Source organism: Aquila chrysaetos, chromosome 12 (assembly GCF_900496995.4).
Source record: "Aquila chrysaetos chrysaetos chromosome 12, bAquChr1.4, whole genome shotgun sequence".
Classification (NCBI taxonomy): Eukaryota; Metazoa; Chordata; class Aves; order Accipitriformes; family Accipitridae; genus Aquila; species Aquila chrysaetos.
In genome coordinates this window covers 17049232-17193410 of record NC_044015.1, presented here as the reverse complement: position 1 = coordinate 17193410, position 144179 = coordinate 17049232, and the positions used below count along the sequence as shown (strand labels likewise).

The 144179-nt window shown below is 38.9% G+C and overlaps 4 protein-coding genes and 2 long non-coding RNA genes across 16 annotated transcripts in view; 5 read left to right on the top strand and 1 right to left on the bottom strand.

Moving 5' to 3' along the window:
- Window positions 1-58513, bottom strand: part of CRB1 (crumbs cell polarity complex component 1) — a 114709-nt gene extending 56196 nt beyond the window's left edge. For 4 of the 6 annotated variants that reach the window (XM_030033472.2, XM_030033476.2, XM_030033474.2 and 1 more), the window contains exons 1-5: window positions 57045-58513; window positions 22331-22915; window positions 16176-16371; window positions 12593-12732; window positions 11166-11348 (exon numbers count right to left, since the gene is read on the bottom strand). In XM_030033472.2, the coding sequence (XP_029889332.1) occupies window positions 11166-11348; window positions 12593-12732; window positions 16176-16371; window positions 22331-22915; window positions 57045-57120 (1180 nt within the window). In that variant the 5' untranslated portion in view covers window positions 57121-58513. Of the gene's footprint in view, window positions 1-11165; window positions 11349-12592; window positions 12733-16175; window positions 16372-22330; window positions 22916-31280; window positions 31389-57044 lie in introns of those variants that run through there. The other 2 variants (XM_030033475.2, XM_030033473.2) reach the window with 2 other exon arrangements.
- Window positions 30681-31709, top strand: LOC115349345. Its single transcript, XR_003926063.1, has 2 exons — window positions 30681-30951; window positions 31188-31709. It is a non-coding gene; the product is annotated as an uncharacterized LOC115349345 (long non-coding RNA).
- LOC121233676 lies at window positions 54756-69662 on the top strand. The gene is made up of 3 exons (XR_005933616.1): window positions 54756-54767; window positions 61049-61050; window positions 64376-69662. It is a non-coding gene; the product is annotated as an uncharacterized LOC121233676 (long non-coding RNA).
- Window positions 69663-79561: 9899 nt separating this feature from the next.
- ZBTB41 (zinc finger and BTB domain containing 41) lies at window positions 79562-99501 on the top strand. 3 transcript variants are annotated; one of them, XM_030033486.2, is made up of 11 exons: window positions 79562-79661; window positions 80460-81695; window positions 83710-83917; window positions 84666-84735; window positions 87144-87291; window positions 88006-88135; window positions 89988-90083; window positions 90607-90713; window positions 92165-92270; window positions 93290-93378; window positions 94160-99501. In XM_030033486.2, exons 2-11 carry the CDS (start codon window positions 80573-80575, stop codon window positions 94801-94803), a joined length of 2721 nt encoding a protein of 906 aa, XP_029889346.1. In that variant the 5' UTR covers window positions 79562-79661; window positions 80460-80572; the 3' UTR covers window positions 94804-99501. The 3 variants fall into 3 exon arrangements, with proteins under 3 accessions (XP_029889346.1, XP_029889348.1, XP_029889347.1); XM_030033488.1 differs by having other exon boundaries at window positions 79568-79661; window positions 80492-81695; XM_030033487.2 differs by lacking the exon at window positions 79562-79661 and adding an exon at window positions 79795-80353.
- A 482-nt stretch (window positions 99502-99983) lies between these two features.
- ASPM (assembly factor for spindle microtubules) lies at window positions 99984-131224 on the top strand. Of its 3 annotated transcripts, XM_030033470.2 has the most exons (30): window positions 99984-100360; window positions 102026-102169; window positions 102550-103897; window positions 105500-105601; window positions 106350-106496; window positions 107357-107602; window positions 107759-107826; window positions 108347-108488; window positions 108567-108697; window positions 109458-109633; window positions 109734-109879; window positions 109961-110046; window positions 111451-111669; window positions 112390-112606; window positions 112693-112838; window positions 112941-113069; window positions 114803-114997; window positions 115875-118787; window positions 118986-120500; window positions 121984-122133; window positions 122470-122636; window positions 123539-123698; window positions 124228-124437; window positions 124971-125120; window positions 127027-127218; window positions 127681-127873; window positions 128378-128532; window positions 129458-129634; window positions 130639-130811; window positions 130891-131224. In XM_030033470.2, exons 1-30 carry the CDS (start codon window positions 100058-100060, stop codon window positions 130994-130996), a joined length of 10206 nt encoding a protein of 3401 aa, XP_029889330.1. In that variant the 5' UTR covers window positions 99984-100057; the 3' UTR covers window positions 130997-131224. The 3 variants fall into 3 exon arrangements, 2 of the variants coding, with proteins under 2 accessions (XP_029889330.1, XP_029889329.1); XM_030033469.2 differs by having other exon boundaries at window positions 115875-120500; XR_003926062.2 differs by lacking the exons at window positions 128378-128532; window positions 130891-131224 and adding an exon at window positions 128558-128621 and having other exon boundaries at window positions 115875-120500; window positions 130639-130658.
- A 963-nt stretch (window positions 131225-132187) lies between these two features.
- LOC115349344 (coagulation factor XIII B chain-like) lies at window positions 132188-143819 on the top strand. Of its 2 annotated transcripts, XM_030033492.2 has the most exons (12): window positions 132188-132502; window positions 134000-134200; window positions 134705-134890; window positions 135334-135510; window positions 135664-135840; window positions 137548-137727; window positions 138071-138163; window positions 138852-139034; window positions 141421-141624; window positions 142090-142272; window positions 142998-143239; window positions 143729-143819. In XM_030033492.2, exons 1-11 carry the CDS (start codon window positions 132421-132423, stop codon window positions 143207-143209), a joined length of 1878 nt encoding a protein of 625 aa, XP_029889352.1. In that variant the 5' UTR covers window positions 132188-132420; the 3' UTR covers window positions 143210-143239; window positions 143729-143819. The 2 variants fall into 2 exon arrangements, with proteins under 2 accessions (XP_029889352.1, XP_029889353.1); XM_030033493.2 differs by lacking the exon at window positions 135334-135510.
- Window positions 143820-144179: the final 360 nt, after the last annotated feature.

The following is a 144179-nucleotide window of genomic DNA, read 5'->3' as shown; positions in this document are numbered from 1 at the left end:
TTCCAACTCCTTTTTTTTTGGAAGAGCATAATGACCTATGACAACTAAGCTTTATTCTCTGTGGAGTCTGACATTGCTTCTGTTTAATGGATCAGACAGTTTGTGATACATCAGTACAAGGCACTTTCTTCCCCATGTCAACCTAGGGTACCTCTTCAATATTTCCCATCTGTGCTGACCTATGTGATCAAGAGGTCATGTCCTGAAGTCAAACCCAGAATTGAAACACTCACTTCTACCACAGGCCAGACTATTAATGTAACCCATTTAATTTACATCAAGTTGGAATTTGACATTCAATTTCTCAGTCCAGAAGCAATTATTTTTAAAGGAACATGCCAGCAATATTGCTTGGCTTAGAACAGTGAAAGTTCAAAAGGGTAAAAAACATTTCACACCATAAATAAAGAATTGATTATACTTGAAAACAAAGTTTGTAATTACTACTGACATTTTTAAGCCTAGATGAAGTGCCTTTTATGCTTTAAAAACTGATGTCATTTATGCCACTGGCATTATGGGAACCTTACGTAAGGGTCTGAAATAGTACTGTGCTGGTATTTTAAGGATCAAGAGGAAAACATTAATATTTTGCACAATGCTTGGGTCAAACACATATTTTTTGTCAAGCAAGGGTGCAAAATTCATTGTGGGTGCTTAGCCTTTAGCTCTGCCTCCTTGCAACCCCATAGCTCCATCAGCAAGGCCACTGGTGTAATCAGTAAAACCCAATACTTTGGGATGGAAAATTATGTTGTTCTTCTCGTGTGAAAGCCAAGCCTCCAAGGTGCTAACAGATTTTAACTAGGAATAGCCCTGATCTGGGTCATCAAACTATGCTTCTGTACTTAAAACTGTAGTGCTTGTTTTTTCCGTAGCTCTTACAGCCCTGAGTTGACTTTGCGTGACTGTCAGAAGACCAACATCCCTGAACTCCACATGGAAAATTCTGCTGATCAAACTGTTGGTGCAAAAGCTAAAAATTGATGTTAAGAATTTGGACTAGCAAACGGTGGTCATCGTGAAGTCTTTGAGAAATAGCATCTTCCAGATCAGGCTCTAATGACTGTGTTGAAATATCAGCTAAAACTAGATTTTGCTAATAAGCAGCAGATGCCACATATAGGCAGTATTTCGTGCTCCCTCTACTGGCTAATAGGTACAGAAGGAGTAGAGAGAACTTTCTTGGTTCTCTAAGAGCTCTTAGATCTCTCAGAGCTCTGCTGGTACCAAAATGCTGATGCTAGTTCAAACAAATTGCATATTTTCACATATTAGGGCAGCTTATACCTTTCTGGGGGGTAATACAAATAGCAGTTTACCAAGTAAAGCCCTTCACCAAGGGTGAATGAGAATGCCATCCCACTGCTGTGGGTTATTTGGGGATCTTTATATGTGAGAAATGGCATTTCAAAAGCATGTAAAAATCTGCGAGCATGAAAACAGAGTAGCTAAGCTATATAAAAACCATAACCTCTACAAGAATGAAGTGATGAATGACACTGTGCCATTTATATTTGATGCCTTAGCAAGATAATAGCAGTCTGCATACTTTAATCTTAAATAAGTTTACTCATGCATCTTGACTTTTTATCTGACTATAGGCCAATATCGCTTTCATAACAAATATACCCAGGACTGGCATGCAAACATCACACATTTCCCACTGTCAGAAGCAATGCAATTAAAATAATTAATTAGTAATTAAGACCAACATAAACTCTGCTCATTAACAAGCATACACATGGCATGCTGCTAATCTTGCAGAAAGGAATGAAGACAAATCTTTCATTCTTACCACAAAACAATCCAGCCAGAAAACTGCACTTCAAAATAAAAAAGATTAAAGTTGTGGACCTTTTTAATTAGTGATCAAAGAAAGGCTTTCTATAAGCAGAGAAATAAAATACTCTGAAGCAGCTGTTATGTATATGTTTACATATATATGTATATATATATGTGTATTAGCGCATGTGTGTGTGTGTACATGCATTTATATATACATACATACGGTTCAGAACTACTTGCCCATGTGCTATTTCTGACTGAACTCCAGCTTCTCCAATGTCACTCCTGAGTTCCTCTGTGATGGGGGAAAAGAGGAGTAATGCCTCTTAAATGTTCGGTTGTATAATTTATTGTATTTCCAATAAACTGGATTTTAATGGGGTTCACAATGGTGAGATTATTAAAGCTGTTTTCAAAATCATCTGTTGAGTAAAACATTGAACTATTAAACTGGGTCATTTTGTTTATCGCTTGACATCTGACCTGAAATATTCCATAAATTAGAATGTATTGAGGAAGTAAAATGTTTTAGTCCCACAGCACAGGTCTTCTCTTTAGTGTCTACTTGTTAAGCATTTTCTCCAGATTAGTGAAAACTGTACAGTGTCTAGATTTAAAGAAAGTTCATTTCTGTTCGGGGAAAAGTTGTGCATCTACTTGACTTTGCAATTTGACTGTAATTCAACCAGAACGATGTAGGCCTGTACAATACAATGCTAAAAAGCATATGCTGTAAAGTAGCTCCTGAGATGGGCAATCACCTTCTTAAGAAGACAAGCAAAGTTCTGTCAGTTTAGTATGTGCAATACCTTTGATTTTACCAGGGTTTCTGCATGGTTATCACTTAGACCACACTTTAATCTCTACTTTCATTAGTGGTTGTCTTTGCCATTGGATGTATGAGTATATGCAAGAAATGCGTCTCTTTAGGAAACGTATAGGATTATCTGTAGTGCCAGGGTGTACTAGACACACAGAACTAGCATTGGGATGTATATCAGGAGATACACAGCAGTTTCTGTTTATATTAGGGAAATGAAGATTACTGGTTTTTCAACAACAGGAAAAGTAGGGCAAAAAGTGTCCTATGTTTGGTTCCAGGCGCGTAACTTGTTGCTGGGCTGGGCCAAAGCAAGCACGAAATGAAAAGGCCAAAGAGATTGTTCAATAGGGAAAGATGGAACTGAGTGAATTCATAAACTCAGCCAAGAGGTGGCAAAACTGGATTGTGGGAGACTATAAATATCTGAAGTATGCCAATTAAAAAGGCTAGGAAAGGTTTATTCACAGTATCAAGAAAGAAATCAAAAAGGTAAGTAGGCAGAGCCTGAAGACGGCCCCAGAAGGAAAATTCTTACTAGAGATTTAGACTAGTTTTAACAAGTAGTCAATCATATGACGGAATGACCCACCAGGAATGATTGTCAAGAAAATAACAGGTGCTTGAAAAGCGTTATTCCTGCTGCCAAATAATATACAACTGCCTCTTTTTTTGCCCTTTTTTTAAATTTTTTTTTTTTTTTTTTTTTTTTTAAAGCACTTTCTGCCAGGTACTGGACTTACAGATACCTTAAATCTAAGGACATTATCTGTCTGTGTGTTGCAAGATCTGGGAGCTTATGGACTAAAAGCCATTCATCCCCTCCTCCCTCCCTTCAAGAAAAAAAAGCTTTTCATGCTAAAAAGTGTTTATGTGCAACACTGTTCAACACAGAGAGATGTGACAGATTCAAAATATCCACTGCTTGCAGGCTCTGTCAATCACGTCGGACTACATTATACAACTTAACATATCAGTGTAACTAGAGAAAATAGATCATAGTAATGATGGGTCAGCTGTCAAATTTTAAAGCATAGAACTCTATACATGTTCTGAAATAATATTGGTAGATGCTTTCTAGTGTTTTAATTTCATGTATTTCTGATTCAGAAATAAACCCAAACATCTTGACATTTGTGCATTCTTTTGGTGCCGTATAATGCAGAAGTGATGGCTGTGATCTCTTTGCATTTCCAGTGCAACTTGCAACAAGAAAAGGAGAGAAATTTCTCGTGTAATACATATTTCTCATGAAAAAACATACATAGGTATATCTGGGGCCTAAATATCATTCTCAGAGTTGCAAACAAATTGTCAGTTCTGGGGGTTAATTCTGTAAAGCATTGTCATGAAAAGCTCAAGGGGTCCTTTCTTAATGATCATGGTTCAGCTTTTACAAAATTTTAACATAGATCATCATTGCCAGTAAAAATACTCTTCTGTCAAAAGGTCCCCTTGTACAATAGGAATAATAGGGACAAGCTGAAGTTTCAATAAAGCTGAATTTCTTTTCATTAAAAGGAGTTCTCTGCATAGTTAGCACCCATGCTAGGTTCATATTTTGTACCTAAGATCTGAAACTATTTCAGTCTCTACTTGGAGCACATTAAACATGGTAACTGGATCTGGTAATGATGTACAAATACATCCTCCATGGGTTGTTGTGAGACTCCACTGTTCATAAGGTAATGTCATACCTTATGATCTTATTGGACCTTAGCCTTTTTTTCTGTTTTTCTGAAGTGGGGATAACACTTATGTACTTTACAGTAATGATATATGACTGAATTTGCTTGTATTCATGAAATGTTCAGACTTCAGTGAGGCAAAACCCAACCTGCAGAACACTGTGGTAAATACAGAAGGATTATCAGGTGGTATCAATATCACTTACAGATACATGCTGCTGTTTTCTGAAGTGTCTCCCACTGAATCAGAATTCTTTAACCAGTGATAAACACTAGGTAACCATTACAACTAGAGTCGGTGCATTTAAACAATAGCTCTTGCAATCTGCTGCCATGCAGGGGGGCAAGTTAAGTCACAAGAAGATTAATTTTTGCAAAAAATGCTATTAGGCTTTCATAAAGTATCTCAAGATACAGGCTGTTATAAAAAGAGCTGTCATGAATAACACAAGTCATTCTTAGCTGCTCTGGTGATTTATATGGCTGAAGAATGTAAAAATTAACACTTTCTTGCACTAAATGGTATTTCTTACAGTTGTTGAAGAGGAGTACTTCCTGCACTAGAAATGAAATAGAAATGTCCTATGAGTTCTATAATGGAAACTGGTAAAGGAATGGCAAATTCATAAATTTCTCCAGATATAGCCTAATTTCAGTGCTGCCATCAATGTTCTGAGGCATGCTTCCTTCATATGGCTATTATTGTACAGAGTGTGCGAACTGTGAGTTCAACCTCAGCTTTCCTTCTGGGGTACTATCCAGAGAAAGACTAATTAGACTAACCTAACGATGAGTTTGGTCTGGGAGCTAAGCTTGTGAGAATTGATTAGTGCTTATTGCAAAGAAAGCAGTTTGATCAATAGTGAATAAAGAGACAAGCAAGAAACTAGTGAGCATGCTGCATTCTTGGAGTCTGAAACCGTTTGCAAAGCTGTCCGCCTCTTTCCTTGGAGTAGTCCACAGGCCAGGGCTAAAGGATACACTCTGTCATTCAAAGAGAATATCATGACCAGTTCCAAAAATTAAGAAAAAAGAGGAAAAGGAAGAACTCTGTGACAAAAGTAGAGGAGGAGGGGAAAACTGAGAAGGAACCAATTCTGATGACAATGTGAACATCTCCTTACCAGGATACTACGGGTTGAAGAAATGTTAAATAGTATTAGCAGATAGAATCATTAAAAGCCTGTCCAAATATTCTTTCAAGATCAGAGGCTTTAGCAGAGATGGAAAAAGTACTTTTAAAGTGCTAATTGTCTTTTTTTTGTGTAGGATTTTTACAGAGCAAGTGCCTGCCAGGCCCTGAGGGCATCCTGTGTTGAACAGAGGAATATATGGAGATCACAGAGTCTGAAATGGAGATAGGGCAGCACTGGAGAAATATCTCTAGCAAAGCAGTAACTTCTTTCCCACGCTCAGAAAATAGTGACACTTTTTCATGTTTTGCTGCACAACTGCCCAGCACCACAAAGTTGATTTTGTAAGGGAACCTTTCACAGCAGTCTAACAGTGTAAAAGGGATCCTGTACTGATTGTTAATCAAATTTAGGTAGAAAAGATGTATGTTTGTTTGCATCCCCGTTACAGCCTCTCTGCAGTTCAGAGTGGTAAGAAGCCTGTATATATACATCAAGCCCTAGTTCTGTTTTTCAGCGATTCACATGTGTAGTACTTGTATTTGGAATTTCGCCTTAAACCAGCTAACCTTGAATGGGTGCTTGGTAGTAGCAGCATTTTCCTTCTCGAACCTTTGCTTTTATGGGAATAATACTTAGCTAACAATACCTCCAGACCTGTTAATTTTGAACTTGAGTGCCTGCCTTGCCTGCAGGAGAAGCCTGAGTCTCACTGAAAAGATGAGCAGTGCCCTTGAAATCTTCTTAATTTAAAAATTGTCTTTTCTCTCTGTATCTCCTCTTTTTTTTATCCTTATTCTTTCCTTGAACAGTTTTGTCTTCTTCTAAGGTCTCAGAATCAAGAGAAAATAAGTGAATTAACCTGGTGTAATGGAGGAATGATTGACTACCGTGGTGTGAACTGCTCAAGGACAGATGAGGAAATAAAGGAAAAAATAAAATTTGGAGTTTGAGGACAAGATGAGAATGCTGTCTTGCTGCTTGCAATCATCTGCTTGATTTGATTTTTGTAAGACTCACATCACTTTATATATGTAAGAAAGATGGCAGCTCCGTGATCATTGTACTGATGGTTAAGAAGGGATAAAGAAACCAAAAATATATGTATGTATTTTAAGCTTCCCAAGCTAGTGATAATGTGCCTACTATCCTACCCATTACTCACAAATAATATTCATGTCTGTATAATACTGTGACAGGCCAAGGGAGGGAGAGGAGTACAGCTGGCTGAGACATAGTCTCCCCTGTTGTCTGCTGGGTGGTCTGCCTATAGCCGCATCTAAAGATGTGCAGGGAAATGAAAGCCCGATGCCCTGCGTGCTTCTGTGTTTCTTTCACCCTGGCTTAAGTGCAGAATGAGAGTCCAAATGATTCAGTTTTTAAGCATCGGTCCCATGATGTTCACAGTTCAGTATCTGGGTTGAGGTTTTCCTTAGCTAGTTGAGTGTTCAGCACTCTCCCGCACTGGCCATTTATCTGCCTCATCTTCTGGCTCCAGGAGACAGTTTCTTTCCCCCTTGCATATGCCAGGAATTCAATATGCATATGACACCAGTCTGATCACATCATTTTCTCTCACAGCAGTCCAACAGACTGGGAAAAGGGCCAAGGAAATTTAAAAGGGAAAAACAGAAAACAAGACAAATAAACGAAAAGACCAAAAAACACTTAGGAATTCATGATGCCAAAGCAAGCAGCAGTGCTGGTGGCACAGCTGGCACATAGCAAATAGCAAGACACCAGAAGTGGTAAGGTCCTCAGAAGCCAGTGCTCATCTGCACATCAGCAGGCAGCAGGCACCATGCCTACAAACGAGCTAGTGGGCTCTGCTCCTCTTACGCTCATTCTGCTGAAGCAAAATGGATGGTCTTCATCCCTGCTAGCAGCACCGTCCCACGCGCCTGGGGACCATGGGCAGCATGGCTTTCGAGGCACGAGGGGCAGGACCCACCTGCCTTGCACACTCACCACTCCTTGGGCTCAGTTCAGCACTGGAATGTGTCACTTGATAGACCTTGCAAGTTGAGAAGGTCTTTAATTTTGACATGGTGTTAAGTTTATTACAACCTGGTGAAATAAGTCACCACCAAATCCATAGCTCTGCCCTCCTCCTTTCCCATGTGTTTTCATGAACAACGTGAAAAGTTTAACCTTTCAAGTAAGAGTCTTTTTAAAAAATGTGCAGTGCTAGAGCAATACAATATATCCACGGTATGAAAGGACACAGTTCTCAGGTAACTATTGCCTTTAGCTAGCAGTAACAAATCACAAGCCTTTTAGACGAAAGCCCAATCTATTAAAAGTACTGTTGTGCTAGGGGACCAGAAGACCAAGGTAATATAAAAAATCTAGGGCTTGCTACTGCAGAAGTACTGAGACCTCTTGAAATCTGAGTATCCCTGAACCCTTTGATTTAAAAGGGAGCTGGAGAAGTTTAACTCATCATAGAACCTGCGCAGAAATTTTCTATCTTGGATCTGGGATAAGACATATATCCAATGGCTTCAAAGGGTTTCTAGCGGAGATAAAGTCTCCAGACTGGGATTTTTATTTTTTACTTTTAAGAATCAAATTGTGTAAATAATTTTGTTTGCAGATTTGTTCCTTCCAAGACTTTTAGTAGGACTACTGACTACTTTTCAAGTCACCTGAACAATCACTATCTATAACAAGATACTGCCAGATAATATTTATTCCTTTCTCCCAGCTGGGTGGGGAAATATTTTATCCTGACATAAGCATGTGTTTAGGCTCCATTATCTCCTGCCCTTGGGGCTAAACCTGTAGTCCAAAAGGTAGATATTCTCAGGTTTTCAGTTGAATTACAGTAATTTGTCTGCAATCTTATCCAGCAAGTTCAAAGATGCCATTTTATGCTTGTTACAAAATTGGCCGCTTGTTGCAAAACGCAACTATCCTCAATTTAATGACATCTTTCCATTGATTTCAATGCCTTTTGGATCAGGCCCTCGCAATGCAGCGTATGTGGATTATTATTTCTTCATATTACCCTGGACAGTGAAGTATGACTACAATGTTCTGTGAGTGCTTTACTGAGGAAAGAGGCATAATAAAAATAGTGAATCTGATTTATTAAAGAAAATCTTTGTTCCGTTTCAATACAAATCTGAGGCTTTATATCTAAAGCGCATTCGGGTGTTAAGGCTGGGAGAACTCCTGGCTTGCAGCCGCAGAAATGTAGGACTTTGGCCGTCAGTGAAATGCTCTGATACCCAGATGAAAGGATCTGACCTTTTTTCCAGTTGACTTAGTTCATATATATTAGGCAAGCACCCATATACTGAGTGATCCTGATCAAGGATTCATTGGCTATCTGGAATCATACTACTGCTATCAACTCTAATCCTAAATCTTCTTTAAGTCCTATTAAAACATGTGGTTTATTTATTATGAATTTGGCTATAATTGGAGAAATTACTTATCGCTGTCAGAAGTGAAGATTACTTATCGCTGTCAGAAGATGCATTGTGTCAAGTTTCTAGGGTAGAACTCTCCCAGACTTGATGAAATATTTTGTGGTTCTGTGTCATATTAGGTACACAATCCAGTTGGTACTAAGAGAGAACTATTCTTACTCATATAAAAGTTTAATAATTGACAACGTCTAGATTTTTATAACTCCGAACATTACGCAGAAGCAAGTTTGGATATGACGCTCATCCCTACTACCCATCTAGCTCCACCATCATGCAATAGTATTTTAGTGAAACTACACCATATTCTTTTCCCTTGTAAGTTGTGAGGAAGCCTGGGAGTCTAGGATGCTAGGTGCCAGTTAGAGCAATCCTGCTGTTTTCTCAATAAATATGTAAACGATTTACATATGTAAAATATGACAATGTTGTATCTCACGTAGGCCACTGAAAAAGAAGAGTTTAAAATTTAGGTCCTGCTGAAAAACAAAGGCAGGGAAGGAGCTGACAAGAGTAGCAAGATTAACCTTGTTTTGCCATTATTTTGCAGCATGTTACTGAATGACAGTTCACATGCAGCTTTTACAGCCATCCCTGTTAAATATTATGTTATTCCTGCCTCCAGCTATCTGGGTACACTTTTTGGTAAGAATAACTGTTTTGGGTTTTTTTCTAATTAAAGTAATATATAGCATCCAACAGGTATGTGGATAGCTAAACTTACCTAAGGTTTAAAAAAAATTAATGTAATTTGCATATGAAGTCAGCAGAAATTTCAGGGTCTCTAAGACTTCTCTCAGTCATGCTTTGGATAATCCCGCATTGTGATTGAGGAGCTTAGCTATTGACAAAATTGAGTTAAGATTAATAGATTTACTTAGATTCAGCCATTTTTTCAGACCAGGTAGAGTCTGCCTGTACTCCCTGGGGAGTAAAAGTCCTCCATGTGAATGAAACCAGCAGAATCACGACCCAGGCAAACAAGACAGCTGAGGGCAACTGATAAGTAAATGAGAGGATAGAGGGTGATTAAACAAAGGAACACCTTCTGGGTCGTCTTACGGAGTGTAGAAGTTTTTAAATTAGGGCAGGGAAAGAAACTTGAGAGCTGGACCTCGCTGGAAGGAAGCGAAGACAAAGAAGTGGCATGTGAAGAGTTAAGGGTGCTTAGGACAGCCTGGGGGATAACCTAAGCCTTAGTAGAAGCCTCATATTATACTCTCTTAGGCAGAACAAAAGAACAACAGCAACACGTAGTGACAGGATAGGGAAGGGCAGTTAAGGGGAAGGGATGGAACAAAAGCAAACAAGTCTCAATGCCACTTTGAAGAAAAATAAATTGGGAATTCAGAGTGAAAGTTGTGCTCTCCTTATACTTTTGTACTTGCTATGTTGGAGACAGCAGCCATGCAACTCACTGGGAGACACAGGGAAGTTTATAAGCTGCTCAGGAGATGAACAGAATGAAAAAGTGAAGGCTGGTTAAATTAATCCAGCTATTAATTATTTTTTCCTTCAGAAGGTACAAGAGAATGGAGTTGATAGAAGAATACTGTAGACCCAGAAGCGTACAATCCAAACCCAACTTGTTTGTGGTTGTGCTGAATACTGCTGGCTGTGTTAAATGGAAATCTTAACACATCTTTTTTAGGATTATGGTTATCTGTAATTTTGACAGGTTTTTTCCCTTAAGAACACAGCTATGCACACAACTTGAAATTATTTTTCATTTAAGCTGTAGAATACCACCAACACGCTTACAGTGCCACATTTATGCAAAACGTTGCCCTGTGCTTGGGCGAGGAAGCACTCCTGCCAGTCCCCAGTGCGGCTATGTAGAACCGCTTGAGGAGCGCATAGACAGAAGCATCGCAAGCTTGGGAGTGGTTTTTCCCGGCTGCTTTATGAAAACGCGCTCTCACTTATTATTTATCGTTTTCATTCACGTAACACAATACCTGCGCACAGTGGATTTCAAACTCATGATAAGACACCTGCTAACCGAAGCTTATGGCGTAATTCAGGCCAACGCGGTCGTCAGTGACGAAGCTTGGCGGACCAGGTGGCGGAGGAGCTTCACCCCCCCCCCGCCCCGTCCCGGCCAGGGGCACCCGCGCGCGCAGCCCGCGCGCGCCTGCTGCCCCTGCTGCCCCAGCTCCGCGCGACCCGCGGCTGCAGCGCGCGCGCGGTGGCCGCCAGAGGGACCCTTTGCGCTGCGGCCCCTCACAACGCGGGCCGTCGCACGGCGTTACTCACGGCCAGGCCCACGCGACAGCCCGGGCTCTCACCGAAGGGGTCTTACCGGCAAAGCCTGGCTTACAGCTGCAGATGTAGCCCTCGGCCTCGTCGTAGCGGAAGGCCGGCGGCAGGCCTGGGACGCTGCCGTAGCGGCCGGCCCAGGAGCGTTCCACGCAGTCGCCCCCGGGGAAGCAGGGGCTGCTGCTGCACTCCCCGATGTCCTCCTCGCAGTGGGAACCCGCGTAGCCTGCGGAGAGCCGTGAGGAGAAGGCATTTAATCGGTGTGCTAGGTATTCACTCCAGACCGGGAAATGCTGTTGTGTATATGTACTGCGAATATGAGATGCGCTTGGTTTCAGGCTCTGTCATGTGCTAAAAGGCTTCCTCTGCTTCTCGGAGGTGCGGACGATTGCTTGCGGCTCTGTCTGGGCTCAGTAGCAGGATATTGCTATGGCTATTCTGCGTTAGGTAGCTGAGCTGAGCTGTGCTGTGCTGTACAGACTGTGGGGTTTTGGGGGAAGTAGTGTGGAGATTGATGTGGATAACAAGGAGCTGCATTGTGGTGTAGATAGGCTCTCGGCTTGTGTGAAGTTTTCCCTGTCGTTTGCACCACCTCCCTACAACAGAGGAGGGCAGGGAGTATAAATGATTTGGTGTTTGTAACGTGCTTGATCTGGAGTCTGAATTCCCCAATTTCTGGAAAATGCTAAGGGTTCTGCCCGATTTCTCCCATTTCTAATGCACCGAGAACCGTGTAGTCCAACGATACTGTGGCATTTACTCATCACAGTGCACAGTGCTCGTGTGTCCTCAGTAAGGACGCGGACATTAAACTTTCTAGAGAGACTTCTTGTAGCTAGTCAGTGTGCTGAAAAATTCACAAAGTCTCTCAAGAGTGCAGGGTCTGTGTCCCCCGGGAGGGAGCCTTTTCGCAAACGGCTGGATATGCAAGCATTGCTGGTAGAGGAGGACACAGCCCAGGGTGTTTCACCCTACACTGCTAGACAGAAGAGCTTGCACTGGTGATATGAAGGAGATCAGTTTCCCAGTGTAACATGTAGTTTAATTTTTACTCATAAACAGACAACATTTTGCATTGAAAAGTAAGGGTTTAGACTGGTTTAATTGTCATGTTAATGAAGACTAAAAAAGGGTTGGCTGCAGCAGTGATTCATGTATCACATGGGTTGAAGGATTAAGGAACTGGGAGATGGATCCCAGCTTTGACTTATCTCCTGTCTTGAGTCCATAATACTGGCACTTTCTGGTTTTGCCCACTTCTGCTGTGCAAGGAAATCAATCCTTAGCTGGGAAAGAGAGCAACGTACCCATAGGGCTCTGACTCATGATGAGTGAAGCCCATCTAAACACGAGCCCATAGAGTATTTTTAAGGTTACGTAGCTTCAACCTTTTATTGTATCAGCAAAAACATGAGGACATTATCTACTACCCAAGGAAAGAGAGTGTTTATAGCAGAACTTTGAGCTTACCTGGCCAACAGTGGCATGTGTAATTGTCAGCATTGTCCTCGCAAGTGCCATTATTGTAGCATGGTTGTGACCAGCATAAGGGAGTTAAGGTCTCACAGTGTAGGCCCATAAATCCAGTACCGGTACAGTTGCAGCTGTACCTGCAACACAGAATGCAATGTTCACTCTAGCTGCAAGTCAGGAGATCTGGGCTTTGTTCCCAAACCTGCGCAGGCTTCTTGTGTAGCCTTGGCTAGCAGCTTGCATAGTTGAGTCCAGGCTCAAGACCACCATCTGGTGCTCCAGGAGAAACCGCAGAAATTGGGAACCAATGAGCTTTTTCTGAAATACGTGGTTTTGTCTGGGGAAAAAAACCTGCTTGTGAATTCAAATTGGTTTTGACAGATCATTTCTTCTAAGAATTATTGATTTTTTTTTCTACTTTTTTTAATTTTGGGAGAAAGAAGTTTCTGTCATTTCCAATGCAATTTTTGTAGGCTTAACATTATTCACAAAATGAAAAGGAGACAGGCAGTAAGTATGTTAGTATCCCTTTCTCTTGGACTGGTAGAAATTGAATTGGCAAAAAAAAGAAGACAATTTCTGTTTCTCGACTAAGTGATATTTTCTCTTTGATGGAAAACAATATTGTTAGAACAAAAATGTCAATTGTTTGCGTAGTTCCCATAGTAACAGTAATACGAGCTTCCTTTTGATAGCAATGTTACTATTACGGGTTTAGAAGTAAACAAACTAGTATATATAAATGAACAATGTGCAGGTAATCAGTAATGTCTGGGGGTTTTTGTTTGCATTTTTTTTTTCAGGCAAGCTAATTATTATAAAATATATAACTCCTATGCTTAGGTCATAAGGTATAAGGTCAACTTCTATGTGTCATAAGACAAGACAGGCCTTTGCAAGATAACTATGTTAAATGTCCATGCTTGGATGATCTTTGTCTAATAATAATTATGAGAAAGAAAAATTTATTCTTATATTGTTTTATTTTACATTAAAATGATACACTGGTTATTGTACAATTGAAATTACGGGGAATCTTGCTGAACAAGAGGTAAGTATACTTATTTGATAGTTTCTATGCTTAATAGCTAAGTCTTAGACTTGGACTAAATATATGGAGAGAAAGCAAAACTGTTGAACATAAGGGAACATCAGAGAACAACTGGCTCCTGCAGTCTAAAAGACCAAAAAGCATAAACTTTTTACTGCACTATTTAAGTGTACATAAGCAGAAACTTCTGGCAGGCCAGTTTATTAGTAGTGTATGGATTATTCTTAAATCAAAATCAGAGATGACTTAGACCAGGTGGCGTTTGAATTTAGGATATAAAAAGTAATGAGGAAGATGTGAATCAGAAAAATAATTTTCATTCCAGGGTATGTTCTCAAAACAAAAGTCTCTTTCTTCTGCTGTGTTTTTCACACATTTCCTCCATGTGCCTTCAGTTTGGTGCTGTTCAGCTTTGTGGTGAAAGATTTTTTCCTGCTTTAGCCCATACTCTTTTTTCCCTTTGGTCCAGAATCACGGAGCAGTGAGGAATATTCACAAGTCGCTGCTTAATGTGAAACCCCACGTGTGTGGCTCTTTCTCAGGTATCTTTAAGTGTTTGACATTGCTGTTGACCGTCAGAGATTCTGGAGGGTGCCTTGCTTGCGGGCAGGCTATGACTGAGCAGGCAGATGGCCTTTTCTATTAAGAGTGATACTCTTAGATACTCTACCTAAAATATTTTGGGGGCTTCTTGTTTGATGTTCTCACAATATGCCAAAAGCAATATGTGCAGACGTTCTTTCCTATGCAATTGAAAGAGCATTGAAGGTCCTGGAAACGTTTCCTATGGAAAAAAGGCTTGGAGCATGCAGAGGTATCCTCTGTGCCTGTGCACACCAGGTTCCATAGGTCCAACTAAGGCACCTCTGTCAATTGTTGAGTTTAAATAAAAAAGGTACAATAATGCGAAACTGGATTTTTAAGAGATCAAGTTCTGCTTTGTTGCATTCATGAAACATCACTGGAAGATCAGACTGAAATTTGGGAGAGAATTTGGTTCAGTGATTGTATTTACAGCTTTTAACGCTAAATATGTTGCCTTGCACACTTCTCTGAGAGCTGGTGGTACGCACAAAAGCCTCGGCTGTACTGTAGCATTAGTCAGAAAAGGAAAGCTACTGTTAAGAGATTACAATTCTTCATTTAATGCCAAAGATATACAAAAGAAAAGAAGCTGCTAGACACCCTTCTGTTTTGAATTGCTTTGTTGTCCAACCCTTTTCATCACGTAACAAATGTGGCAAGAACTCCAATCGCTCCCCAGACACCCTGCAGTATTACAAGCCAATTAAAATTGCTCTTTTACCTCCGCTTTAAAAGCTAGGAGAAAAATGAGTAGGATTAAGTCTGGCCTGAATGAGCATCCTGGTTACTCACCTCATGTGTGTATCCTCAAAGGGCTTGCAGGTTACTAAGAGGGTCTGCTGTGAACTAGTCAGGTGCAAGATGACCTCCCTCTCCCTGCTGTCATGCTTTAGCTACACTGGAAAATAGTAAATTGCTTTGTCCTGTTCAGAGTCATTCAGCACTGCTGAAAAGGAGCTCCACAAGGTTGGTGCCGTGTCACCACGCTGTACAAAAGCTCGTTCCCAGCACATGATCTCTTCCCCCTCTCATTCAAGGCAAGCATGACTTTTGTTGACGTGACTTCTGGGCTGATTTTGGGGGTACTAAAATCTTCAAAACTGCTGTATAGAAACTGGAAAATACACGATAAAGGACAAATCATACTGGCAAGAGGAGCGCCTGCATCAATACACTTACGAACTTTCAGACTGAGCTTATACATATGAATTTCAGTTTGGTAATCTCATGCTTAGTATGCAAAGCCAGTATCGGTGAATGAATGCCAGAGATCTGGCTGCCTGGGCTGCGCTTGGACCTCTGTGTAGGACTATTAACAGTAGGTGGAGAAGCTCACTTTTCTGTTGCCCTGTATTCTCTCTCTTTTTTTTTTCTTTTTTTTTCCCCTCTCCCATGGACTGTGGGTTATTTTGAATAAGGAGGTGTTGTCCTACATCCCTGTAAAATTCCTGACACATTTCCTAGTGATATGTATCACTATGGTTACTATTATTACAGTTTTCCTTTGCCTCTCTTTTCTAATGCTTCTGTCTGTTGGTGTGGGCAGCTGCTGTTGGCAAATTCAATTTTATACACTCTCACATCTCTCTTGGAAACTAGAGTTTGATAAGTATCAGAAACAGAATCCATCTCTAAATGACAATCCTCAGGGCCAGACAAGCAACGCGTGGTAAATATTTAAAGTGAAAGTACAAATGTGAAAAATGTACTTCTTGGTCACTCTTTGCCCTAAATATTTTGTCATCCTCTTGGCTCTGACACCAGACTTGCGTTCTTTAATCTTTTTCAAATTTAAACTGAAAACAGTGCAGGATCAAGGAGTGACATCCACAACTTGAAATGAAATCAGCTACCTAGCAGTGCAGGCTCTGATAGCATTCCCGTCTGCAAACAGAGGAGCTAATAGTACCTCACATTAGTGTTACCCAGCTGTAGAAGACATACCTGTTGGCATCATCCATGCATTGTCCCCCGTTGAGGCATGGCTGGCTGACACACTCGTCGATGTTGGTTTCGCAGAGGTCACCAAGGAAGCCTGGTGCGCAGGAGCAGGCGAAGCTCCCCAGGGAATCATGGCAGGTCGCGCCATTCAGGCACGGCTGTGACGAGCACTCATTTATTTCCAGTTCACAGTTTATACCTTCAAAAGCAAAGGAAACAAGCAAACCCCAAACTTAGGAGATAGTTTTGGAGATCTCGGCAAGGGCTGTTTTAAGTACAATATTCACGTACTTTTTTTTTTTTTTCTTTTTTTTAAGACATTGCCTATTTTTAAAAGGCATTTCCTCCTCAATGTGCATTGCAAGACTTGTTTTTTCAAGGCTTGGGAGAATTTACAAAAGAACAAACAAGTTGTTATTCACAAGAATAGGTAGAATAACAACTTTTTATATTAGCTTGAACATGGAAACAGAGCGAACTAATTTTCAGATTATTCAAACCATGCTACTGTCCTATTTGTATAATACAGAAGTGAATAGTAATTTAGTGACCTCAGAAGAATTGAATTCATTGGGAAGCTGTCTGTTTAGCTGTCTTTTATTGCTTAATTTTTTTTTTAAAGATTTAGCAATGTGTAAATAAATCCGTCTATGATGCCATGTTTGCAAGAGGTCAGAATCTTGGAGCTGCTCTTCAGAGATAATTGATGGAACTAAATCAGTTCTAATATTAGTTTATAGCTATTTATGACAGTTGACGGGTTAAACATACACTCCTTTTTCTTATCTCTAGCACAGTCCAGGAGATACTAAGAAAATTTCATGATTAATGCCTTGCAGCTCCTGGTTTGATTATTTCAGGGTCTGATATGCTTATGCACTTATTTAGTATTTTGAGTAAGAGTGATATTTTTTTAAAAATAATTTTCACCTGCCAAGTCAATTTGTTTTAACAGCTACCGTATCGGCTACAAAGCATATACAAAATGCAAAAAGATAACGAAGAAGCTGCTTTTAAGTGGACTTCCCTATCTTTTATTTGGCGTACCGAAGTAGCAGAAGTACTGTAAATAGTTTTCAGGGGAGTTTCCTACTTGAAAGAGCATCTGCAGCCCTAAGAATGGGTTCCATTTTTGTGGGGAGGTGAAGTTCTCAGTACAAGATGATGGGGCAGGCTTTCAAAAGATGGGAACAGACATGTTTTGATGATGGGTGTTATCTTAACAATTTATTTAGGAGCTCAACTCTAATTCTTCCTCTATGCTGTTTTTGCCAGCTCTGTCCTGCTGTGAAATTTGTACATTCTAACTTGGAATGTCTTTCTCAAAACACTAACACTTAGCTAACATTTAGCACATTGCTAACATTTAGCACTGTTACTTGATTACTAATTTATTTTGACCCTTTTGAATGTAGCATCTTTGTTTAAAAAAAAAATTAAAAAAATAAATCCCTATTATGTATAAGTACCTGGAAATATCTTAAAGTACCAAAACAAAATTTAAGGATGTTAGCTCATAACTGTTTTTCATTGTATTTAAACATTAAAGTGTAAGTTCATCTTTCCAGTAGTTAAGAAATATTACTGCTGTAATTTTAGAGAATATATTTTTATAGTTCCTTGAGACCACATATAGAACACTGGATGGGTGAAGTCGCTGGTCCCGTACCTCCAGTTTGAGATTCACTGATCAGCTAGCCACTACTTTCAGTGGGAGCCTGCTGCGAGACCCTAGCACAGGAACGCTCCCTTATGGCTTTATGGTAATGTACATTACATCCGGATAGAGTGAGCAATCCCTCTGTGGTCATTGCCCTGTGAATTCACTGTAATTGTAAACAATGTGTTTGCAGAAGTATGTCTAGTGACCGTAAATCTGCCAGAGCTTGTTAGCAGCTTACTGTGAACACTAAAAATCATGTGACAAAACAAGCCCTGTTGAACTGATCCTCAGTTCAGCCAAATTTAAAACTACAGGCCTGAGAACAGCCTGACAATTAACATGAGAACATAGCGTTGTTGTTTTGGTTCATGTCTTTAATCTATCAAGCCCAGTAACCTGCCTTCGGCAATCTTGCCTCAGAAGAAAACTTCTCTGTGTATAATGCATCCAGCCAATGTGATATGCCATGCAAACGGGGGGAATTCCTTCCTAGCCTCTACTGAATCTGCTGTCAGCCTTGCTTATATGTGAAGAAGAGAGATGAAAAGATTAGATCTGCATTTGCACCTCAGTCTAACATTCTGTCATAAATATGCTGTATGCCAAATATCATATGCCAGAAAGGAAAAAGAGCACCAACAAGCCCTGCCGCAGTTATTGCATGGGGCTACACCATCAAGAGCAAAGGTGTCCCGTCCTAGAGCAGGCAGAATGTTTCAGCAGATACTGAACCGCACAAGCGGTTTGAATTGAAAGGTCGGGAAGGTGGGTATAAGTGATATTTCCAATTTTTTCTGTTTCTTTGAAGAACTAAGATTATTTCTTATATTACTTGCTTTTCAAATGAGTCCTACTGTGCACTTATTTGTACAGCCCCAGTCAACAAAAAGTAAATGCCGATGAGGATGAAAGAAATACACCCAACATTTTCAAACTTGCCTGACTACAGATATATTGTAAAATCACCTTCTGGTCAAAGATGCTAGGGCTTTCCAGGCTCAGTGTAGTTCCAGGAGGACCTGCAAGTTCTTAGTACAGCTGGAAGTTGGTATTCAGGTCACCCCTTCTGCTCTCCTGCGCTGTAGTACTGTGCAGAGGACTGTCCCCAAATTCCTCAATCTGTATACAGTAATCTTATGTGCCATCATCTGGATGGAGAGTGTCAGATAGCTATTTTCTAGGCACCAGCTTTGAAGAGACAGGAAGAGAGTTCATAAGAAATTAGACAGAGGGAAGAGTTGGGTTTCTTGGAGCAAGGCTCGTCCTTTTTGCACTCAGGTCTATGCTAACCACCAGTTGCCTGTGTGCATGCACAGATGTAAGTTGTTACAGGTCTTACAACACTGCCCTATGCAGACGCAATTGGAGGAGAACAGCAGGGCTAAATCCTGTCAAAGGTTTCAGCGCCATAAAGTTATGGACTGCAACAAGCACACTTTGGATGTCTGTGCCCTTTGCTAATCTTTATTTTGAAAACTCTTTGACATGTGGCCTGTACTTTTGGGCTCTTCTCATGTCACAGTCTTGTGCTTAGGAATCGTGGCAGAGCTGATAACCTGGGCTGAATCCTCTGCTCAGGCTGGCTAGGGCACAAGGTGGGGAGTGCTGGTTTGAAACTTGAAAGTTGAGGAAGGAAACAGGCTGTTCACTTTGTTGGCAATTGCTGTTGGATGGACAATGTTGTTTGCTGTTGATATCTACCATGATACTGCCATGAGATTGTTGGGAAACAAGATCTGTACTGGAGGTACTTCATCCCATGGTTGAGGCTGCTGTGCCTCTGCTTGCCTTTAAGTGCCTAAGACTTATGATGCATCTACTCTAAATATTTGCGTGGCATATACGTTATTGATAAGAATACTGCACGAGAACTTAAAGAGCTATAAGGAATAATATCCTCATGTTGTACAAAGTTCATCCCAGCTGTGGTTACATCATAGTAAAAGGTATTGCACAAAGAATGAATCTAGCCCATTGCACTATTTTGCCTGTCACTGAAACACTTTCTCCTGCTGTTGTCTTGGGCTAAGACTGGGTTTTGGAAGTGCCATGCACCCCTGATAGTTCACACTAAAATGTTCACTGGCAATGGAGGACTGGCTTCAGCTGTGTCCAGCAAGGTAATTAATGTACCTAGCTGTGGGTAATAACAGGCTTGTACACCATGTTCTGTTGGGGTGAATTAAAAGCAAGTGCAATTAGTGCAATGGAGGAGGAAAAAATGCATTTGATTAAGGTAGCCAGCAAAACTTCAACAAACCAATTGAGCTTCATTATTTAACAGCTGTGTGACACATGTCTTGTAAATAATTTCACACATGCAGAACATTATCATAGAAACTGCAGATTTCATGCTAAATTTTCCAATCTTTGGCTCTTGGTGCGTTCTAACCTCTTCCATTTGTGTAAGAATTATGTGTGACATTTCTCAGCTATTTTAAGAAGTGCTGCAGCATACCAATCATACAAAATAGCAATCATAGTCCGTGAAACAAGTAGCAACTGCAGCCAGTAACTCAAGCATTTGGTTAACATTACTGCTGTAGATTTACTGTATGTTCTCTACCTACATATCAAGAGATACAACCTTCTTAACATCTTACGGAAATGAGATGAGGCTGGATGACTTTCCACAGTAATTCATGGTGTCAGGCCAGGATAATGTTGGCAAGATCCCCTGACAGAGTAAATGAGGGTTTTTATTACCAGTGGGGACGCGTCAGGGCTTTCAGTAATCCCTCTGGCTTGTGCATTTAGCGCAACTCACAGCAAGGTGCAGAAAACAACAAAAAAGAATGCTTCTGATAAATCATTTTGTTAAGTAGCCTTTAAAAGCTGGTGTTTTACTGCTGAAGGAACAGTCCGCTACTCCGCTGTAGAATTATTAAGATTGTTTCTTTGCTGCTGGAAGCAGTGTTGGACCTGTATGTCAAAACACTGCAGCCTCTTTTGCTTTGTATTTTAGACCTCCTCTCCTTCCTTGGTTCTCTCCTCATTTCTTAACTCTGCTTGTGCTGAGTGCGGAGCACTTGGTGACATTGCTTGATTTTTGGTGAGGCGCAGAGAGCATCAGCCTGGGAAACAGCAGAATTTTGTGATGAAAGTGGAGCGACTCCAGCAGAGCGGGTTTCCTCCAGCAGTTTGTGTTGGTCTAAATCTTCATTTCTTTTTGTCTGGGCTTTACTATTTTATTATGTTTTTCTCTCTCTTTGTCTCTAAGGTGCATATCTGTCTCTTTCAAACCGAGTTCCTGGGCTATGGATCCAGGCCTGGACCCCACTAACAGTGCCAGTTAAACAAATACAGTTTCATGAATACAACAGGAGGTCTGGGCTGAGTCTGATCACTGCAGAGTAACCGTGCTGGTTGTTAATAGGTTTTTCCTTCCTTCTGCTCTTCAGCTTTCCCCCAGTTGTGTAGTTTTCTCCTCAGCTGGCCTGGGCTCAGACACCCGCTGGCAGCAGCAGGGTGCCGGAAAGGTAACAAGCTTCCTTCAAATAACATTCTCTGTGCTCAGGAGGGATATTAACTGAGGGCTGGCTTCCAACAAGTGCTGTGTCAGACACAGGAAAGCTGCTTTTTACCTCTGACTTCCCCTCCTGAACGGGGATTTGGGGATGGAGCTGTAAACCACATCTCTTATTTCTTATTCATTTGAATCACTTGAAGCAATAGCTGTTTTTTTCCCTCCTTTTGCTGTATGACTCTTTTTTTTTTTTTTTTTTCCCCCTTTGCTTTCCTGACTGGCAATCTATCACTGAAATGCCTGCTCTTTTCTCCTTTTAATGGTTCTTCCTCTTGCAGTCCTACCCATGAATACAGCCTTGAAATTTGAAGGGAGCTGACTCCTGCAAAGGATTGTATGCTCTCCAGTAGAGGAAGTAGGCAAGAAAAATCACACCTGTCCCTTAAAAATGGAGCCACGTAAAATGGGATTAGTAAAAAATGGGCAGTTTGGGAACCTGATAATACTCTTCTTACTATTTAACTTACATAATGTTCTAGTTGCAAATGAGTCCTCTGTTTCTGGGAAGTGCAGAGGAGAGGAGGTTAACGTGAAACATCTAGGTTTAAGAGTACAGTTTGTCGTGATTAGCAAATCAAGGAAGTCTACTTAGATCTACTTTTTAACCCTGTCAAACATAGGTTTTGTCTGAGGACCAAAAACTATGTCTAGTGCTCTGAGGACATGCATTTTGAGAATGTTTCTTTTAAGAGGAAAGTTAACCTAGCCCTGTGACAGCTTGATGTTCACGAAACTGCTCTGTAGTTTTTGGTAAATGTGAGATTTCTTTAATCTTTCTCTATCTGATATCAGTAGTTCACAGTGGTAAGGTAACCCATAATGCCCCAGCAGCCACTGGTGCCAAAGCTGAAGGCAAGGTGGTAATACAGATATGACTAAATAAGCGTGTGGGTGGGTGAGTTAAACTTGGAACATGAATTACGATGGTTCTCCATGACACACAGGAAAAGTTGTTTCAATAGTGCTTACCTATGTACCCAAGTGGACAGATGCAGTCATACTGTCCGATCTGGTTGAGACACGTTGCCCCATTCAGGCATGGATCTGACACACATTCATTCACTTCCAGGTCACAGTGCTTGCCTTGGTAGCCTGGGACGCAGTAGCAGGAGTATTCACCAACCCCATCCCTGCATACTGCTCCATTGTGGCACGGTTCGGAAATGCATTCATCAAAATCCATTTCACAGAGTGTGCCTGTGTATCCTGCGCTACAAAGGCAGGTGGGCCCAGCCAGGCCATTTTGGCAGGTGCCTCCATGCTCACAAGGGTTTGTGTCACACACGCTGATAGCTGTTTCACAGGTAGGTCCATTATACCCAGCAGGGCACTTGCAAGTAAAGCTGAGGTTTCCAGCAGAGCTTAAACAGGTAGCGTGTTGAAGACAAGGGTTTGAGGAGCAAGGATCAGGGGTTTTACTGCAGAGTTCCTCCACACTGTCCACTGATGTGTCTGCACAGTGGCAAGTATTGTCTTTACGACCAGCAACGCATGTAGAGTTCTTTTGGCAAGAGTTTGACAGGCACCTGGAATCATTCCTCGTGCAAAGTGACTCTAGAAAGGAAGCACAAAAATTCCTGAGGACTTCCACAGCATTGGGAGTAACCAAGAGTGAAAGAAGTGCAACTCTTAACACAACTGTGCTTCAAAACCAACAGCTCCAATTGTAGGCTGTTGAGAAGAAAAGAGGGCTGGTAACTGTGTGGTGCATATTAGTAGACTAATAAATGTAAAATGAAAACAATTATGAAAATGTGAGTAGGTTGTAATTTCCTGTTCTCGCCTCTTCCAACAACTATGGCCTGGAGTGTCAGGATTGCTTAACACTATATTAAGAGTACAGTTGCAACAATATTGGTGGTTGTCAACAGATATCCAGCAATATGGAATGCATTTAGGTATATTTAAGACAACTTTTTTTTTTTTTTTTTTACTAGACAAAGGAGTTGAACCACATTTTTCAGTTCAGTACCACTTGGTAGTCTCTTGTGGTGGAATTTTTTTGTATTAGATTTCAACAAAGCTAAATGACTCGGATGCAGTTATAGCTCAAGTAAGTGGTTCAAACCACCATGGACTTTGATTTTGACTTCCTGATTATAAACAGTAATTTGACAGCTGTACAGCATTTCCATCACAAAGAATCTCCCAAACACCTGAGATTCAAAATAGCCCTCTGAGAACTTTCCAGCCTCTGAGGCTGGAAGGACGTGGTGAACATGGTATAAATAGCTTCCTTACCCTCCAGGAATGGAGTTCCTGGCAGTAATTAAAGGCCACTAGGAGTTGCCTTGCTGCTGTAAAGACTGACTGACAATAACAATAGCTACTTCTCACTTCCCAATCAAGGAGGAGTGAACTGTTACCAGCATTGTTCATATTGCACAACTGAGATACACTGATAGACTTAAAGCAGTGAAAGTAGTGAAGGATGTTCTTTCTAGTAAAAGAAAACAGGAATTTTGCCATGAAACTGTATAACTTTTAAAATCATGATGAATTGTCTCCATAACAAAATAAATGGCTGTATTCAGATAAGCATAGCTTATATATGTAGGTATATACCTTCTGCCCTAAATTCAGTGTTAGGTGTACTAAGCAATAGCAACAAGGTGCCAAATACGGGGTGCCTGAGGTAGGTGTGTTGACCTGGGCTGAATCCTCTGCAGTCACAGCTTTGCTGCCAACAATGTCAAGTGAGCTAGACTGAAGCTTGGGTACTTTTATGTGTGCTATAATCAGGTCTCCCATATGCAGCACAGGCCTAGGTGAAGAGTGCAATGGGGTTCTATTGATTAAATTCATCTCATAATATCATGTTGCTTCTGTCATGACTTGCCATTGCTTTGGTGTGGGTCAGTGGAAAAGGTGTTAATCATCAGCACACATCCTGCAGCATTTGGGATTTTTGTTACGTATAAACTGACTCAAGACTGTGGATGGAGATGGTAAGACCCAAAGGGATGATTGCAAATGGGGTGTTTGCTCTAGACCTCTATCTTGGTCTAAAGGTCAAGCTTTGGAATGCTGTGGAGAGGCTAGTGGAAGAACTGGAGTTGCCTCCAAATACTGTGCTAGTAAAATGAAACAATGGCAGATCAAACTGCATAGACAGTGATTAATGGAAAGAAGAAAGGCAAGTAGTTAGTTAGTGACACAAACCACCTAGAAGACAGGGACCATATAAATACTGACTTAACAAGCCAAATGCTTGTACAGTGTTTAACTCCTACTGATCAAATTGGAAAATCTGATCTGGAGTATAAGAGGAGGAGTTCTATCCAGTACAATTTTTTCTTTTGCAACTGATTTTCACCATAAGAAATCCTCTGCTGTATAGTGAACAGCTGAATACCATCAGACTTCTAATGTGATTATGATGTGACATTCCTCAAAATATGAGGGTAAAACTGTAAAAAAATATTTTGCATATTGCTAGGAAAAAAAAAATTGTATCACTGGAGGGGAAAAAAAGCAGTCATATATTGGCCAAGAATCTATGAAATAAAGCTGAATGTTCCTTTGGAGAGAAGGTAGTGATTCAGAAGGGAAAGACTAGTGGGCTGGAGAATGAAAGTTGCATTAAATGATCTGTATGAGAGTCCTGTAAACATCCTATTTTCTTCTTTCAGTTATACTTTTATTCTGGAGTCTTGTTTGGAAATAGGAAGGGTATGTCTTCTACAGCAGTTACTTGAAAATGAATGGCAGAACAGTGTATGTTTGTGCAAATAGGGTGTTGTGGATGAGCTGAACATCTTGGAGAAATTCAGACTCATCTACCACCAGTCTCTAATTTCTCCCTGGTTCTTGGAACTGAGATTCAGGAGGGTGGACACAGTAGAGAAGGAGATGGGGCACTGAAAGAGAAGCAGCATGTAGAGATGCTTATCAATAACTGGGGCTAGACCAATACTGATAAAGTCCTGGGACAGATCCCTGGCTGGGCAAGTGAGAGGCTAGGGTTGGTCACCTGAGGATAACAACCAACCACTGAGAATACAAACTGACTGATGAGGGTGCATTTTCACAGTGTGTATTTTAATACATAATATCATTTAATCTGTTTTCCCAGGAAGGGGAAGTGGAGGAAGAAAGCCTCAGAGGGCTTTACCAGCTTAGGAAAGACAGCTTATGTAGATATGACACTATGATAATAAATGGGGAGGTTGGAAAAGTTACCTGTGCTTCATTGTTGTGCCTTCTGACTTGAGGTGTACACAGGAGCAGCAGTGCCTCTGAGAATAAGAAGCACCAACCTGAATGAACTTGATGCTCATAAATAGGTGCATTTACTGAGTCAAGTACCTAATTAATACTTGTTTGAACAAGCAGAAGAGAGATTTATGTAGTAACATCGATTGTAAGTGACATCATGATTTAAAACAAACTAACAGTTGTCTTAAGGATTACATAGAAATAGTTTCTTGATTGTTTCTTTTGGGGTGTTGCATGTATAAGTAAAACATGAGAAATGTATTTTGTTTGAACTATTTTTAGCTGTTGTCATGCTCATACATACCAGACATGCAGAAGAGAAATGTCTAGAAAAGGTATGGTCTTTTCTTGGTAAAGATTATCTTTATTTAATGCAGGCTAAGATAGACCTGATTAAGAAAGCAAGCTAGACGTTGATTAGCAGGAGGAGAACTGGAGCTTTACCTGCTGTTCTTTGAAGGAAAACGGGACAAAAATAGTACTTCTGATTTAGCCTGCCTTTAAAATGACCATCCCCAAACCTGTTAACATTCCGTTTTGCACTGGGAACAGATAGTTCATCCTAACACGGTGTCAGTTTTACTTCCCCCAGCTCACAGCTCTCACTGAATGCAAAATTCAAGACATTGGCCATGGTGTACTGACTTGCTTCACAGTCAGCAGTCTCATGGACCTTTCTGCTCCTCAACACACCCTCGTGTATGTTCTGGTGTCCTAGTTTACACCATTTTATATATTACTGTGCTGATTTTGGCTGGGATAGAGTTAATTTTCTTTGTAGTAGCTGGTATGGTGCTGGTTTGGATTTGTGCTGGAAACAGTGTTGATAACACAGGATGTTTTAGTTACTGCTGAGCCAAGGCCTTTTCTGCTTCTCACCCCACCAGCAAGGAGGCTGGAGGGGCACAAGAAGCTGGGAGGGGACACAGCTAGGACAGCTGACCCCAACTGGCCAAAGGGATATTCCAGACCATATGACATCATGCTCAGCATAGAAAGCTGGGGGAAGAAGAAAGGGGCAGTTACGGTGTTTGTCTTCCCAAGTAACGGTTACACGTGATGGAGCCCTGCTTTCCTGGAGATGGCTGAACACCTGCCTGCTGATGGGAAGTGGTGAATGAATTCCTTGTTTTGCTTTGCTTGTGTGTGCAGCTTTAGCTTTACCTGTTAAACTGTCTTTATTTCAACCCATGAGTTTTCTCACTATTACCCTTCTGATTCTCTCCCCCATCCCACTGTGAGGGATGTTGAGTGAGCGACCAGCTGTGTGGTGCTTAGTTGCCAGCTGGGGTTAAACCATTGCAATTACCCATGTGTTTCGTTTCTTTAGCCTGGATAATAAAGAGCTTACTGCAATCTATTAATTACAGTTAAAATGAGCAAAACTGTTCCTTAGGAACTTTGGCATCCCACATTTTTCTTGGGATTGCACAACTTTAAAGAGCTTTCCTTTCAGTCTATGTACTTAAAATTCATTAAAATTGCATGTTTGAAGAAACATTGCAAATTTGAAGAAATTAACTATGAGCAAGTTACAACATTATCTAACTATTGTACTGTGTAAACTACAAGAGGTGAGGTCTATCATTCAAGTGCTGCTTCAGTAGGACCACTGTGACATGAGAAGCAATTTAGTTAATTATTACTGCTTTTCCAGAGATAATTTGCATGCAACAACTCAATTTGTTGTAATGACTATGTGTGAGAGAAACTGAAGCATTTGCCAGTCTGCAGTTTTGATAGCAACATGGTAGCTTTGAGCACTGGTTTAAAAAGCTTCATAGCTCTCTGAGGCAGTAACAGTGGATGGAACATGAGAGAAGGGGAAAGAAAGCCCTGAAAGCACAGTCTGTAGTGAAGGCAACCAATTTGTCTCCAAGGTGACACCACAATAGGAAAAACATGAAACAGAAAACCTTCCCTGGATTTTTTTAAACTAGTATCTTAATTTCAACTCCTCTGGCTAAAATAAATAAATAAATAAAACATATTATTATGCAGAAGTTGCGTAATAATTTATGCAATTATTACGCAGAAATTGCCAACAGACAATTCAATAAATCCAATACTCCCTAGAGGATGCTTTTGTGTGATTTGTATTACAAGCTTACAGCAAAGCAATAAAGTTTTTGGAGTTTTATCTTCATTCTAATGCGCTGTGCCATGTTTTTTTATTATTTGTATAGTTCTTGAGGAACACAAGAGTTCTGAAGGTCTTAGCAGAGATGTAATCGCTGTTGAGTTTTAGCTTACTTGTGATTTAAAGGCTAGGACCAAGAGTTTTTGTTAGGGGTGCTGTATGGTAGTTTTGCCCCAGCAGCAAAACTGCATCTCAAAAAGGTGATCATCAAAAGCTATGCAATTATCGTACTGTGGTTATCAAATGGCATGCAGTTCACCAGGACATTCCCATGATTTTTTTGAGAAAATCCTAAATGTTCCTAAATGACAGGAGTGCTTCAGAAAATCCTTGGATCCTGGACCACTAGTTAGAGCACCATTTTCCACCTATTTGAGACAAGTTATTTACAGTACCTCCCTTCCTGCCCCATGGAAACTCCATTTCCTGCTGCTCTGGAGCGATGTGGAAGGATGGATTTGGGAACATATTGAGCTATTGATTGCTGTGTGGAAATGAGGGAGGAAGAAGTTCATAGCATGTGGAAGCTGAACTCCCCCGTGCTCTGCAATGTGATGTGGCAGAGTATGACGGTGTCTGATTGAAAGGCTGGCTCAGTTTGAGCCGATGGCTATAGAATATTCTCTACCATGTTTGCAAAAAGAGCTCTAAGGGATAGAAATGTTTCAGTGTTTTGGGGAGCTTGATTTTTTGTAAGGCTGCAGAGGGATAACCTGAAAAGGCCTCATGTTCTAGCTCCGATATGCAAAGGAGTCATTTTCATTCTTCAGCAATTAAGGTCTCTTCAGCAGTGACTTGTTCTGACAGAGAGTCTTAAAACTTGTAGGTAACATTAGAAAAATGGAAACAAAATGCTGATCACTTTGGATTTACACTGACCGACACTTGAGATAATTATCAGTCTCTTTATAAACATTGGTACATTAATCTAATTATGAGTGGAATTAGTGCCAAGCATTCTACCTCACGGTTAAATCTTTTAGATGCAGATGAGATGTTTAGCACTAAAATTCTTTGCGGTAAAGCTTGCCATCTACTGGCAAATCATCGGTACTACTAGAAACATGTCAATACCTGAATCTTTTACAAGAACTAGCACAAATTACTGAATGTAAGAAATGACAAGAAAAAGACAGTAATATTTTTCCTCTTGGATAAGCTTATTTAAATTCATTAAAGTGATCTTGTTAGTGTATGAATAGTTGAGCTTATATAGCTAATCAGCACTAAAAATGCACAATTTTGACTAGTAAAGACTTCTCATTAGTGATCAGAAACCACTGTAGTGATACAAACCAATTTTTAGGATGTTGGAAATACATGACAATGAGAATAGGAGGGAAAAATTAAATTAGTGGGAAAGTTAACAAAAACAGGGCAGTTTTGAAAGGGCCAAAGCAATTTGGCATAGATCTTCTGACTCCTGACAAGGAAACCAGGGTTCCTCAGTAAAGCAGGTAATGTTGAAGAGCTCATCTGTATATCTTTCCTGACAATTTGGAGGTTTTTTTTCTAGATCCTGTTTGAATCAGAGACCTAGAGAGTTCATGTGTTCTTTTCAAAATATTCTGCTATCTTAACTTGATAAAATCAAAAGTAAAGTGAATTGATGATCCCCAATTCTGAGAATCTGATTAGCAATCTCAGCCATTCAAAGCCCACAGAAAACCCCTAGCAAACTGTGTTGGGTTGTGTCAGAGATATTTTTCAGCAAAGACTTGTTCTTTCAGGACATGACTCTTCTACAAGTTGGTAAAAGATCATAATCATCAGCAGCATTTAAAATCAAACTTCAATCACTGCTAATCATGTCGTTATCAACTGGAGTTCACTTGACTGTGGTCATGCCTGCACTTTGCTAATCATCTCATCATGCCAGGAGGCTGCTTGTAATTTGCAATGCTATTCTTCAAATGTGCTTCCTTCCCCTGAAGGAGGACTCTAAGCTTCAAAGAAGCTCTCAACACTAACAGCTTCAGAGTCTTTTAGATATGCTGCAGAGATTTTTCTGACCTTCTTAACAGAGCCAGTCTATCTTCTAGGGAAAAAAAAAAATCTCTGAGAAGATAGAGAACTTCTTGATATCCATAGTCATCAACATCGATGAGTTTGAGGAGGATTTCATTCTTTTTTTTCTTCTTTTTTTTTTTTTTAACAAAGAGTTATTACTTCACATGTTTGAATTAAATCTAGGAAGCTACACCAGCTAATGCAGATAAAGCAGTTCACAGTGAAATCTGACTTTTTATAAACTCATACATTTTGGAAAGAAATAGGTAGCAAAAAACCAATATGCTGGTTTACGGGTTGAGAAATGAAACTTTAAAAATACTGCTAAGGAAAAAATGATCAAATTACAATAGCAAAAAAAAAGTGTTGTTTGGTTTTTGTTTTGTTTTTAAAAAAAAAGAACCCAGATAATGTGTGTTTTGGAGGGGGGGGTGGTTTTTTAATTTGCTAAAATAGCTTATATAATTGACATCTTGCTTGTGGTCAGTCACTAGAAAAATAAAATTTCATTGGGATAAATGAAGCAACCATTGCTTCTCTTAATGCTATTACTTCAATCTGTCTTCTGTTGAATCAAAACCAGCATACAACATTTTTCACAACTGAAGGCTTACCTTATGATCAAATAAACTCAGTAAAGAATTCATGGGATAACTTATCGGTAGAAAGGGTTTAGATAGCCTGGTGTCTGGAGTTAGAAATGAGAACCTTCAATGCTTGTGTTCATTTCTTGTTTAAAACTTGCCCCTGGGATTTTAAAACAAGTGTGTGAATTTGTGTCACTGAAATATCAAGCTCTGTGACTTTAGTGAGAATGACTTTAGTGAGATCTTGAAATAATTAGCATTTAACTGGAAATATTAAAATATTGCCCGAGGCATTTAGTGCTGCATTGAAGAGCGCTTGGCTTTGGTATAACTAAGCATATCTCCATTTATCTGCAGTGCACCATGGCATGGAAAATACAGTTCATCACTATGACAATAACTTCCTTGCAAAGACAGCCTTAGAAAGTTGTGGGTGTGCATATACATTCAATCTTGAGGTATCTTGAAGAACTAGGGAAGAGATGAGCACAGCTGCATAATTGACAGTGACAGAGATTGGAATCAGATACCTTCACCATGGACTGAAAGGCAGAGATGCCATTCATGGATCAGCACTTGGCAGATGGGGAAGAAAAGAACATGAAACCATGCCATTCTGGATAAAATAGAGCCAGGTAAGGGGCTCTCTTAGCCCTCAAAATAGCTTTTCCATCGAGGTTCTCTGTGAATAGATCATTTCAGTTTTTCCACACAGTTCTGATTTCCAGACTAAGGTCTCAAACTTCCTAAGCATTTCACTAACACTATTTTACCCCTTCCCTTCCCATCTCCCAATACGTTTGTATACCATCTTTATTACTTAATGTAATGAGTGGCTTGTAGTTACTGTAGTGCCATTTCTCCTTTGCAGGCTTCACCTGGGAGGAAAGCACCAGCCCCAGGACCTGACCTTCTCTATATGCAGCTGGAGTTATTACTCAATCTGCTCAATGAAAAAGCTTACCTTGGGAAGTTATGAACAATCTTTGGCCAAACAAGCAAGCACTTATTGTTGTATGTACAAATATTGTGGTCATAAAGGGTTAATCCTGAATCTTTAACTTCAGTTGCGTGTCCAAAACATCCTAGCATGTTGTTATAGAAACCACTTTCAGGCTTTACATCTTGAATCATGATTATTACCATAGTAACCACCACTGCACACAGGTAGAAAAGAAAAAAAGGCGGTTACACAAATATTCCATTTCTATCAAAAAAGGCAATTTTGTTTTCAAGTACATTTGTATCAGCAAAAACAAGGAAAGTAAATTAACAACTTATTTCCTGAAGCAGAAGTATTGTATGTTAGCATAAGAGTAACATCTGAGTAGCATTAAAATTTTTAAAATGCTGTTTTGGAAACACTTTAAGATTAAAGCTTCAAATTACAGAACTCGTTATTAAATCAGTGTCTCTATTTCACTCTTCTCCAAACCTTCCTGCGAGCTCACACTAATTTGGTGCTGCTCCCCAAGAATGAAGGCTGTTACTGTTGGCTGTCGCTTTTCTTCGGTGCCTTTTAACTTTGTGCCATCCCAGCCTTCCTTACCCTATCGGCACTTCAGCTGCAGTGGTCCTTACAGCTGCGCCGACTGATGATACTAAGCACAGCAACAATTTGACAGGCTTTCCTACAGAGCAGCCGTGCCAGGACTGTTTTATCACACCGTGGCAAGGTGTGTTAGTTCAAAGGCACTCGCCTGGCGTGCGTGCACACGGCTGCTTTCCAGCTAGAGCAAGAGTGCTGGAGAAAAGAGGGGAGTGGGTGCAGCTCATTAGCTTGCGAGTTGTGTTGTCAGCAGTGGACAAATAAAACAAACATCTCAAAAATGAGGTAAATGTTTTCTTCCAAAAGTAAATATTTTTTGGTTCTCACTTTATTTTGCACCATAGCCTAGTGCCTGTGTTGGGAACAGGAGGAGAATCAGGTGCAGGAGCTGAGCAGGGCTCCTGCAGATTGGATGGGGAAGATTTTGGGTTCAGTTGGACATCAAGGCATGGTGCTACTAGCAATGCAAATGGACTGGTTTCTAATGTGAAAAGAGTTTATTCACTGCTTCTTTATGTTTAGCACTGCAGCGCTGCAGCTTAAGTTGATAGTGCATAGTGATCATCGTGCTTTTACTATGCGCAGATATTTTTGTTTGTATAAGATGCAGGACAGTGGCCGATCAGGCCCAGAAGGGAGCTGATAGCCATTACAGTAAACAATGCAGACGCTGAACTGATTTCTGCTGTGCAGTCCCAACAACTGTATACACTCCATCTGAACATAACTTTAATAGTTTCATGATATGTCTCCACATTCTTATCTTCTGAGTCTGCAGAAGAGTAAAGACATGAGTGTAAAGAGGTGTTCCTTCTCCCTTTAGAAGTAGTGAAATTTCTTTTTAGTTGAATTCACACAGCAGAATTTATTCTTAATACTACAGAAAACAGGATTCCTCCACACAGGGACATGGGAAATAAATAGGAGGTGAGCAACAACCATGATACATGGTGGTGGGAACCTGGGGGCCAGCTTCAAGTTTGCCTTTCTCTCAGCTCTTCAGAGGCAAAGAACGTGGAAAATTTATTGTGCTCAAGATCTGAAACAATTTTATTTAGGTAATAAACTTGATCACTTATAGGAAAGATTTGGTGATTCTGCAGGTTAAATGTCTTTGTCTCAAGGATTCAGTCAATACCCTTCCTGCCTGCAGTGCTCTGAGGGCTTCATTAAAGCTGGGGACATCCTCAGCATATAACTCAAGATACAGAGCTGCGTGTGTAAAGCTCTCTCCTGTGAGATGAAAGGTTTTGCAGAAATAAAGAGAGAAAACCTAGGTGGTTTAGTTAGGGGTGTGAATTATGTCTTATACTTTAAAACGTTATCCTGTATTGCTTGCCCTTAGTGAGGTTTCTCAGCACGCCTAGATGAACTTGTTTGGATGGATGGATTTGTAATTTTTTTGTGAAAGGTGTTGCTCCTGCCTTGCTCCCAAGAGGTACAAACATGGCAGCATCAAGCCTTTTATAATTAATGGAAGCATAATCTGGTGTTTTCAAACCTGGTATCGGAACCCAGTGAGGGGTGCAGGTGGTGCTGGAGAAGTGGAAAAATGAAAGCAATGCTTGCACTTGGAAGAATACTGCCTGTATTCACAGCTATGCTAAGGAGGAAGGCTAAAACGTACACCTTGGAAGCAGATGCATGGCAAAATAATGAGGGAAATGGTGCCAGAGCCAAAAAGGGTTGCAGAAAGACCAAAGCATGGTCACTTCTCTGCAACAATGGGGGGATTTTCAGGAACACAGAGGGAGTAACACAGCATAAAACTGTCAGTTTGTGAGTTTGGGTGAAATCCAGTCACTCCTGGTTCTGTTTGAATTCCAAGTAGTGGAAAATAGGGAGCAAAGGAGCTGTTGCCTCTTAAAGAGGCCAAATTTCACCTTGAGAGACACAAGGTCTCACAGCTTCTCTGGAGTCTGGAAAGAGTTTATGGCACTTTGCCCTTGTGTAAGACAGAGGCTCCCAGCTCCCATTGAGCTCCTGGCTCCCACTGAATTCAGCCTCAGCAAGGAGCTGGGGGCTTGGCTGGGCTGGGAGACGCTGCCCCTCACACAGACCAGCTACCGCTGACTTGCAGTGCTGAGATTTCCTTTAGGTCAGAACATGCAAGCAGCTGTGCTATCACTGTGCTCAACTACTAACATGGAAAGAAAAAGCAGTCAAAAGTGCTGCCAATTGCTGCTAGGTCTTTGATCTACCGAGCTTGGAGTAGAGGGACTAAAAATTGAATACAAAATTGACTTCAGGTCCAAATTCTGTGTCTGTGTGTTTGCTTTTGAAAGCTGTTAGAAGGCATCCTCTTCTTTAAAACCACCTTTATCTGTGGTTCTGCTGTCTACTTTATTACCTCTTTCCTTTCCATAATACGAAAACAGCACACAGCAGTGATTCCGATATACAGTAGCGCATAAGAGTGCTTTGATTTTAAAACATAGCCTCAGATGTCTGTAACACTGACCCAGGTGTGATTTCTTTCTGTGAGTCAAAATTGGATAGGCTTAAAGACCTGATTGTTAGAAATGCATCATACCAACCTGTAACCTGGGGCAAGAATTTCTCTTCTGGTGAGGGCTATTTTTGCCTCCACTTTGCAAGTCACAGACTTCAGAAAATTAGGTTTTCCCCTCTGTAAGTCACGCTTAAATTTTGGCTCCAAGAAAATATGTATATGTTCATTGGTCAAATGCACTACACTAGTAAATAATAGGGAAAATGTTATTGTCAGGTGTATCACACAGGTATATGTTCACAGCCAAGTTTTGATGACTCCCAATTGAACATAGTCTCCACTTGTTTTTATGGCATTCAGAAAACCAGAAGATCCCATCAAGGTACATCACATCACATGCACCATATCCTTTCTGCAGAGCCAAATCTCTAGCAACAAAATGCACATTCAGAAGATAATGCTTTTTAACATACTAGAACATGGGCAAAAAGATGACAAAACACATAAGGGTTTTTATAGATCTATTCCTTTTCCCAGCTGGCTTACTATGCTCTGCTTTGAAGTCTGTAAGGAAATGAATGTTTTAAAGTTTCTAGGTGCAAAGCTGTGTACTGATGTTGAGATTGCCTCCAGTAGGTTCTCAGTAACACAGCTGAGAAATAAATGTTGCTGAAGCCAACAAAATGCAGCGGAATAGCAAGATCAGCTCCAACTTTAGACTAGCATCACACTGATATCCATAGCCACTGGAGTGCATGCTGTCCCCCCAGGCTTGCTGAATACATAGTCCTTTTCTCACACAATTTCGGTTTCATACTATGTAACAGTACTTTCATATCAAAATCATGATGCTGCTTCTCCTGTCTCCCCAGAATTTAAAAAAGTAATCAGCCCTGTGGCAGATTAGCGTTATGTTGCTGGAAATACAGTGCACTGTGATTTAAATGCCACAGGAATCAGAAGAAAGCTTCAGTGCAGCTACGATGCACAGTACGTACAGAGAAAGCAAGGTCATTCTTTTCCACTGTGAACTTTGTAGAGGAGTTCACATTCCAGCCCTTTCTGTTATTTACTAAATTCTTTTCAATAGAAATCACCCACGATTAGCTCTGTATGAGCTAATTACCAATTGGGATTTAGAGACTGCTTGGGAAAAGTCACAGCTCCTGTATTTTGGGACAGGCTAGAGCCTAACAGGGGGAACTGGCGCAACCAGAATTTCCATCTGCTATCCTGCTGAGCTCCTGTGCTGAGAGCAGCTACCAACAGGGCCAAGGGCATAACACTGAATCGGTGAAAAAAAATGACGTGATCGTGATCTGCACAAGCTGCCCTCACTGACCTCATAAAGATAAAAATCAGTCACAGGCCCAATAGAAGGATGCTAACTTTTGCAGAGGGCTAGACTTTTGAATCCTAGTTTCATGTAACAGTGAAGGTCCACATTGGTCATGGCTCTGACACAACATCAGTGGTAGCTTTCCTGACCTGCAAACAGACTGTATTGTAGCATCCTAAAAAATCTACTGACTTGTAACAGAGGAAGAATGAATCTGTTTCATGGTTTTACAACATTTTATTTCTGGAGTAAGCTCAGAAGCAGATCCAAGTAAGACTTTAAACTACAGGATATGAAATTACTAGTCTCAGTCCACAGACCACCATGGTTTCCTCTCCCCTGGTTTCAAGAACTGTTTGCTGATTAATGGCAAAACTCTATGTCCACCCCCAGCACACTATATAACCTGCAGAGAGGTTGTTCCACCAGCTCCCCCTTTCCCTAAGAGCCACAACCCTCCCCTTGTCCATACAACAATCCTAGAAAGGACTGGCCAAGCTCTTGCTTGATGACACCCCAGAACTCGATTGCACCTGACAGCAATGCAGTGTAATCTAATGAAAGAATGAAAGTTAAACAAGAGCCAAGATAATAGCACCTGCAGGTCACATTGTCTTGTCTGTCATATGAGAACTTGGATTGAATGGAGTTTGCAGGACAACAGAAACTATTTCTGTGAGAGGTATTCATGAGTTTTTGGAGGTTGCTAGGAAAATCAGAATTCTTATTCTACTGCTATCTACAAAGCAAGCCCTCAGTTTGACATTTACTGTTTTGTTCAGATAAGAAGCTGGCTCTATCACATGGTTATTTATGCAGCTCATTTGGTTGCCTTTCACTTTGCAGCAGAACATGATGACTAGTCTGTCTAGTGGTGATCACAGCAAAGTGCACTGAGCTTGTGACACTGCCCGGCCAGACAGGGCTGGTAGACCTCCTGCTCTCATCAGCCCTGGCATATTTTTATGTCACAGCACTTGTCTGGCTGACTGAGTCACCTGATGCCTTTCTCAGAGGGTTCAAGGCTATAGGTGTCACACTAGTCCAGATGCCCTACTGAGGTGACAATTTTCCTTCCTTGTCTCCTACATAACAATAACAGAAAAAAAACCTTTGAGCTATAAAATTTATTCACAAACCCCTTTTTATGCCTGATTTTTGGAAACTTTAACAAATAAGAGGTTGTATGAAACCCTGAGAACTTAAGCCCCTGTTTTTCACACACACTCTACTCCATAAATAGAACAAGGTATCATAAACTAAGGCCCAGCAGCATCACTGAATGATGTTTTACATATTACTATCCCTTATAGAATGGTTTGCTTCTGCTGTTATCCATAAGGAACCTTTGAAATTGGAAGAACTGGAAAACAAAATAAATGTTCTGGAGGTAGAAGAGAGTGGACAGAATATTACCAGCAATACCATTGTTAAACAGCAGTAAGTTATCACTTGCCAGCTGTACCACAGTGAAGTAATTATGTGAGTTCTCCTATCCCATTCAATACATTAGTAAAAGGCATTCTTTTCTAACTAGGGAATTTCCTAGGATTTTTGCTAACACATTTTTCCTTTGCAATTGCAATGGGCTGGAAGCATGCGGGCAGTCCACTGATGAGAGGCTACGGATCAATGGCTTCAGGAAGCCTCAGCAAGGACCTGGCCCTCCTTTGCTTGGAAGCTACTTTTTAAGGTCAGGCTCTCATCCTTGGTATCTGCCTGGCCATGCACTCCACCGATCCAGTCCTGGAGCCTGACCTGGGCTTGACCTCACTACAGACCTGCCTGGTGATCACTGGACCACAGCTTGACCCTGGTTACTCTGCTCCAGAACTGATCCTGATCCTGACTCATTGACTGCAGCATCACTACAGACTTGTCTGGCCATCACTGGGCTGTAGCTAACTCCAGCTGCCATCACCTGCTCTGCCTGCCTTGCTCAGGTCCAGTAGGACTGATCTCTTCAAGGTAAGGCCACTGCCCTGACTGCTCTGCTGTCATCCTCAGCTCCCAGCTTCCCTTCCCTTGCAGAGCAGCCCACACTTGCTGCTCCCTGGCCATGCCGTGCCGTGCCAACCTGAACTGGTTTTCTTCGCTTAAGCTAAGAAGAATCTCAAGCTGCAAACCTACACGTGCCAGACATGGAAAAGAAGGACATGTTTTGGGTTGGGTTTTTTTAAGTGTTACACTGAAGTGTTAGTGCTTTCAAAGCACTTTCCATGCTCAAAGCATTGTGCAAGCATCCTAGAGTTCAGGGGAATTAGACCAACTGTACTAGCATGAGCCATGCGGAGTCAGAGATCTCACAGGGAATCTCTTGGCCTTGCAGCACTGATCCCAGTCTCCAGTGTGTCCTTTGAGGAGGAGTGACTGACCCAAAGGAAGAGCAAGAGTAGGTATTGAAACCCACTCTATAATTAGGGATGCCTTTCTCTGAAACCTTTGTAAGATGCTTCATTGTAGAAGTAAAGCAAACCCAGAATATTCACCAGCATCAGGGTATGCCCAGGAGCCTTCCTTGGGGAACACACTAAGTAATAAGCCTTTCATATTAGAGGAATATCACTAAAAGTCAAATTGTTTCTATAAGCCTAATGTGGTGGTGTGTTTTATGATAAAAATGTCTGCCACTAGGGCATTAAATACCTGCTATAAATGAAGAGGTATCCAGCAAACCTTCACCAAAATTAGATAAGCAAGATTTTTGCCAGTAAAAAGATACAAAATTCAAAACCATGAATAAACAAACACTATCCAGTAGCAATCAGTATAGCGGTGTCATTTCTTGGAGGTTTTTTTTTTATTATTTTGTTTCCCTGTTAATATTCTCCTTTATTTCCTCTGTTTATTTAATTTACGTAAGAGGTAGATCTGACTCTTCCTCTCTCCTTCCTTTCCTAGTTCTGACTTTTCTGCCTTAGATTTTTTCAGTGCATTCTCTTTTCTTCCTCTGAGGCCTGACCCAAAGCAGACTTGGATTTACAGGTCAGCAATGGGAAGTTACAGTAACTTTGTGTGGCTTTGTGTGGTAGGCGAGCCTGCAGTAATTGTAGCCCCAGGACACAAGGTCACTGGTGGCACCAGCTCAGCAGGGTAACACAGATTCCTCCAGAGCTGCATGGAAGTGCTCCCACTCCACAAAATGATCCAGAGGACAGTAAAGATGGTCTGGCCTGCTATTCCCCTGGATACAAGCTTTAGCCATCCCTGTTGCATTGACAGGCGAGATTTGCATCACACAGATCTGCTCTTAAGACACAGGGAGAGCTGGGGATGTTGGTGGTGTAGTGGCTGAGGAGTGGAAGATACGATTAGCAAGCAGGAGGAGAGAACTAAAGCCTCCACAGCTTGACATCGAGAAGCTTTCTTTATCTGAAGAAACTTTGGTGCCATACAGTGATGAAAAAACCGGAAGGAGGAAGGGACCTTCCTCACAATACCAGTCCAGACTTACCTGTACAGAGTACATTATAGGGCAGCATCCTGACCCTGCTTTGTATTAAATTATGCTATATTAATAAATAAGATCTGTGTAACAGTAAAGGTCTGGCCAAGAAAAAATTAAATAAGATTTGATGGCAATAATGAATACATGATAAATATCTAGTGACTATCTTGCTGGGAACATTTTTTCCAGAGAGCTCTACGACGGGGCTTGTTTTATGATCCCAAAGGGCATCATACAACATACTGTGCTGAGAGACTGCAGAACAGATTGGGAAGTAATTCTCAGTACTTAATACCTGGGGATTCTCAAAAGCAATTTTCTCTTAGGATCACATTTCCTTTGATCGTTGGGATTATTAATTATAGATAGCCTTGAACAGAACAAGGCACTGTTACTGTACTCCTCAAACAGTGCCTCATTTAAAAGGAACAAAATATCTTACTTAATTAGAGGTTCAGCTGTGGTGTTTTTTCAAGACACTTCGGTATTGATTTGACCGTGGTAGCCTACTCTAACAAATATTATTCCATTAATAATCAAGGGAGCTCATAGGTATAACAGCGTAGGAAGCAAGCCCCAAAATGTTTGTCATTCAGCTTGCTAGGGCAGTTGGAGCATCACCATCCAATATAGCATTTAGACTATGGGTCTATAGTTCAAAAGTGGTTGCACTTATGTGGAGCCCTCTTCTTTGTGCCATTTTTTCTTAATTGGAGACAGCCCATGCTTCATCAAGTGATCTCAGGAAGATGCATTTAAAGCTTAATATCTCTGAATAAATGGAAACATATTGTTTCTGCTAGTAATTCTTAGGCTCGTTTTGTCTCTGTTCTGGTTTTGACTTATCTGTGCTTTAGTCATCATGATTGAACATATGAAATTAGCCACAGAATTAACCAGATGAGCATCAGTTTGTATATGTGCATGCTCAGTTTACTCTTAGCACCATGTGTTCATTATGAGATGTGTTGATTCAGTCTCATCAACAAATTACATTCATTGACTGAGAGAGGTTTATTTCTGTAAATTCTGATGTCATGAGAAGCTTTTACTAACATTTTCTTCACCCTGCAATCTTAAATATATGTGCTAGAGATACATGCAGGAATTACTGTATTTTCCATGTACTGCACTCATGGATTACATCTGAGAGAGCAGAAACTTTAGTTCCCTAGCAGTGTGGGGGTGGGGGTGGCTATGCAGACCCAGGTGTGGGTCTATCAGCAGATTACAAATTAGCACTTCCAGCCCCTTGCCCCTCCTTGACTCCTTAGGGAGCTGATGGGGGTGGAAGGGGGATGGGTTAAGGTTTCTTATAGCTCTGGAGCCCAAGTTTGTGCTGTGTCATTTGGGCCATCTGTTGTCAGGCTAGCCCTGCAGTTTGGGAGATGTTGGTGAAGAGCCCAGAGGTTCAGCACCCGGCCACCAGCCCTGCGGTCTCTGAGAAAGGCCTTTGGCTCTGCAGCAAAGGTAACAAGCTTCAGACTATATTCCCTCCCTAATTAATTTAGGGAGAAGAAAGCAAGCTGCAGTAATGGAGCAGGAGAGGGACAATTATGTTCCTTCTGGAGAACTAGTGCTTGTCTGATCTGCAGGGAACACTACACATCACCTACAGAGCAATGTAGCCTGCCCTGCTGATGAGCTCTGTTCTGCTTTGCAATGGATGTGCTTTCATTATGTTTTTCAGGTAAGATACAGATTGTATGCATGCAAACATAATATAAAGTAGCTTTTAAAAGTATTTTTTGTATTACCTAGAGTATTCTTGTAAGTACCAAGAATCTGGATTAGTATCAAAACTGTATATATGCAGGGATTTCTTTTCTGAAAAAAAAAAACAACGCCAAAACCCCAACCGCCCCACGTGGTTCCTGATGACTAGAATTCCTACTCAAATCAGTAGCAATTTTGTCAAATTGTTGAATGATGAAGCTTACTCTGTCAAGTATATGCATGGTCTTTAAGCACTTCAGTGTGTCCCTATTATCCTAAAACAGTTAAGTAGTTGCTTGGAACTTTAATTCAACCAGAGGAACACTTAACAGTTACTAAACTTACCCCACTTGTGCTGGGTTTTTTGCCTGTTACCACAATACTCGTCATTTGTTAGATTGCTAGGGAGTGATGCTTTCTTTCTAGGCTCCTCTCTTCTAAGTTGTGAACCAACAAAATGAAATTCTATTTTATTATTAGCAAAGGGAAGTAATGCTCCAGTTAACCTGTTGCGATATTCTTCTTCCTCTGCCACCTTTCTTTCCTGGCTGCCCACAAAAGGGATCCCAATTTGAATGGCAGGCTTAGGAGAAAGTGTAGCTGGAGAGTTCCTGGAGTCAGCATTTCACAATAATCCAGCATGCCCCACTCCCTGGGAGGTGGACTGAAGTCGCTCTCAAAAAGGACCTGAACTCACAGCAGTAAGAGAGGTTGTCATTTAGGAACATCTGAATTTTAGGTACAGAATCCATAACTGCCAACTGACTTCTTTGAGATGGCTTTTGCCAGCCTTGGTTGAAGTTTTTATAAAGCAGTTTTTATTAAAAACTCACTAGGAATATGGTTTTGAAAAAGCGAGATCTTGTTTTCACTAGTCTGTAATTCTTCAGTTCCTTAACAATTTTCATAACACTTTTCCTTCTTCTTCTCTGCATTGTCATGGCTGTTTGCTGCAGTGATTGAGTTTTCATAACTGTCAGAACAATGTCAAGACAATATGAAGACAGTGTCAAGGCAAATATAGAAGGGTGACAGTGTGAAGGAGGGAAAGAGAAAAGAGCTGTCAGTACTCAGAGTGCTCCATAGAGAAAATATTTCAATGATAAAACCATTGTCACCGTGTGCTGAGCAAGAGAGAGAGAATAAAGTGGAGATATTTAAGTTACTGCACTATGAACATGTCTGGATGACAACTTGAAGTTAAAGGAGGACTTAAAAAAGCAATGTGCAAGGATGCCTCTCTTCCCTAACTCTTGTCCCATATTAGCTTCTTGACCATGTCCAGTCCCTAATACCCTATCAATAGGACACCATTCTGATTTAAGCTTCTGGCATATTAATTTGCAACAAGCACACTTTTGAGAAAGTCAAAGAACAGGGATTCAAAAATTTTTTTTTTCTCTTTCTAAAAGCATACCTCAGCATGGAAAGATATTCCATCGCCTACCTACAGGAAGGTGGAGGGTTTTCCCAGTTGACATAATTCCAAAATACTTTCTTGGGTGTCATGAGCCACGACCTCTGCTTGTGGCATGCTGTGATTATGGCAACAGTCTACAGCATGATCTAATCGCATTCAGAGTTCAGTGCTGCAAGGTGCCGAGTGTCGTGCTCCAATGTCAGTGCAGTATTAAGGTGCATACTTAATTCAGCCCCACGGTGTATTTTTTTTTTTTTCTGAAATATCCTTGGAAATGAGATGCATTTTCACAAGGACAAATAAGGCACAGATTTACAGCTCATATGGGGCTAAATTCTGGCACCAAAGCTCTGTACGGCAGTACTTCTGCTCTACTGAAGGCTCATGCACAGTGGGGTGCTGCTCACCTTTAGAGCCATTTTTAGAATTTAAAATTAAGCATTGGTCTTGCAGCAAGTCTGTGAATTTTCTCTTTGTGCCTGTGTTCTGTGCTTTCCTCTTCAGCCTTAGAGGTGGGGAGAATGAAGAGTTTTCTCACTATTTCTGTCCTGTTTCTGAACATCAGGATGATCAGATATAAGAGGGTTTAGATGGACAATATCATTGCAATTCTGGAAAAATAAAAACCTTGCTGTTAGTGACTTCTAAATGACTTTATAAATCCCAGAGAAGAGGTTTAAGAAAAATGAACTCCAAAATAGTTTCCAGGGAATAACATGCCATAAACTCCTCAAAATACTTCAGGGGTAGTATTTTCAGATATAAGAATTACATGTTAACTATTTGAAATTGAAAAGGCTAAGTATTTTCTATATATTGCATTTACATATGTTATAATTTATTTTATTTGAAGTGGGTTGAATAGTTAATTTTTCTTACTTGTTGCCTATGAAATAACTGAAAATAACCCTAGAGATGCTTGCTATTCTATTGTTATCCTATTCCTGTACTATGCCTATTTGCAATTCATGACAGCATGAAGTCTAAAAGCACCAAACCTGGGTGACTTTTTTAGATGAACTGCAAATTTTATCCATAGCTGCTGCAGCAGCAATGCTTTAAGTAAGCCGTTTAAACTGATTGTAGTCCAAGTTATAAATTGCTAAAGGTTGACTTTTCCCCCTTGCCCAGTTAAATTTTGTTAACCTGAAAATAGTCTGCCATTTTGAATTGAGCATCAGCTGGAGAGGAGTGTTTTTCTTGCCTGGGGCTCAGATGCCCCCTCCCATTAGTGTTCACACCTCAACCATCATGTGCCTCTAGTAATCACTGAATCTCACCAATCCTCACAAAGGAAAGTCTATAGGCTGGCAATTTAGTGACTACAGAGCGTATTGATACCTTCACAAAAGGTGGCTATGAGTTATCAAATAAAAGAAGTGATACACAAAGGAAACCCTTAGAGTTAGCAATGGAAATCACAGATGCAAGGACTGCCTGCGTTTGTTGTAAGAATGAATAAACACTTAATTGTTTTATCTTAAAAAAAGAAAAAAAGAATACTTGTCATATTACAGATCTCGGGCTGAGAAATCTAGAAAGTGTGTGTCCCCTCCCCCCAATATATATATATATATATATATATATATATATATATTTATGTGTATGTATAACATAGGAAGTGAGAAACAAGATCTAAATTTAGTGGTTCGAACAGGGAGATCATTTGGATTGTATTCACAGCTCTCTTGCTGCAAGCAAAGTTGTCACCTTGCCCTTCTCCAGCTCAGCATTCTCACCTGTGAGATTGAGATGCTGCTTACTTGCAGGCTATGAGGTTCAATCTGCTTATGTTTTGTAAAATATGCAATACACCTCATGAGGAAAAAGCTGAAAGTACTTTTATGGAAAAAAAATTTCTTTGTACATTTGCAAGAAAGAGAATCCGAAAGAAGCTTGTTCTTCCACACTTGCATGACTGCTGGTTTGGGGTGCGATCACACCTTTAACAATAACTTTAAACTCAGTAAAAGTCTTTGAGAGAGTCTAAACTGGTGTTTAAACTTAAACTCTTTGTGAAAGTGTAAGTGCTAGGAGGACAAATGAGTTTTACAAGGTGAAATGCTGGACTGACCTTGAACATGAAAGCACAGCCCTCACTATTAGCACAGAAAAAGTTACATTCCAAGACTTCACTTGAGAAGCAGAACTAATTAGAGAAGATTAACAGAAATGAGGCATGTAATAGCTGGAATAGGGCATGACTGTGGTATGAAAGGCTGAATCACTGGACCTCTCATCAAAGTCAAGATGTTAAAAACACTAGCATTTTTTTTAAAGGCAAGTGACAAGTTTTGCAGATGTTCCTGTGGCAGCTGAATGTTCGTTACAACATTCAAGCTCTGTTCTGCACATAGGAGTTTCCCCTGTGTTAAGACAGTTTTCAGCCTTGATGTCAGGATACATTTCTGAGCATGGGGTCTTATTCAGGACCATGTTCACATTCCTACTACTCTCCAGGGAGTCCTGGAGAGAGTCACCAAGTCTGCACTAGAGTGGTAACACAGTGGAGATCTTAGAAATTTTTTTAATGAAACTAGTAACTGATTTTTTTGTCCATTTTTTTTTCCAAATGCAGTCTGAAACATACTTTGCAGTCTTTTTCCTCTTACTTTGCACTTCCCAGTTTTTCCTCTTACTAACCAGCTTCCCACAAACTCTAATGATCTTTTTATTACTGAATAAATAATAAATAAATAAATAAATGTTCCAGAATTGGTTGGATAGCATTTCTGATATACTCCCTGAAATGACTGCTTTACCAGCACTGTAGTAATGGGCTCGGCTAAACTGAAAATGGTTCACATAACCATTCATATGGAATAGATGGGGGTGGAAGGGACTTCTGGAGATCATCTAGTCCAACCCACTTGCTCAAAACTGCATCAACTAGAGTAATAAGCTCAGCACCTATTACCTATGATATGTCTACTTCTCAGAACTTTCCATAATGATTTCATAAAAATTCCTTATCTTTGGGAAGCCAGGTTTACTGTAAGCATGAGTAACCACATGCCTGTGGTTAATGGAAGTGTTGGTGCTCATCAGTGATTGCAGAAAGGAAGCAGTCACCCACGAAGACCTGGAATTCTTCAGACTGATTCAGAGCCATGGTATAAAAGATGCACAGGCTTAAAAGAAGACAGGAAAATCAGTCTCTCAGCTTTCTGGAAGTTTGCAGTTATGTTAATAAAAGTAGAGGAAAGGGTTCCCCCGTCTGTAGAAAAGTTGACACAACATGTCTGAAACTGAGGCGCAATTAGTGTTGGAAAGCCATTGTGTGGATTTCCTCTAGAACAACGTGTTTCTATGCTAGTCCAAAGAAGAAATGATGCAATTCAGGATGCAAACACATTTCTGATTGCTGCTTATCTGTTACACAAAAATCCCTGCAAAGTATAATAATAGTCTCCATTTACTTTTAGTAGTAATGAAGAATGCAGTTCCCACAAAGTTTAGTTTAAGAGCTGGGATATAATGAGCAGAGGTCATTGTTGCCAGCCAATCAAATCCTTTAATTAAGAGTAAAGAATGTAGTCCTACTTCTGATGCATCTCAAGTATCTCAAAAGGCATAATTCTCCATCTACTTGAAAAGAAACCACTCTTGATTACAACCACAAACTTCTTGGTTATGTAAAGCAAAGCCATGCTGGTCCTGACTGGACATAGCACAGCAGCATTTTCACTGAAATGAGTTGACTTAGACAGTTAAACCAGAATAAATAAAACTGAAATCAACTCTGCTGAATGCTGCTTGTGGAATATCGGAAGTACCTACAACATATGTATATCTTGCTGCAGCAAAATCATTGTCAGCTCAAAGATGATGGTTGGGGATACAGCAGGTCCACTGTAAGCTATTTTCCTCAGTCACTGGGCAGTGAGAATGCTTACAGAGATCTGTGGGAAAAGAAAGTGCCTGTATGAATCTGTGAAGTGGTGGGCACTTTCCCCAAACAAAATGCAGTATCTGAAGGAGTGTTTATGGCTTTTAGGCTGTAGTAGAAATGGATCTGGTTTCGTTCTGCTGTGTGCACAGAATTGAATCTTCCTTTCTTCTTTCCATCACTTGTCAGATCATTAGGTCAGTCTGCTGGAAAGATTTTTATCCAGCTTCTTCAAAGGTGTTCAGTGCCAATCCTTCCTTCTCCTGTTTAATCCCATGAAACTTTTGCTCCAAACACTTCTCAGTCTTGTCACCTCACTACCAAAGTTCTGAGTTGTCTACTTGTTCTTCAGGAAATCCAATGTTCTTTGGAAACAGCCTTTTGACTGTGAAAATGGCAATTGATTTTAGTCACTTTACTCTTCTTGCACTTTTCCACAAGCTCCAAAATGGGTGGATGTTAGACTAAATTGAATCAGACATTTAAGACATACTCGAGAGAGAACAGAACAGATAGTTCTTGTTATATCAAGCAGAGGGCCTTTTTACATGGACTGAGGCTTGCAAAATGTTCAGTACCATTAGTAGTGAATAAAGAATTACCAATGTCAGCTGTGTTTAATGTGAGAGAAGGGATGGGTTTAGCTAGAAAGTCTGGATTGGTGGGTCCTACAAAATGTTGGCCAGATATTTTCTTTTTGCGGTTGCATTGTAGAGGCACCTATTTGCATTCTGCTGTCATGATATATACTGCTCCAAATACATACACAGATAGTGATCAAAGAGGCTTGGATTATCATTCCCACAAACAAATTTTTCATATTTTCCTACCTTTTAAGGTAGGAATCAAAGTGGAGCTTTACTTTCAACATTCTTTAAACTTCTGCTTTTTATATTGAACAGGGAGAGGAAGAGCCTACAAGGGCCTGACATTTTTGTCCCATTCAATATTTCTGATGTAATCTCTGATATATCAGTGTCATTCTCTGGCTTCTTCTCTTAGTGTCATTGCATATTGCTTTTGTTATGCAGCCTCTGTTTGCTTATCTTACAAGATTGGTGCCTTTTCTCTCTGTACCTTATCCATGAGGCTATCAAAGGAAGGCAAGGGGCTGCTGGAGAAAACCAGGTACAGTTAGGACTTCTTTACACTGTGTCAGAACTCAGCAGTGGTTTTTGTCCTTCTTGTAGCTCTTGAGTCAGCAGACTCAAAGATGACTACATACCATGTGGCCATACCTTGGCCATTGCAGTTGAATTGCATCTCGTGTGGCCCATATTTAACATTTCCAGAACTCTGTATGTAATTTTCAGCTCCAGTTTACTCTTCCACCCCACCAAAATGGGATCACCAGCAGATTGCTGTGGTATATTTAGCATTGCCTGCTTACATTTGAGAGAGAGAGCCTGGAAAGCTGCCTGTGTAAATAACAAGGTATAGGTAGATGGGTGCAGACAGAACTCCTTTTTGCATGCTTTGAGCCAGCTCTAATCCAGGTGCCATTTAGCTGTATTAGCACGACACAGTGCCTGATCTAACATGCTCTGTCTCTCAGCACGAGCTTGCATTCAGCACGGTGCTAACACAGCTACACCATTTCTGCACCAGAGGTGGCTGATGTCCACGCAGCAGCAAGGCGACGTGTATTTAGTTCAGGCATACTCTCAGGGGCTCTCTTTCCAGCTGTTGGGAGGTTGGTGAGTTATACTGCAGACTTGAGCCTGATGTCATCTTTCAGCTGTGTGGACACTTGACTATGTTCAGATCCACGGATGGTTAGCCATAGAGGGAACAGTACCACAGCTGCTTTTTAAGTACCTACAAATTGCCACAAAGCTTAGCAAAACACATCTGAAGCTACTTCTGTATACAGATGTCTTTTCAAGTCTAGATTATTACAGTGAGTGTTTTGGATTCCCTGCCATGAGTAATCTGTCAGTGCAGGTTACTTAAACTGCAGTTGCTTGGATCCTTGCAGACTGATGACTGTCTATCTTTCTACGTCCTTGCTTTGGCTTCCTGTAGAATTATGTTGTTTTCAAAGTCCTCTAGCTCACATTCAAAGAAAGGAAGAAATGTGTGTCAGTCAAATTCAGAGCTAGGGCCCTCCTTGTGGAACAAGAGCTAATGAAGTGCTCTGTACCATCCCTGTTAGAAACCCCAACAAGGGAGATCAGGAACTGTCAGGGGAAGAGCGTGACCAACGTATGCTGCCTTTCATCTACTCCTATAGCTCTCCTGGTAGTCTGAATGTGAATTAGAGCAGCTCTGGGCTTAACTACTTTAGAGGGCAGTCAGCCTTTGGTAGTCCCACAATATAGGAACATAGTAGTACCTCTCAGAAACTGTCAGCAAAGGAAACGTCAGGCCGTGGTGTTCATGGTTGAGCACTTATGTTGGGGTACACAGGTTAGTTTGTTCGCCCGTGATCTTGATCTCAGTCACTGTGACTGAGGGCACTTTGAAAGAATGCATCCTGTCTGCAGACTCCCTGACTAATGCAATTGAAGATGCTTTGTCTGTCTCATTATTCAAGGAAAGGTTAAGGGAACAGGATTCCAGTATGCTCAGCCTTGGGCAGGCAAGCAAGAGCAGTAAAAAGAAGCAAGGAGTTTCTCCCCGCTCCCAGCATCCACCCAGGCCACAATTATTCAAGCACAGCACTTCCCAGCACAGAAGGATGCACCAGGCAAGTGCCCTGATCCGTAGTTGCTGGAGCGGGGACACTATGTGTAACGGGTTAGCAACCCATGCCCCTTTCCTACCCACAGAAATATTTAGCCCTAGAAATATTTTGATTTCTGTCCCTGTTGATAAGATTTCAGGCAGGCAGAAGCTGCCCTGACCCTGAAGTTGCAGCAGCAACTACAGCCTTGCTATGTTGATGCCTGGAGAGGAATGTGTTTTGCTCACCCTGGAGGAGTCCTTTAGAGCTCCAGTGGCAGCTGCGTGGTGTGTGTCACTGCTGCCTGCAGAGAAGCATTGTCAATTGGAGTATTTGTCAAAAGACGGAAGCAATTTTCTGTTGACCCATTTTATGGGTGAATAAAATATAATCAATATAAAGTAAACATAAGAATCTCATTGGAAAAAGGCTTATCTGGATTGTTTTGGGGGTGGTTTTTTTTGCTATTTGCTGGTGTGAGAGGGCTTTCATACATTATGGCACCGTCCATGGCTGAGGAAACAGAAGAGTACAGTGAGAACAGATGAAACATGTCAGTCTCTAAAACCAACAAATTAATCTGTAATATCAATCTAGAAAATAATATGTATCATTCATCTACTTGCTGCCTACTGTCTGTGACTCTAGATGAGTCAATTAGGTTTAAAGGCTTCCCTTAGAAAATGTAAATATCAGGACCTTTTTCCCTTTTTGGGCCACTGCAAAGGGAATAATGAAGGTTGCCTAGAGATTAAGGCGTTGTCTAAATGATTTTCTTAATGCTGAGATGTGGATTATAAAAAAACCCAAAAGTAGAAGTATCCTTGAGAGGTCTTTGGCTGCAAACCCCTGTAGGCAGGATCAAAGGCACTTAGATTGTTATTTCTCTAACTTATTTATTAGAGGGACTGCACTGAATATCAGGAGTTAAGGAAAATGGACTAACACATATCCTTTTATTGCTTGGTAGCTGGCAGGATATATACTTTTTTTTTAAAAACCTTAATGTTTTATAAATAAGTGATTTTTATTTTCATAAAAATAAAATGTTAAGCTTCTCTTAGATGAAGCATCAGAGTGAAGACTCCTAGAACAATGTTAATTTGTTGTAGCGTGTTCAGAAAGGCCACTTAAAAGAGTTTCCTAGGAATTTCCTGGTATTTGTTTTGGTGCAGTACATTCCAGTCTTGTGTCGCCTTTTTATATGGAGTGAGAAGCTGGCTGTAAAATTTGGGTTCAGCAGGCAATCCATGTTTTCCATTTCTTTTCAGGTTTTTTGACCATGAAAATTATACTATTCATAATCCATTCATTAATGATATTTTCTTGCATTGCAGTGCCAATATATCAAGTATACTCAAATTGCAAGTAAAAAGATACGTGATTTGGCTCCAAAATCTGGAAATCAAACTACTCTCTAGCATGGGAGTACTATCTATCCCCATCGGAATGAGTACCTTCAATAGCCAAGGTGCTTATTTAAAGCCTAGGGTACCAAAAAATTAAAAGTAACTACTTGATGTCTCGAAGAATGAGAGTAAACTATTTTCTCACTGAAGTTTAGGCAACAAATTTGTTGTTAATGCAACAAACAGGGTGGGTTCAGGGCTGCCTTTGTTTTGAACAGCAGATAATCCCCAGTTGTAGTGCAGGAGAGAAGGGAGCCATCCACTTGCCCCGCCCTGGAGCTGTGCCTAAGCTGCCCTGGAGCCTCAATGCCACCATGGCCCTTGGGGCAAGTAGGGACCTGTGCTTTTCTGGGGCTCCATCATCCGAGATCTTCACAGGTCACCCCCAAGGTGGTGCTGACTGCCCTTCATCTGTGTAACACCAGATGTGAAACAGCAGTCTGGGCAACCTTTGGCAGGTATTTATCTAACCCATTCATTAAAAAGTTCTGATATAGAGATTTAACTATCTTTCAATTGGGAAAGTTCACTCAAATCTTCCCTGCCACATGTGGAATCTCTTATTTTGCAGAGCCTGCCTTTCCAAAGGTCACAGGGAGCAACCAATCTCATTGTCTTCCTTGATTGCCATTCTCTTTTGTGTAGGTAAGACTGTAATCATGTCCTCCCGCAGGCTTCTCTTCCCCTGACCCTTTCTCATAGGGCACATCTTTCTAAATGTCTCCTATTTTTGCTGTCCCTTTCCAGCATTTTCCTGATTGCCCCTCTCTCGCTCACAGCAGCACTCAAAACTGGATATAGCCAGTACTGGACAGTGGATTGATTACTCTCCCATGTCTTACATGTCACTTTCCTGCCAACACATAACAGCAAAATATTTGCCTTTCTATACAGCTTTTCAATAGGGAAGTACTCAATTTGGCCATCGAGATTTGAGCATTCTCTAAACAGCACTATTTTTTTTCCTGCGTTTCCTCCTGCAGAGAGGAAAAGGTGTAGTGACTTGCACTGGGACAGGACTCCCTAGGTGTCCTAGGTTCATCAACAGTAACACAGGGGAAGAATTTTGTGGATAGATATAGATGTAAACTTCGGGTGGAGATACTTTTGAAAGGTTTATGTATTTATTAAAACATCAGGTTTATGTTCTCTGCTTGTATGACACGCTTTAACATTCCAGCATCAGCTTCTCCAGTACGTTATCACTGATGCTGCACAATATATCAGTGTTTCAAGATCCATGCAAGGTCTCTGCTGCTGGTTGAGCATGAGTGATAAAACACCCTTTTGCCCAACCTCCTTTCTTTCCCATCAGACTCTTTCCTAACAGGTCATTAGTCACAAATAACACCCACTTACAGAGATTGATCAGTGTCCTGGCTACAGAATTCCCTTTCTGTTCCTTGACTGTGAATACATCATTCAGTGTTTTATCCTGTATTGCTAAAATCAATGTCATTTGATGGCTGAATTTTCAAAGATGCTGATACCTTGCATTGTAATTTCTGTATGACTAATACAGGACCTGGGGAAACATTTAGCCTCCAGAGGTTCTTAGTGTCAGCAGTTCCCATTTTACAAAGCACACAGTAGAGAGGTTGTCTGTAGCCTGGTAGTCTTGCTCTGCTATTGGAATGGTAGGTGTAGCACCTTAAGGATGCCTTGTAAGAATTTGAATTGAGAGGCTCAAATACAGGTATGGTTGGGATGTTCTTAATGTCACTTTTATGCAAATGGATCCATCTTGCAGAATTTACTTCCTTGTTTAAAAATTATGGGGTTACTACTGTATGTTCTTAGGATTTTGCTTGAATCCAGAGATGGAGATGTTATCCATAATAAAATTTATAAATGAAAAAGGAAAAAAACCCTAACCCAACAGCCTTATAATTGTGTCAAGGAGCTGTTGCTTTAAACTCACTTAGGATGATGGCAAACATCTGAAAGACATTTCTTTTTTTATATGATATAGATGCAATGTATGACAGCTGGGACAGAGAGAAAGCTGCAGGTTCCTGGTGCCTGTGCTCAGACATTGCTGACTGCAGCTCTGGGAAGCACTTCATGAGCCTGTGCTCCACAACGGGCTCATGAGGATCTGCTGAAGTGCCAAATCTGCTATGAACTCACCAAATGTGCATCCTAGCAATACTTTGCTGGAAAGCTACTTGCATCATCTGAGTGTGCATGAGGGATAAGCAGTATGAGCAAAAACACAAATCTCTTTATAGTAGAGCTTTATTCCTAATGCAGTAATTAAGCAGTAATTCAAGCTGTGTGAGTAATAGGAATAGTTGCAGGAAATTAAAAGTTCTTGTCCATGGGGAGAAATTGCATAGTGCCAACACCTCAGAGCGGCAGAAAAGGGGTGCAAGTAAAGCTCAGATATTTTGCTCACATTAACAGCTATCCCACGTTAAATTCCATTCTTAATTTATGAACATTTGGGGGAACTATTATGAAGTAAATAGTAATTTTTTTCAGCTCTGCTGAAAGGTCATGAAGTCATTAAAATGGAGAAAAATAGTTTTGAAATTATAATTTTTTTTTACTGAATTTTTGCCAAAAGGAAGAGAAGATAATTCTGCATTAGTGATAGATAATCCATTGTAAAGCTTGTTTAAAAAAAAAAGAAGAGATGAGTTGTTGGATGTTGGATTAAAATAAAAGATTCTGAACTTGCACTTGATGCTAGACAGAATCACTTGCAAAATCGATGCCTAAATACACCTGTATTTATCATAATTTCTTTTTGTCTGTTTCTTAAGCAGCTCTCTGCCCAGAGTTATCTGCTGGCAGTTCCTGTTAGACAATAATATGGCAGCAGTTAGTTACCAATTTTGTTCTGGATTTGGGACATGCTTCCTGTCAACTACTGTCCATAATGATTCATGGTCCCTCCTTATACAGAGCTGACCATCTCTGGATGCCCCCCAGATTACTTTTCTGTAAGTAGTTCATTTGGTATGATTTGTGCAAACAGATTATGTTCACAGAACTCTATATAAAACCAACTTGTATTGAGGGCTTGCATACAATACTTATAACCACGGGCACAAGGCATAAATGAATTTTCAGATCTGTACCGCTATCTTCACGTTAAGGGAATGTGGAATACTACTTCACATACTCTTATCATTACAATTTTAGACAAAGCCTCAAAATTCCTCTGCTTATAGGGAGTCCCTAGGCGAAAATAACTGGTTCTGTGTAGTCTGACATCTTCATGTTTTGTGTTTTGGAGATTGTAAAAAAAAAAAAAAAAAAAAAAAAAAAAAAAGCAGGGAATTATAAAAAAGGTATGTACTACCATATATAAGACTTTAGCACCTGTGGGCTGGAGAAACTCTTTGGTATGTAAAGTAATGACTGGCAATGGAAAGACAATTAGTATATTTTATCTGTATCTGATTTAATTTTGCCCCAATAAAATAAAATCTACCAGTGTCAGCAAAAAAGAAATTTTCAACAGAATAGAGGCACAGGATAAATAAGAAAAGAAAGTACAGTTTTTTAATCAATTCAGAGCTCCATCAGTAAGCCAGTGTGGGAAGGAAACAGCCTGTGGAATATGTTTTGCAGAGCCCTGAGAGACATGCAACACATGAATTTGGGGATAGATTCCAACAATTTGCCCACACCTTGCCACAGGCTTGCTGTGCTGGTGCATAGTCGTGGTGATGATCTCTGTGGTGACGTCAAGAAGACAGAATGTGAATTAGGATAAACATTGCCAGCAAAGAAATCCTGCCCCCAGGTGGGTGTACAGTCTCCACACCTTCACCAGCAGCACCCCTTCACCTCAGGGATATGACAGCACCAAATATCAGAGCAACCTGATGGATGCTTTTGCCCCAAGGCAGGCCAGTATACAAACAAGAAGGCATCAAGGGCTCTCCAACAGGCTCTTTTTTTCTGTGCCAAGAGAGGACAAAGACCACAATCTTTTTGGAAACATAACTTCACAAGACGAAACTATACCTGCTCTTTTTTTATCAAGTACATGTATTTCTGAGCACCCATATTCAAATTTGTACACTTGTTGCACCTGACAGCATCAGGTATCAGCTGGGGCTCCAGTAGACTAAATTAAATTAACTACAAATGGTCTTTCCAAAAGCATTTTATACAATTGAAATAAAAAAAAAATTTGATATTGTTTATAGGAAGGCTGTGATTTACACATTGAAATCCCTGTCATTGTACAGTTTGATGTTAAGTGTTGTTACTGTGACAATACTGGTAAAATGCCATTTTTACTTATCCTGGGGGTTCAAAAGGAACCACAAGTGACAGGACTGCATTCTTTAATACCTTAGTCTTCAGCTTTATAGAAGATTTGTGTAGCCGGAAGACTTTAATAAAAGTTTACCATCTATTCAACACTTAGTATTCAACACTCAGCATTGTACGGGAATTAAAGAATAGTATCTCATAATATATACCAAAGTATGCATGAGCTATCTTACAAATAAGAGAGCACACAATTATTTTAATAATGGTGAACAACTTTGTATTTCTTTTTAGTTCAACATACTCATTTTATGCTATATTAGAATATTTTGTTTTCATGTATCCCCATTCCTGAAAAATGCTTTAATTTCATCGCAACCATTACTAAAAGCCCTACTGTCTGTATGGGACACTTCTCAATGTATGCATACCCCTATTCACCTCAGGAAAATGGATGAGCTGAAAAAAAGCTATATGCAGATATATTTTTAGGAAGCCTTGGCTTCTAAATACTCTATTTCCTAAGTTGTTTAGAATAAATAATTATAAGGAACACTTTAAGCAGGACCTAAGATTAGAATCCTTTGGGGGAAGACAAGTCTAGTAAATTGATTTTAAAAATATAATGTCTGATATAACTTTTATAAATATTGGCACTCATCTCTGTTCTGTTTTATCCTCAGCTTTTCTATCTTGGCCTTTCTCAGTTTTAAGTAAGGAAGTAATTGCAGTCAATTCTTCTGCTTCTATTCCTGTTTTATCTGTTCACAGTTATGTTTTTGTTAACAGAAATTGTCAGCAGTTTCAAATGGCACACAAAGTTTCTCGAGAGAAAATACCTATCGAGATCATTAAATACACTGCATCGATAGATACAGATACGGCCCTGAGCCTGATTCTGGCTCCTGCTGTAACTGCTCCATGCTGGTATATCAATTTGTATCACATCAGCCTGCAACAGCCACAAATCTACCTGAGAAGGAGAGTCCTCCAAGACTGAAAAGCCTCTTGCTTGAGACTAGCCATATGGCCATAACCCAGAGAAAACTCATCCCACATCTGAAATGTCATCCCAGCCAACTGTGCTAAGGAAAAGGCACAAAATGACATATAACTACTTTTCCCTCCTTTGGCATCTTGCACTGAGCAGAGCTCACCCAAGGTCAAAGCCAAAACTTGGCTTTATCTGCTTTGTTTTAACTGATTCTTTGGGGGGGGGGGGGGGGGTTCTTGTTTACATTCTAGCAATGTTTTCTTTGTGCATGATGTTTTTAATGTGACCTTTTTAATTTTATAAGCACTTAACTTGTTATTCCCTTTCCCAAAGCCTTTATATTTGTTCTAATTTGCCTGCCTCATGTATAAATGAAATTTTCTTAACTAATAATATTCCCATTACTTTATTAGATAGCAGACTCTGTCTCAGAGACTTTCTGGTTGTTCATCTTATAGTATGCAGACTTTAAAAATTGCTTTTTGAAAGTGGAGGATCCAATCTCTCTTTTTTTGAGGCTATGTCCTGTTGTGATTTAATTTAGAAAGAACACTTTGGCTTCCCTGATTCACATAAGTACATGCCCAAGGAACAAAACTGTTAGGATAAAAGGATGTTTCTACGACATTGTGTATTTTTTCCTATATCTTAAAGTGTGGGGTGTTTTTTTGAGGGCTGGTTGATCCAACTGCATCTGTTTGCTTTTCAGTCTTTAATTCATGTTGGGCTGTAAACAGTCCAAGTAACAGTTTGAGTGATGCAGCGACAGAAGGTGACCCAGATTACACAACACTGTACGCTAATGCCAAGTCTTCTTGTTTAATGGCAGCTGCTCAAAGCTTTGTCTTATTGCGATTCGCATTCAAGAGACACAAATCAAACAGCCGCCTCAGACACACATCCTGCCTGTCTTCATTTTAAACATGTTCAAGAGCTCCTGCTTTTCATACACATATATCAGCTTCACCAGCTGAGGCCATTTAGCCTCCTTGGCTTGTATTTACTCTCAACCATCTGACACAATTATCAAGGAAACCCATTGTGACTTCCAATATTTTGCATACTTCTGTTTATGTGGAAGTTTGCTGAGAATATTTTCTCTATAAAAATAGTTGGACTTTTATACTCCCTCATAAGGGAGATATTTAAAACACCAAATGTATCACAGTTGTTTAATAACTGATTTCTCTATAGATTGTAATTAATAAAGCAATGAGTGCTACTAAAATACATAACAGGAACAGCTTTAGCAAAGGATAAATTAGTCTAGATTTTAATCAGATAGGTTTAAATTTACTGGATGAATGGTATCAAAATGCAGACTTTAAAGTATAGGTACAGTTTTAAAACAACATTTTATTGCTGTACTTTCAATATGTGAAGTAAGGCATTAAAATGCTTTCATTCCCGATTTTAAAAAAAAGTTTCAGCATGAAGATCAGGAAAGCTATCATGCAATGAGTTCATACAACTTAGTTTCGTGGACCAAATCTTTTTGGCATCTCCATCAAATTTTTAAAGCCTTCTGACAACACAAGCTTCCTGCTAGAAGTGCACATCTAGCCATCCACCCTGAGGACATGTCAGAACAATAAGAAAAAGTGCAAATCTTACTTTTTAAATGGATGAGCAGCAAAAAACTGAGGTAGAAGATGAGTAGAGAGTTAATCCTTGAATGAGCCATATTCATCTTGATAGGACATTCTCCACCGAGTTGTCTGTTGTCCAAAGGGCTGGTGCTGATCCTCACTGATTTCTCCTCATCTCGGAAACTAAGGTAATATCCAAGGCACCCCGTCCCCTACAAGCCACCTTTGCCTGTGCCCCTCATCACTCTGTTCACTGCAAACCTACAGACATTGATTCAAAAGGCAGTTGTGCTTGTTAAGGTTTTACTTTGGCAGGTCTGAGTGATTTTTCAAACCTGGTGCAGATTTGCCTGTGAGCTGGACTGGAGCCTTTCCCCGGCTTTCTGCTGCAGATCTGTGCCGTGAATGGTGCACTCTGCCTGGCTGACACTGCGCAGCAGATAAGGCACAGCACTCCCTTAATCTTTCAAAATATATCACTCATTGTCTTCTACTAAACCTCCATTACATCACACTCCTTCTGATTCATAGTATAAACACTTTATGCTTTCTTGCATAAAGTCAGCTTCTTCTTAGTCAGCTAACAAACATTTTCTGCTTTCTGCATTTTTTCTGCATCTTACCTCATTAGCACATGAAGTAAAATGATGAAACATCCCCATTCTCAATCTTTTTTTGTAGTTAGATATAGCCTGTTCTCTTCCACAACCTTTTTTTGTTGTTGTTGTTGTTGTTGTTTACACTGGATCTAAATGCTTTTGCCATCACTAAAAAGCATAACAACTGGGAGCTGGCACAGGTCCTCTGAGCTTCATGAGGCTGTGTTGTAATTTTGAACTGTTCATAGAGGAACCAGTCACTTAGAGATTCAGGAGATGACATAGTAAGGTTGATAAGAGAAGGGGATGGGGGCAGGGGATGGAATCCATTTCTTTTTAGCCAGGGCTGGCCTTAGACAACTGTGGCTGATACAAGTGCAATGAGTCTGCCCGTACTCAGAGGAGCCTTTCCCAGCTGCCACGGCAGTGCAGCACTGTGGCTTTTCACTGCCGCGTGGCACAGGCAATGCCCTGTTTCTGCCTAAAGCTGTCTTGGTGTCTAATGCCTCATCCATTGACTACAAATTTGTTCACAGATATTAAAGCCTTGGCCTGGGCTAGCAGAAGGGAACAGAGAAGGAAGACAGCGACAGCCCCAGCAGCCATGTTCAGATAGTACGATCCCAGTACAAACTTTGGCCTTCTGGCACCTTGCAAACCAAGGCACTAAATTTGTGTGTTTACTATGGGTAAGCTATACCATCGCAAAGATTGCCATAACGTCATTCGGGCTCTGAGGCCAAAAAAGAGATGAGCTGCCTCTTTGGCAGTGGATCTCTTTCCACCATCTTCACTTTGACCTGCCTTCCCAGCCCCTGGCCCTCCGTGCTTTGCTGCAGCAACTGAATTAAGTGCTCAAGCCCTCTGTGCAAGATTCCCTTTATTTCACAAAAGGATCAAACTTATATATGTTTCAACAAAGATCTAGAAAGAACTAATGGTATACAGCCAATACTACTAACACAGGAGCGCATATCTGGCTCAGCTGGGGTGTTTGCCAGTCCTCAGAACAGTTAAAGATAAAAACATTCCATGCACATACTTGTGACTGTCTTCAGCCACGTCTTCCCAGGCCTACACAAGGCCATCCTCCAACCTGACCTTGTCAAACTAGTTCTTCAAGGCTTGGCAAACATGCAGCACAACAAATTCTAACGGTCACTCTTGAAAACAAATGCCAGGTGTTCCGAGCTGCTCCCACATCTCCCCCTTTTTTATTTAGGAACATCAGATTCACAAGGAAGGCAGCAAGGACTCTAGCTTCGAACCAATGCAATCCTCATACTGCTCCTCAGATGATTCTGATTGCTGCAAACACACAAATGATTAATAACCCTCCAATAGCAATACAAATTCAGATACACAGATTTAAACCTTCAAACCATGTTTTTGGATTTAACCATTTAACAGTATTAGACAATTCTTTGAAAAACACCTTATTCTGCTAATTTTGTATATTTCCCATTTGATCTTGTACTATCTGTGCAAGATCTTAGATCTCTCCTGCAATATTAGTAGCAAATGCACCTTGCAAATGCGCCTTCACCTAATTCCAATGTCACACGCTTTCATTTCTTTGTAAAGGAGTTACACAGAGCCCTTGTTTTTTAAATTCCCAATTACAGTGTAATTTCATTCTATTTTGTAATGCACTTTGTCTATCTCTATCTGATGGGTTGATCCTGGCTGGACACCAGGCGCCCACCATAGCTATTCTATTACTCTCTCCTCCTCAGGTGGACAGGGGAACGGGAAATGAGGTTTGCGGTCAGTTCATCACATGTTATCTCTGTCGTTTCATCCTCCTCAGTGGCAGCACTCATCACACTCTTCCCCTGCTCCAGCATGGGATCTCTCCCAAGGGAGACAGTCCTCCATGAACTTCTCCAGCATGGGTCCCTTCCACGGCGTGCAGTCCTTCAGGAGCACACTGCTCCAGCGCGGGTCCCCCGTGGGGTCATAGGTCCTGCCAGAAAACCTGCTCCGTGGGCTTCTCTCTCCACAGTTCTGCAGGCCCTGCCAGGAGCCTGCTCCAGCGTGGGCTTCCCATGGGGTCACAGCCTCCTTCGGGCATCCACCTGCTCCGGTGTGGGGTCCTCCACGGGCTGCAGGTGGATATCTGCTCCACCGTGGACCTCCATGGGCTGCAGAGGGACAGCCTGCCTCACCATGCTCTTCACGACAGGCTGCAGGAGAATCTCTGCTCTGGTGCCTGGAGCACCTCCTCCCCCTCCTTCTGCACTGACCTGGGGGTCTGCAGGGTTGTTTCTCTTACATGTTCTCACTCTTCAGCTGCTGTTTCTGTGTGTTCCGCAACCGCTTTTCTCTTCCCCCTCTCCAGCTGGTTTTTTTTGGTTGGTTGGTTGGTTGGTTTTGGTTTTTTTCGGGGGGCGTGGGGTCGTACAGAGAGGCACTACCACTATCACTGATTGGCTCGGCTTTAGCCGGCAGCAGGTCCATCTTAGAGCCAGCCGGCATTGGCTCTGTCAGACACAGGGGAAAACCTCCAGCAGCCCCCACAGAAGCCACCCCTGTAACCCCCTGCTACCAAAACCTTGCCACACAAACCCAATACAGTCCAAGCCAAATTACCACTGCTTCTAAAGCGTCCCATCGTTCTAGTATTGTTGATCAATTTGTACCTGGGTATTCATTTCAGCCGTAGCATTTTTTAATACATTAGCTACTGTGTGAGCAGTCTGAATGGACTTCACAAGTGCCGTGGTAGCAACGGCAGCAGTAGCTGCAATAATGATAGCTGATATTATAAAGGCAATGAGCCATCCTATAAATCGTTTTGAGTGACTAATTGTCCGCTTTAAAAGCCTTGATAATTGACTTAATCCTGATTCCCCTTCCCATGATTTGGTCATATTTACAGGGATCCACAATTCAGCACGACATCACATTGGCATGATTACTGTAAGACTTAGTTCAGATATATTCTTATGAGTAAAACAGCTAAAACACCAAGGTTAATTCAGATTAGTTTGAAAAGCATGGTTACATAAAGCGATATCTACAAATTGAGCTGCTACAAAAACATAAGGATGTGAAGTACGTCACTAAATCTTTGTGATTCTGTGTGAGGTTCAAACTTACACAAGGAATGTTTTTTTATATAGTCACCGTGGCTTAGGCGCAACACCTCCAGAGGGCCCAATAAAAATGCTGCGCCCGAGCCACAGTGACCCTGCAAAGAAAAAAGGATCGGAATTCTTACAATACTGTTGCTGGCCACTATTGCCAGGTATGCTAAAAAAGGTATTCTTTGGAGTAGGATACACGTTGCATCATCACACTAGCTTGTTGTTGCATTCTCTTCAAATGTCCCTGTGTGATACTTTTTCATTCTTGATGCGCCACTTCCTCCTCATTCATTTATCCTCTTTCAAATTCAGTCTTCATCTGCGGGATTGGGTTGTCCGAGTGGTTTCGCCAGCTCATGATATGGCTTCATGTATTTAGCTGGAATCCACTTGGTTCCTGTGGGAAGAGGAACACAAGCATACTCTCGCCCCCAAGTGATTAGTTCCACAGGTCCATTCCAACCGAGTCCACTAAAAGGATCTTTATACAGTACTTTAGGTGTGTGTGAAATAGAATCAGGAGTTCTAAAATGCCGATCTATCGCTGTGCTGACCATTAAGTCTGGTGAGCGATTTAAAAAATTCAAAGTAAACATAGCATTATCTAGCTGTTCTTGTGGTGGCGTATTTTGATCTATAAGTATCCCTGATGACAAGTTGTCTGTAATTTCTTCCACTGACAAATCATTGTATTCTAATTGCCACACAGAATACTGAGTGGAAGTCAACACCATTTTCATAAGCAATTTCCAGTCCCAAGGAGTCATAGTATAAGTGCTTCCAATTGTTTCCACTAGTCCCATTGTAAATGAATTGTGTAACCCATTTTCACGAATTGATTTCCGTAATTCTTTTATCATTTCATAAGGTAAACCGTCATGCTGTGGTGGATTATGGGGTCTGTATATAACAGGAAAAGTAAACGTGGGATCTCCTTGCTGTAGAGCTTTTTCTCGACAGCGTTGCATCAAGCTACGTGTATTTTTTCCCAAATCATTAAGTGAATTGTCACATTTAGCATCAAAGTCTGTTAAAGGCGGAGCTGAAGGCGCTATAGTTTTTTCTCCGCACGGCTGTAAAGCAGGAGCCACGGGATTAGGCAGAGGCATAGAGTCAGAGGGATTAGCAGGAGAAGGAGATAGAGGCAGTGCAGCAAAGCCAGATTCCATTCTAAGTTCTGCAGACCCTGGAGAGGGAGTACCAGGCGATTGGGGTCAGGGGGTGGGGGACGGCGGCGGCCGTGGCGGATGCAGAGGCGGCGGGAGGCAGCGGTGTGGCGGCAGCGGCAAAGCGGGTGCGAAAGCGGCGGGAGGCAGCGGCGGGGCGGGGGGAACTCTATGCGGTGGTGAGGGTCGGCAACCCCGCGGAACCCGTGCTGCCCGCCCGCTGCCTGCCTGCCTGCCTGCCGGCGGGGTGTGTGCGTTAACGGTGTTAGTGGAGGTGGCGGTGGAGGTAATGAGGGATATAAATCCGGCTCTTTTTCGGAGTCCACCCTGCACGATGCAAAAGAATTATTATTGGAATCAGAATCCTGCTCGTTACCAGCCTGCTTACAAACTGTCTCCTCAAAAGCAGTATCAGGTTGTATTGGTATGTTTTTCTCTGCCGGCTGTAAATGCACCAGCGCAGTAGAAATAAATTTCCATCTTGCAATTAAATTTTCTGATACACCGAATGCCAAAGTTTTTCGCCTTTGTAAACGCTCCCCAACCCTTTCCGAAACCTTGCTATCAAAAGTTCCCTCTGTGGGAAACCAGTTACAATTATCCTTTACCCATATTAAAAGCGAAGCAATTTGTCCCTCTTTTATTTTATACCCAGAGGCCCGTGAAATCTGCTGCAAAACGTTTAAGTAGAGCTTATGCTCCTGAGAAACTGATTGCCCCATGCTACCACAATCTCGCAACTCACCCGTTCCACAGGGGTTGCTGTTACCTATTTTCTTGGAGTCGTGGCCACTTCTTCAAAACTCTCCCCATTAGATTGCGTGGTCTCCGCAGTGAAGGGGAATCACCTCTTTTCTTCTCTTGATCACGTCGTTTTCTTCTCTTAATCGCACCAGCTTCTCTCGATCACGTCGTCTTCTGCTCTTGATCACGTCGGGCTCACCATCTGCGGCGACTGAATCAAGCGCTCAAGCCCTCTGTGCAAGATTCCCTTTATTTCACAAAAGGATCAAACTTATATGTTTCAACAAAGATCTAGAAAGAACTAATGGTATACAGCCAATACTACTAACACAGGAGCGCATATCTGGCTCAGCTGGGGTGTTTGCCAGTCCTCAGAACAGTTAAAGATAAAAACATTCCATGCACATACTTGTGACTGTCTTCAGCCACGTCTTCCCAGGCCTACACAAGGCCATCCTCCAACCTGACCTTGTCAAACTAGTTCTTCAAGGCTTGGCAAACATGCAGCACAACAAATTCTAACGGTCATTCTTGAAAACAAATGCCAGGTGTTCCGAGCTGCTCCCACACTTTGCGCTTGGTCTCCTTGCCACAGTGTGGAGACCAGGCGTTCTCAAGCCCAGGAACAACCCTGAAAAATCTTCTTGGCCACTGCTATGTTATACTACTGTAAAACAGATAACGGCCAATAATTTTGGTATTGTCTTTTCTCCTCCCCAATTCAGTGGAATCTTAATCCCCTGTTCAGGAAGCCTTTGACAATGCGTTTAACTTTATACGCTTAACTGAGCTAAGCACAGACTTAAAATCAAGCATATGCTTAAGGCCTCAGGTGAGTAGGGAGCAGACTTGATGTCAACATTAATTTAAGAACGTTGTTTATAATGGGTAGGTATTTTCACATCCACTCTTTCAGCTCAGTGAACTGAATAATTTTAAAATTTCTCCTGCTGGAAGGCCCCTCCTTCTTTCCCACCCCATTCTCACGTGCAACTGCACTCATCCACTGCTAACCTTGTGGCACATCTTTTTCAGACCCTCTTACGTTTCTCCTGGCACCAGCAGCTCTATCGCCTCTGCTTCTCAGGAGGCCTCCAGCTCCTCTGAGCCTCCCCGCTCCCCCTGCCAGTCTTCATGGGGCTTCAAAGAGCTCTGGTCCCTCCGATGGCAACCCAGGCTGGATTTCTTGGTCAAGTGTCATGAGCTGTGAACATGACGATGAACTGGGTTCTTAGTGGAAAGTACTTAGAAAACTATAAAGTTAAAGATAATTAAATGGCTAATTGTATTTTCCAGCTCTTTCCCTTTTAGTAATCTCCTTTGTTTTATATGTACATTTATAGTTGTTTGGATGTTTTCCTCTCCTTGCCATCTGTCTATTTAGTTTCTGTTTGAAATTATCTAGTAAAATATATAAGCATTACAACATGAACATGAAAATACTATTCTGCCATCTGGGAATTCTTCTGTTGGGCTAAATTGTGCAGTTGAGCTCAGTGCTGATCGCCTGCTTTAAGTGCATTATTTTTTAAGTTTGTTACTATATAACTTAGAAGAACAACATTTTCCATTATAATTTTGAACAATTTTTAAATTGTTTTTGTGGACATAGTCTCCATTAACAGGAATTTGAGATGTCATCTTATGGTGGTTATAACTGCTGATTAAAATAATTTCACTTTTACTAGGGAAACACTGTGTACTAATCTAGAAGTTTAAGGAAGAAGGCATACTTCCAACAATTGTTAGAATTGGAAGGTCTGAAGACCTACAGATTCAATATACCAGTCAATTTAAGAAAAGAAATCCTTCAAATATTCAGGAATAAAGAGCCAAAATTCTTGATAAGAAAAGATGAGGTTTTCACTTCTGAGGCATATATGGTTAAGTACTGCAAGGAAGCAGTCACATCTATTAAACCTGGATGTTTTTCTGAAAGTTACACAAGTATATGTAAAATCTGTGCTCTAAGCAAACTTATCAGTCCTCAGACACAAAGATATGCCACCGATCTGAGAACATACCTATAGTGTGTAAACACGTGTTGACATTTGAATTAAATAATCTGCCAAGTAACTCTGTAGTAATTACAAGCCATATAGCAAGTGTGTGAAGAAATCCTAGGTCTTTTGAAAGTTATTAAAATGTAATTGCTTTCAGGATAGCCGAAAGGAGCTGCTTTTTCACCATTTGAAACTTAGCTCTGCATTTCTCAATGCCTATTTCAAATGTTTCTTCTTCTTCATGAGCTATTTGTATCCCAGAATTTCATGGGGAGCAAACTAAATTAACTTATCACTGCCCCAATTCCTTGAAGTTGCGTACAGGAGACGGTTCAAATTTCTGCAGCGCTGGTACTTCATGAACATCATCTGTACAGTGAACCATAACATCGAAGTGTAATTTCCATACTTTCTCAGTACAACTTAGCTTTGATGAGATTCTACAGTCATATAAGTCAGAGGCTACACCATTTTCTCAGGGAAAAAGGGTTTGTGTTGCCATTTTCTTTCACTTAAGTGCTGCCTTTTTCTGTTGTGTTTGCTTCTTTGCAATAATTACAGTGTGGTGTGGTATCACACTATACAAGTCAGTGTCATGTCTTATAAAATATTTTACTGCAACTCTAGCCAACAAACTTCATTATCTAACATCTTTTGTTGCCTGATACAAGCGCTGTTTTCAACTTTCAGATGACAGGAGTACTAATTAATTGTGTATCTTCTGACTCTCACTGCAAGGCATGTTATTTTCTGATTGTTTGATGTTGCTCCAATTTAAAGTGCAATTTTTATTGACAACATCCTGTACCTTCTAGGTCAAATACATTTATAGGTGATTTTCTTAAGTAATTGGTACTTCTTTTCTGGTCTGTAAAATGTTCCAGCAGTTTTAATCTAAACTATAAAATGAACAGAAATTAGATCAATTAAATAATTCACATAAAGTGTAAAATTCCCTTGCAAGTAGAAGGTGTGAGTTTACAAAATGCTTGTTGCTGACTAACCTGCAGCTTTTATTAAATCCTTTTCGTTCACTGGCAATTAAAACACTGGTAATTAGTCAGGAGCAGGTGGGTGACTTCATGGAAGAGTGACTGAGTGAAAGATAACATTGCCTAGAGAGGTTTTGGATATGCAAAACTTGGCTGGACAAGGTCCTGGGCAACCTTCTCAAACTAGACCTGCTTTGATCAGGTGGTTGGACTAGAGACCTCTGGAGGTCCCTTCCCATCCATATGATCCTGTGATTCTCTGAATATAGCATTAGATTTTCTGCACAAGCTCCAGCCTATATTAGCTCTGTCCCCAGTTTTGTATACCTAATGCAGAAAGCTTCTGCTTTATAAAATGGTACTTGGTTTTTCCTAGGGTCTTTGGCTTTTCCTGCTAGCATTCAGCAGTGTTCCTTGTTTACCCCTTCTGTTAAGCTCTTGCTGAATTTCATCATGGATATGTGCCACTGTTCACCATTGGGAGAATTTCATTTTATGAAAAACTACGGAGCACGAGAACATGAAGTCACTCTGATCTGATATCATGGTTTGGGCATTAAAATACTTTCTGAAGTATTTATTGAAAACTCAGGATGACAGACTTTGCTAGAGCAATGGATCTGATCAGATCATCTTTCTGTTCATGGTAGCTGTGCCCTCTTTATGAAACAGCTCATAGATAGCGTATTTTTTTTAGCTTGTAGCTCTTTGGGTAATTATGAATGGACAAACCAATGTGAGTAAGGGCTGGGTAAAAGGTCTTGTGGATAGACAGTTGTATTGTAACAGGAAGTTGTTTACCTCATTAACAAAACTGCTATAGAGCTAATTGCATTTTAATTAGGCACCTTGCAACAAGAACAACTATGTGCATTGATTTCTTGCAACACTTGCAAAGTTAACTGCCTACAAGAGACAACTAGAAACTCCCTTGGCCTGTGCTTTTCCACAGATAAATATTTTATGACTATATTTAACTTCTTATATTAGTCTGCCAATGTTACTTCAAGCTTCTTTTTCATTGTTATTAGGGTGTACAAATCTTTTTTTTTTTCCCTTTGAACTCTTGCTTTGCTCTTTTTATTCCTTCTTCAGCCTGAGAGCACTTCAAAGCAGAGCATTCTCTTCCAGAACACCCAGCAGAGCACGAGCTTCCAGTTCTGCCAATTTGCAGATGATAAATGTTTTTATGAAACTGAAGGGCTTTATCTGAAAAGGTAAAATTATTTTGCAAGATCTGCAAGCCTATTGCTTCCTTAAATGTAATACATTTTTTGAAATTATGACTACTTTTTTGCTTCTCCATGTAGCCATTTTCCTACTAAGTAATGAGGCGTTTCTACCTGCTAACCTAAAATATAAATTTAACCAAAGATTACAGAAGTGTCAAGTTGATTCACTCAGATATATCTAATTTTGGACCTGATAGAAATGGTGGGAGCAATAACCCAGCCTATGCTTCTAACTTGTTTTTCAACTACATGAATTTCAAGCAGTGTTTGCTAGCACCTGGTACTTGCTTGTGGTCAGGTACTAGTTAAGGTGCATGCTGTTCAAATTATTGCATTTCTGGCAAGGAGTTTAAGCTGTTTGGTTTTTCGTATGAAGTCTTTCCTGAGTATTTTACACTTAGGTAGGCAAAAAAAAATGACTCTGTAAGGTACGACAGGATTCCCTAGGACCTGCAGAACTCAATAGTGTGATTCACTTATCCTCATCTTTGATGCATTTTTGCAAAATAACATGTTTTTATTGTATTTTGTGTGGCTGATATCACCGGGGAAGCAGTTCCACTCTCAGACGAATGCCAGGTCAGGCCTTGTCAATGCAGATGAGAATTTGCAATTAGTATTCTGTACTTCGCTGCTAATGAACCATCTAATCAGGAAGTTTCTGTCTGTACTAATAAAATTCCTGTGAGTGTCAAGGTTACAGGAGTGCTTGACAAAATGATGCAAATAGTGTTTTTACAAAAGCACTGATATCTTAAGTGCTAAATGGGTTGTAAATTTACTTTTTTACCTCTATGCTTTTCATTTCAGCAGAGCAGACATGTTAACAGACTTAAAAATCTTCTTAGTCTTTTTTTTCTTTCCTTCAGAGTGAGATAACTCATACAACAAACCAGAAAGTCCTAAAACTGTAAGCATTGGAATTGAATTGAAAAACCCATCTGTTTCAGAGGAGATAGTTGTATAGGCAAGCAACAGTTTCAAAGGTATTTGGAAAAGATTTAAGTTAGTATGTAGCATCATTTCACCTGATCAATACTAAGTGGTTTCAGAAGGAATTCAGACCCAACAACTCCAGCAGGCAACAGTGTAGAGGAGGAGAAACAGCAAGAATCAGGAAGGCAGGATTAGTAACCAAGGTTGCTTGATTTCAACACACACTATATATGTAAACATTTTACTTCTGGTAAATACTGTAATCGTCCTAGGGACGGGGCAGGATGATAATTACTGTCATATGGAGGGGCTGGGAAGAAGGAGATGTTCAAAAGTTCTAAAACTGTTCTAACTAGTTCTAAAACTGTTGTTCAAATTTTGGTCTTGACAAACACGGAAAGCTGACAACCTGCTTGGTTTCAGAGGCCGAGCACTGGGCTGGGGCCCAGGGAAACCAATTCTTTCCCCAGTTTTGCCTTACTGTGCTTGCAGGTGAGGCAAGCGACATTTGTTTTCAGTGATAAATCATTTTCAGGTACTGCAATTTGCAATAGAAATGCAAAACACAGTACTCATCAAATAGTAACATTTGTAACAGGCAAATAGAGAAGCTTCTTAGTTTTTCCTGATCTCTAATATCCCTTACAATTATTTTTTTCCTTTTCTTTATTCAGTCATTGTATTGACTGTTTGTGACAAGGTTTTGAAAAGCATCTGATGATTTGGAGCTCTTTGATTTGCAGGTTTCCCGTTGAAGGATGTGACTTCCAGAAAGAGCAGAGCAAAATTTCTCTGCAGGCATCTCTGGAGTGTCTCAGTGTGGGTCCTGGCAAGTATTAAATTCCTCTTGGAAATCTTGGCCTCTGTGTTAAAGTGTTAGATAATATTATGGGAACAATAGGTAACTAAGTGCCTCAAGGGATATCAAGTTCCTGCTAAGCATTGGTTAAGACAGCATTCATCTTAATGCCAATGCATTTCTCAAAGGCCACAACTTTAGTTGTACCAAACTAAATCCTGAAAGTTTGTCAGTTTGGATTATATTGTTCACAAGGTAAAATGAAATATTCTGGCTTCCAAACTTGTGTTGATTCAGAATATTTCACACCTATTTTAATCACTGGTGGTGATACTGATCTCAGTGAAAATGACATATGTCATGTCCCATGCCAGTGAAAGGAAAACGTCCTGTGGATGGAGATGGCACAGCTTGATCTTTAAGCATCATGTTGGATGTGAGAGGGGGACAGAGAGGACATTACTACTGTAAGTGATTTATATTCTGTTACTATCCAGAGGGCCCCTTAAATCACCTGGTGGTTTGTTGCTGAATTCAGTTGCTGAACTGCATCTTAAATTTTGTGTGTGGGCATGCTGAGATCTTTGCATAGGCTGAATTTCACATGGTGCTTTCCATTTTCCTGGGTATCAAGACTTTTTTTTTTTTTTAGTAAAATATGGCATTTTTATAGTAACTTCCTCCAGTACGGTGAAAGCCTGGGTGAATATAATTGTTGTCCATAGGCGGCTGCTGAGAAGTCTTGTCTTAGCACCTAGATTTGGACTTCAGCAACAACATTCACCAAATATAGTTTTGTGGGACTCAGACTTCTAAATCTGAGACACTGAGTTTCTGGGGCACAAGAATTTCTAAGCCAGCACTTCTAAGGTAGTTACCACTATGCGCTGGTTTTGGCTAGGGTAAAGTTAATTTTTTCCGTAGCAGCTGGTATGGGGCTATGTTTTGGATTTGTGCTGGAAACAGTGTTGATAACACAGGGATGTTTCAGTTATTGCTGAGCAGTGCTTACACAGAGCCAAGGTCTTTTCTGCTTCTCACACCACCCCACCAGCGAGGAGGCTGGGGGGGCACAAGAAGCTGGGAGGGGACGCAGCTGGGACAGCTGACCCCAACTGGCCAAAGGGATATTCCAGACCATATGACGTCATGCTCAGCATAGAAAGCTGGGGGAAGAAGGAGGAAGCGGGGGGACATTCGGAGCGATGGCATTTGTCTTCCCAAGTAATGGTTACACATGATGGAGCCCTGCTTTCCTGGAGATGGCTGAACACCTGTCTGCCAATGGGAAGTGGTGAATGAATTCCTTGTTTTGCTTTGCTTGCATGCACGGCTTTTGCTTTATCTGTTAAACTGTCTTTATCTCAGCCCATGAGTTTTCTTTCATTTACTCTTCTGATTCTCTCCCCCACCCCACCGGTGGGGAGTGAGCAAGGGGGTGCCTCTGTGGTGCTTAGTTGCCAGCCAGAGTTAAACCTGGACACACTATCACAGAAATACCATTTTGCTATCAGAAACTGCATCTTCAGTACCTTGACTATAAGCAAGCTGGTTTGTCCCATACAGAAGCATGTACCGGAAAAGATGTGTTTGCAGTAGCAAACAAGAAGTCCTCACAGCAGCCACCATTTGAAGGCCTGTACGTGTTGCAGGAGCTCCTCATGCCAGCAGAGTAAGATTTCCTCTCAGCTTTCAGCTGTGCTCACAATTGAGGACATTAACCACTGGTGTGAGAGTGAAGAGAAACTCCACATCCCCACAGGACTTTTGAAAGACTTTTGCTTGAGGTCCTCAGCTAACCTATGGGAACAACTGATATGCCTGAAGAACAGCGAATGCTGAGCTCTTTCAAAAATGTAGCCCTAAATGTTGCTAAATGGTAGAAATTAACTGTAGTCTAAAGACACAGCTCATACAGCTCACTCTTTTCTTAAATAAAATTAATCGGAATGAATTAAACAGTCTCTGGCAGCAACTGACTACTGAAGAACAGATGAAACATGACCTGCATTAACCTTGACCCCCTCCACTCCTGCAGCAGCCAAGTCAGACTTCAGTATTAATTTAATGAAGTAGAATCATAGAATCATTTAGGTTGGAAAAGACCTTGAAGATCATCGAGTCCAACCATCATCCATGCCCACTAAACCATGTTCTGGAGTAAATTAATATAACATGTCCTTATACAACACTGCCTTTAAATAAAGTGGGAAACCAATAACCCCAAAGTAAATAATTACACCAAATTTCATTATGACGTGGTAATCACAATCGGCTAATTGGTCAAGAAATGAAATTAACTTTCTGAAGTCTGGTCATGCAGAACTTACTGTATTTGCTGTTCGTTACATTAGAAGCTATGGGAATAACTAGTCTAGTAGACTGTACTATTTGTGGTCACTCAATGTGACTCTCTAACAACATGGCATTTCTTTGGGACCATATCCTTCTATGAGTCAGAAGCCACACTGATTCTGAAAATAGGTGTTGCATTTGTAATTCAAGACAGGAAGAAAAATTTTTCCATCTGGCCAAACTTGATGCAAATCTGACATGTTCTCCAGCAATAATGAGACAAATTTATCTACTCACATTTATCATGAGCAAAAGTAAGCACAGTTATTTTGGACCGTATGCCACTGTAAATGTGAAAGCTGTTTTAAAAAAACTGAGCAGGAATACAAAGTTAGATGGTGGTCTCTTTTAACCACCCAGTCTTTGAAGTGGAGCTGGCCAGGAATTTTTGGAGCCTTTCAGAAGAAAGAGGGTGCGGTTTTGTGGTTTGGGGTTTTTTTGGTGGGGTTTTTTTGTGGTTTTTTTTTCTTTTTAACTGTCTTTTATTTAAAAATTGCTGGAAAAAATTGTTTTGACAATTTTAAAAGGTATAACCTTCTTGCTATTTTTTTTTTCTTTGGAACAGTAAAATAATTTTGAAGTGTTTCCAAAAGTTTGAAACATAAATTAAGACGCTTCTAACCCAACCTTTCAACTAATCCAAGCCACTTCTTGTACCAAATATTTTCAAGGTAATAAACAAATATTAAAGACTTCAATCTGTGGTTTGGTTTGGCAAAAGTAAAATATTTTCAGAGGAGAGGAAAGCATTGTCACTCCCAGATTCACTTTGAAGTCTCTTCTCCCTAACTCAAATCAAATAAAATGCACTAGTGTAAGCAGAATTTAAAAAAAAACACTCCTAAGAGTAAAAGCAATAATGGATCTTTAGCACATAAAGGCACCCAAGCACCTGTCAGCCCTTTCACCACCAAGCCCAACAGTTCTTGGAGCACCCACGGTCATTGTGGCTGAGATTGGTGAAGATGCTCTACTGTTAGCAAATGGATGTGTGGTATAAAATTCAACTATAGAAAAAGGATATGAGCAAGCGTAACTCCTCCAGAAGAAAAGCTACTAGCCTTTTGTTTAGCAGTGTTACAGTGTTCTATCAATTTTGCCTAGTAGAGGAAAATTAATTTAAGAACTGGTTCTCCTCTAAGAGAGGGATTCCAGCTATTTTTACTGGAAAAGCATACTTCTTTCTAAAACAAAATAATGTTAATCTTGGGATAACAACTAACCATACCAAGACAGACATGTACAAGTGATCATAATGTACTGAAATTCACTGAAAATGGTTTAGCTCCAGTGACACCCCAGGCAGGAAGTTGGTTTTGTTAATTTTTTTCATTCGGGAAGGTCATTGTTACAGGGTGATTGTTACAGGATTATTTCATAGTGTTACACTTACTTTGGAATGACTACAAGAAGACCTTATCCTGCTATTGCATTTATACAGACATTTTACTAACTCAGTTGTCATTTAATTGTTATGATTTTATTTTGGTTAGTATGATTTTTTTAAAGAACTCTCCTGTAGAGATTTCTTGTACAATCTTCTTTACTGGCTGTTTATGCATAGTGGATCACTAACAAAGTGGAATTAATTCTGTATTTCTGGCTTTTTTTAGTTAAATATTTTTCTTCCGTGCTGTGTGCTTGCACAGTGCATATTCTAACTGCTGTTTTTTTGTCTTGCTCCAGGTTTTTAATAGTGGCCTCAAAGCATAATTAATTTAGTTGTAATCTGCCTCTTGATATCAGAATCTAATTATATTTTCTTTGGAAAATGTTGTAATTACTATTCAAATATAATTAAGAAATCAAATAATGAATGTCACCTAAAATAAAAGATGGTCCTGAAATTCTCACTTACACTATAGTGATGCTTCAGAAACAGATGTAATGCTTTCATTATGTAGTGTTTCTTTCTTATAGCGAGCAGAGTTATACAAGATGTAAGCTTTGTAACTGCAGCCTTTCATCCTGACTGTAAGTAAACTGGCAATGCATCACAGAATATGTAAATTGGGCTCAGGCAAATGAACAATGACAGATAAAAATGCTCATATAACCCTAAAACGTCCTTCAGTTTTTACAATCGGGTGTCTTTGGGAAAAAAAATGTACTGTAGATTATACATACTTTAACTTTGTAATTCAAAATAAATAGCATCTACAAATTATATGGATAGTGATTACGGAGAGTACAGAATAGCACTTTACTCTCCTCCTACACCTTGAAGCACTCTGCCTCTCTAACAGAGAGATGAATTTTGATTGCCTGACAACCGTAACTATGTGAAGGTTCATCACAAAGGGAAGGAGAAGAGCTCTGGAAAGCCTTGATAAACACTGAGCTGGTAGGCCTATCTGACTGCTTCTAGCTGTCCTTATAATTAAATAGAGGATATTATTTGAGGACACAAAGGTTTAAAAGCTGCTGGGAATTTGTCAGCTTCATGCACTAACATTCTAACAAAATACCGTAGCTGACCTTCTAATTTTTTACCCCATTCAGAAACTTCTATGCATTATACTTTATTTCTAAAAATGTCTTCAATAGTGAATTTTTTTCTCTTAAATATTACTGAGCACATTGTACACAAATGTTTCAATATGCATATATAGCTGTATCTTAACCTGTGCACCAAATTCTACTTTCTACTGGGCAATGTAAGCATTCTGCAAGTGCATGACTGTATGGCTCAAATGTGACAGCATCTGTCACATCCAGCTCAAGCAGCCACACATTGGCTCTGATAGTGTGAACAAAGGTGCTGTAAGTATAGCAGAAGTCTTTTCTGACTTGGCAAAGGAATTGCAGGTCGATGGGATGGACAGGCGTGTGACAGAGTTGCATTGTGGAAAGATGCAGGAGATGGCTCTCGCTGGCAACACAGTTCTGTTTCATACGTAATTCGAGGCATTATGTCCAGGCATAAATAATCTGGTTGTATTGTGCCATACCCTAAACAAGCTAGGCTGGGTAACAGATGCAGGACATTTAGCTCATGTGGAACTTGTGTTAACGTAGCCGGACTGCTTGTAATATTAAAAAAACTTTTAAACTTGGTAATTTAAATGAGCTACCTAGTTCAGTACCTCTTCCTTGTGCCATCGCAAGCAATGCATTCCTGAAGACATTGGAGGGCCACGACTAAGTGCTAACCTGAACAAGAATGGGCCTTGGCACGCTCAGTGCCTCGTTTCTTCAGCTCCAAACAATCCATACAGTAAACTAAGCAACCCCTCAGTACAGTTCAATACTATGTCAAACATGCTCTCAAGTTTCAAAGTAGCATGAGTTGAAAACTTTCTATATCCTTGCAAAAGTACTAGATAAAAGACCTGGGATCTTAGCTATAAATCAGTACAAAGCCTTCACCTGAGGCCTTTCATGGCAGAACTCCTAACTTCACATTCTCTATAAACAGGTATAATGAACTTCAGGTTCCTACTATGACAGAGAATACATATTAAAAGATTAGCATTTTTTAATGTAAAATGCAACTACTTTTCTTAGGGATAAAAAACCATGAATGCCTATGGAAAAGATGGAGAGAGAGACCAGAACGGCTCTTACTTGTATCCTGTAGCCCAACAAACAGCACCAGGTCTGACCATAACAAAGCCCCAATTACCTAACTCTAGGAGAGGATAGCTGGCATTTCCCTCTAACCAGTGATTTAATTGGGCCTGTCAGCCAGGGATAATTGGTTTCTGGTTGACTGAAAAAAGTGACAGTGACATCAGCTCTCTGCTACCCTTCATTATGGAAATTCTTGTTGTCTTGTAATAGGGCCTCAGCATGCAGCACGCTCCGTCAGCTTTTACAGGTCTCTCGTCGTGCAGTGCAATGGAAATGCAGCAATGTAAGACACAGACAAACCTTTTCAAGCTGTTTACCCTATACGTTTTCAAAATACATTTTTGAGAACCAAGATTATTTCTGTACAGGAAAGTGTGGTTTTGCTTGTTTTGCTGCAAATTTGATACTATTGTTGCAGTCATGATGGTCTAAGGCTATAAACAAGGTGAGGTTTATTGGGAGAGGCAATACCTTTTACTAATCCAGCTGATATGGCTGGAAAAATAAAGATGGTTTGGACACATGAAGCCTTCCTGAGGTCATGTGTCCTAAGATGGTCTGGTTTTAGTTCAGATGGTCACATATACCATCTGAACTAATAAAAGATATATAAAAGATATTACCTTTCTCCCCAATTCTTGCCTTGCTTATAGTAAAATACCTCTTTGATGCTAGTCGTGTATTATTGGAAAAGGTGTAATTTGTTCTGTTGAAAGCATGGCCCAAGACAACACAAAAAATTATTTAAGTCCTTGTTTCTTCTTTACACAGCTTCAGGCAGGGGGTACAGCTTTAATTTACAGTGATTTGGTAACACTGCTTGAGACTTATATCTGTAGAGGGGCAGACCAGGTATTTCCTCCAGTGTTATTTTCTTTCATTGAGCTTTCCTCCCACTCTCCGTCCTTTCCCCTGGGCAGCCAAGCACTAGTGGATCGGATGGAGCAGGCACAGATGACAGCACTGCAAGCACTGGCAGGAATGGACACAGGCGATCTCTCTCTAGCCAAGGACTTTTCCAGCTGCTGTATTTTCCAAAGTGCAAAGGGAATGCAGCACACCTATGAATCTACCTGTAGAGCAAGCCTAGTGCTGAGTTCAGACTTAACAAAACTTCTGCATTATTGTGATAGCAGTGAGTGTCTTGTTCCTGGCCCCTGCTAATTTTACCTCCGGGCCGCACTGGAATAGTGTTCCAGGAGGAAATCTGCTCTGTGGAGTCTGTAGCCATACAGCTCTCTGCAACTTCCACGCTGCATTAATCCCCCAGAAAAAGATGGCAACGGCCAAGATCATTGTTATTCAATCCATACCGGCTGATACAACACTCAAAAGGAGGTACAGTGCCCGCCCTTCCCTGCGTTAAGCTTCTCAGATGCAGTGAGGCAGGCTGATACAGTAAGAGTGGATTTGACCTCCTTCTCTACACTTTTCACTTGCTGTACTTTAGAAAGGAGACAAAAGAGAAGCCTGATCAACAGGCTTAATGTCAAACAACCATAACAGTACAACAAGCCTCCAGTTGATTAGTGCCCCACAGAGACCTGAACTGAGAGACCGGGGTGGTCTTTTCATGGCCTATTTGAAAGAATTTCTTGGCAATGCTTCCAGTGGTGGACTTTATTCAGCACTGTTGGCTAGAAAACTTGTTGGAGTCTCTAGACAATCTTATAACCCTTTCACTTCATGGCCTAATTTAAAACATTTGTGTGTATGTGGTGACTGGCAATAAAATACAGAAAAATCTCAGACTAGAGGAAGTATAGACTTTGTGGGTTCCTCCCTAGGTCCCACCCATCACTGACACATCTGGGATACAAAAAGGATGAATGACAGCACAGGTCATGTTTCAGCAGTGGCATACACCATGAACCCATGGCAAATTAGCTCTAAAATTCCTAGAGAGATAGACTTTACCGCAGGTAAATGTCATGGCCAAAGTAAGGCAGCTGTTTAGAAGGGGATGTGAATGTTTATGCTACTAGATTTACAACTGGGTACTTACAGTGAACAGCTGTTAAAGAATATATTGGAAGTAAATTGAAATTACTCAGCCGGGTCTTAAAACTTGCATGCTATTTTTATGTAATTTTATTTCTCTTTGGTTGACAGCTAAGTGCTTAACATCAGAGTTGATTCCCTATCTGCTTATTGTTTAACTTGTAGTTGATTCAAGTATCTGTCTTTTCTAGGTTCACTGTATCTCAGAAGTGAAGATTTTGAGCTGGAGAACAAGTATTTCAAGATGAAACCGCTTCCTCCAACACCAAACCCTCTTGCACAAAGCTACTTCTGAATTTCCAACAATTCAAGAATATTTATTTGATAAATATACTATTTTCTTGGACAAATCTAAACAGCTGCATTTGCAAATTATGTACAGTCTCACATAGGTGACCAAGTGCTTATTCTTTGATGCTGTCTCTCTTCAGTTAACGTCAAAGTCAGGCCTTTTACCTATGTGAGATATTCTATGGCAAGAAAACTTAGCTGGAACCAGCATTGGAACAAAAAGGATTAATATAGTTAAATTTTGCCTGTACCACTTTAACTATAAAAGAATTAATGCTGAAAGAACCATAATGACCTAAGAGTTCAAGGACATTTTGTTTCCAGAGCGTAATTATTGTAGCAATGCCAGCCATGGTAATGGATCACTTAGCATTGTATAATTTTTCTTTGAACTAAATCCTTCAAGTAACATAAAACAGCAAATGAGAAAAAGTGTTACCTAGGCTTGTGCTAAGTCAAAATGCCTGGTGAACTTGTAGACTTCAGCAATTAGGACAAATGTAGATGCTTTGTAGACTGCCAAGAAACCATATAGTACTCAGCACAGACTAAATAGTATCAGCAACAGATAAATAAAAAATCAGGTAGTTACCTAGAGAAAAAAAAAACAAAACCAAACCCCAACGACACAGAAGAAACAAATTGCACGGTCAAAGACACTGAATTTACTTCTTAAACTGCAATGGGAAAAAAATTATGACTGGGCCAAAGTCCATGCTGTAATGCAGTGGAGCAACTTCTATTCTTTGTGGGGACGCTGGACGCCAACTCTGAATTCTGCTGAGGGAAGTAATTATGCCCAGAATATTTTTGTTTGCCCATAATTCATCACTTATTTACATCTAAGGACAGGCATTACGTTTGTTTTTAAATGGGAATAAATGGCTTCTACCAGCAATTCAACTTCCTGCATTTGAAGCATCTCCCAAGTACATGCAGAAATATAAAGTCTCAGAAAAAAAATTAGGTATGTTGAATACCTGCATTAATTTTTCCATGCCAGGTAACGGGTATGGAAAATTCTGGTCCATGGCAATCTAGTAGTTAGACTGAAAAACAACTGAATCCCACTACAGTACAGCGACAGCTAAGCAAGTCTCAAGCCTGTTCCATGGAACAGTTTCCTAGCGTGGTTACGCTCGCTGGCAAAATAGTTCTCATCAAGGTTGCATTTTCCTTATATATTTCACTCATGAAAACTCATGAAGCACGTAGATTTATACTTCCAAACTGATGATATTTGCTATGGAAACAATGAGACCCAAGAAACTAGTTACCTGCTAAATGATGTTTTTATGGACTTGCTATTCAGATTCAAGTGAAATGTAAGGCTCAGCTTAACACTTACAGCACCTTGTTCCCAAAACTTCCTTTCCCATGCAAAATCAAAATAGAGAAACTTATTTTTACGGTTTAGGTACAACTTAACTGTGACTCTGTAGAAATGAAAGTTGGGCAAGCACAAGCAACATCCTAAAAGAGCAGATGCCCCAAAGATAAGTAGGTTTTTGCCTTCAGTGCAAGAAAAAACATAGTAATATTGATTGCTCTATTATTACTTATTGATGCCATCATTTCAGCTCAGAATACCTGAAAGAACCGATACTACTTAAAATATTATTTGAAATAATTGAATATTAAAATATAATTTGATTTTAATGTACTATTACAGTGAAAAAATGAAGCTAAATAATTGTAGACTTCAATCAAAATGCGTAAGAGGGCTGTGAGTACAGTCAACACAGCAACAATCCGGAGGTAACAAATGCTTTGAGAATTTTCAGTATTTTTATTGAAAAATGCAACACCTGAAAATCACATAGTGTTTATTATGCTCGGTGACAACCAGTATCAACTTACAAATCATAAACAGAGAACACATGCCGTTGGAATAAAGTGTAATCCTGCATTAGCATTATAGTTCTTCGCTCAAGCTCCCAGAAAAACAAACTCGTTTTTGGTGTCCCATTGTCACTAGCAATTAAGTTATCTTTGGAAAGCTAAAAACGTTAACTGGTAGAGAAGGGTGAATGTCCTCTGATGTGCTGATGAACCGCACCCCCAAGTGGCTATTCGCCCTAGCCGTGGGGTACTCCGGGGCCTCCTGTCCTTTCGCCGTCCGGGAAGCGCGGAAACCAGGAATTTCGCAGCGCTTCGTATGCAAAGCGCTCCAAAACACTCAAGTAAGAGGAGACAAATGCAAAATAATATTTTTGAGGAAAACTATCGGCAACTTGGAAATTCCGAGTTGCTTGCTACGGACTGCTCCTGAAGTGTAACACGCCTTGCTTTTACACCGTATTTTTAAGCACCGACTTGAATTCAGGCGTGCGCTTTGCAGCGGTGGGGGCCCTCGGCGCGGCCCGCCGCTGACCGCTGCCCCGCAGCGGCCGCACCGAACGAACTGGGTCTCGCTGCCCGCCCCGAACCTCTACGGGGACCACGGGTGCCGGGCGCTGAAGAACGCCCGTCACGGACGCCGGGGCCCTCCCCCTCACAGCCGCACTGAGGTTCCCGCTCACGGCGATTTCCCGGCGCCCTCCCCGCAGCCCTGGCGGCAGCGGCCCGACGGCTGAGGGGCAGGAGGAGGACGGGGTCGCGCTGAGGGGCCGTCCCCGGTGCCGGCGGGGCGGGGCGGGACGACGACGACGACGACGCTCCCCGGCCGCCCCCGCGGCGAGACCCCGGTCCGCCCCTTCGCCGTGCTCGCGCATGCTCAGAAGGGACGCCGTCACCCCCTCACCCCGGCGCGCCTGCGCGCGGCGCCTGGACCCGGAAGCGGCGGAAGCGGCGTAAGCGGGTGCGGAGTGCAGCGGCGTTTAGCGGCCGAGCGGGCCCCGGGGAGCGCTCGGCGCCGCGCAGGTGCGTGAGGCCGCCCCGCCGGAGCAGCGGGTGGGGGCGGGCGTGTTGGGGGGGGGAAGGGGGGGCGCGGCCATTTTGTGTCCTGCTCGGCGGGGGCGGGGGAGGCCGAGGCCGAGGCCGTCGCGGCCGCCCCCGTGAGGGGGGCGGGTCCGGGGCGCCCTCTTTGCCCCCGAGCTCGATGCCGCAGGGCCTCCCGTCCCCTCCCCACCTTGGGCCGACCCTCGGCTCCGCGGCGGACCCGCTGGCGTAGGGACAAAGGCACCGTCCGCGGGCCCTCCCGAGGGAGGCGGGGAGCCCGGCCGCAGACTTGACACTTGGCGGTGACAGGCGCGGGGACAGGCGGGCCGCGCCGGGCGGCCTGGGCAGTCCCGCTGCCCGGGCAGGCGCCGGGCGGGTCTGCGAGCTGGCCCAAGGGGACGGGCGCCCGGCGGGAGAAGCAGAAGGGTTGGCTTGCCGTGCTGGGGTTAAACGGGAAGCGAGTGCGCTTCGGTGTAATAGTAACAACAGCAAGAAGAGCGTACGCCTATCCCGGAGTATTTCACGGGCTATATGTGTCTAGGAGACGAGCAAAAGCAGCCGCAGCCGCCTCTTTGACCTAATAATAGGCAGTGTCGGTTCGCTCGCTCTGAGTAGCGTTATGCTGTGGTCTGGAATAGAAAGTAATGAGATTTAGTAGTTTAAGAAAAGTTAAGGTATGCAGGCTAGCTAAAACTTAAAAAGCGAAACACAAAAAGCATTAATAAAAAAGGAAGTTACGGGTAAGTGCTGAGAGTAATTTTTATCATAATTCTTTTGCAGATTATGAAATTACGGTTACGTATTTTCTCAAGGTCTGGAGCAGAACCAAGTCTTCACAAGAATTTTTTGCCAATCACCTATGAAGCTCCTGATTTTGACGTTGCACTTCTGCAATGAAGAAAAGGAGACGGCTCGCTGCAAATCTAAACGAAAAGGTTCATCTTGGCCATGAGAAAGATACTTCAGAACAGATTCTTGTAGTAGACTGTGCACAAGAAATTGTCTCAAAGCCTGCACAAATAGCTCCTGCAGATCAGCTTGAATCTTCCCAAGAACTTTCACCATCATCAGAACAAAGAAAGCTCCTAAGCTCATTGCAGTATAACAAAAATCTACTTAAATACTTAAATGACGATAGACAGAAACATCCATCATTTTGTGATTTACTTATAATTGTAGAAGGAAAAGAATTTAGTGCTCACAAAGTTGTAGTGGCTGTTGGGAGTAGTTATTTTCATGCCTGTTTGAGCAAAAATCCAAGCACCGATGTTGTCACACTAGATCACGTAACTCATTCTGTCTTTCAGCATTTGCTTGAGTTTCTCTACACCTCTGAGTTTTTTGTATATAAAAATGAAATTCCGTTAGTGTTGGAAGCAGCAAAATTTTTAGATATCATAGATGCAGTGAAGTTGCTAAATAATGAAAGTGTTTCTAACATACAGACTGATGTGGTAACTGATGCACCTACACCAGTAGAAACACTCAATGAATTGACAGGTAAACTATTAAATAGTCATCAGTGCACTTTTTGTGGTCGAAGTTTCTGTTACAAGAAGTCCTTAGAAAATCATTTGGCTAAAGCCCACAGATCCCTTTCACTGGATAGAAAACATGGGTTAAAAATGGTTGAGAAGGCCAACTTTTCCACTAGACGTTCTACAAGAAACCGTAAATGTCCAGCTAAATTTGATAACAGTGACAATGAAAGTGGGGATGCATCTGATGGCAATTTGGAAAAAGTCAGTTCTGACAAGGAAACATCTGATAGAAGTGAATTTGAAGACAGTGAAAGTGAATGCAATGCTGATGAAGAGGGACAGGAAGAGGAAATGTCAGCTGAAGATTCAGAGTCTGAAGAACAAAGTGAAAAAGAACAGAATGATACTGAAGAGGGTTCTGAGGCAGTTGATGCAGTGGGAAATATTCCTGAAGGCTTAGCTCCAGTCATCATTCAAAGCAGTAGCAAAAAACTACTGCAGTGTCCCAAGTGTGACAAAAAATTTGATCGAATAGGTAAGAGCAAGTTAGGTTGATCTCTCCTTTTTACCATATGGTGGTGCTCTTTCTATGGGAAATAAACTGAGCTTTTTCTCTGTCCTAGAGAGTGAAGATCAGAATTTCTGGATCGTCTCACTGATCCAGTATGCTGCTAATTTTTCTAAGGGTATTAAGTTGTTATGTCTGTGGTGCTAAACAGTTTCAATAAATGAACTGAGTGCATTATTTGAAAAATCTGGAAATACTAAATTTATTTCTCTTTCACTGCTCTGGATTCTGGTTGTTAGCATGATACGTAAAAGCAGCCTTGAAAAAGGAGGGAAAGATATTAAACGATAAATTGCATGAAGTCTGAGACCTGTACTGTGTTTTCTGCCAAATTAATTTTAAGTAACAAAGCTGTCATTATTGCTGTAGTAAAACAGAACCATTGTCAAACAGCCTGAAATTCTTTTATTCTACATGATGTGTAGATGTTTAGGACCTAGTCACTCTGACTTCTAGCTTGATTTTTCTGGTCTGTAGTTAGCACCAAGTAATACTTTGTCAGTGTAATCTGTTCTGTTAGGATTGTTTATGTTACAGTGAAATCTAGGTGTATAGTTACTTAGGGTATCAGAAGAGTAAAAATTCCAGTCCTGACCCATCCAGTGCTTTCCTGGCCTCCTTTCCTACATTAAAAGTAAATTACTACTCCAGAATTTTTGTGTTCCTTCAGTTGGAATAAATGTTGAATTATGGTCATGTCAGGTATTGACTTCCCTCAATCATGGGAATTAGGAAAGAAACAGTTCCTCATAGTGTTAGGCATTTTTTGGTGTTCTTATAGTAGATGCATTTTGTCTTTCATAATTTTGAAATTTTAGGGGTTTATGAAAATGGGGTGGGGCTGATGTATGTGTTAATTCCTACTCACACACAGTGTGTTTAGCTTGCTGAGGTGAAATTATTTTTCCAAGGTCACAAATTATATCGTAGAAGCCATTTAACATTAAAAATATGGGACTTAACTGTACTTGTAATGCCATATCTTAAAGTAACATAGGAAATTTTCTGAATTTGGGAGCTTTGTTATTAATATTGAAAGGCTACTGTGCAGAAATAAATGGTTTGTGAATATTTAGGGTTGTAATGGTACATTTTGGTTTTACACGCATTGGAAGTCCTTTTCTCTTTGCACTTTCATGACTTATAATTCTAGTTTTATGCTCAAAAAATACATGAGAAATAGCATTAAAACAAGTGATACATGAAGTATTTCTTTATAAGCTTGTATTACGGTAGACAGTTGACTTGTATTTTAAATTTGTGAGCTATAGTACTTTTTTTTTTTCTTTACCTAAGTCCCAGAAGTATGATGCATATTCTACAGAGAAAAAAAAATTATCTAATACAAAGCCTGCTATTGACTTGAGGTAGGTAGATCCTCGGTGTAGGATGAATTCTATCCTCAGAAAAAAAAAAAAGGCAAACAGAAGAGGGAATACAAGCAGTGTGAAAGAAATGAGAAAGTAGTGTTTTTGTTTATGGTAATAACTTCAGTCCCAAATAAAGATCATTTGCAAGGGTCTGTATCATTCATTCAGTGTTTTGTTATTCGAAAGGACCTTAAAAATACCAGTTTGTTGCAAGGCTGTTCCCTGCTCTGAAAAGGTACTTCACAGTCAATGTAATGAAAGAGTAGTAGTGTAACTTTCAGTACTTAAGAACAGAGTATGCTGTAGGGTTGAACAAGAGGGGACTCGTAACCCTCGCACAGATGTAACAGTAATACAGAGCCCTTTTGTTTTTTACTCTTTATCTTAAAAATAGTTAAGATGGAAGTGTATGGAAGAGCCTTGGATCAAATGTGTGTATGATCACCGTGCAGTTTTCAGTGGTGTAAACCAGTAGAAATCTTTAGATGTGCGTGGAAGGTACTTAGATCTTGACCACCTTTGATGGAGACATAGAACAGACCCTAAATGTGTGTATTTTAGGTGATACCTGTTACAGTTTATGCTAACAGATTTTTGTTGTTGTTGTACAGGCAAATATGAGAGCCATACACGTGTACACACAGGTGAGAAGCCCTTTGAGTGTGATATATGTCATCAGCGCTATTCAACGAAGTCCAACCTGACAGTGCACAGAAAAAAACACTCTAGTGATACTGACTTTCATAAAAAGGAACACAAATGTCCCTACTGCAATAAGCTGCATGCAAGCAAAAAGACTTTAGCAAAGCACGTGAAGAGGCAAGTACAAGCAAATTTGTTTTGCGTTTCTGAAGAATCGTTTTTTTCAGTTCAAAAGCGAAAACAGATGTATGTATGCACACTGCATATTCTGCATTATTTCTGTAACAATTTTTTCAAATAAGTATCTTTTCAAAAGACATGGGGATTAGCAGTATCAACTAACCTGCCATAAGGAGTGCATAGGGACTGACTAAATAGCAATAGCGGTTCTGTGGAAGTTCTGCTATAGGTTTTTACTATAAATTTCAGAATGCTCAGATTAGCTAGCACAGTCAGTCAGAACATGACAGTCTTAATAATTACCTGCGTTGCTTTTAATATGGAGGAGGAATAAAATACTTTCTTTGGTTTTAGATGTTGATCCTATACTGTTGATGATAATAGGTGGATAAACCATTTCCATGCAGATTTTTTTAGGTAAATAATTTGTTTATGACAGGCCTAATTATAAGGTATTATTATTTACATACGACTTTTTTCCTCCTCTTTGTAAATATCCATAAAGCATTATAATTGAAACTATCCTCTGTCTTGCCAGTTGTCATATGAGATTCTACAGGAGTCTATAGTCAACACTGCTTTCCAGTTACTTGTGCCTTTAGAATTGTTTAATTATCAGTATTCTGTTCTGCTGTTTTGGTGATCAGCTTTCATGACACATAAATTTTAGAAATGGATGTTTACTATTTAGGTGATCCTCATCTTAGAAAGTTATAACTACTTTCAGCTTCTGTCTTTCTCGTAGGTTTCATCCAGAGAATGTACAAGAATTTCTTTCTATCAAGAAGACAAAGAGTGAAGGTTGGAAATGTGATGTAAGTAATATTTCAGTACTTTTGGGTTTTTTCATGTAGATACTATGTTTTGTGTCTTGAATACTTAAGTGAAAATATGGTATGTGTTTCTGTGAAATCTCAGTAAGCTTTGTAAGTGATGGTATAAATTTCCTCTTTATGTGCTGATTTAAAGACTGAACTTTATCTGTGTGTACAGCTTGTGACCAGGTAGATAATACCAAAGTGAATTCTAAAACAGTTGAAGGCAGTATTTTTTAATGTGATCAGTTATTATCGTTGTTAAAATACATCAATTTGCAGATGATTAGACTTGAGTGTTATGAATACTTTAAAAACAGTGTATTTGCTCTCCCACTAATTATGCACATCAAACACTGACCATAAAGTATACATTTTTTGGAAGGCTCCCTCAATAGTGAGGGACATATGAAACACTTTCTCATTTAGCTGAACATGCACATCAACAGAGTTGTAAATTTGTACAAAATTTATCTCTAGTTGTAAAATCATAGAATCCTTTCCTTGATTTTCCCCCAGGAGAGGTATATGTGTGAAACTACACCTACTGTAAAAAGGAGTTTGTAGAAATTCCATTCCATAATGTCTTAAGGTTTCCACTGTGGGGTTTTGTTTGTTTTTTTTTTTAAGGGAATCTGTTTACTTTTTTTTTTCAGGGCAGCTGTTTTGTTTATGCAAACTGCTATATGGCCCTGTATGTCTGTAATATTAGGTGCTGTAACATAATTACTGACCTTGCTTTGTTTGTGAACTTTCACTTATATAGTAGGAGGTTGGGAGATATCAACTGTAGGAATTTGTAGTGTTCCTTCTGCTAGTGATGGTACCATGGTTGGAGGTATTACGTGGTTGACCAAAGGGTGTTATCTTCCAGATTAAGTTATATTTTGTGAAGGTGTTACAGATTCTGTTTGTTACTAGATAAGAAACATTTTAATAGTGGGAATCAATACTGCAACACTGTTGATGTTAATTTGGAAAATACTCTTACCAGGTGAATAATTTGGTAAACTCCACTTTGTGGTTTGGTTTTGTTTGGGTTTTTCTCTTGAAAGTTTTAAGTTTTATGTTAAGTAGAAATTTTTAAAAAGTGAGCTGCTGCTCTTATACTGCTCATATGCATTCAAAATGGACTTGAATTGAAAGCAGGCGTAGAATTTTAGCTTTTATAGCGGTTGGAGAATGAACAGAACCCTTAGGAGCTGTGACTTTGTTTTCAGGTTGTTTAGTATGTTCTGAGGGCTGAGGTGCAGCAGATGTAAGCTGCAGGATTTCTTCAGGTTGTTGGTTTATGCTGTAGTCCATGTATGAACACCAGGATTTGGTGACCATACTTTAATCCTTGAGGAATACGAGCAAATTCACAGAAACAGTAGAGTATTAATAGTAAAGAAGAGCAAGGCAGCTGTTATACTTTTTACGGGTATGGGATTTTCTTACACTTATATTTAATGTTAATGAGTTTTTAAACAAATAAAGCTGTTGCTTCTGATTTCCTGAGGCTAAAAGAGTGTTATTCAGGTGTGCTCTGAGAAACTGATTGCACGATATATCGTATGGGAGGTAGGTAGTACTAAATTCAGCTATTATAAACAATGGCAAGAGTTTCACAGTGAAATCGGTGAGCACCGTGTTGATTTATGTTAAAGCATAGGACCCTGATGTTAAATTGTAATACCTAGTTTAAATGCCTAAATTTGATCTGCGGCTTCAATTCTGTAATTGAACTGCATTCTTACTTTAATGACTACTAGTAATTCTTATATATTTAGGTTTTGATTAATCTGAAAACAGTACCGAAAAGCTCACATAGTTTTAACATTGCAGAAGTTCTGTAGCTCTATAGTTTGAGTTATATTTCTTTGTTAGTATTGGCATTTTCTTTTTAATACATGCTGTCAGAGAATTTCCCAGAGGAAATAAAGGAACAGGTATGATTCTAGTTCTACAGTAGCATATACTACAATAGTTTTTACCACAGGCCAACTGAGCTGTTTCAGCATCCAAAACCAAGCCAAAGCTATTTGCTTTTTTTCCATTGGGTTATTTTCTGCTGAGTTACTGTGTTGAAACACCCTAGGAAAAGACTCTGGTAAGTGCTGGAGTCAGTAGAAAGAAGTGGGGGGGATGGTACATGTAACCATGCAGTTGCTAGTAGTTCGATTTAGGCTGCCATGGATCGGCATCCTATTTTATATAGAGCAATCCACTAAGGTTTATGTAGAACACAGCTTTTTTGGTGTTGACTGCAAGGCTTTACAAGTTGGGATAGACTATGCTTTTGAAGAATACATGTTTTGTCTTACATTGCTGCATAGAGCAGATGAACTAAACTGTTAGAGTTTATGAATAGGAAAAAAATCTAGTTATACCTGATGTATCTTTGACAAAGTGTATTATCATTTTAGATTTGTAAGAAATCTTTCACTCGAAGACCTCATTTGGAAGAGCATATGATCCTTCACTCTCAGGATAAACCCTTTAAGTGTACCTACTGTGAAGAGCACTTTAAATCCCGATTTGCAAGACTGAAGCATCAAGAAAAATTCCATCTCGGTATAGAAACCTCCTTCTGACATGTAAACAATAGATTTAAAGTAAAACCTTCCTCCACCATTGTATGTCCTGATCAGTCTGGTTTCCACCCCACCTCCTTTTCCAGTTCTCTCTTCTCCAGTTTTGTGGGGGAGTTGGTGTTGGTGTTTTTTTGTTGGTTGGTTTTTTACTTTTCTGTTCAGCTGTCTTTGGGAGGCATTGTATTGTACCTAAATAAATGCAAAATTTTTGGGGGGAAGAAGATTTAAGGTTAGTTTCGTTTTAAAACTTTTTTGCATGAAATTGGTTCTCAACTATGGAGTCAGATTCTTCCTGAAGTTTTCCAAAGACCTTTTCCTTTGCTCCTGAGGTATTCCAAAGAATTTTTTTATTACTGCAAATTATTTCTGCTGGGTAGAAACTTGATTGGTGATAGTGATGGGAATATGTTTTTTCAAAAAGTCTAAGTGGGCTTAATTACTTTTGACTATTAATTCTAAATTTTTGCTTTACAATCATGAAACTTGCCAAAATATCAGGTATTAGAAATAACTTATCCAAGCAGAAAGTAAACAAAGTATAATTAAAGTATGCTGACTGTACTAAACATTAATCATTTGTTAGACAAAACCGTTGCTTTGTAAATTGATCAGGTTTTTTACAGGTAACCAGTCTGTGTGTCTGGTTTGGTTTAACTGACAGTTAATAACACTATGTGTGCCTGTCTCCTTGTAGGGCCTTTTCCTTGTGATATTTGTGGCCGCCAGTTTAATGATACAGGAAATCTGAAACGCCATATAGAATGTACTCATGGAGGAAAGAGAAAATGGACGTGTTTCATCTGTGGAAAATCCGTTAGGGAACGGTAAGGAGTTGTGTGACTACTTGAACTTCAGCAGAACAGAGAAATACTTGGTGTGCTTTGTTTGATTCTGAATAGGTTTTAGCTTTGAGTTTTTAACATAAACGAGACCACATCAGAGGGCTAGTGTATCAAAAAGTAGCATCAGAGCCACAGGTAGCATGTGGTTTTCTGATGACCTCTAAAATTAAGAGTGACAACTGTAGATAATTAGTTATGAGGTGGAACTATATTAAGAAAGTCTTGCCTCTAATTCACTTCACTTAGGGTTCCTGTGTTGTGCAAGAACATCTTGCATTTGTTTGGGAAAGAGTGTTCTGCCATAGATACTTTAGTAAATATACTGATGAGGACAGGAAGATCAGGAACACTGGTGAGAATGACTAAGAAGAAATTGGACTTCTACAAACACGGTTTCCTGGAAGATGGAATAATACTGTACAACTTTTGCTGCTGCTTCTCTGGAGGAAAGAAATGTGAATTTAGCGCTTTGAAAAGTGGAAGCTTTAAAAGTTGGCTTATAAATTCCAGTATATAGATAAAGAGCATAGAAAAGCTGTAGAAATAAGATTCATCCCCCCCTCCTGTGTCTGTTCTACACATATGAGGGAGAAAAATGTGAATTTTAGACGGTTGTTAACATGACTTCAGTGCCGGTATCTTGCACTGGTCTATAAAGGAGATCTTTTAAGTTTTCCAAATGGTGATTTATATTTAGGTTCTGAAAAAATAAACCTTATAATTTTTTTAAATTTGGACAGAATACAGCTTCATCTCATTAACCGTGACTAAGATTCTAGTTATGTTCTATTTGGGAAATATGAAAAGATCTGAGTTTGTGTACTGCAGTATGTTTTCTTGATTTTTAATTTTTCTTCCAATGACTGACAAAGACCCCCGGAAGTATTGTAAGAGGAAGATTTGTCCCTAACGGGTTTTGTTGCTGGTGTGTATTTTCTAGTAGTTTGGCCAATAGGGTGTGCATGTATTAAAAGAAAATGTACTAATGCAATAATGAATTAGTAAACAAACAAGCTATAAAGCACAGATAGTCTTTCAATTCTATAAAGCTCACTTTGAACTGCAAGAAGAATTTCTGTCAAATATGTTTACACACTTTAAGTTTTGTTTATGTTACGTAAGGCAGTTGAATATTTACGTTTTGTTGCTCTCATTAGAAAAGATAAAATTTTTGTAAAGCATAGAAAATATCTTTGAAAAATAATATTGATAATGAGTACTGGAAGGAGATCAAAGAATTTTCTCTTTTGTTTAGTTCACACACTTACCAGCTCTGTATAAAGTAAATTTTATTGTCCGATTCCTTTGCTTGAGAGGAATTTTCACCTGCATGCACTTTTTTTTTTTTACATTGGAAAGGCAATAGTAAAAGTAGACTTACATATGTATACATATGTATGTGTATATAAATATATATATTTTTTTAAATAAGCTCTCTGCTGAGTTAGGTTAAATTAACATCCATGATCTAGATTTCCTTCGTGTCTGACTTTAAACCTGTGGCTTAGATATACATATAGCAACAAGGGAATTATTACATAAAAGAGTGTCAAAATTGATGTTTTCTTTAATGTATGTTGTCCAAATGTATGTTGGGACAATGTTTTGTTTCTTTGCTTATATTGTTTTGAGACCCACCTGGTTCAGTAAATAGTAAGTTGCCATACTGCCTTTGAATGTATGTATATGTGTGTGTATCTGAATAAACTGATGCAGTTATTTGGATATATTGTGATCCATCAGAATTAAAGAAATTGAGAAAATGATAGTCTGTTTCACTTCAAACTGGCAGTGACATTGCTTAAAATTAAATTTTACTCCCTTTGTTAAACAGAACAACTTTGAAAGAACATCTGAGAATTCACAGTGGAGAGAAGCCTCATCTTTGCAGTATTTGTGGGCAGAGTTTTCGTCATGGAAGCTCTTACAGGTACCGATTTTTATTAAATAAGCTGCTAAACTGTCTCGCTTATTTGGTGATATATATGCATTCATGTTATCAACATAATTCTTCATAATGTATGTGTTTTGATTTTTTCCAACTCTGAGAGCATTAGTAAATGCTTTTAAACATGCTTAGATACTGAAAATATATTAATAATCTGTGAGAAGTCATTTAATTTTTAATACAGTAGTGGTTTAAACACAGACAGAATCCCATACAAATCTTGTATCAAAGTTGACTTTCTTGCACATCTAAAACTTTTGCATCTTTGTTATTCAAAGAGAAAATAAGCAGAGGACTACTAAATTAACATCAGATGTGAGAGTTTAGCTCTGTTCTCTCTTGCTTTCTAAGAACAGTTTAAGCATACCTCAGTTGAAAGCTAATTCCTGATATTTGTGTGAAGCATTAAAGACTGTGTTTTCTGGTATTTTGCATTGAATTAGCAGTTCTGATTATGTTAACAAAATTGCCTTTTATGGTTATATTTATGACTATGATTATGCAGACTTCATCTAAGAGTCCACCATGATGACAAGAGATATGAATGTGAAGAATGTGGGAAAACATTTATTCGGCATGACCATCTGACAAAACACAAAAAAATACACTCAGGTAGGCATTTTCTTTGAAAATTGGCTTTGAAATTACTGTTTTGAAATAAGATCAAATAAAAAATTAATTACGGATTTTTTTTTTCAGTACATGCAATGTTTTAGGCTTGATAAAAGTTCCCCTCACTATTTTTAAGATCTACTAAAGTAGGCTTAATCTTACATGTTTTCAAGGTTTAAAAACCAAGTGTTTCCTCCATGTTAACATAGAAAGCCAAGGGACAGTCAAAAATATGTAACAGTGAATTGCTTTAAAAATAGTAATTAAAAAAGCAAAAGTGAAAAAGGAGGATTTTTTTAATGAGTTCAGATTTCTTTTTTAATAGCAATTGTGCGAAACATTATTACCACAACACAGAAGAAGCTGTCACAGTCTCTGTCAAAGTTTGCACACTGATCACTTTAATGTAAGAACATCAAAGAGGTGTTTCTGAAGTCTCTGTTATGGGGAAGAGCGAAGGAAGGTGGTGGGAGTCAACCCTGAGAACAGCCAGATGGGGATGATCAGGAGGAAGAAAAAAAATCTGTTGCACTGAGAGCAGAAAGGTTATCAAATGTATAGGAAGAGCGAAGATTCACTAGGGACTTTTCCTTTTTCAGAACAGGATCCAAAGGGAGTGTGGCCTTCTAGGAGGTAAAATACTTTCTAGGCAGCATGAAAATACAAAAGTGATCAGAGTCTAAACTTCCTGAGCCTTTGTTTTGAAGGACAGCTTCTTTTTTGGTGTTTGAAATCATAATGTCTGCTATAAAATAAAGAAATCTTTAAAAACTCAAGTACAAAAAAAAAAAAATCCTCTTTTCTACTCTATTTGCTTTTCCCCCTCTAGAAAGTTACATTCTTTGACTGTCCACACTCCTCCTACTTACATGAGAAGAAATACTCTGCCACTTTGTGGAAGATCTCAAGATGACTAAAAAGAATCAAGATACTTTTAAACAGCAGCATAAAAGAAAAAGGTAACTATGTAAATCAGGATAATTAAGAAGATACATACTGTGATGTAATTTTAAGTTCTAAAAATTAGTAGCTGAAAATAATTGGTATGTTTAAATAAGCTTCTCTTTTAAAGCCCCTGAATTATTGAAGATACCACATTTCGGGTCATAATGAAGAGAGCAGATTCCTAGTCAATTACTTGTACCTCTCATGCAGTGGGTATTTGGGGAGGTGTCTCTTAAGTCCTGGATGTGAATTTCTTTGTAGGAATGACAGATGGTCAGTAATAGTCATATATAACAAGTGGTAAAAATCCTTACTCTGATAGAACCAACCTACTTCCTGAATTTTGTTTTTTGGTAACAGAATCCTCCTCTGAGTAAGGCATGGAAGAGCTTGATTGGCTGAACTTTGTCAACATGGATCTACTGTATGTTTTACAATTACAGCTCTTAGGCATTTAATAAGTTCCAGAAGATTTAATCAAAATTTATTGAATTTTGCCCTTGTAGGTGAAAAAGCACATCAGTGTGAGGAATGTGGAAAATGTTTTGGCCGTAGAGATCACCTTACTGTTCATTATAAAAGTGTTCATCTAGGAGAAAAAGTTTGGCAGAAGTAAGTGTGGGTTTTTTACAACTGCATAAATATTCTGTACTGTAACTGATATTGTTGAGACTCGCATGTTTGTGCAGAATTCTAGTACTCTGTGTGTTTGTCATGCCCTTACCTTAGTCTTAGTAGAGATACCATTATTGTGGTGTGAAGTGAATGTCAGAAAATTGCCTTCACAATTTAAGCAAGATGTTTTCTTTGTAGCGTAATTAAGTAAATAAAATAACAACATAAAAAAGGGTAAAATATTAATCTGTCAATTAGTTGTCTCAATGTTGTTCTAAATTGATGGTTTGCTGTAATACTGTCATTGCAGACTAGTTAAGACTGAATTATTAGACATCATTTAAGCACTGTGAGAACTATCCCACACAGGTATTGTAGAAGCTGGTAGCAGATTAGTGGCTCTGAAAGTAGGTAAAAACTTTGAAACCTGAGTTATGTCTATAAATTGAAAATGCAATGGAGTTTTTAAATTCTTGAGTTGCAAAAATAAGCCTTTCAGAGATCTCAAATAAACTGAGACGTAATTGTTCTTCAAATGGTGTGTTTTAACTGCTTGTACTCATTAGCATTGTGTAGAAGCCATTATAGACATGTCTGTATTGGAAGTCTAGTACATTGTCTGCTTATTCTGTTTGTTTTTTCTTGGTAGCCAGTAGCCTAAACCATTCCTAGTACTTTATGGCATAATTCTGCCGAAATGAAAGCCTCTTGTGGATGTTGGGCAAAAACTGTTACTTAAGGATATTTTGGGGGTCAGAAAAGTTTTAGTGGCTTTTGCTTTTTGAATATTAAGTGCCATTCCCAGCAGAGAATAAGATTGAGTATCGAAAAGAATCTAATTGACCTTATTGGTATGCAGATGCCAGGAAATATGAACATAAGTGAGGATATTTGGAAACTTTGATATTCAGCTCTTTTGCAGTTAAAGATTTCAGAAAGGACAGTGCACATACTTTTTTTTTTAAACCAACTAACAACAAAACTATCTAACATGAAATGTCTTTTCTTCTTTAAAGATATAAAGCAACATTTCACCAGTGTGAAGTCTGTAAGAAAGTTTTTAAAGGGAAATCAAGTTTGGAAATGCATTTTAGGACACATTCAGGTAAAAATGAAATAAACGCCAACAAAACCACAAAACATATAGGAATGTATTTTTATGCATCAACATTGATGGAATTATTTAATTCCTTATAGTTGTTGAGCATTCAAGGCAAGAGTAGCAGGAAGCTGCAAGACTTTTTATTCTTTCTCTTATGTTGGTCATTCCTGAATACTACCCTCTGAATGTATCAGTTGAAATATTGATAATACTCAACACAGGTTTGTGGTATGCTCTCTACGCCTCTTCCTGTAGTTTACTGGTGTATGTTCTTGCCAAATTTATCCAGACCTTCTAATCATTTTTGTGGTCCAGAGAATACTACATTTCAAGTGGTAATCTAAACAAGGATTTGAAATCCCTTTGGAAAGGTTTATGTCCTTATCTATTTGACTTTGTTTTTCCTGCCTTATGTTTAGGAAAATCATTGTCCTTTTGAAATGTATAGAAGTACACACTGAGCTCATTTAATACCAGTATCATAATGGTTTAAAGACTGTTCTTTTTTATTTGGTTTATATTCTGGTTATCTTTGTGTGTACCTGACAGAAATCCCAAGTATTGAGAGAATTGTATGTAAGAAGAAGGGTATGCTAATATAACTTCTAAACAACCTTCTAATGGCTCCCTTGATTCCAAATTTGATGTTAAACATATGGTCTTTGTTTTCAGTAAAATTGTTTTATACTAGGTCTCTGTGCCATAATCCATGTATGTATTTGCATATTTACATGTGACATGGTGTTACTCAGAATACCTAATTCTTACTTCTCTGTCTTTACAGGTGAGAAACCCTACAAATGTCAAATCTGTAATCAGTCTTTTAGAATTAAGAAGACGTTAACAAAACACATGGTTATTCATTCAGATGCTCGACCTTTTAATTGCCAACACTGCAATGCAACATTTAAACGAAAAGACAAGCTGAAGTATCATATTGATCATGTTCATGGATCAAAGGCCGCAGAAGAGGCATTGACATCATCTTCAGAGGAAAAGCTAGTCTCCTTACCAGTACAGTACACCTCTGATGACAAAGTTTACCAAACTGAGGCTAAACAATATGTGGAACAGCCCAAAGCATATCAATCGGAAGCCAAAACTTTGCTACAGAATGTATCTACAGAAGTATGTGTGCCTGTGACGCTGGTACCAGTTCAGATGTCTGATCCACAAGCTGATCTAGTACAGCATACTACTCAGTCACATGGCATTCTTCCTCCACAACCCGAGCAGACAGATTATCAACGAGCAACAGATTTATCATTTCTAGAGAAATACACTCTTACTCCACAACCTGCAAATATCGTTCATCCTGTAAGGCCTGAGCAGATGTTGGATCCTAGAGACCAGTCATATCTTGGAACTTTACTGGGGCTAGATACAGCTCCTACTGTACAAAATATTTCAAACAATGAACATTCATGATCAAACCATAACATTCCACCTAATTTACTAAGCCATTAGCCAACAGAAGGCTGATATGGCAATTAAGATTTATATTTTATATTTTATTTGGACTCATGAGTCTTCTGCATAGTTTTGGAAAAACAGGTTTGTTTACATAATATTTGAACATTTAGGCACATTTTGATGCATACTGAAAGAGTGTATCTTGTGATTTTAAGAGTTTTTAAAAATCTTATAGATGGTCTTTTAAAACTTACGCTCTGAAATACCTTTTAAGGATAGTGGCTGAAAAATGTAATTACATATCTGGCTGTTAATTTAAAAAAATTGTTTGCTTTTCTGCATCTCACTTTGAGTCAATGTTTTAAGTGTAATAGAAAGCATTCTGAAAGAATAAGGACTATATCAAATTAACTAGAAGTTGTAAGGGCAGGCAGGGATATAAAACACAAACTTTGAATTATGTTTCACAGAGAAATTAAAATATAATTTTACTTGAACCCTCAGGCATTTTTGGAGGGTTTTAAAGTCTGCTGGATTCTGGAACCTAGCCAATGGACATAGGAACTAGATGCTTCTGAAAAGTGATTCAGGTATTTTATGAAGACACTAAACAGGGTGTTTGGTGACCCCCCTGAGTATAATTAGGCTGCCTAAATTTGGCCGCTTAATTCTTCCTTGATCTCTAATATTGAATTATGTGGGAAGATCTAGACAATGGTATTGTCTAATTTCTACAGTTAGTACTATATAATTTTAATATGCATTTTTTCTTGCTTTTTCAGTCTTGTTTGTCTTCTAAAGTGTGCCCGACACTCTTAACTTTGAAAGAAATGGGAGTATTTGCAAGGTCATTTTAATCTATGAACAGTCATAAAGGATTGGCATGGTTTATCCTTGTTAGAGCATAAGTTATACCAGGGTCCCACATTAGCATGCCCATTTTCAAGTAATCTGTGATAGAGGAGAAATTTAAAGGCTATTATTTCCAGAACAGTACTCAACTTCTATTTAAAAAAAAGAAATAATCAGCAATTATAAATCTCTTCTGAGTTGCTAATGAAATTGTTTTGTTTCTCACTTTCTTGTACTGTGTTTATAAAACAAAGTCAAACTCTTGAGAGTATTTTATGTCTTTAATTATTTTTATCTTTTTCTTTACTAGACATAAGGGTTTTTTCCAAAAGAACCATTTTGAAATACAAGTCTGGTGTAATTCACCATGAAATCTAGTATAATTTAACCTCATCAAGCTTTCTATTTTAAGCCTACGTTAAAAATAATTAGTCTGTGTTTGTTTGGTGAATATTATGCCAAAGAAAGTATCTGAAGTAATTTTACAATCTTCATTATTCCTCACAAGAATTGCATATTAAGGCAAAATTTTCCCCAGTTTTCCCTATCCTTAAATTATTATCTTAAAAGAAACTTTAAAATGGGAAACTGGACCTATGTGTATTATTGTAAGTGTTAAATTTATCAAATGACCTGAGCACGAGTGATCTGTGGTGAAAAGCTCTTTTATCATCACAGTTCTGTAAACTCTAAGTGGCATGGATCATTTTAAATCCTATTCAAATACTTAGGTGTTAGATTGTGTTAATCCCCATCTACTACGTGTTGAGCAGTTTGCAGGAGAGGTGCCAGAGCTGCCTGAATGTTCATATTTTGAAGCTTGTACCCCAATGGATTCTTAACCTAAACACACCAAAGATTTCTGTTAGCTCTTAAATAGTGGCAGAGTTATAGAATTTTAAGTGTTATTGATATTTAAATAGGACTTAGCCAAAGAAGCACAATAGAAGTCCTAAACTTTAAAAGTTCAGTTTCTAAAACAGGACTACATATGTTTAACTGTTCTATGTTTGTATCTCTAAAGTAAAATTTAGAGCTGTGCTCTGGAAATGTTCAGACTGACATGCTGTAAATATATCTGGTAAGAAGATGAATGCTAGCAAATATACAGCAATAATGAGGCCATTGAATGCCACCTTCTGAAAGGACACTATCAAGTACTACCCGTCCTGCTTTCTAACTCCACCTTCATTTCCTTTCAAAATGAAACTGTTTTTGTCATCTTTACACTCCATGGCTTGAAAACAGCTGTTTTACATGTAGTTTTCAAGTCGACATGTATGTATCTCATTACTGCATGTGGACATGAAACATGACTTCCAGCAGTTGTAATTGTACTGTTAAAAATAACCCGACATCAATGGTGTCAGTGCAGTTCTCAGACTAAGAAGCCTAACTCCTTGTTATTTCTTTTCTGGCCTACAGTAGAAAAAAAAGTATTGTGAGATTTTGACAAAGCAGTGGCTTAAAAATAGCTGGTAACTAATTTTTTCTTTCAAAATCCAGTCTGTTTGGAAGGCACTCTAGGAAAATACTAAAATGGAATTCGGAGCATATTTACTTGATAATGTCCTTTTTAAAATTCTTTCATGATTGTGCCTTTTATATATAATCTGAATAATGGCTTTTTCTCTAGTTCAGTTGATTATTCAGAAAACATTAAGGTCAATATCTTCCAAAGGGCTTCATGTTTTTGGGTGCCCAACAAGAAACAGACTATATAAGGACTTGTTTTTCAGAAAAACGAGTGTTATCTTTGCTGTTTGGGTGACCAGAATTACTAGTCATTCCTGGAAAAAATGACCTACTAGTTCTTTGGTGTTCTTTTTTTGCAGATAACCCTACTAGTTAGTGTTTTTACCTGCTGGTCAGGCTGGATCATTGCCAGTTGACAGTGAAAGAAAATAGGAAAGCTTATGTGCTAGATACATAGTTTTTATTTTTTTAATATTCATGAGCTACAATTCTTACGGCTTTACATCTACTGAAAATTCATATATAAGCAAAGTAATTTTTCATGGACTGGTACTTCATTTGGTAGGTGGAAGTAGCTGGTCTCTGCTTGATGGAGGACAGTGCCTCTTAAGAGGACTGGAGTTGAAGGACAGAGATCTGCACCTCACAGCTGCGTGGGTTGAAACTCCTTGGGTGTCTGGTACCTCCATTTTAATATGTATATGTACTCATCCAAGAGTGCACGTCCTGTTGAGCTGGAGGGCGCTTTTACAATAAGGCTATGTTTTATCTGGCAGTCATTGACTCAGTTGACCATTTGTTGCCAAAGAAGGAAGAAGCAGGTCTCTCTTAAAAATATCTCTAAAGAATAATCAGTGGCACATTGCAAAAAGTTGGTCTTTTCCACATGCTGACCTTTGGGGAGAAGAGTGGAGTCCATGTTGGTACTCTAAACTGCTACATGGTTCTGAGAACTTACTGCACTTGTTCTGTTTAAACATTGAATTCTGTATTTTTCGCTAAACAAATTTCAGGTTGTTGGCTGGGTTACTGCCCTTAATTCTTTAAGTGGCTTTTATGTTCAGTTTATTTATTTATATTGGAATTTCCTCTTTGAGCACTGACACTTTTCCTACAGAGGTATGGCTCTCATGGGTTCTTTTTATGCTGAACATCAGTAATTGTAATGGTGATGATACATCTTCTGTAAGGCTGTGGTTTCCTTAAAAATATAGTGTTACTTTAGTCTGGATTATAATTCAGGTAGTTATTTTTAAAGATGGATCATGGCAGAACAGAATGACAAAAGATTTATTTGGTATCATCAAAGAGCTAAGCTTATTTCCCTAGTAATGAATGTGAAAGAGCATCCAGAACTCTGAAGAATGCTTCAAAGGAATCTCCTCCTAATGTGCTTGATCGAACATGAAATGTGTTACGGAGTGCTAAGGAATAAAGGACCCTCAAGTTTTTAAATTTAAAATAATTTCAGGGTAGAAGTTAATGAATGTAGAATTCTGAGAAGGCTGTTGTAGATGAATAGGGTTTTTTTCCCTGAAAACAATAAAAAAGATGTGAAATTTTTCTGTATTTAGCATACATGCATAACTGATCCAGATTGCATGTTCTCCGTATGACTGAAGCTTAAGGGAAATAGAGTGCATTTTTCTGTAAATCCTTGTGACTACTGTCACGTCATCCTTTTCTACAATATCGTCTCACAGTGATTTGGTGGTTTCATCGTATGTATTGAAGAATGACACTGGCAGAATGTAATACAGGACAGTCACTTTGCTTAAGCCCATAAAGATCTTTTTCATGGTTTATAGGAAATGTTTTGGTTTAAAAGGATTTGATGGATTAAAGGTAACAAAGGCAAAATTTTTTTAATCCCCCATAACCATTTTGATCATGTTTAAATGTTGGTCCTTTTATATGAAAGAATAAGGTGAAATAAACTCAATATTTTGTCACTGGTATATGAGATAATGTGTTTTAAATGTGATCTGTATAGGTTGATATTTTAGATGGAAGTCTAAGTAAAGTTGTCTTTTTAGGGGAAATTCTTTGCTGTAAGGAAAAGTTAGGAAGTGTACTGTAAATGTAGAAGTACTCAGTCCTATGTGTAATTTTGTTTGTTATCGGAAAGTAAAGTTCTTTTGTCTTAACATTGCTTGCTTCACAGGATTTCTTGCAGGTGTGCTTGTGCTAAGTTTTGATTTCTGCCTTTTTTTTTCTTCTTTTTTTTTTAAAAACAGCATGGAAGGACAGTATTCTGTATGTCTTTCAGTTTTAAAGCTCAAGAAAGATAAACAGATCAGGCAAATTTTTTCATCAAATTTGTGTGTGTCTCATCCTACGTTTTATTTTAAAATATTTTGTAAATTAAATTTATTTAGAAAAATACTTGGCTTCGCTTGATTTATTTATTTATTTATTATTTTTAGTAGGGGAAGAGATTTTTATCGTGAAGGCTCGCTAAAGTCCATTTTTATGTTTTTTTAATTTTGAAGCATAACTCCAGCTATCCCAGGCTAAGCCTAAGACCAGCTCCCAGTTCCAGCTCCGCGCCGGGCACTTGGAAGCCTCAGGCGCGGTGGGCGGAGGAGGGAGGGCAAGGGGTCTGCGCGGGGCCGGGGCGGGGGCCGGGGCCGGGGCCGGGGCCGGGGCCGGGGCCGGGGCCGGGGCCGGGGCCGGGGCCGGGGCCGCCCCCTCCCGCCGTCGCCGCGCGGTGGCGCCTCTCTCCTGCCTTGCCGAGGTCGGGCCGTTTAAATAAAACGCTGAGCGCTAATTGGCGGAGAGGTGAGGGGGCGGGGCGAGGCGGGGCGGGCCCGCGCGGGGATTGGCGGGGGCGTCAGGTTTGAACGGGCGGGCGGGCGGAGGTGCGGCGGTTGGTGCGGTGGCGGAGCCCTGGCGGTGTGGAGAACTGAAGTCGGTCCCGCTCTGGGATTCTGCCCCGGGCATGGCCGCGGGTTTCTTCCCTGGAGCGGCGGTGTGGGAGCTGAGGTCCGCCGCTAGCCCTAGGCGGCGGCGCTGGGCCGCGCGGGGGAATGAGCAGGACGCGGACGAGGCCCTCGCTGTGCTGGTTCTGAGCCACTTCTCTCGGCCGCCGTTCCTCAGCTTCGGCAGCCTGCGCGTCGGTGCCTCCCGCACGCGCCTCCTGGCCATCGACAACCCCAACGCGGAGGACGCCGAGGTGGTCGTCGACCGCTTCCCGGCTTCTGCCAGAGGCTTCAATATTGAGCATCGCCGCTTTTCTGTGCAGGTACCGGCAGAGGCGGGGGGGGGCGCGAAGCTGAGGCAGGGAGCGGAGGTGGGTGGATGGGTGTGTACGAGTGTGTGTGTGACACACGAGGGGACCCCGAGGCGTGCCCTGCGGGCAGGGGTGCTGGGCGGTTGCAAGGGCTGGAGGCGAAGGGGGGCCGGGCCGCTCCCCGCCTGCCGCTCTTCGGTGGCGGAGAAAGCCCCTCCGCCGGCGTGAGTAGTGTTACCGGTTTGCAGCGTAATCCTCTCCCGGGAGAAGTCCTACGCGTCATCTGGCCGCGTAGAGCTAGGTTTTTAGGTAGCCCGTACCCCAAAAGCTGTATCCCCGCTGCGGGTGGTGTACTGGAGCTTTAGATGGCGGATTAAACCTCTTGGGGCTGTCACAGGCTGCGAAAGCACTAAATCCTGGCTCAACAGAGGGGTTTTCTGCAGTAAGGTGAAAAAAAAAATAATTAATTGTTCTCTGGGAGTGTGGTTTTAAAGGCAGAGACAGAAAAATAAGAGGTGTTTTAAAAGTGATCTCAAAAAGACGGACGACATTTGTTTAGGAAAAAGGCTGAGGGAGGTTGTGAAGAGGATACTAATTCACTGTTCTGCATGTTCATAATACAACAGAGAGCAAAGCAGGCTTAATCTAGGAATAAATCTTTACGATTCCCAAGGAAATATAAACTGTGGTTAATCCAATTAATGCTGCTTTTTAAAAGGACAATTTAGACAAATGTCTATCTATGGTAATCTAGACTCTCCAGAGTCTCTGTGAGAGAGGAAGAAGCTCTCTGGAGATCTCTTGCAACAGTGTGCTTATACAGACAGGCTAGAATCTCCCTGTAAAGTATTTGAATAACAAGTTCCTATAGTAATTAATGAATACTTACCATTGTTGACCGGCTTTACTGTATAAGCGCATATTGAATTAGTCTGTATGTTTTCACTAAATGCATCTGCCCGAGGAGGTGGAACTCCTAATTCAAATGCTCAAGACATTGGTTATTTTCACAGTCTCTCTGATTTTGTCTGATGTATAACTATTCTTTTGGTTTGTTAGTATTGGTTTCAGCAGAGCACCAAAACAATTCGGTAGAGGTCACTGTGCACGAAGAATCTTTACATAGATCATAGATAGCTCCACGACTTCCTTGTTAGTTTGCAGTGTCTTTATTTTTATTCAATGAACTTCTGTGTTAATTCTCATCTTTGCAGGTCATTTGACTAAAAAATTTGACACTTATTTAGATTCAGCTAAGGTCCTAAAAATCAACCTCTGATTGTGAGTCGAAATATAATTCTCTTCAAATCACTTTAGAGGACTGACTTGGTTAATATGTGCAAAAAATTATGTAATTTCTTCTACTTACCTTTACTCAAATCTTGTCCTTTCTACTATGTGTTATATTTATATGTGTTCTTGCTTGCTTTCCATTATAGTTTCATTAAGAGGTATATGCCCTTTTAGTAAGACAACATTTTTGATAAAGGTTGCTTAAATTTACATGTCAGAAGGGAAGATTGACATTTAAACATTTAACGATTGTTTATCATTTCATGTTGTCAGAATACACGTTACTTCTGTGTACCGCTTTGCATTTGATTTAATTACTCTATCTTTGATGTTACATAAGTGTACCTAAGTGCTAGATATTAAACTTTTCTTTTTCTCCAATAGTCAGGACAAAGAATCTTTGTTTCTGTAACATGGACACCATTAGAAGAAGGAAAAGTCAGAGAACTGGTAGCTTTTATTATTAATGGCATTGTAAAACATCAAGCTGTGCTCCTGGGTGTTGCTGAGCAGCCTCTGAAGAAAAAGGTGAGCGTGTGTTTATTATGTATCTTAGTTCTATTACTTTGGCATAGCTGACACAGATATTGTTTTTATTATTAGAGAATTCAATGAAGGAGAATTAAAAATTGATGAATGATGCTGCCTGTGGGAATGCTCATTGTCTTCAAAATTTTTCAGCTGGGTTGGAAAGTAGATACTGGTGAATTACAGCTTAGAGAATAAAACTGAAACATGACCAAAAAAGCTGTTCTCAAGCCTGGAAATAACTTAGGGTGAATTTTGGACTAGGTGTTCTTTTTATAGTATTTTTAGACTTTGCATGAAAACACTAGCAATGTTCAGTTTTACTCATAAAAGTATGTAGAAATTCAGCGTAGTAACTTTTATTTATGGTTCTTTTTCAGAAGAGTCTTTGGGATACTATAAAAAAGAAAAACTCTTCAGAAACATCTGCTTCAATAAAAGTTAAAAAAAGTACTTCAGAAGTTAAAAATGTTAATAAAACCTTTCAAGTTTCCCAGAAGGTGGATGGCTTTAGAAGCCCACTTCAGCCATGTGAAAATCAGAACACAATGCAAAATAGTATTTCCCCAGGAAATGACTCTCTTGCTGGCTCAGAAAATAAATTGCCAATATCTCCTATTGCACCAATGCTAGAGGAACATTGTAATACTATTTGCACACCACTTGCAATGAGACGATCTACTACGTTCTCAGATATTGCTGCCACTATAAATGAGGAGTTATTGCCTGAAATAGACAGCTGTAATGTCAAGAAATTTGTTAATGAGCACAATGAATTAAAACCTGAAAGTGCATGCAGTTCTACTGGATTAGCACAACAGCCAATTTCAAACAATGAAGTCGTTCTTAATTGTACACTCTCACCAGTTTGCACTCCAGAACACTCAGCATCTGTGCCTGTTTTAAGTACAAGGAGAATTTTAAGTCCAGATTCTTTTGTAAAAGACAGTTATCAAGTGGATATAGATAAAATAGAGCAGTCTGTTCCGATTCTGTCACCTGATCAATTTGTGAAAGACAGCTTGTCAGATAAGGAATCAAAGACTCCTAAACTTGAGGCAGCTTTAATATCATCTACTACAGAGACTTATATTGTAAAGAAATTTCTACCCTCAAAATGGAAAAAAAATGGAGACGTAGAGACAAAACCACATGTTCGTATAGAACACAACTTAAATGAAGTCTTTGAGATGCATAAAGTAGAATCACAGGTACTTCATTATGACAAACCCAAAGAAAATCACTTCAGTTTTCCTTCTACAGAGGAACTTCAGACTTGCAATTCTTTTTGCAGAGAGCAACCAAAAAAGCGTCCAATTCTTTCTGCCACTGTGATCAAAAGTAAGCCTGATGCTGCTGAAGAAAAAAGAATGGAAACTCTCCAGCCAAAATCTAAAAAATGCCTTAGTAAAGCAATAATGGAATGTGCTAATGTGGTGCCTGTACATACAAAAGCAGAAATATCTAAACACCTTCCAGTTATAGGTCCCATTTCAGCTGAAAATAAGTGTCACAATGACAAAGTAAATTCATCTCCTAGTCGATCAATTTTGTGTCGTAAGAGGAAAAGTGAAATATATGTAGAAAATAATAGAGTTACAGCTCCAGTGTATGTGGAAGAAGTGGAAAGAAAAAGAACTCTTACATCTAGCGTGGACAATAAAACGCATACTGTGAGACCATCAGCCTTCAAACCCACAAACCGAGTAGGGCAGAGAAAGAAAGCTGGTGAGCAGTATTTCCTTCATTTACCACTTTATGAAAGATGCCTTTGATTATGAAATTTGTATAACAAACTGAACTGTCTAGCAACAGTTGGGAACATTTCATATCTCTGAAATGTGGGCCTTTGTAATTTGTTAGATATTATCTGCATTTTAAAAATTTGAAAACTCGGTCAGCGTTTTGGTTATCTAATTGGCTTCAGATTTACTTTATTCTTTTGTAAACCTTGTTAATGACAGTAACAGGAAAAGTGTCTGGCAGTTCTTGAGCAGACCCCTCATGTAATTCAAATTTACTAGAAACTTACTCACTGCACGAGATTTCTGTCACATGTACACTTACCATTGTGACTATTTGACTCCATTGCTGTTGTCATGTGTTTTCAAACATGTAGTTCCCAAGTCTTGTTCACACTGCCTGCTTTTTACTGTCTGTAATTAGTTTGTTGTTAGCCCTGTGTAGATCTTTCTGCCTTTACAGTTTGCCAATACTTTGTTGCTTGAAGATCAGAAGAAGTTGACTTCTTGTATTTCAATGTATTTTGGGTTTTCTCAATGTTCCGTTCCCAGATATGCTCTGGAATAGAAAAAGAATGAGGGTCTGTAACTGAAAGAAGCATTTAATTTGCAGAATCTTTATGCAGTCCCTGCAATATAACTAACAGGAAAAATTCATCGTGGCTTTCAGATCAAAGTAACGTGCTGCTTTCTTCAGTTCAAATTATCTGTTCTGTGATCTAGATTTGATATGGGGCTTTCAGTAATGCACTTCGGTTTCAGGCTTTTTAAGATAGTCTACATAAAAACATAACACACTAACAGTGTTAGTGTGCAGCAGGAAAAGCTGTGTTGTCTACCAGGTTATTTCTATTCATCCATTAGGGTAAGGATAGATGGGCTGGAGAAGGAAGTATTCTGTGAGCTCAAAATGACTTTGGTGTCTCTCCATCCCAGTTGTGAAACACAAAAATGATGACAGCTTTGAGTTATGTTCTTCTGATAATTTTTCTTGAGAAATATAACCTGTTATTCTTTTAATTGCCTGGGCATTGTCTCTAGGCTTCACAAAGACAAATAATGTTTCACTACTAAAAGTTAACTTTGAAATGCCTATCATTAATTTAATCCACTCAAGATCCAACTTTATTAAAAATTATCAGAATGTATTTAAAATTTATTAGAAGTGCATGAGAAATTGGAATGACTTCTTCACTTCTAGAAGTGAATGTTCTATGAAAAACACTCCTTCAGCTAAGCAGGAGAGTTCAACCTGTAATTTCTGATCTCTTATCTTTTTCGTTTCTGAATTACCAACTTGTCAGTGGGTGTCAGGCAGCAACTATCGTCCATCTGCAACAGCATACTTTTTTAATCCTTTGTTTGGTGTCAGTGTAACAAAATGATTGTGCTAAAAGTGCGTATTTTTGTATGTTGAGAGTTCAGAAAGCCTAGATCTGCGTTTTTTCCTTGTGTTTTATTTAAGTCCTACTGTGATGTGGTGGATAATACTTATTAGCTAGTGCCTTGATGCCTAAACTAACGCAAGTCAGGCTGCTCTTTCACTGACATATTTGTAGTTGATATTTGTGTGTTAATGCTTTTGTAGGTTCTTCACTTCAGAAAGCATCTAGAACTACCAACAGAATTAGTAAACCCATCCCTGGATTGGCTCAGTCTCACCTGACGTTTGTGAAACCACTGAAAACAGGTAGGCAGACTTCTGGTATTTAGCAAAACAGTACACACTGAACTGAATGTCACAATTGCTGTACTGCTAGCTATTGTTAAGACCCATCTGGTTAGAGTTGAGATAAAATAGAAGATTGTACCTACAATGAATCATTATCTAGTATAAAAACATATGTAATGTTTCATATGTAACCATTTTGACTACTCATAAGAAAATTGGTTGCAACACATGGCCAGCTGAATGTAAATGTTACTTTCCTCCAGTTTTGCCTGTAAGTGTAAAAGCTACATTACAGATATGTTCCCAGCTGACTGATGGTTATCAGTGAAATGCCTCTTCCATATCTGATAACATTTTAATACAACAATAAAATACCTAAGAAGAGAAAACTTCTTACCAAAAAGATACTTATTTTGCAGAGCTAATAATACTAAGTTGATCTGATCAGAAAAATGCATCCGTAAAATGGTTCTTTCTGGATGTAGTCCAACTCAACTTGGTTTTGCCACAAGCTGTGCATTGCAAATGGCCTGGGTTCTAGAAATCTTGTCTTTGCTCTACTGCTTTATAACTTAATCCATGTTTTGTGGCTGAAATTTATTTTAATGGGGGCTGATCTGCAAGTTCATAAGATTCTAACAATCTGCTTTTTTCTGCTGTAGTGCTAAATGGAGTATCAAACATTAATCCTTTCCACAATGAAATGCATATAGGTTATCAAACATTTCAAGAACTGGAGAGACTTACACTTTTTTTTTTTTTTAAGTCCTTCCTAGGCACCCAATGCCTTTTGCTGCTAAAAACATGTTTTATGATGAACGTTGGAAGGAGAAGCAGCAACGAGGTTTCACCTGGTGGTTAAATTTTGTACTTACTCCAGACGACTTCAGTGTAAAAACAAACACCTCACAAGGTAAGAGTACAAGAATTTTCACTGTCTTTTAATGTTCTTAAACATTATATGATGTGCTTTATTAACATCAATGAATCGTAGTACTAGCTTAACACTAGTCCCAACTTGTCACTAGTTTGTGTAACGTTAAGCTCTTAGGTAAGAGTAGATTTTTGGTTTTTAATTTTTATGTATCACCTGTGTTTCTCTTTTCAGCCTTTGACTTAATACTGTGATAATAATAAACCAAATATTTGGTAATGTCTTTCAGTGGCGGTTATGATAGAAAACATGGAATATGCTAAACAAAAAGCAATTCTCACACTGCAGACAGTGCTGTCCATCCCAGCAGAAGTATATAACTAACCCTTTTCAGAGTTGTATTTTCCCCTTGTGATAAGTGTGAATGGCACACTTGCTCATGCACAGCATGCCACACACCTGAATGGGGAGTGTGCTTTGCAACAAGAAATACACACTGGAACATGTAGCTGCAGTGCTCTCAGTGGGTGTTGAGTGGGTAATCCCCATCTCCTGAAGAACATTATAACTGTCACTTTACTAAAATGATGCTAAGGTACTTTTTCCTCTATCTTTAGCTTCAATCTGAAAAATAGAAGATAGTACAATTAATGTTAAAACTGAATTCTAGCACTGCTCACTTATTTCATAAGTGTTGTTATATTAAATATTTGAATAATATGCATGCACTTGACAATGTATGTTTAGTGCAACAGCTGATAAGCTTCCTGAGGGATAAAATCAGTAGTCAGAAGGAAAATAACAAAATGTGAACTTACGAGAGGAAAAAAATAAATGAGGTGGGCAAAGCTACCTTTATTTGAGATGTAAATGCGTGCTTTTTGTGTATGTTTAAACAGTAAATGCAGCTGCTCTTATCTTGGGAGAAGAGAACCATCATAAAACCAGTGTTCCTAAAGCACCAACAAAAGATGAAGCATCTCTAAAAGCTTATACGGCTCATCGTAAGCTGAATAAATTACGACGTGATGCTTGCTGTTTGTTTACATCTGAAACAATGGTTCAGGCTATTAAGAAGCTGGAAGTCGAGATTGAAACTAGACGTTTGCTAGTTCGTAGAGACAGACACCTCTGGAAAGATGTAGGTAAGAATACTAAAACATTGCATCCTCTCTTTTCTTGTAAGTAGAAAAAGGATTATTCACACACTAAGTTGGTTTAATCTAAAATCGTTTGAGATAAATTCTTGCTATAATATGAAGTGTTTGCTGGATATAATACTACAAGATGCTGTCTTGCAGGAGAGAGGCAGAAAGTCCTTAACTGGCTTTTATCTTACAACCCTTTGTGGCTGCGTATAGGTCTGGAGGTAAGTGCAGAATTTGTAGTCTATAATCAAAGTTTAAAGGACATCTAGCATTTTTTTTAGTAGGGGATATTTCAGGTTTCTTTGTACTTTCTGTTTTAATAATCCAAGTAGGTTTAATTCAATTACAACAGACTTGCTTTAGAAAAGTGCTTACCTTATTAAAAAGGAAAATATTTAATCAAGGGAAGTGGAAGTTAACTCCCTGACCGATAACAGAAAAGCAGTCTCCTATCAGTTTCACTCTTTACTGGACTGGAGAAAAATGCAGTTGTCTTAAGGAAGTTCCTGATCGATTCTTCAAATGCAGATGATCATACATGTTTTGAAATGAGACTGGATATTCTGAAATTTCCTTTGGTTTTATCCTTCAGTGACTAATTTGAAAAACTGATCGATTTTTAGAGACTAATTACCATTTACTACTTCAGAATTTCAGTAATGTATGTTATTCAAAAAAATCCTCATAGTATTTGAAGTAATTTTTAATGGTTCTGTTTTCTTTCCCCTCCTTTCATATTAGACTGTTTATGGAGAACTGATAGCTTTGGAGAGTAATAGTGATGTTATGGGTTTAGCAATATTTATCCTTAATCGCTTGCTTTGGAACCCTGACATTGCAGCTGAATACAGACATCCCACTGTGCCTCACCTTTACCGAGAAGGTAACTACTACTTCCAAAAATAGGTTATTTTTAGCACTTAATTTTGGAACTAGCCCTTAATGGGTTCTATCTTTTTAGGTCATGAAGAAGCTTTGTCAAAATTCACTCTGAAAAAATTGCTGCTGTTAGTTTGCTTTCTGGATTGTGCCAAGCAGTCCAGAATTATGGACCATGACCCTTGCCTCTTTTGTAAGGATGCAGAGTTCAAGGTAAGAGAGCTGTGGTTTGATGTCTCCCTCCAATATTGTCCTAAGATTCAATGTACTATATATTTATATATATTATTTTTGGGTCGTTTGTTTTGGGGTTTGGTGGTGGTTTTTAGTTTTGGTGGGGTTTTTCTTGATCTATGTACTTTTCTTTAACAAGTCTTGCCTGTTCAGCCTTTTGCATGAACATTCTCAACACATTATCTCATGGTCATGAAAGGAATTCCCAAGAAAATTTTGAGGTGTTTATCCTGTAGGACGGACTCCATTATCTTGGTTATATGGCTTCCCTCTCTAAATCTAAGCTTCTGCACTATTTTTAAATATCACTCTAGCATACTGCAGCTCATCTTAAACTGCAAGTCAATTTGATGGGCTTTTCTGTGTGTGTTTTTTCTGTTGTTTTGCTGTGATAAGAAAGACCGTGCAACATCTGTCATACAAAGACTTTCATTAACAAATATGTTATGTTCAAATAAAATCACCTTTTTTGGGGGTTTGTACTATGTAGGCAGACAGACTGAGAAAAAAGTATTCCTGAATTTGGTGGTGCTTTCAGTGACGTGGTAGCCAGGTACAATGAAAATTAAAGCTGGCTAAAAATAAATTAAAAAAAAATAATAATTTTAAGTATTAGGTAAAGAAATATGGAATGCAGTTTGAGGGTCAAGGGATGAAAATTGTGTTCTACTTGACAAATACTGCAGTGTTAAGATGATTTTGTTGTTGTTGTTGTTGGGTTTTTTTGTTTGTTTTTTAGGCTAGCAAAGACCTTCTGCTTGCATTTTCTCGGGACTTCCTGAGTGGTGAAGGTGACCTTTCCCGCCATCTTGGTTTCTTAGGACTACCTGTCAGTCATATGCAAACTCCACTTGATGAATTTGATTTTGCTGTAACCAATCTGGCTGCGGACTTGCAATGTGGCATTCGTCTTGTGTGCGTTGATACAGAATTATTTTGAGCTATTTATTTTCTTTTATATAATAATTAATATAAGCTCAGCTAAGACATTAAACTGTGAAATTCCCTTTGTTAGGAGAACAATTGAACTTCTCACCAAAAACTGGAATCTTTCAAAGCAACTGAGAGTTCCTGCAATAAGTCGTCTACAGAAGATACATAATGTTGACATTGTTCTTAATGTCCTTAAAGAGCGAGGAATTCACTTGAAAGATGAAAGTGGTAAGGCCTAGAAATCAGGGTTATTCTAAGTGCATCAGAGGACTAGTGTGCACACTTTTAATTCCTTGTTTTATTTCATAGGTACTTCAATTGACTCCAGGGATATTGTAGATAGACACAGAGAACGAACATTAGCACTCCTGTGGAAAATTGTCTTTGCCTTCCAGGTATTATTCAATTACTTATTTTGGTTGTTTGTTACTAATTACAAGTGAGAGATAATTAAAACACCAGTCTTTCAGGAATATTTGTTGTCTGTGAAAGCCTCTACTAATCAAATTTTAGACTATTAAATAGTCCTCTGTGTATGTTCAAAGTGCCATGCAAACTTTACCTAAACCTGCTAACTGTTCCCTAACAATACAGTTTAGATAATATTTTAACTGTGCTTTTTCTTGTACACATTTATACAAGCTTTTGGAAAAAACTTAACTTCTGCATTTATGCTGTATGTCAACAGAATTGATAATTAAGAGTAAAATAATATTGGTCTCAGAATGCTGGTAAGCTCTTATTAACTAAAAAGGACATTTTGAGATTACACTGATAGACAATTATAGAGTAAGCTCTGAAGCTATAGCATTTCTGCATTTTTCCATTTGTCTGAAACAGTCAATTTGAAGAAACATTCTTGAAATAAGAATTAAGATTTCTTAGGCATTACTGTAATGGCATTTCAAAGCCACTGGAAAAAATTGGTAGAGGAAGCAAAAATAAGACTTTCTTAAGACTGTTTTAAGAGTTAACTTGAGTTGGATAGTGGTTTGAAAATAAGTATCTAGCTGATGAATCTATCTGGAAGGAACATAAAGTATGAAAGGTAAAAGATACAAGTTGAGGTGGAATTTCACCACTAAGTAGTCAGGAATGTAAGTACAATTAACTATATCTAAAGCAAGAATTTCCAAAACTATAGCCACAGAACTATCAGAGAGCCAGAATAACATAATAAAAATCAAATGTAACTACTTTCTTACTTAACTACTGTTACAGTATTGAGTAGTTACCTTCTTCCAGTTAGTTCTCCTGTAGGCATGTGTCACAGTTGCATTGCTTTTGATTAAAGAAATAATTTCAGTGAGCAGTGGCTTTATCCAAACCCTGTGGATATCCTGCTTGTTCTCCTAATCTTCTTATACCATCACAACACCAGCTCAAGTCCTATTGGAATCCCTTAAATGAGGAGGAATGTTACATGGACTCAGTAGAAATGCAGGCGAGACTCTGAAATTGTTGTTTCCTCTGAAAGTATGGTGAAATTCCACAGGCTGTTTCAGGGAATTTCCCCGTTTCCCCCAATTATTAATTAATGAAGTAACCATTTTACACAGAACAGTGGGAGTATGGGTTTAGGTTCTCTTATTTGAAGCAATTGGTAGCAGATGCTGCCATCTATGCTGGCAAGTCCAGATTATCCACTACTGATTCAGTGAGGCAGGTACTGCTAAGTAGTGAGAGTAGTTTCTTTTTAAAATGCCGTGTCTAAAGCTTCTGCATCCAGCTGTTATAATGCATGACATGTCAGACTGTTGGTGACAAATAAAATTTTTTTTTTTTTTTATTCCTAATAGGTGGATGTTTTTCTTAATGTGGAACAGTTAAAAGAAGAAATTGAGTTTTTAAAGAACGCACACAAAAGGAAAACACAATTGGGTGCTCTCAAGACTTTTCCAAATGGTTGTAAATTACAAGAAGATAGTAGTAGTAACTCCTTACCTCAAAGTTACAGTGACAATGTCGAGCTGCTGATGGCATGGGTTAATGCTGTTTGTGGATTTTACAATATGAAGGTAAATAGTTTTGTGTTCATTTCAGCAAATACATCCTTTGCTGTCATAAGAATTCTTATTCTTTATAGAGCAGAATTCTTCAAACTATCAAATATGTAGTAGCAGCCAATGGTAATTAGTTTTAAATATCCTTCTGGACTTTGTTTAATCTGATTTGAAATAACCATCTTTCTGTGGGTTTAGCAGCAGCTCTCTTTTTAAACAAATTTGAGCAAAAGGATCTCCCCTTCCAGTTAGTCTTATGCATAAAAATGCCTTTTAAAAATACAACATTTTTGCTGGAATATGTTCAGAGACTTGTCTCTGGTCAGAATACAGTCCCATCTGCTAGTTTTTCTGAAGGGTAAAATAGAGCACTTAAGTTCTGAACTTGCATCGGTCTTATTTCTGCACTGAATACCTAGTGTAAAGGTATCCATAGAATTTTCTTTGGGATCCTTCTGTAGAAAGATTGCTTTCTTTTTGGTTTCTTAAATGTTTCACTTGGAGACTCACTATATAGGGATTCACACCTTTTTGTTTCTGGTTTCTCACAGCTGTATGTCACTGTACAGTGAATGTTCAAAAGAAGCACTAGCTACATAAATTTTTGTGTTCAAAAAAAATTTGCACTTGTTCACTTTCAAAGGTACAAGTTAACAAATTCTATATCCAGTTTATACCAACTAACTGGTAACAAAAGTTCAAGGAACTTGTATCTTACTGCATTTTATTTAACAGGTGGAAAATTTCACAGTGTGTTTCTCAGATGGTAGAGTATTATGTCATTTGATTCATCATTATCATCCATGTTATGTGCCTTTGGAAGCTGTGTGCCAACGTACAACTCAAACAGTAGAATGCTCAAGAACTCATACGGTGGGACTAAACTCTTCCTCCTCATCCTTTTTGGAGTCTGATACTTCTCTAAATGTTATGGAAGGAATATTTGACCAAAGTGAGTTATTTGATGCACAGAAATTCATGTTAAATCTGTTTCTTTTACTCACAATTTGATTTGACAAACATTTTCTCTTTGCAAAGCTGTAACTGCCTCAGTCCTATACAAGGAACTCTTGGACAATGAAAGGAAAAACTTCCAGCTGATCAATGCTGCAGTTTCTGACCTAGGTGGAATACCAGCAATGATTCATCACTCAGACATGTCAAATACAATTCCTGATGAGAAGGTAAGATGCCTTTAGAGTTGATGTAAATATGTGCTGCTCTCCTGTGAAAGTGTCCTGCTTTTCCGTATAGCCCTTAACTTGCTGTGTTCTGTGTTTATGTAGGTCGTTATTACCTACCTATCATTTCTGTGTTCGCGGCTTCTAGATCTTCGGCAAGAAACTCGAGCTGCACGATTAATTCAGTCTGCTTGGAGGAATTACAGGATGAAAAAGGAACTGAAACTTTCTCAGGTACTCTCTGCCTGTGCAATATTCATAGCTTCTACTTTGAGAAATACTAAATAAAGAATATAAATTCACTGTTTGGAGTATACAGGTTTAACAGAATGATATCACCATTTAAACTAATGAGTACCATTTTTATTATCAAAATATATGGCCTTCTTGGTGGTGTAATCTACTAAAAAAACACTTTTGTGTAAGACTGTGTCGCGGTTGAGACAGACAAACGACAAGTATGCATTCTTATAGTACAAGCAAAGAAGGTTTTTTTTATTACTACAAGCCAGCAAATTTATACCCATTATACTTGTTAACCTTGTACATATGTCTGTCCCTTATTGGTCAAAAAGTTGTCAGAAGTTGTTTTTCTCACCCCTCATTGGGTGACTTTTTCAGGTTCCTTATCACAACTGCAAATGGTCAACACATTCCTTAAACATAGTTTCCCAGGCATGCTTCTCATCCTTTCTTGTTCTCTCACGGGAACACTGTAATCTTGTCAAGGTCAATATCCTCCCCAGGCACCTCGGTGGAGCCGAGGTCCTCCACAAGACTGTTCTGAAGTAATTACGTTTGTTTAAAGGCTACTGTTCGTTTTTTCGTGTTCTGATTACAGCATGTCACCCCTTAAGCCCTTTTCCTAATATTTCAAATATAAAATAGTTTCACTGCTTCCTCAAAACAAAAAGGGAGTAGTTAATTTTTAATTCCTATTAATGTCTACAAGATGAAAAGAGTAATTAAACTTCTGCATGCATTTACTATTTTTGTTCAGGAGCTAAACTTCACCAGTGTTTTGAGTTGAATCTCATGAGTTCTGATATTTTGTTTCTTGCTTTTCTGGTAGTTATAGCAGATCTTGTGATGATTTTAGAACTGTGACACCGTTAAGGCTGATAAATGCCACCACTGTGTCTAACTGAGATACATTGTATTCGATGTTGAAACAGTGTTCAAGTGAAATATTCTAAGAGTCTGTGGTGTAGAAGGGGGCAGAGGTTATACTTATGTAGGTACATTCCCTTTATAACTGTTTTTAAATAACTAATAGTAAAGATGCTGGTAGGGGGAGGGAGAATCAAAGACAAAACCTCTAAGGATTCCAGGCATTTTTTTTTTATTTTTTTTTTTTATTTAATCTTACAATGTGCGCGTATGTACTTTGCCCTATAGTATAATGGGCTGCTAGCAGGGTTCTGACAAGATGATCTAAATACTGATGTGTTACAGTTTAGTTGCTTTTTCCTTTTACTTTTATGTACATCAGTTTGTTACTACAGTCTCTGGGTTACTATAAAAACACTGGTTGGTATGTGCAAGCAAAACTCTGGGCTAGATGGTCATGAGCTGGTATGACTATGTTTATACTCTTACATTATTTAAACATAGCTGCAAAGTATTCCAGCGTGCTCCATTAGTAAGGATATCTTAAAATCATATGAATGAGAACTAAAATCGAGGCTTAAAAATGGGTTGCTTAGGAGTGCTGAAAAATTAAGTATCAAAGAGGAAGAACTATGAAGGTGGGGGACGCAGATTTAAGCGATGCCACCCTTTTACAAAGAACTCAGTGCTGAAATAAAAGTTCTCTCTTGGCAAAGTTCTTTTACTAGAGTAAAGAAAAGCTGTAGTATCAACAAGCCTAATTTTTATGAGATTGCTTTAGATAGTTATTTTAATACATCAAAAATTTGAGTGAAAATTCCAATCCTAACTGTTCAATGGAAATTCACTCTTTGTAGGAAAGAGACAGAGCTGCTCGGGTAATTCAAAAATCTGTAATAAACTTCTTGTCTCGTCAACGCATCCTGAAGAGAGTGAATGCAGCAATTTTCATCCAGAAGCACTGGAGAAGATACTTAGCGAGGATGATTTTTTTAACTCTGAAACAGACAAAACTGGAGGAAGCCAGAAGTAAATCTGCCACAGTCATTCAGGTAATACGATCTAAAGTGAGATTACACAGCAAGGAAACCCTCTGAAACCTGTAAGACAAAAGGCCTTGCTCAGGGTCATTTTTTATGCCTGCAGAAACTGATGTCTTCATGAAAATGTAATAATTTTTTTTTTTTCCTCCCCCACCCCGAGATGTTTTTGTAACTTTGTCTCTTCAGAGAGAAATGGTAATGTGCTATTAAATGTAATAATTTTTTTTTTTCCTCCCCCCACCGAGATGTTTTTGTAACTTTGTCTCTTCAGAGAGAAATGGTAATGTGCTATTAAATCAACAATTGTTCCCTTTCAGTGAAAGTTTTGGTATACCATAAACATTAAAACACCGGGCCTTAAAACAGTCAACGTAAGGACTGATCAGATTGTGTTGGCTTGACTTTTTGCACCTGCTGAACATTGCTTAAAGAAGCTTTAAAAAAAATAAAATTACTCTCCTAGTGTTATGACACCTGCAGTGGGCACATTCAGAATGGCAGATACTAGTTACCAATTGGTAGTTGGGCAGTTAATTCAGTTTCTCAAGATCCCCAATTTCCCCACTATTAGCCAAAGCTAAATATTACATTCTTAAGACTTTCTGGAGTGGAGATTAAAGAATCATTGATTTATCAAATAGTTTATAAAGGGAATCTTGTATTGCCAGGGCAAATTTAGCTTTTTCCCAGAATTTTAAAATGCTTAAAAAAGCAATAATTCAAGCATCTGGCTTTTGGGTTTTTTATGTAGGTATCTGGCCTATCTTCCTAGGGATTAAGTAGAAGTGAGGAAATCTTAAAAAGTCTGAGGTTGCTAGTCATCAAATTTAGGCTGAACTCAAGATACCATGAAGAAAATACTAAATTTTCTGGGTTTTTTCTGCAGGCATATTGGAGGAGACACTCTGCTAGGAAAAGATATTTACAGCTAACATACTATGTTATTTTTGTACAAGCGAAGATAAGGATGGTGAAGTCTGTTGCTGCATATAAACGAATTGTTTGGGCTACTGTTACAATTCAGAGACATCTGCGTGCGTCTAAGTTGGCAAAAAAAGATCGGCAAAGATGTGAAATCTTAAAGTCTTCAGCAGTTACTATTCAGTCTGCATTCAGAAGATGGAGAAAATACAAAATTCAACAGAAAATTAAAGCAACTTTAGTGCTTCAGACTTATTTCAGAAAATGGCAATCTTCAAAACTGGCTAAAAGAAAGAGGGCTGCCCTTGTCATACAGTCTTGGTATAGGATGCACAGAGATTTGAAGCAGTATCTATGTATTAAGCAAAGTGTTATCAAGATTCAGGCTTGGTACAGGTGTCAGCTGGTTAGACGTATTTACCAGGAACACAGGGAAAAAATAGTGGCAATTCAGCGGTATTACAGAGCTTATAAATCAGGAAAAATTGAGAGAGAGTACTATTTGCAAAAGCGTGCAGCAGCGATAGTTCTCCAAGCTGCTTTTAGATGCATGAAGGCACGTAAAGCATACAGACAAACAAAAGCAGTTTGTGTTGTTCAATCACTGTGGAGAATAAAAAAAGAGAAACTAAGATTTCTACAATTAAAAAAATCTGCTACTACCTTGCAGTCACATGTGAGAAAATACCAACAAGTAAAAAGATATAAAGAAATTAAAAATGCTGCTTCTGTAATTCAAACTTGGTATAGGGCATGTGTCACTTCTAAAAAAGCAGCTGCTTCTTTCCAGAAGATGCGCCTGGCTGCTGTTGTCCTACAGTCTGCCTACAGAGGAATGGAAGCCAGGAAAGAGGCTCGCATATTGAGATCTGTGATAAAAATTCAGTCAAGTTACCGTGCTTACATTGTCCGGAAGAGATTTAAAAACTTGAAAGATGCAACAGTAAAGATTCAAGCTTTTGTAAAGATGAGGAAAGCACATGAGCATTATTGTGCATTAAAGGAGGCAACACTTCATGTCCAGCGAAGGTATCGATCTCATAGATATGCTCTTCAACTTACAGAAGATTATAGGAAATTGAAGGGAGCTTGCATTACAATTCAAGCTGTAGTTCGAGGCTATCTTGTCAGGAAACAAATACAAAGGTGGAGGAAGACTGCAATATTTCTTCAGGCATGCTACAAAATGAGAAGGGATAGGCAACGTTATTTAAGCATCTATAGTGCTGCTGTTGTCATTCAAAAACATTATCGTGCATATGAAAAGCAACTGTGTCAGAGGCAGGAGTTCTTGCAAGTTAAAAAAGCAGCTGTTTGCTTACAGGCAGCCTACAGGGGTTATAAAGCACGCAAAAAGCTTAAACTTGAATATAGAGCTGCTATTAAAATTCAGACTGCTTTTAGAGTTCATGCTGCAAGAATGAAATATAAGGCAATGGTTCAGTCCTCCATTGTGATTCAGAGGTGGTACAGAACTTACAAGACTGGTAACAGGCAAAGACTGAACTTCTTACTGACAAGAGCAGCAGTGCTTTCTTTACAAGCAGCTTTTCATGGCTGGAAGGTACGAAAGCAGATTCGAAGACAGCATGTTGCTGCTACTAAGATACAGTCTGCCTTCAGAAAATTCATGGCTCTGAAAAAATTCAGACTTATGAACCATGCTGTGCTAACTATCCAAAAGCATTACAGAGCCAGTATTACAGGCCAGAAGCAACGGCAAGAATACATTCAGCTGTGTAACTCCGTAGTGCATCTTCAGGCAATATGGAGGGGGAAAACTGTGAGAAAAACAATTCAAAAGAAACATAATCTTGCAACAATCATTCAGTCCTATTACAGAATGCACGTAAATCAACTAAAATATAAGAAACTAAAAGAAGCGACTCTAGTGATTCAGAAATACTTCAGAGCTTACTGTATGAAAAACACCCAACGTGCAATTTATCTAAAAACAAAGGAAGCTGTGTTAGTCTTGCAGTCAGCTTACCGTGGGATGACTGTAAGGAAACAATTGAACAGACTAAACAAAGCTGCTGCAACTATACAAGCTGCCTTCAAATCTTACCTGGTCAAAAAGGACTATGAAAGACTTAGATCTGCAGCTATAGTAGTTCAAAGGCGTTATTGTGCAATTATTCACGCTAAATGTCAAAAGCAGAAACATTTGTCTTTAAAAAAAGCCACAGTCAAAATGCAGGCAATTTACAGAGGTGTAAGAATTAGACGACGAATTCGTTGTATGCATCAAGCAGCTATTTGTATCCAAGCCACGTTTAAGATGCATCGCATGAACATAAAATATCAGGCAATGAGAATGGCTGCAATTATAATTCAAAGACAATATAGAGCATTTTGTTTAGGCAAAGGACAACGTAAAAAGTACTTGGAACTAAAGAAGTCTATCATTATCCTTCAGGCTGCCTGTAGAGGCATGAAGGTCCGACAAGGCTTAAAAACTACGCATCAGTCAGCAGCAATAATACAATCTTATTATCGAATGCACAAACAACAGAGGGATTTCAGAAAATTATTGCTGGCAACTAGGCAGATTCAGCAGTGGTTCCGTGCTTGTAAGGAGCGAGATACACAAGTCCACAACTATATGATTATGAGAAGTGCTACACTTTGTATCCAGGCTGCATTCCGTGGTATGAAAACAAGAAGACTTGTAAGAACTATGAGTGAATCGGCTGAGCTTATTCAAAGAAGATTTAGAACTTTTCTCAAAAGAAAATATTTTCTTTCCATTAAGACAGCTGCTATTGTTATTCAGAGAAAATACAGAGCAACAAAACTAGCAAAAATTCAACGTCAAAAATACCTCTCTTTCCTTAATGCTGCTGTTACCATACAGTCTGCTTATAGAGGCTTTGTGGTAAGAAAAAAAATGCAGCAGATGCATCAAGCTGCTACAGTTATTCAAGCAACGTTAAGAATGCGTAAAATTTACATTTCTTATCAAGCTGTCAGGCTTGCTTCAGTAATCATACAGCAACGTTATCGTGCTTACAGGGAAGGGAAGCGTGTGAGAGAAATATACTTAAAACTGTACAATTCTGGTTTAGTTCTTCAGGCTGCCTATAGAGGGATGAAAACAAGATGCTTCTTGAAGAAAAGACATGAGGCAGCACTTACAATACAGAGAAACTACCGAATGTACAGGCAGTACTGCCATTACAGAAAAGTTCAGTGGGCAACCCAGCTAATACAGAAGAGATACAGAGCCAATAACCTAAAGAAAATTGCGGTACAGCGTTACTCTTCATTAAAGAAAGCGGCAACTTGTATTCAGAAGGCTTTTAGAGACATGCAAGCAAAAAAACAACATCGAGAAATGCACTGTGCTGTTGTTGTTGTCCAGAAAAATTTTAAAGCTTTTGGAGAACGTCAAAGGTATCTTTCTCTTAAAGCAGCTACTCTTATCTTTCAGAGAAGATACAGAGCTTTGATTTTGTCAAGACAGCATGCTTTAGAGTATCTTTCTCTTCGTAGAGCAACTATTCATATACAAGCTGTGTACAGAGGTATCAGGGTGCGGAAGAGTATTGAGCATATGCATTTAGCGGCTAGTACAATACAGGCAGCCTACAAAATGCACAGGAATAGAAGGTTCTATCAAAATATGAGAATTGCAGCTATTATTATACAGAACTACTATCAGTCCTATGTTAAAGGAAAGAATCAACGAAAGAAATACCTGACAATGAAGAATTCTGCTCTTGTTATTCAAGCATCATATAGAGGCATGAAGGAACGACAGAAACTGAAAATCATGCATGTTTCAGCAATTGTAATACAGTCTAGTTATCGCATGTACATACAACATAGATATTACAAACAGTTGTGCTGGGCTGTCAGAGTTATACAGCAAAGATTCAGAGCCAAAATGGCAAAAGAAGCTGACATGGAAAACTATGCAAAAATAAAAAAGGCTGTCATTTGCCTTCAATCCTGTTTTCGTGCCAAAAAAGCCAGGCAGTTGTATAAAACCAATGTTGCTGCACGGTGCGTGCAATCATTCTTACAAATGCGTGTAGAGAGGAGGCATTTTCTTGAAAAGAAAGCAGCAGCAATAATGATCCAGTCTATGTTCCGATGCGAAAGAACAAGGACTCGCTATAAATTGATTCAGAGTTCAGCAGTTGCTATTCAGAGGTGGTACAGAGCATGTCACAGGGCTCGTTTACAGAAAACGGAGTATTGTGCTCAAAGACAAGCACTAGTAATTATCCAGTCTGCCTTCCGTGGTATGAAAGCAAGAAAAATAGCAAGACAAATACGAGCTGCAAGAAAGATTCAGTCTTTTCTTCAGATGGCTGTGCAGCGTAGAAAATTTATTCAACTTAGAACAGCAGCTATTATGTTACGAGCCTATTACCTAATGCATAAAACTAAATCACAGTATACAAGCTACAAAAAAGCAGCAGTTGTCTTACAACGATGCTACCGATCCCACTTGACTGTGAAATACCAAAGAATGACTTACTTACAAACACAGAGAAACATTATTATTGTGCAGGCTAGAGTCAGAGGATTCATTGAAAAGAAGAGGTTTCACAAAATTAAAGCAAGCACAATAAAAATTCAGGTACTTTTGAATTTATAGTATTGGCTTTGGGTGTGGGTTTTTTAAAGATTACTGCTCTTGCAAACAACACTTTAAAACTATATGTTAAAGTAGAATCAGTTTCTGAAGTGGATGATGGATGGCAGATGTATAAAGCTTACTACTACAGTGCACAGAAATGAGTCTCAGTTCAGCTCTGTTTTGTCTTTCCTTTCTGAGGTACTCATCTTAAAAAGTAACATTCCTTTTTTCTTCTTGTTTCTCCTATAGAATTTTACTACTTCAAATGAGTTCTGATACTTGCGTGTGTTTCTGTTCTTTTAAGAATATTTTTGTCCTAACTGGCTTTTACCTGTATAAATATTAGTAGCTTAATGAATGTTTTCTTTGACTGGAATGTGAGTGAAAGCTGTCTTGATGTGTTGAAATGAATGGGCACTAGTATTGGGTATACAGTGAAGTAAATGGCAAAAAAGGCATGACTGCTACATTCTTTAATGTAGCATTACATTACATACGTACATACAATTCTTCATATTTAGGAAGGCATGAGTAAGTCAGTCACGTTAGTTCTTATAGGTTTATTGAATGTCCCTAGACTAATTTAAGTGCCTAGCTAACATTTTGAAGAGGAATGTAAGGAGAGAAATTGTATTCTTATTGTGTGTTTCAGTTGGTACCTTGAGTGGCACCACATGAAACTTGGTGGGAAACTAACTGTGATTTCTCAGAGGTACTCTAGGAAAAGGGAATTATTTAGTCTGATGTTTTTTCCTTCCATCATTGATGCAATAAAAGTGTGGTCAGCAAGAAGTAATGAGAATTCTTCTTCATCTCCATGTAGCAAGCATCCAGTGTTGAGTTCAAAGAAGCTTAGAAGGCTAGTTGCTCTGAAGTGCTTTTTCAATATATTTTTTTTTTTTTGAGGGTGAGGGAGGAAGGTATATTTCCTTCTTCTTTATATTAAGTATGATTTGTATGTAGTTGGAGTATGCTTTTTGTTTTTTTTTCCCTTCTGGGAAAAGCTTTAAGTGTCTTTCTGTGGTGGCCTTAGTTATTTTACCCTAAGGGAAGTGTTTCTTTTCAGGTTATTATTGGAATGAAAGGATTTTTTTCCCCCAAATCAGGGAAGAAAGGAAAATAAATATTCTCTCATAATAACTTTTTAGGTTGGTATTACTATCTTGTTGGAGAGCACCTGCTCTGCTTAACAGATAAGAAAACAAGTGTGCCATCCTCACCTCCATGTCTTGGGGGGAAGTGGCAGCTTCTTAGTTATTTTCTGAATGTTTAATTTATATATCCTGAACAATGTAAGTATGATTACTTTGCTTAAAAGGTAGGAAAAAAAGCATTAGTTGGGAAATTGGAAATATGTTTACTTATATTGTTGTTTTTCTAACAAGCCGGTGAGTACAGCTGTACTTAAAAATATGCAAACGACTTCCCAGTCAATGCCATGCAAGTGGTGAAATATTCCAAGATTATGTCTTTTTATTTTAAGGCATTTTTCCGTGGATTTATTCAGAGACAGAAATACCTTCAGTACAAGTTTTCTGCTGTATTAATACAGCAGCGCTACAGAGCTCATTGGATGCGAAATATCAAACAACAAAGATACCATCAAATGCGAAGAGCTGCCATTAGAATTCAGGTAATCCCAGAACGTGGTTTTTGTTGGGTTTTTTTTGTTTTTTTAATCTCTCTTGTATTTGTTTCTTCATGACATAATTATTTTTACAGACACTAAAAAGAGTGGCATTTGCGGTATTTCCCTGAATGTGTTTCACTTGCTTTAGAAAACATCTTCTAGATGTGAGAAATTAGATATTTGTAATACTGTAGAGATAGGAATCCTAAAAGCCTTTCATGCTAGCGTGACTTTTTTCCTTTTAATTTTTTGTTTGTTCCATTAAGTAAAAGAATAAAACCCCAAGGTTTGAATGTCTGTCTTGTCTTTTTTTTTTTTTTTTGTTAATATATTTAATAGGCATCATATAGAGGATATAAAGCCAGGCAGTGGGTTAACAAAACGAGAGCAGCACAAGTAATTCAAGCCTGGTTTCGAGGCTGCAGAGCACGAAAGGAATACGCATCTGTGGTAAAAGCTATATGTGTTATTCAGAGTCACTTCAAAACAAAACAGCAGAGGACCTGGTAATACTGAATTTGATATAAATTTCTCTACTTTTCAAAGCTTTTATTATATAATTATTTAGTACTGCTTTGTACTCTGGCAAATGCCTATAGATTCTCAGGCTCTGATCCTGCAGCATGTATGTAACGCACATGAGCATAATCCTGTTGATGCATGTGGGATTATTCTTTTGCACAAGACTTTTCTTATGTTTAAATATTTTTCTGGACTGGAAGCTACCTCACAAATTTTGCATATTGGGGATCTAGAAAGAGTAGGCCTTGATCTTTTTTCTACAGGAAGGGTGTTCTGGATATTGATAACGTTGCCCCATAAAACTAATAGAATTAAAAGCTATTTCGTTATAATGCATAATGGAATAGTTAAACTAGTTTATGTTTATTTTGCTGTGAGATGGTTTTACAATAAATGCTCTACTAGATCAGCCTGATAGCTCATCTCATTCAGAACTCTGTCCTCTGCCAGTAGCAGTAGAAGTTTAGGGAGACTACATTAACCTGGTGACTTTCTAAGGTCCTCCCTCAGCTTCCATGCTTGTTAGATTACGGCTGCTAGAACTTACATCCTTGCCTGTTCCCTTTATTATCCTTTTATGGACCTGTTGTATGTCAATCTGTCTAATGCCTTTAAAACTGCTGTCTCCCTCCCCAACTTCCTTTGGCAGCAAGTTCTGGAAGTACCTACTGTGGGAAAACAAAAAGTATCTTCTACTTTAAACCAGTCTTTCTGCCAACATTGCTGGCTATCCCCTTCTGCTAGTTTTCTAAGATTTGGTTGATAACAGTTCTGCTTTCACAGTATCTATCTTAATAATTTTGTAAACTGTCACAGTTTTCTTACTTCAAAAATGCAAGTGTTCTCAACTTTTGGAAAAAAACCTAAAATGCGTTTTTCGTGTTAGGTTTTTGAAAATGAAGTTCTGTGCACTTACTATTCAAAGAAGATGGAGAGCAACCCTTACTGCACGAAGGATTCAACATCAGTTTCTGGCAACTAAGAATGCTGCAGTTAAGATTCAGTTGGCATATAGACAGTACAGAGCTAGAAGACTTTTAAGAAAGGTACGTTTTCACTTGCACTCTGCTATGTCATGGTTGTTTTAAAAGTTTTCAGTGTACTTGAGTGATTTTTGTCACCAATGTACAGAAGTATAGAAAAGAAAAAAGGTAGGGCCAGAACAAAGATAGTTTAGATAAAGACTCTTCAATCTTCAAAATACCAAATTTCCTTTTTGCTTGGAGCAACGAGGTTGATTCTTGTTTTCAAACAGTTCCAATTGTTGAATTATCCCTGTCTACTGATGATAAGATAAAATGTAAAATTTTCACTTGTCTTTATTCTTACAAAGGATTAAGTTAAGTTGACCATATTCTGACCCCATTTAGGTAAGGAAAAAGACCTTCCAAATTGTGAAAGTGCATTTTTATATAAACTAGTACTGCATGAGTTTGCTTGTATTTCCTATTTTATTTTTGTTCTCTTTCTTATGATGGAAAAAAAAAATCTAGAACTAAAATAGGAATGTATATTGATCATGACAGGAACAAACAGAAGTTTAATTACCAATGCATTCTTTAAAATATTTTTCAGAAGCTTCAAGCTGCATGTTTGATCCAAAAAGCATACAGAGGTTTCAAGGCAAGAAGGAAACTTGTTCAACAAAAAGCTGCTGCTGTAATTATCCAAAACCATCTGAGGGCTTGGCAGGAAGGCAGGCTTCAATTTATGAAATACAACAAAACTAGAAGAGCTGTCATTAAACTGCAAGCATTTATACGGGGTTATTTAGTCAGAAAAAAGGTTGGTATGCTTCAAATTAAACTATACTTTTGATGTAAAGTATCTCTAGAGCTGTTTTAGCATCAGTTCTGGCTGGCAAGAAAAGAGAAACCTGATCACTTGTTGAACTCAAATTTTTGTTGACTGCTTTGAGAATTGGGTGAGTCAGAACAGAACAAAATATAGTTTCATCCTTTTCTCACAATCCTTTAGTACTAAAAAAGGTTTTCACTGCTGGGTGTTTTTTTAGCTTCTGAGATCTTTGTGGCTTACCTATAACTGATACTTCTGCACACACACACTTACAATGAAACTGATCTCCGCTATATATTAATGTTGTTGCTTATAATCACTTCTCTGGGTTATTCTCTCTGTTAGATTAGAGACCTAGTACTGAAGAAAGGTAGCTTACTTTAGTTCTGAGGTAATGACTTCTGAGGTGATTCTTCAGCATCTAATAGCATAGTGCTGTGTACTATGGTCTTTGCATAGACAATCAGCTACCTGTCAGTATGAAAATTAATGATGTTCCTTGTTTTGTTTTCCTTCTACAGATTTCAGAACAGAAACAAAAGAAGAGACTACTATATTTTACAGCTGCTGTATATCATCATATCTCTGCAATTAAAATTCAAAGGGTGTATAGGATTCACCTCATCTTAAAACTTGCACAAAACCAGATCTCATCTGTTCTTATAATACAGGTTAGTCTAATTAAGGACAAATGTTTTTGTGTAACATAGTCTAATTTCTTTTCTATCAGCTAAGCAGTAACACTAAGACACTGTAGTTCCTTCACATGTGAAAATAAAGCTAAATTATGGAGACTATGGGTTATTAAATAATGCTGCTTATACCCAGCTAAGCATAATAGAGTGGATCTCATCAGGCTCTGGAGGCTTATGCGCTTTAAAGCTAAGGATGAGTGGGAAAGTTTGTTTCCTTCAGACCCTGAAGCTTGCCAAAGGAATCTGAGTGCTGTCTTAGCCTATTTCTTCACATCCTACTGTAGGTAGGAAAGATCAGACATGACAACCTGTTAAGGCTCATGAAAAGAAGAGCATCTTCTTACGCGAACAATCCCCTGGGATACAGTGATTTACTTTGTTGGATGTTTTTAACCTGCAAGTGGTACCAGAGCCTAAGTTACACCATTTTTAATATAACCGTGTTTTACTTCTCTAAAAGCAAGATCAAAAATCAGGTCTGTATTGCAGCACTGCCTAATAGTAAAAATTATCTTCGGGTCTCCAAACTGACCATTCTCTTAGTCCCAATAATGGAAGGTCAGCATTAGATAAGTGGAGAGGCTGAAACAGGAACCCTGAAATAGCTGTTCTCTAGTCAAGGATGTTATGGCAAACTTTGCACTACTACTCCTCCATATAGACAAATCTGTTTATCTCTCCCCATAAGTTATATTTTCCACTTAAGGCAAAAGCAAATGGATGGTAGAAGAGGCTTTTTTTGCTCAGATTTGGCATACAGTACCCTGTCTCCCTTCTCTATATAGATCGGAAGAATCAAAGCTGGGAAATGAGAAAAGTGGAGTGCTAGTTCTCCTTAAAAGCCAGCCAAGAGAAAGAAAACTCCTAGGACGGATAACACGAGACACAAGTATAATTTGGGAGAGGAGTGGCTGGAGAGCAGCCCTGCAGAAAGGGATCTGGGGGTGCTGGTCAACAGCAGGCTCAATAGGAGTCAGCAGTGTGCCCTGGCAGCCAAGAGGGCAAACTTGGGGTGCATCAAACACAGTATAGCCAGCTGGTCAAAAGAGGTGATTATACCACTATAATTCAGTGTTGGTGCGGCCTCACCTTGAACACTGTGTGCAGTTCTGGGTTTCACAATTTAAGAAGGATGTTATGGTACTGGAATGTATCTAGAGGAGGGCAACAAAGCTGGTGAAAGGGCTGGAAGGAATGTCCTGTGAGAAGCAGCTAAGGACTTTCGGTTTATCTAGTTTGGAGAGAAGGAGGCTGAGGGGTGACCTCATTGCTCTCTACAGCTTCCTGAGCAGGGAAAGTGGAGAGGGAGGTGCTGATCTCTTCTCCATGGTATCCAGCGATAGGATGCGTGGGAATGGTTCAAAGCTGCGCCAGGGGAGGTTTCGACTGGACATTAGGAAGCATTTCTTTACCAAGAGGGTGATCAAACACTGGAACAGCCTTCCTAGAGAGGTGGTTGATGCCCTGAGCCTGTCAGTGTTTAAGAGGCATTTGGACAATGCCCTTAATAACATGCTTTATCTTTTGGTCAGTCCTGAAGTGGTCAGGCAGTTGGACTAGATGATCTTTGTAAGTCCCTTCCAACTGAAAATTCTATTCTGTTCCAATTCCTATTTGATTCTGATTCCCGTTCTGAATGCTTCCTAACTGCTCCTAGTTAAGGTTGCATGTTGTAGTCTTGCATTTCAGCTACCCCCACGCCAATCAGAGCTGTGTCATGGTGACTATATGAATGCTAGTGAAGCTTATAGTGCCTGTTATCTGTCAAAGCTTGTGTTAAAATAGTTCTGCAGTTCTTATCAATGCTTGTTTAGGATAGGAAAAGGGAATTTAGGGAAAAGTGTTAAATAAATAAATGGAAAGGTACTTTAATTTTAAACAGAGATGGTTCCGAGCTAAAATGCAACAAAAGAGGTTTCTAAGAGATTATCAAAGAATCGTTCAGTTACAACATGTGATTCGAGGCTGGCTAAATCACAGAAATAATGCAGCAACCATAATCCAGCAAAATGTACGAAGATTCCTTGCCTGCAGACGTAGGAGAAAATTTGCAGTTGGAGTAATTAAATTTCAGGTAAATACTTCTTGTAAGAAAACTGCAATTATTATTTTTTTTTTTTTTTTTTTTTTTTAAGTTTTGTGTGTTTTTTGGTTTGGTTTTTTTTTCTCTCATGGGTTTTTGGGTAGAGGGAAGATGTTTACTTTGGCTGGTGAATTTATCAGTTCAGAATTTATCCTGTGAGCTTCAGTTTAGACATCAAAGCTAAATGCAAACAGATCATGAAGTAATATTAAGCAGATAGTGGTTGAGATGACTTATGTGGGAGTGAGTGTGGAGTGTATATACATGTTTGTTTTGGTCTTTTATCTTGAAAATCCAGTACTGGAAGATTAAACTCTGATAATTACTTAAAAATTAATAACCAAGGTAATGAAATACTTTGTTAGACTTGTGTAAAATTGATTTGGAATGGTAATGGAAGTTCTATGGTCTCTTGTTTACAACTTTTTTCTCTTTGAAATTCCTTTTCTGTAGGCATTGTGGAGAGGATATTCTTGGAGAAAGAGCAATGACACAGCAAAAACTAAAGCTTTAAGACGTAGTTTAGAAAAGGCTAATGAAAAGAGCAGAGAAGAAAACAAGTTGTGCAACAGAACAGCAATTGCTATTGAATACCTTCTAAAATACAAACATCTCTCTTATATTCTTGCAGCATTAAAGCATCTTGGTCAGTATTTTATTTTATTATAACTGATAGATTTCCAGGATGATAGAAACTGGAATTTTTCAGCTGAGAAGAGTTCATAACGATATTTAGGCTTTCTGTATGATTGTAAAATGTGAACATGTTACAGAGTATAAAGGAGGGTTTTTTCTAGACTAAAATTAGATTATTGATTTAAGAACAATATTAAAATGGTTACGTAGGGAATGGAAATCCTTTATGATTGCTCTGATTTCCTGGCAGTCCTAGTAATACTATGCCTTACATAGATCAGTTATGTTTATTATCAGTATATGTTCTCCATGGATTGTTTTGTTTGCTTAATTTTTAGTCTGGAATACTAAAACTATTGATTTAGAAATACTTGTTTAAGTAAATAATTGCAATTTTTACTTCTTTGCACTTCTACTTAAAAATAAGGGGAAACCCTGGGTTTGCAATTAAATTACTTGAGCTTCAGAGCTTTCTTTGTTGTTGTTGGTTGGTTGGTTGTTTTAATTATCACAGAGGTGGCTACCAGGCTGTCCCCACTCTGTTGTGAAAATATGGCCCAGAGCAGAGCAATCTTCACTATTTTTGTTCTGATCCGAAGTTGTAACCGGAGCGTTCCATGCATGGATGTGATCAGATATTCAATTCAGGTTCTACTTAATGTTTCAAAGGTAACTTTAATATTTTCTTTTGCAGGTTTATAAGCTGTACACTACTTTATTTACCCACAAAATTTCTGGATAAATTTGAAACAACAAAAGTAATAGTTTTGAATAAAAAAAAAATTTCTGAATTTTAACTATGTTATTTTGAAACTAATTATCTACTTTGTAATAATTACGATTTAATATTTGTTTTGGCAAAAGAAAATTATTTCATGGTCTTAAAGTAATAGTTTTACTTTTAACTGATTATATTGCAAGGTATCCCAAGTATTGCATGAAACCATGTAGAAATGCATAAAATTGTGTAGAAATGCAGAACCGTAGTACTTAGGATAAGCTGTGAAGTTGTTTTTTTAAGGTAGAAACGTATATGTTCCAGAAGACAGGCTACTTTTCCAAATTCATGTCATAGAATAGACTATATTTACACTTTTGGATTTCTTACAGAACTGATTATTTTCATAAATACTTAAAGCTGCTTCAGTACTACGTTAGTACTGTAATTACTGACTATGGATTGATTGTTCTAGAGGTTTTTTTACTTTGAAATTTAAAATATTGGCTAAACATAGGTTTTGATCTTATATCCATCCTATAGGCATTTACATTCAAATTATTTTATTTTTATTTCAGGAAAAAAAACCAAAAACATTTAGACTAAACTTATTTTTAAATTTCTCTAAACTTATTCTAATTTATTATTCTATTTTAAATGTAAAATCAGATTCTACGGTTTTCTAAACAAGGGGGGGTGGCTTTTTGTAACCTGTTACAATGATGTAACATACAGAAGTGATTTTTATCGCTTGGATGCCAGATCAGCTACAAATTTGATCTAAGGGAGAATATGGATTTTGCTTTTTCCTCTAACCTGAAAGATATTTTAAAGATCTGTCTATATAACCTCTCTTGTCTCTTTCTTGTATAACAGTATGAAAGAACTACTCAAGCCGTTTATGAAGTAGAAAATTCTATAGATACGTTGCTAGACCTACTGCAAATATACAGAGGGAAAGCTGGGGACAAAATTTCAGAGAAAGGAGGAAGCATTTTCACAAAGACCTGTTGTTTGTTGGCCATCCTTTCAAAGGACTCAAAAAGAGCTTTGGTAAGGCTTAAATGTTTTGGATTTAATAATTTCATTTAACGTGCTTTTCTGGTGTGTTTTGGTGGTGGTTGTAAATTATTATTTTTTTTTCCTCTCCCTCTCTAGCAGACCTATCATGGCTGAAATATTAATTATGAGTAAACTCTAATTAAAAAAAAAATGCATTTCCAAGGTGGTGAAAACACTCATTATTTTGTGCTTTGTATGCCCTGGTCACTCAGAGCTATTAAGAAAGACATTGAGGTTCTGATCCTGCAATTCTTGCAAGATTGTGATATTGCAATTCTTGCTTTCTACAGGGTTTTGATGACTTTCTATCAATTGCTTGGCATTAGATATAGTTTAGTTGCCACTTAATTAACTTTTATTCCATTTCTGAAAGTTTACCGTTGCTTTTCAGATAAAGTTAAGGTCTTGATTGTCAGTAACAACTGGCAATGTAATTGTCTATGACTTTGTGTTGACATACTCTATTGTAACAGAGACACAGCCTGTTTCTGAAAGAAATTTCCTTTGTTCATACCTATTGCTAGAATCCCCCGTAAGGTTATTAGGGTAGTCTGGGTTCTATGCTATAAATTCACTAGCTGTTTATCTATCAGATAGAAGCACTTAGGTTATCCAGTCACCTCTGACCATTGCATTCTTTCAGTGCTATGAAGATGGGTACAAACATGAATTTGTCTCTCTGTACCAATCATTGAAGGCATATGCTAGTGGCATATGTGAAAATTGGTTTGAATGAGAAATTAGAAAAATCTGACTTTTAAGAGCTTAAATTTTCTGAGATGTCAGTTTGCATACCAGTTGTTGAGTATTTTGGAAGCATTAGACCACTGACTTGTAGGTGTGCTGGCTTTAAAATGGTTTCACTGTACCTGTGGGTAGAAGTTCAGTTTAAATTATAAACCTTCAGTTTTCATTGAACAAAACAGATTTCTTGATTTGTTAAGTTGCTTTTGAACTTGTAGCATTAACTGTGTACTTTTTTCACCTTTTCTCAGGAAATCCGAAGCATACCAAGAGCTGTTACTTGCATTCAAAGCCTATATAAGCTTACAGCTCGTAAACATAAAATGGATGCAGAGAGAACACTTCTGAAGCAGAAAACAAACACTTTCTTAAGTGGAACTTCCTTTGTTCCAGTAACTCCTCTAAGAATAAAAACAGTTTCAAGGTAAGAGCTTAAAAATTAGTCTGCTGTTTCTGCTGTGGCAATATAATGTTTTAATGACAAGCTATTAATATTTTCACAGAATTAAACCAGACTGGGTTTTGAGGAAAGATAACATGCAAGAAATTGTGGATCCTCTGCAAGCAATTCTGATGGTGATGGATACACTTGGTATTGCCTGCTACTGAAGTGTAAATGATGTATATGAAAATGTATTTGTACAGCATGTATGTAGTAGACAACTAAATGATTTTGAAAGAAAGCAAATAAGTGTCAAGCTATCCTTGAAAATGTTTTTTCAAATTGCAATTAACATTTCTGTAACTTTTTTCTTTTGTATACAGCTTCTGCAATCCTATTTTGTACTACTTACCAAAAGCAATTGTACAATAAAATTATAAGGCCTAGAAATTTCACTAGTGCAAGTAATGTACTGTTATTACACAACGGTGAATCTTACAAATAGCATGGTATTCCTCACTGATCGAATATTGTAGAATTCTGTTAAAAAAAGCCATTTGTGTGGGACAGTTATGTTGGCTTGTCTGATCTGGAGAGGTATAGGTAGGAAAGGAGGCATAGTCTGTGTATTTCAAAACTGGCTACTGTTTTAGGGAGCCTGAGTTTAGTTTCTAGTAAGGTTTTGAGGGATCATGTGTGACTAGAAAAAAATTTTTTATAATTCTAATTTTTTTTTTTTTTTTTAAAAAACACTACAAGATTATGATGGAACAATGGGATGTTGTAATGGTGAATTTAGAAATTCTGACCTGATATTTCAAGGGAGGTGATTTAGGAGTGCTTTTTTCTTATCAAGTGAGCCGTATATGCAAGCATGCATCTCATCTGGCTGAACAGATGGTGTTCATCACAGCATCTCCCTTAAATTCTGTTCTCTTGTGCCTTGGAATTGCATTTTCTTAGAGCAAGGCCAAGAAAATGAAAACTGTAAAATTATACCCTCCCACCCCCAAATTTAAAGATTATGCCTCCCAAGGGTGGAACATGATGCTAAATCAACTAGTAGCCATTTAGTTAGTTAGGTGATAATGCATTGTAAATGAGGTTCTATTTGTTTGTTTAAAAAAAGACTCAAAAGGGACTAGCTATATACAGCAAAACACAACAGACAGATAATAGTAGTCGCTATGCTCTTAATGTAAGAGCCTCCAAAATTAATAATATATAGAATACAACTGACTGATTATATTGGGCTAGGCTGGAGGAGGGGAGAATTTTCTATTTCCTCTTATTTCAGCCAAAGTAAATAATCTGATAACAGAATGCCCTTTAAACTTGGAACTCGGGAGGTTCTGAGGGGAACAGTGTTCAATTAGTTTAAATGGTTCCATAAGCTTGTTGCCTGGTTTCACTGTAAAATGATAAATCCTGTCCTCTTTACTGATGTACAGTATGCCAAACGGAAGTAGAATTCTGCAAGTCTAGTGTTAGGGTATTTGGAAAACTAAAATAAATGCAAATAGTGTTTTCAGTGAAATAACTTGCTACAAAATACCATGGACACCAGGCTTTTGTGAATACCTTTGAAAATCCAGTTAATTATTTACAAAAGTAATACTTGGGGAGTTTTCACAGGTGGTGGAAACTGTTGATGGAGACAGTAATGAAGATGAGATTTAAAAGCTGTTTTTTCTTCCTAGTTATGATGTGTTCAGGCAAGCTTTTTGCAGAAGGTAAATACACTGAAATCTATTGTTAATAAATGTACATTGAATCTAGAAAATGCAGTCTAGGTAACAAGTGTAATGTCTTTCATATATTTACCAAGAGTAAACACTGTTTTTTAAATATAATTTTGTTGTGAGGTGGGTGATGATTATGATTCAGCTCTTGCTGTAGCTTAGGGCTACAGATTCATATCTAAGCTTCAAAGCTGTAATATTGAAGTGTTCAGATTTTTATTCAGAAAAAGTTTCTTTTGAAATGTATTTGAGTGGTTTTAAGGTACTTGTACAAATTAGATTTTGTACTATTAAAACATTTTATATATTGAAGTGTTTTGGCTTTACCACAAAGCAAAAGAGTGAAAGTTAAATGGAACCTGCAGAAGCTAGTCTGGGGTGGTTCTGCATTTCCTTATCTCTATTTTCAGCATTGCTTAAAATTCCTGGGTTTATATAGCTTACATACCACTTGAACTGCAAGTTCACAAAGCTGTGGACTGTATATGAGGGTACACCTCCATTAATTGAAAAGGTGTCCCTTTTTTTGCATTTCATTTTGTATCTGCTAATGTATATTTAATTCCAGCATATTTGTTGCAACTACTTCTGTCTTCACTAGTTTTCTCCTTATGCAAAGCAGTTGAAATTACACTTATATCCTTTGGAAAGCAAAACAAAAGGTATGTAGGTAGCAGCCATTTCTGTCTTTATTTCTGTCTTCATTACCCTCAGGTTTGGGTTTCTTTTTTTTTTATCTAGATGTGATACCTTGGCTGTGTGAGGAAGGGAATTATTAAAAAAAAAAAAAAATTATCTTGGCACTTTCTCTTTAGTAAAAATACTAAACTGGCAGAAAATTCTAGTAAATACAGTAAATTCTAGTGCTGTTGAGTGAAGGAGCAATAGTTTGTTATTTAGGTTCTAATATGTGTAGTGTGAATACAGCAGTGCCAAATTGTGGGAAAATTCTGCCCTATTATACTAAGTTTCATGGATGGTGATTCAGTTTTAAAAACTTGATTCTTCAGGTTGATTGCCTTGTAATGCCATGGAGAGAATTTTTGAGACTCAAAGGATAGTTTTATAAGAAATAGAAACATAAGTATTGCTTTTTGGTTTGGTTTTGGTTTTTTTTTTTTTAATAAATTAATGTCCTATACAACATAACTCCTTTTAAAGGTTTTCTGCTATTACTGGTTTGTGTGTTGGGGTTTTTTTAATTGCCATTCTTGTTCTTTCCTTAACCTCCATTTTGTCTATCTTTTCTGTTGACTCTGTTCTTAAACTTGCTGAAGAAAGGGAATTTAACTCATATGTCGCCTCCTAGAAGTTTGTCATACTGTTCTCATAACGTTTGCTGAATTGAGGAGCTATGGCATAGCTAATCTTGACACTGTTGCCACTGGATTTTAGAGCAGGCATCAGTATGTTTATGCAGCAAACGGTGCTCATGCTTACATCTTCTGGGCTTAAATAAAGAGTCAATATTTATTTATCTTTTTGCAGATAAACCTTGTGATTTGCCACATATCGAAAGTGGAAAGATTGCCCAGTACTATTATAATTTCAAAAGTTATTATTTCCCTATGCGTAAGGAAAAAAAACTTTCCTATTCTTGTATGGTTGGTTATACGACTGAAACTGGGACTCAAGATGGAAGAATAACTTGTACAGCAAAAGGATGGTCTCCAGTGCCACAATGCTACAGTGAGTTAGGTCTCTTAATCTCGTCACTTCTTCTAGCAGGAAACTTTTCCGGCTGGATTTCCTGGAACATACAGGAACAGAAGCTACATAACAGAAGGGATAAAATGTGTAAGTTAGGACAACAAGGTGAAATTAATCCTTTATGTACATAAACTACATATGTTTACATATGGAATATTTTTACAATAATACATATTTTAAGGGCTTTTACAATGTAAGCTTTTATAAGAATGCCAAGAAAGTTGCCCAGTTTCCTTATTTTGGGAAAAAAAATACATAGTTTCCCCTCAGAGGTATACCTTCTAGAGCCTCCCTAGCTCTAGATTCCTTGGTTGTCGTGTTCCATGTTATTACCATTGGTTTGATGATTGTGGTAGAGTTTCTTCAATAGGTCAAGAAAACCAAGATTAGATCAGGATAGCTAAACCCCTTCTTTTGCTTATCAGAAAACAAAAATATTCCATTAATTCTTTCTTTCTAACCAAGCTATCTCCTTTCATTTAGAAAAATGTAACAAGCCTGCTTTGGAAAATGGCTTTTTTTATGGTACAGAAATGTACTTCAAAATACATGAGAAGCTTCAGTACAAATGTAATCCAGGCTACCATACTCCAAGCGGTGGTACTAAAGATACAGTGCAGTGTCGGCCAGAAGGATGGTCCTCCCAGCCAAGCTGTGCTAAAAAATTTGGTAGGATTCTGCATTTTTCTCCTTTCGAATCTCTTATATGTATATAAGTCTACTGTCCTTGCTGTACCTGTAGGGCCAAGCTGCCTATGTCAGGTTATCATCTGAGTACTCCTAAAGCGGGTTCTCGGCTGTACCTCGTGGGAGGAAGTGGTCGGATTTCACATGCTGCTAGTTTTGTGAATTGGTATAGATAAAATTATATGTAGAAGGAATCAGTATAGATTAAATTGCATTGTTTCAAATAAATCTATTGCCATCCAAACTTTCTTCCCAAATGACACCTGGAAAACTTGTGTAAATTACTGCATTTTAAATTATTCATTATTTGCAAAGATTTTGCCTTGGATATGACCACTTCTAAGGTGTATCTAAAGAAAAATTTAGATTGATAACTTGAAATGAAAAGAGCAATTAATATTATGCATATGCTTTATTTGTTTAAGAGTCATGTCAGGTACCCAATTTACATCACGGCAGCTACTTCACAGCCCAACAGGAGCTTCGACTGAATGAAACACTACTATACGAATGTGATGTGGGTTATCGTACTGCAGGAGGAAACTCTACAGAAGTAGCAGTGTGTCTAACACATGGGTGGTCCCTTACTCCAAACTGCACTAGTATGTAACAGGCTGGAAAATAATTCTGTTTGAAATGCGATTTATTCTACAAATGAACAAAAATTTGCAAAAAGGCTTTTTTTATAAGCTGTTGTGGGGGTGGAGGGGAAGCCTTCCTCAACTGGTTTTCACTGTTGTGTGTTTTCTTCCTAGAAATAACTTGCACCTCTTTGAGTGCAATAACACATGGAGGTTTCTATCCTGTGAAGGAAATCTATGAAGAGGGAGATGTAGTTCACTTTTTCTGTGAGGAAAATTATTCTGTCAGTGAATTTGACCTAATTCAATGTTATTATTTTGGATGGCATCCAGACCCTCCAGTGTGTGAAGGTACCTTATTTTTATAGTATTACTATATCAAATTCTTGGTGAAAGACTAGCACCTTCTTTCATTAAATGCTTTCTGAATACAAAATAGAAATATGCTTTTTGTACCAGTTCACAGCCTAAGTAGAAATCAAGTGTTAGCTGAAGGGCATGTAGCCAAGGTAGCAGGGAGGAAAGGAATGATAATTGGTATTAATTATCAGTGGACTCTAACAATAGAGTAGATACTGTCTCTTGCTGTTGTTTCTCTGGATGTTGTATCCTGGAGAAGCAGGAGTCAACAATTACAGGGAAGTTGTTCAGCCCCTGAAGCTCAAGTTAAACCAAGTTCAGATTACATGAAGGTTTAATCAAGCATTTTTCATCCTGCCTTGCGAGGTGGGAACATGCCTCTTGAGAGGCATTAAAAATAAAATTTATAACAAGTTCCTCCTGAGCATGGGGATTGTGGTACTTTTCAGAGCTTTACAGCCTCACCAAACTACATGTTTTCAACAGGATTAACTAGAAAGGTCATCCTGAGGACAGAAACACACCTTTTGCAATTACTATCACTTTGCACTCATTGGGGGATAATGCATATTCTCAGAAAAGAAATTTTCAAAAGAATGAAAGGTCTAGTGAACCAGATGAGATCTAGTATACAGCAGAAAACAGTACGAACATTTAGGTTAGCTGAAAATTTATAATATTGTTCAACATACCTTGATGGTCGTGGGTCATTGGCTTATCTGGATATTGCCCCCTTTATGAGGATTACTTCTGAGCTTTAGGACATCTCACTGCCTCGTGGTAACAAATTCTCTGCTTTATATACAAGGGATGCTAGATGTTGATGATAGAGGATGGGACAATCAATCATTCTTATTGATTTAAGGTAGATCTATGGTATCCATTTCCAATATATTTTTATAGGAATTTTTCTTGTGAAGCATGTTTTCTAAAGCAAATTTAATAATCTTTGTGTGGGTGGTGCTTGAGATTAAAAAAAAAATTATATTTAACCTTGAAAAAATACGGACAAGTTAAGCACAGTTTTCAGTAAAATTAGTGCTTTGTAATTCCTTTATAGCTAATCTTGTAGAAGACTATGTGACTGAGTATGAAGATGAAGTTCATCTTCCTTTCCTTGAAGATACTGTAGCTTTTAAAATGCACTAGAAGCTCTCAATTAAATGGTGTGTGTTAGGATCCTAGCTCTGTATTTATTCTGATGACACAGCAGGAATTTTTCTTGAGTGAGCGCAGAGAAGGTGGGGTGCTCAGGTGAATGAAAACATGGCCTAAATCTAGTTTTGAGGATACAGTAATTGTAAACTTAATTTGGGGGTAGGAAATGGTCTATGATTATTGCTGCTTCTGTAGCATTAGAATTAATACAGAAGATGCTTTTAAATATTATATCAATGGAGGGTATGGGAAACCTCTATTTCCTCAAGTCCTTTAAAGACTATTTTATTAAGTCTATGTGGAGAAATTACAAATTTGTTTATAGCAGTGCAATAGCATAATACTTCTATTTCATATTTGGTGAACATAAAATCACTTTTTTGTTCTGGTCTCCCATTTGGTTAAGAAAATGGGAGTAAGCAATTACTCTGGCCCAACCAAAAAAGTCTTTTGAGTGATAGGCTTGCATGTTGTATAGTAAAATTAATTGTGTCCATCGTTTTGATTAATGAGACAACAATATGCATTTTTTGTTTTCAGATGTAAAAAATAAATGTCCTCCACCACCGCTTCCTCCTCACGCCCATATCACCACAGTTAAAAGAACATATCACAATGGAGACAAAGTTCGTATACAGTGTCAAAGTACCTTTGAAGTAAGAGGATCTGAGGAAATCTGGTGTGAAAAAGGAAAATGGTCATCACCCCCTATTTGTATTGGTTAGTAGTTTTGTGAAGACTGACTACTGAACAGAAATGATTCTTCAAACAATGCCTTAATTTTCTGGACAGCCTTGGTTTCCATATTTGCAAAACTGTTTATGTCGTCCTCTGTGAAAATGCTTGAGAGGTAAAGTGCTGCATAGTTTGCAGACAATCCATTGTTTACAGATTAAGGAGAAAGGATGAGCTAGGTGAATTCAACTGACATCTGTGTTGTGTAGTTCTCCCCTGGAATATTGCTTTTATTACATCTTACAATGCATCAGTGTCTGTCTGTTTTGGTATTTGAAAATGAGTTATTTCTGAGAAAACTGGTTCTACGTTTCTGCTATGGTTATAGGAACTATGGATAAACAGGCATCTGAGGCACCACCATCACTCGAGGCAGATGCAGCAATAAGGGCAAGCAAAACATATCACAATGAAGATACAAGTAGGTGAACATTGCTATTCTATTTAAAAGGCACTTCAGTACTCTCCAATGCTATTTATTATAGGCATTGTATGACTACTGTTGCTACTCTTCTGCTGTAGTACAGTTCCTTACTCTTGAAAATGTTTGCATGTGCTACAGATGTCAGTGTAGCAGTCTGAATGAATGAAAGGCCAGTATTGCTTGTTTCTAGTGATTATAAAGTATGCCTATAAGCCTGCTGTGTATTTGTAATTTCATTTCATATGTTATCATTTACCTTCAGTCATTCTGTATTCTTTCTGTTAATGTCATCTGAACATGCAAATTCATGAGTATTTTGGTGATCGTTTGATTAACAGTTCCAGAGAGTTTTCTTTTGTTTATTTTGAACGACATATGGGTTAAATGTTTCAACCAACAAATAAAGACCATCTCATCACAGAAAAAGAACTAATCTATATTGAGTGTAAACTGGTAAGAGTCAAGAGTGGAATTAGATGAGGAGTGTAGATGGAAATAGAATGCCTGTCTGCAATTCAGTAAGGCAAGCATAGAGTTTCTGAAAATGAAATTTTAAAAAGAAATTATATTGGTTTACATTTTATTTGTATGTAAATTTTTTGCTCAGTCTATTATTAGTCTGATACTTTCACCAGTGTTAACATTGTTTTAAAGATCTAATTACCCATCTCCCTCCTTGTATTAGAAATGCAGCAAGACTGTACCTCTCCACCTGTGATTAAAAACAGTGTTCTCTTTGGTCCATTATTGACAAGTTACAAAAATGGTTCCTCGGTAGAATATGGTTGTCAGCGTTACCATTTTTTGGATGGACCTAGTACTGTTTACTGTGAACAAGGAAACTGGACAGAACAACCAACTTGCTTAGGTAAGTCTTGTAAGAAAAAGAAAGTTTTGTCGTATGTAATATAGAAAAGTAAAACTGGAAAGAACTTCTAGGTAATCCTTTCCTGACCACCTTTAATAAAGATTCCAGAAACATGAGGGTGAACCAAAATCAAATATACCTAGGCCATTCCTGCTAGGTGTCCTCTGGCCTGTTCTTACAAACACCCGATTAAATAGATTCCTTGGTTTTCCTGAGTGAGCTATTCTAGAACATAGCTATCCCTGTTACCTAGGAGGATTCTCTAATTTCTTTCTCCCGTATTCTCCATTTAGTGAATTTCTTCCTGTTCTTTGATAGATGTTTAGAAGGATTGACTGCAGCCGTTGCCAAAATGGCTTTCAGATATGATTAATAAGGAATACAATGACTTCTTGGACTTTCATATTTAAACCTTCAGCCCTTGTTTTTATCATGTGTCTTTGTATCTCTTATTTCATTCTGGACTTTCTAATTTTTCCATGTTGTTCTTATGTATGTTGTTCAAAACAATGTATAGAACTCCCATTAGGAATTTACCAATACTAGAAGGAATACTACTTCTGATGATCTACAAGAGTTGTTTGTTTATCTTTCCTTCTTTCCTGTAACAAAATAATTCTATTTTACTAGTATCCTTTGTTAAATTGACTCACTTTAAGTTTGTAATCCACTGTGAAAATGCAAATAAATAACCGGTTCAGTTTTAATTCCTTATTTCTAAATGGGTAAAATGTACCTCGCCTGGATTGAAAGGTCCAGATCAGCATTCTTGGATCTGAATACCCAAATTTAACACATCCTGTGAAATAATGAAAACTCATTTCCTATGAGCGTTATTTGTCTCCTAAGCATCCAAATAACCACACCATCTTTTCCAAGTTTTCTGAGATTTCTTTTCAACCCTGACCTTATCAGACCAGAAAGAGCACATACTGTAGTTTCAGGAAAATATCCATACCAATTTGTTGTTATGGTGCTGTTACCAGAATGCGTAATAACTGATTTCTCCTTGCCTTTCCCTCAGAAAAGCATTAATAAGGGCCTCTACCAGGCAGTGATTCTTGTGGAACTTGTAGAAATTTATTTTTATAACTGTCTGTCCTGGTTTCAGCTGGGATAGAGTAAATTTTCTTTCTAGTAGCTGGTATAGTGTTGTGTTTTGGATTTAGGATGAGAAGAATGTTGATAGCACACTGGTGTTTTCAGTTGTTGCTAAGTAGTGTTTAGACTAAGTCAAGGAGTTTTCAGCTTCTCATGCCCAGCCAGCAAGAAGCCTGGAGAGGGGTATAAGGAGTTGGGAGGAGACACAGCCAGGGCAGCTGACCGAAACTGGCCAAAGGAATATTCCATACCACATGTCATGCCCAGTATATAAACTGGGGGGAGTTGGCCTGGGGGCAGATTGCTGCTTGGGAACTGACTGGGCATCGGTCGGCAAGTGGTAAGCAACTGCATTGTGCATCACTTGTTTTGTATATTCCAATTCTTTTATTATTATTATCATCATTATTTTCTTCCTTTCTGTCCTATGAAACTGTCTTTATCTCAGCCTGCGAGTTTTACTTTTTTTTTTTTTCCCAATTCTCTCCCCCATCCCACTGGGTGGGAGTGAGCTAGCGGCTGCGTGGTGCCTTGTTGCTGGCTGGGGTTAAACTACAACACTGTCCCTCTGTCAGGCTTTACTGCAGTGTAACAGTGGTTTCAAAAGTTGATGAGGTTAACTGTCTAATGGAAAGCTAGGCTACTTGAAGGGATCCTGGCACTAAATTTTAAGAAACCTGTCAGATAGCAACCAAAACAATATTGACCTTGAATAACCTGAAAAAGCCAAAGAAGAACAGAAAACTTCCAAAAGGTTTTTGGAAGATCTCTAAATTCTTTTAACAGTGACAAAACATAGAAAAAAGCAAAGCAAAGGGAATTGTCAAAACACTTCCTTAGGCTAACAGTTTAAATTTACTGTGTATTAACTACTACTATCCTCGAAGGGCTTACCAAACCCGTCAGCCAGATCTGATGGGTTAATTTTGATGGATGACTATTTTCATTATAGAAAGTCCTTTCAAGTTACAGTAAAGAAGTTCTTTTCTTCTTCAATGGTAAACCCAGGCTTCTTGTAAAAGCCAGATCTTGTCAGAAGTGTGTGTTCTGTGATTTACTGTTCCCAGTTTAGGCTTTTTTTTTTTTTTTTAATGTTATTTCAGTTACTTCAGCCCATTTCTTTACATTTGCATTCTTTTTTTTATGCATCTATAGTTCTTTTTCTTGCAAGGCCCGAAAACATTTTAGAACTATTGATTTAGATTTCTCTTTCTTGACTCCTACAAAAGGGAGCTAGGAAATCACTTAAGGTTGCTTTTTACTGAAGTATGCTTTTATTTCCTAGAACCATGCACTCTTAATGTAACTGATATGAACAGCAACAACATAGAGTTGAAATGGAGACAGGAAGAATTAATTTTCCTACATGGTGATCTCATAGAGTTTGAATGTAAACAGGGATACAATTTTGTCCAGACTACCATTCCCTCTCCCGGGAGGACACAGTGTAGCCACGGCAAACTGAAATATCCAAAATGCATTATGCAAGGTAAAACAATACTTTATTTATTGCCTTTTTAATTATCAATCTTAGACCTATTTAGAAAAAATTTGCTTTGGCAGTGCAGGCCTGGAATCTGTTGTAAATCATAGAAGCTTAGGATTCAACAATACAGATATGCACAGATATCCTTGCACAAGACAGCTATATTGTTAAATATATCCAAACATGGAAGAACAGGGGAAGGCTGTAGAAAGGAGGGAGGAGCTCTTCTCCAAGCCCAGGGAACCCAAAGCTCTGTAGAAAGACAGCTGTAAACAATTAAATGCACACAAGGGATTTGCTATGGTTAGAATTAAGCAGGAGATTGCATTCTGATCTGAGACATAATGAAGTACAAAAATATGCTATCTGAGAGCTGATAGATATCTAGTGTTGACAGGCATTTAAAGCTGCTGATCTGTTAGTTTCTTAAGCTGAATGTTTCTCAAATGTTTTTTAACATTATTCCAGCTCCTCCAGAAAAATGTGACTCTCCACCTTCTATTGTGAATGGAGCTCTTACTCTCCCACCCCTGACCTGGTATGACAGTGGTTCTTCAGTTCAGTATCGTTGCTCTGAGTATCATTTTTTGCAAGGATCTGAGAGAATCTACTGTTCTGAAGGACAGTGGACTTCACCACCAGTTTGTATAGGTAGGTGTGATAAGATAAGTACACACTCATTTCTCTCTATAATTTACAGAATCATAGAATAGTTCAGAATTGACCTTTAAAGGTCATCTAGGCCAACCCCCTGCAATGAGCAGGGACATCTTCAACTAGATCAGGTTGCTCAAAGCCCCGTCCAACCTGACCTTGACTGTTTCCAGGGATGGGGCATCCACAACCTCTCTGGGCAACCTGTTCCAGTGTTTCACCGCCCTTGTTGTAGAAAATTTCCTCCTTATATCTAATCTGAATCTACCCTCTTCTTGTTTAAAACCATTACCCCTTGTCCTGTCACTACAGGCCCTACTAAAAAGTCTGTCCCTAACTTTCTTATAAGCCCCCTTTAAGTACTGGAAGGCTGCAATAAGGTCTCCCCAGGGCCTTCTCTTCTCCAGTCTGAACAACCCCAACTCTCTCTAAATTCAGATACTTAGAATTTATAAATTGACTATTGTCAACTAGAACTTTAAGATCTCAACTTCATTTTTTTTCAGTTAGAGATGAAAGTTCTAATAGAAGCACAGGTAATTTTGTCTGGCTTTTTGTTTCCTTAAATATGACATGCCTGCGGTATCCAAAAGTACAGTGATTTCATGTATAATATATTAAGAGAATGGGAAATAATTTACAGTTTTAGTGTAGACTAGTCAAAATGATGCTATTTCAGAAATAACTGATTTATTAACACTGATTAAGTCTCTCTTCTTTAGAGCCATGTACTTTGTCAAAAAATGAAATGGAGAAAAATAATGTGCTGCTGCAAGGGTTCTATGAGAATCAAATTTACTTTTACCATGGGGATTATGTCGGATTTTACTGTAAACAGAACCATTTTGAAGCAGAATCTGGTACAACTTTATTTCAAGTGCAGTGTAAGAGAGGACAGCTGACGTATCCAAGGTGTGTTGAAAGAGGAAAATAAGTATGGACTTCAGGAAAGCCTATAGGAAGGGTACGTACACGTTCTTTATCTAGTATTAACAGCTGAATTAAGATGGTCTCATATTTTCAAGATCACTACAGTCATCTTTGAGAAATGAGTGTTCAGTGGCATTGGTGGGTCTGAGCTGAAGGGGGAGGGAATTGAAAGTGCTTTGTGGTATAAGGATTGGGAATGCAGCAGAAGGATGCAATATTGGCATACACGTGGGAAATTTAGGATGAAGGAGTTTTGTAAGGCTTACAGTGATAAACTTGAGGATCCATCACAATCTGGAGGACTTGAGCAAAGTGCCACGATGAGAAGATGCTGAGCAAGTAGTGCCCTTTGTGAGGATATTGGTGATTTTGATAGCATGAGTGCTTTTGTGACTACAGAATATAGCTAAATTGAGATTTAATTTCATGCCCTTCAAATGGATGTTAAACTCTAATTTTACAGTGAGAAAGGAGATGCCTATTATTTTGTACATCTTAACAGCACCCATGTCTCCTTTCACAGGTAAGAAGCCTCTAAAGGACAAGGCTTGAGGGACAAGAAAAAAGAGCAAGTATTAAAAAAAAAAAAAAAAAAAAAAAAAGTTTTCAAGGGATCTATGAAACCATTTAAAACCTAAAAAAATCAAGCAAGCATCTTTGTTTTGCTAATTGAGAGCATTTAAATTATTAAAATATCTAGTCCAAACACTTTGTATGATTTCCTATGACACTTAAACATAGGTACTCTTGGGGCTCTGCTTGTGAACATGTGTGACTGAAATTATGAAGAAAATTCAGGAATATGGACAATGTTTGCCTCTCAACCATTTTAGTATGTGTCCTGGTTTCAGCTGGGATACAGTTAATTGTCTTCCTAGTAGCTGGTACAGTGCTATGTTTTGAGATCAGTATGTGAAGAATGTTGATAACACTGATGTTTTCAGTTGTTGCTAAGCAGTGTTTAGTCTAAAGTC

Bases quoted from the DNA above. Each gene is read 5' to 3' on its own strand.
- ZBTB41 (XM_030033486.2), top strand. From the start codon at position 80,573: ATGAAGAAAAGGAGACGGCTCGCTGCAAATCTAAACGAAAAGGTTCAT. The intron at 83,918-84,665 runs GCAAGTACAAGC...TCTTTCTCGTAG, and splicing joins TTAGCAAAGCACGTGAAGAG to GTTTCATCCAGAGAATGTAC. The intron at 93,379-94,159 runs GTAAAAATGAAA...CTGTCTTTACAG, and splicing joins GCATTTTAGGACACATTCAG to GTGAGAAACCCTACAAATGT.
- ASPM (XM_030033469.2), top strand. From the start codon at position 100,058: ATGGCCGCGGGTTTCTTCCCTGGAGCGGCGGTGTGGGAGCTGAGGTCC. The intron at 103,898-105,499 runs GTGAGCAGTATT...ATGCTTTTGTAG, and splicing joins AGGGCAGAGAAAGAAAGCTG to GTTCTTCACTTCAGAAAGCA. The intron at 128,533-129,457 runs GTAACTTTAATA...CTTGTATAACAG, and splicing joins TTCTACTTAATGTTTCAAAG to TATGAAAGAACTACTCAAGC.
- LOC115349344 (XM_030033492.2), top strand. From the start codon at position 132,421: ATGGAGACAGTAATGAAGATGAGATTTAAAAGCTGTTTTTTCTTCCTA. The intron at 138,164-138,851 runs GTAGGTGAACAT...TCCTTGTATTAG, and splicing joins ATATCACAATGAAGATACAA to AAATGCAGCAAGACTGTACC. The intron at 142,273-142,997 runs GTAGGTGTGATA...TCTCTTCTTTAG, and splicing joins TTCACCACCAGTTTGTATAG to AGCCATGTACTTTGTCAAAA.